The sequence below is a fragment of the Arachis ipaensis genome, chromosome B3 (genome assembly GCF_059453495.1).
Source record: "Arachis ipaensis isolate K30076 ecotype BB chromosome B3, ASM5945349v1, whole genome shotgun sequence".
NCBI classification, from domain to species: Eukaryota; Viridiplantae; Streptophyta; class Magnoliopsida; order Fabales; family Fabaceae; genus Arachis; species Arachis ipaensis.
The window spans coordinates 145,195,929-145,301,810 of NC_142438.1; the positions used below are offsets into that span (position 1 = coordinate 145,195,929).

Below are 105,882 nucleotides of genomic sequence, written 5' to 3' on the forward strand. Positions count from 1 at the left end.
TAAAATATACCAAATCACATATCGACTTAACAGTTACCAAATCGCATTTAAGTTCCACATATTGATGAACACACGAAACAATCGCAAATTGTTGACATATTTTTGTCGCATGTAAAATGGAATCTGTTGAGTCTGCAACGGAATTTTGACTTCTAATAGATAGAAAGTAATATGAAATTAAACATTATTCACAATAATACACTCGTTATATAATTATTAAAGAGAAAAAAAAGAAAGAAAATGAATAATTGCTATGGATGTGAATTCCTTTGATTTTTAATTGAATTGAATACATTTTGATTTCAATCATTTATATAGTTTTCTAACTTCTATAAATAACAAGAGAGTATACTATAAAATAGTTTCCTATAAAAACTCTTTAACTATCTACCATTTTCTCTCTTTCATTCTTTGTCTGCATCCCTTTGTTTTCTTTCTACCTTTCTTTTATTCTCACAATTCTCCACCTCGTTCACAATTTGAAATCTACTCAAATTTTGGACGATCAAAGTGTGGTATTCATATTCGGTTGCATCATTTTTACAATGACTGCTTACGTTCCTTTGTTCAGGATCAAACCAATCGTAGTTCCGCTATTTCTCCATGTAATGCCTAACATGAAGCAATATTGAGCAATTCCAAACAGTGCTGGAACATATTTTCTGACACTACTTTAGTCAACATATCAACAGGGTTTTCATCTGTGTGTACTTTTATAAGAGAAATGTTGTCTTTCTCTATAACATCGCGCACGAAGTGATATCTTAGATCAATATGCTTAGTACAAGCATGATGAACCTGATTTTTAGCCAAATGAATTGCACTTTGACTATCACAACTCAGATTCACGCAATCTTACTTCAACCCCAAATCATCTAGAAGACCCCTTAGCCACAATGCTTCTTTCGCCCCTTCTGCTACTGCCATGTACTCAGCCTCTGTAATAGATAGTGTCACTGTAGCTTGTAATATCAATCGCCAACTAACTGGAGCACCTTGTATTTTATATACATAACCAGTCGTAGAACATCTTCTATCTAAATCACTAGCATAATCAAAATCAACAAAGCCGCTGATTTGACATGATTTTTCACTAAAACATAAACCTGTGTCAATGATACCCTTCAAGTATCTTAATATCCACTTGACTGCTTCCCAGTGTGCCTTACCCGGGTTCGCCATGAACCTGCTAACAACACTGATTGCTTGTGAAATATCTGGGCGTGTACATACCATAGCATACATTAGGCTACCGACTGGACTAGCATAAGGTACATTTTCCATGTAAGCCTTATCCTCTGCTGTTGTGGGAGATTGTTTACCAGAGAGTCTAAAATGTGGAGCCAACGGCGTTACCACCGATTTAGCATTTTTTATTTCAAACCTTTCAATGACGCGCTCAATGTATCATCTTTGGCTCAAGAACAATTTTTTACTTGATCTCTCTCTTTTAATTTTCATGCCTAATATTTTTCGTGCAGCACCCAAGTCTTTTGTTTCAAATTCCTTACCAAGTTGAACCTTTAACATATCTATCTCTACCTTGCTCTTAGAGGCAATAAGCATGTCATCCACATACAATAGAAGATAGATATAATCACCTCCAGGAAGCTTACAAATGTATACACAACAATCATAATTACTTCTAGAAAAATCTTGTTTTAACATAAAGAAGTCAAATCGCTTATACCATTGTCGAGGAGATTGTTTCAATCCATATAGCAATTTCCTCAAGCAACATACCTGACTTTCTTTACCCTCAACCTTAAAACCCTCAGGTTGATACATGTAGATTTCTTCCTCTAAGTCACCGTGCAAGGATGCAGTCTTCACGTCTAGTTGTTCCAACTCAAGATCACCATGAGTGACAAGACTTAAAAGCACCCGTATGGAAGTGTGTTTCACCACAGGAGAAAATATCTCATTGTAATCAACACCTTCTTTCTGTGCAAATCCATTTGCTACTAACCTAACTTTGAATCTTGTACCATCTGACTTAGTAGGATCTTCTTTTCTTTTATACACCCACTTACAACCAATTGCAGTCTTTCCCACGGGCAATGGGATCACATCCCATGTCTTGTTCTTATAAAGAGATTGCATCTCTTCCTCCAAAGCGACTAACCAACTCTCTCTATCTTTGTCTTTGATAGCATGTTTGAAGGTGACCGGCTCATCATCTTTCACTGAGAGTGCATAATCTACCAATTTTACCTGTCCATAATGTCTCAAAGGCTTGTCTGACCCGAACTTCTGAACAAATTTATAATTCCTCTTTGGCCTAGTAGATGCCAAAGAATTCTGCTACTGCTGTTGTAATGCATGTGCATTTTCTCGCTGAATTTTTTCATGATCAAGTTCATCCTCTACGTCATCTTGAGTAGCATTAGGATGCTCCACCTGAACATTACTAGAGTCTATTTGTTAGTATTTAGACTCTATCTCCACCACTTGAGTATTTGAAGTTTTTCCAACATCACCATTATCTGGCACCATATCTTTAGACAAAGCTACCACAGATCGTTCATCAAAGGTAATATCTCTACTAATTACAAACTTAGAATCATTTACACTCCAAAGGCGATAGCCTTGAACCCCTCTTGGATATCCCAAAAAGATTGTCTTCTTAGCTCTATCATCAAGCTTATTATCTTTGACATGATAATAGGTTGTGCATTCAAAGACTGTGAGTTTCTCGTAATCTGCATGTTCCCCTGACCACACCTTATAAGGTGTGTCTCCATCTAGAGAAGAATGTGGGGATCGATTTACTATGTAGCAAACTGTAGCAACCGATTCTGCCCACCATTCTCTGCATAACCCGGAACTAGAGCGTATACACCTTGCCTTCTCAAGTAGCGTATGATTCAGTCGTTCAGCGACTCCATTCTGTTGTGGTGTTTCTCTAACTGTCCAGTGTCTTGCAATGCCTTCTCGGTCACAAAACTCCTTGAAAGCCACATCCGTGTACTCTGTGCCATTATCAGATCGTAGAGTTTTCAGCTTCCTACCTGTTCAGTTTTCAACCATTGATCTCCACCGCTTAAAAGTATCGAATATCTCATTCTTATGTTTGAGGAAGTAAATCCAAACATACCTGGAATAATTATCAACAAAAGTAACAAAATACCTGGAACCACCCTTGGAAGTAACTTTAGCCGGGCCCCAAATATCAGTATGTACGTAGTCTAACAACCCTATGCTTTTATGCTTGCTTGTAGAAAATTTCACCCTATGTGCTTTTCCATACACACAATGCTCACAAAATTCCATTTGTGGTTTCTTCATATTCTTCAGCAAACCTTGTCCACAAAGTAATGATAGATCTTTCTCTGACATATGTCCAAGCCACATGTGCCATATTCTTGTGCAATTTGTTTGATCTCTACTTCCACCGATTACAACTGCTAACTCATCTATGACTGTTGTCCCCAAAAGAAAATAAAGATTACTGTGACGAACTCCCTTCATCACTACCAAAGAACCACGAACAATTTTTAGTACTCCATTTTTTGCAACTATTTTGTAGCCATTTTTCTCCAACAAACCTCTAGAGATAAGATTTTTTCGCAAGTCTGGAATATGCCTCACATCCTTTAAGGTTCTTACTCCTCCATCATGCATCTTGATTCTTATAGTATCCAACCCCACAGTTTTACAAGCATGATCATTGCCCATTAAAAATGTGCCATCATTTATGTTTTCATAGGTAGTAAACCACTTCCTATTTGGACACATATGGTGAAAGGCTCATGAATCAAGAATCCACTTATCGGAGATTTCATAAGATTGTTCTGTTACAGAGTAACAATCCTCCTCATCATTTGAGACGTAACTTGCTTTTTGCTTTTCTTTTGGGTTGTCGTTGTTCTGTTTCTTGAAAGTTATCTTATTATTTGGACAATTTGCTTTGAAATGTCCAGTCTCACCACATTTAAAGCATGTTCTCTCCGCGTGAGGTCTAGATTTTGGCCTAGACTTTCCACGCTTATTATCTTTTCCTCTTTCATTAGTCTTTCCTCTAGCCACGAACAATCCTTGTTCTTGATCATTATACTCTCTTCCATTTGAAGATGACATTGCACTTGTAGCAATCTTACGTAGATCATTCGCTAAAAGTGATGCCCTTGTCTCATCCATGGTTAGTGTCACCCACCAGCATCAATGTCTGCACCTGATTTTCATAGGACTTCGGTAATGAAAGTAACAATATGAGTACCTGGTTTTCATCATCAACCTTCACATCTATATCCTTTAAGTTTGATATGATCCTATCAAACTTATTGATATATTCTCGGATTGAGGTGCCTTCCTCCATCTTGCATGTATACAATTTGGATTTTAAGTAGATCTTGTTAGTTAGAGTCTTCGTCATAAAGTTACTCTCTAACTTTGTCCAGACGCCTACTGCAATTGTTTCTTCGTTCATCAAGAAAGCAACATCACTCTCAAGACATAACATTATTGCAGTTCGTGCCTCAAAATCTAATTCTTCCCAATCCTCATCTTTCATTCCTTCCGGCTTTTTTTCTTTTCCCGCTAGTATCTTGTGTAACTTTTGTGATATAAGCAAATTTTTTATCTGCATCCTCCAATAGAAAAAATCATTTTTTCCATTGAACTTCTCGATTTTATATTTGCCTACTTTGACATTACTACTAGTAGAAGCCATTATATTCAAAATTGAATTTTACCACTCAAATAATGAATAATATAACATTGGCTGTTGATACCAATTGTTGAGTCTGCAGCGAAATTTTGACTTCTAATAGATAAAAAGTAATATAAAATTGAACATTATTCACAATAATACACTCGCTATATAATTATTAAAAAAAAAAAAAAAATGAATAATAACTATGAATGTGAATTCCTTTGATTTTTAATTGAATTAAATACATTTTAATTTCACTCATTTATATACTTTCCTAACTTCTATAAATAACAAGAGAACATAGTACTATAAAATAGTTTCCTATAAAAACTTCTTAACTATCCACTATTTTCTCTCTTCCATCCTTTATTTGCCTCCCTTTGTTTTCTCTCTGCCTTTCTTTTATTCTCACAGAATCAATGCAGAAATAGCGTGCTTAAAATTTTGTGCAGTGTGATTGTGATTGACTTAGTGATCACCACGCAAAAAGTGAACGAAAGAAGAGGCAATAAAGCATATGTATCCACACTCCATACCAAATACGTTGGCAAACCCACAAGCTTAAAACATATAGAAAGGCAAGATTCCATAATAACAAATCAGCAACATGATCGACTTGAGAAATGAGGGGAATCAACAGAAAACTATATTTAGGAAACATTATGGATTAAAGTGGAAACAAACACTATTTGTTGCAAGTGCCGAGCTTCTACAAAAGTGTATCAGAGATTCAGAGTTCAATGGAACTCAATTGTCTGTCACATTATTAGTACTAGTCTCTATCATTCTCAGTAAACATACAAATCATTTTAACTGTAGTTCTTAAAACGTGAAAGAATTTAACTTAGAATCGAGCAGATGAGACTAACACTCACCTCACACAGGATAAAATCAGACTCCAAATTCTTGTGTCTGTGTGTATCCAGCCACCCATCGTTATTATTATTATTATTATTCTAATTATCCAAAAGAAACTCAACTTCTTTCCAAAAAAAAAATTTGTTACTTTCTTTTAGCTTTCGTCGGAACCAAACAATTTCATCCTTGACAAAGGAGTCCTCAAGTACCCATCAACCTCAAACTTCTTTGGCGACAATTCTCGATACTTGGCGAATTGTTCCTTCGCCTCGTCATTCCGATCAAGCAAACTATAAATCATTCCTCTGCAAAAGTAAGGCCGGAAATCAGAAGGGTCCTCTTTGGTCAATTGCTGATAAATCCCCAAAGCTTCATCAACATTCTTCTGAAGGAACTGGATCTGCGCCATGATTAGTCTCACGTCCCTCGCTTCCTTCGCCTTGTTCTTCTCCTTTGCTACCGCAAGAGCCTCCTCCAGCCTCTTCATCACCGCTTCTCCTTCTCCGCTCCGATCCATTAACAACGCATTCTCGAATAGAGCCTCGAACGAGAGGGGATTCGAAGCGAGAATTTCTTCATACACCTTGCGTGCGTTCTCAATTTCGCCTATTTCGCTCATTAGCCTTGCCGTGAGGAACTTCCAGTCTGTTACCTCGGGTTGCGCGGTGCATAACCGTTTGAGAATGGAGAGCGCCTCCTCGTCCTCGCCTACTTCGAGCTTCTGCTGCAGCAGCGACTTGAGCGCACTGACAGCTTCGTCGTTGGTTCCGAGGAACTCAGACAGAGGGGAAGAAGACGAAGAAGAGGAAGATGCTGCTGCTGTTGTTGTTGCAGCTGCTTCGGCGGCGGCGTTTTCTGTAGTGGATTCTTCGAGGATCTGAGGGGACGGCTCGGCGGCGGTGACGGTGGCGGGAGGTAGTTCGGCGCGGGCGGGGAGAGCGGAGAATTTGACGGCGATTGCGGCGGCGAATACGGCGGCACCGGCTAGGGTTTTGAGGTTGCGAAGAATGGGATTGGTGGCTGTGGTGGAATTGGAAGTGGAGGAATGGGCGGAGACGGTGAATCGAGGGAAGGAGCGGCGAATGGGGATGTGGAAAGGGAGGTTAGGGGGAGGGAGGGATTGAGAGCGAGCAAAGGAGAAGAAGGAGGGCGGGACGGTAGTGAAAGTGGAAGAAGACATGGTTGAATTAGGGTTTGTGAGAGAGTCAACAACGGTAGTGGAAGACTCGAGGCACAAGGGGATGATGTGCCTGAGAATAGTGTACTAGTGTATTGTGTTGTTTTGGTGTTTGGCTTGGTCTTAGTTTTAAACTTGGAGTCTTTGACTTGTAAACGTTGAGTCTTTGTCAAACTGTGGGTGAGAGTGGGTGGGTACTTGGTAGGTGTGGGCGTGTGGCTTCTTCGCTACCTCATGCGATCATGCCTCTATTTATTTCTTCGAATTTTCTTTTATATTATTTAGGATAAATCATATAAGGGAAAGTATGAGGAGCCAATCAGTGGCGGAGCCACGTTATAGAGAAGGAGGGCAATGCCCCCCCCCCCAAAATAATTAATATGTATGTATAAGTTTCAATTTTTTAATTTAGTTTTTTTTTTATTTTTAATTTTCCTTTCTTCTTAACTTATATTTTTTATGTTGGCCCCTCCCAAAAAAATTTCTAGCTCCGCCCCTGGAGCCAATAGAATATTTGTATAATGTGTACAATGAAGGTTTATGGAGTATTAGAGATATAATCATTAGTGTTATCTTTTTCCATCAGCTGAAGCTTTTAGGATGAGTGGTATCATGATTGTCCTAGAAGAAAAAATGTTATATGTATATTCGGTTTTATCAATGAAATGATGTAAATTGAAGCTAATAAATTCGATTTATCTTTTTTTTTATATATAAATTGAATCAAATAAATTCAATTTAGTCATATTAGTAGGAGTGATAATGGGATGGGTAGGGGCGGATTTTGCCCTACTTGATTCTATCCCGTTCTATAATAATTTGTATCAAATTTGTCCTGCTTCTATCTGTAAGTAGTAAAAAGTTAAACCCTAATCCGCTCCTATGGTATCCGCCTCTCCTTACTTCTATAATTATTAAAATTCAACAAATAAAATTAAACTTTAAAATTTATATAACCATCATTACATACATAACATAGATTAAAGTAAAAATTTAAATATGATATAATATTATTAATCATTTTACTAATTATTTTATATATATTAAATATACCGGGACGAGTAGGACGGGTTTAACCTAAACCTGATTCCGCCCTGCCTAAGAATCCGTCTCATTAAAAACTCATCCCGGTGCAGGGCGGGTAATTACCCTCCCCGAGTGGGTAAGGGCAGGATGGGTACCCACGAGTTCGGATAGTGGTAATAAATTGAATTTAATTAATTCAATTTACTATGATACTTACGTATATAAATAGGAGCAGAACGTTAAATTCTTATTAAAGTGGGACTCACAATGGCTAGTGATGAGAGCTTTTTAGTTCTTGTGCATTATAGAGGGTCGATTAAGAAAAAAATGCGATAGGGAATAAAATTTACTAATAAGGATCCGTTGAGTATTTTTATCAAACCTTGTACGAGATTCGTTGAGTTTCAGAATACTATAATCCAAAAACTAGGACTACATGGCATAAAATGGATGGAGAAGTTATTCTATAAAATTTCGATTTCTGTTGTACGTGATGGTGTGAAGTACGATTCCTTCGTGATAGACAATGATGAAGATTTGCAAGTTTTGTTCCACTGTCGTCGTCAGTTTCCTAAGGTGATGACCTATGGGCTATTGGCCAAGCTTGGAGATGTGGTCTGTAGTTCAGGAGGATCGAACCAGAATCCTCAATCTTTAGCAATGTCAGGAGCCTTTAGTTCAATGTCTGTTGGTGCCTCATCATCTATGCCAGCATTGCACCTGAGGCAGTTTTAGTTGCATCTCCGTCATTTGCAGCTGATCAAAATTGCGATCGTAACGAATAATAGGTGATGACCGACCCTTCGGCCAGCTTGCTATTGCGATGACCGGTACTCCTGTTATGATCCCGATTTTCGGAGAGGGTGGAGCACCAGATGATGTCGAAGATGTACTACAGGATGATGATAATGATGTGGAACTCGCCACGATTGATGATGATAGCGATGATGAATAAGGAGGAGTATTCTTGTTAAAATTTGATCATGTCAAGTACCATGAAAAGTGTAAGGAGTTTGGCAACGGTTGCACATGGTTGATTTGGATCACTCTTCGCCAGCGAAAAGGTATTTGGGAGGTAAGGTAGTATAACGAACCTCATACATGTTTGGCCATGTCGATATCTAGTGATCACAAGATGCTTGATTATCATGTTATATCTGCTTTCATACTGCCTATGATTAGAGCTGATGTTGTCATGTCGATCAAGGTACTGCAGAATACGAACGAGGCACATTTTGGATTCAGACCGACTTATAGGAGGGTTTGGTTGGCTAAGCAGAAGGACGTTGCGCAAATTTACGGAGATTGGGAGGAGTTATATAATGAGTTGCCGAGATGGGTATATGAATAATGATGCCAGGTAGCGTTGCAGTGTTGAAGACAAGCCTTATGCAAGTTGGTGGGCAAGTCAATGAGTCATCAGCTTATTTCCATCGGCTTTTTTGGACATTTCCATCGTGTATCGAGACCTTTCGGCATTATAAGCCGTTGGTTAGTATTGATGGAACCCACTTGTACGACAAATACGGGAGTATACTGATGGTTGCGATTGCTCAGGACGGAAATTCCAACATCATTCCCATTGTGCTCGCACTTGCAGAGGGTGGGAATGCGGAGTCGTTGTCATTTTTTCTGTCTCACCTTCAGCGGCATGTAACGCCTCAGCCAGGTATTCTAGTCATATCTGATAGGCACAATGACATCAAAGCTGCATTAGAGGCTCCGGATAGTGGTTGGCTTCCACCTAGTGCATACCGGACATGTATTCGACACGTGGCAGCAAATTTCACCTTGAATTTTAAGGGTAAGGATGCAAAGAGTTTTTAGTAAACGCTGCTTACGCCAAAACTGAGGTCGAGTTTTACTACTGGTTTGACATTCTCCAATCCGAAGATCTCGCAATCTGTTACTGGGCTAACAGGATTGAGTATGATAAGTGGACTCAACATCGAGACGAAGGTCGGAGATTCATGCATATGACAACTAACATCTCCGAGTGTGTGTAAAACTCCATACTAAAAGGTGTGAGGAACCTTCTAGTTTGTTCGTTGGTGAAGTCCTCTTATAGGAGATTGGTCGAGCTTCTTTATCCGTAAGGGAAGAGAGGCAGAGGCACAGTTAGGGACTGAACAGCAATTTAGTCAGCATCTGATGAACACAATAGAGGCTAATATGAAGGCATTAAGGTGTTTCACCATGATTTTGTATGATAGGGATAATTCTGAGTTTACTATGGCCGATACTACTCCAACTGGTAACTTCTCACTTGTCTCTTACATAGTGTCCCTAAGGGATTAGACATGTGACTGCGGATTTTTCCAAGCACTTCATCATCCATGTTGCCATGCCTTGACATGTTGTGCATATTCACGTTTGAGTTGGGCAACCTATGTGCGTGAGGTGTATCACCTTACCTCGGTCTTCAATGTCTACCAGATGGGATTCACTCCTCCGGTCCTAAAAGGTTTTTGACCACCAGATGACGGTCCCACAGTCACACCCGATCCCACCAAGAGACGTGAGTCTGAAGGGCGTCTCAGGATTACTAGGATCTGGACTACCATGGATGAGGTTGATCCTGTAACACCCTACCACACAGAGCTTTACCCTCCCCCTTATTGGGGTAAAAAGGTACAGAATAGCAAGCTTCAGGCTTAACCTGCGAAGCCAAGTTTGGTCGGAGAATACTTACATACATATATACAATCCTAAGTTTTCCAAAATACTCAAAATAAACCCTAGTTTTCCATCAAGCCTCTATGAGGTACAAAAGTAAAGCACATATATTAAGAAGAAATCTATACATATATATATAGCAAAACACAAAAAAGCCCATAACCTAACTTCGCTGAAACTGAAACTCCAGACGCCTAGCGTGGTGTCTCACAACTTGCATCTGAAAAAGATAACATATGTATGGAATGAGAACCGGAGGTTCTCGGCATGGTAGTAGTACCCACATAAATAATATATAAGGTCTCGGAAAAGTCAGAGACAATTCTAGAACTCCGACACTCAGATTAAAAACTTAGAGTTATATTTTAAACTAAAAACCAGGTGAACTATCTATGGTACTTAGGTCCTAGTCCAATTTTAACTTAACACCTCAATCTCTCCTTCCTCCAATCCTCCAAAGTCCTGCCAGAACCTGACACATTCCGGTAGCTAACCCGGATGCCGTCTCTCGACTGTGCATCTCCAAGAGGCATAAAATTGGAGGATTAGTACCCTATCACCTTCTCCTTGAGCCATACACTAGGGAAAATAAATCGGGAGATTGGTGTCCTACCACCTTCCCCTAATGAGGTTGTGCCATATCGGTCGGGGATTAGTGCCCTGTCATCTTGCAGACAGAGAAAGAGAATGTGAGAAAAAAATGTCGGGGGATTAGTGCCCTACCACCTTCCTCACATCCCGCACAACATAATCATAAGAAAATTCGGGAGAATGAATCGAGGGATTAGTGTCCTACCACCTTCCCCATATCCAACACATCACAATCACAGAGAATACAGGGAAAAAAGATCGAGGGATCAGCGTCCTACCGCCTTCCTCACATCCAACTCATCAATATCATCATTTCTATTAATTATGTCTCATTCATTACTCATACATTCATACATTTTCGCACTTCCTCAAATATTTCACATCAAATCATTTCATTATTCATATCATACATCACCTTATTCACCCTTCCCAATTCAATTCCTCCACTTCACAACCCTCCTCTAAGGGTTCGCTCTATTTCCTAAACTTGAAAGACTAAACTTTTAGTGCATAATTAATCTAACATCTAAGATTTAAATTAAATTAAATTAAGTTCTAACAAAACTTCTAACTTAGTTAAACTTTTAACATTTAAAACTTATAAATTCTAACAGAATTTCTAATCACTACTCTAACTACTATTTGTAATTTAAAAATTCTAATAACGCTTATAATAAATTCTAAGCAACTTAATATTACTAATAATTCTGGTCTATCTTAAAGAAAATAAATTTCATTCACTAATCTCTTCATGGATGCTACTAGCAATATGGACAATTCCGTCCAACCGATAGATGGTGCGTTTGGGAGTGGGGAGATAGCGAAATGTAATTCAAAACAAGTGAATTTGAATTATATATATATATACACATTCGATTTACTAATAGTGTACGTTCTTTATAAATCGAATTTAATCAATTCGGTTTACTATGGGCTATAACTCGAAATCAACTGTTTCGATTTACTATAAGTAGCTTATTCCGAATTTTTTTTTTTACCGAAGATATAGAAACTCGAACCTGCAACCTCTTAATTGAGTATGAGGGAGACTATGCCATTTGAGCTATTGCTTCTTGGCAACTTATTTCGAATTTTAAACCATACTAAATTAAAACTTGTTATTTCGATTTACATATATACATATTAATTCGAATTTTATTGATTCGATTTACCATTAACATGACTAAATCGAATATAATAAATTTGATTTATATATAAATATCAAACAAAACAACAAAGTAACGTTATTACATTTAAGACATCCATATAATATTGGCTTGTTTTATTCTATTATTTATTTTTGGAAAATTAAATTGATTTGCATATTCATCATTTGCGCACTCATTGAAATGTGAATCACTTATGCAACAAAAACAAGAGTTGCCCTTTTATTAAACAGGTAAATTTTCATTTTTTGTAGTCTATTATTTAAAAGTCAATATTTTTTTTTCGAAAAATCAGTTATTCGTATTACTTGAAATACAAAATAAATATAAAAAAATTATTATTTACTTAACATTTGTATATTTTATCTAATTATATATGTTTTAATGCATATGAAGGTCACATTAAAAGATAAACATAAAAAATTACGAATTTAATAATACTCAATAACTGAAAATCAAATGGATTTTCAAAGTTAATCATGTACAAAAATTAATATGGATTAGGAAAAAGAAAGTAGTTCTAAGAGAATTACTATTCAACTTCATTGCAATACACTTTGCCTTTCCTCTCCTGAGACAAAATAAATTTAAGTATAAATTAGTTAATTAAACATATTTTTATATATAATTAAAAGATCACACAAGGTGGGGAAAAATCATCACCTCTGCAAATATGCGCCTTTTATTCATAAGTTTGGTCTTTGATCTATCAATAATTGACTTTATCTACAAGATGAATCATGAAATAATAAAATAACATAAATATACACATAAATAAAAAGATACACACAACAAAAAAAAAAAAAGAAGCTTAGCTATACTTGTTCTCGCTCTTTCTTTATTTCACTTTTTGTTAACAGCTCAGGATCTTTCTCTCGAGTACCAGGAATATATACCCTTGCTTCAACCTGTTAGAAATTAAGTAAAATATTAGTAAACTAAGAAATTGAGTTTATCCAACAAAAACAAAATTTATTTTGTTAACCTTTTCTAAAGTAGGTTCATAGAGGCATGGAGTATCTTCCTCTTCATGGTACGGTATAAATGTAAATAATTGCTGGATGACTTTATTTCCCTAATATAACAACGATAGAAAAATTTAAATATTTGATAATAAATAATTTATCTTTATTAATAATTTATTAATTTTTTAAAAAGCTAACCAGCATATAATTTGAAAAATTTTCTTCTCCCAGAAAATTCTTGAGAAACTTGAGCTATTCATAAAAGGAAAAAAAGTGTTAGAAATAAATCAAAATTAAAAACATATTAGATTGATTAGAGAAATGAAAAACAAACAACAATATACCTGTATAATTGAAGACCATGATGATAGAATTAATTTTTGTCCATCAAATCTTTCATAATATTTTGGACATTTATCTTCCTTAAAGTACATTAAGACGTCCCAATAGGCTCTAGCAGCATTGTTGAACATTTGTTTAAGAGGAAGTGCAGTTTTAGCTTCCAATGAAGTGCTCTCTAGTTGCTTCAAAATGATGTCTTTAATATATTTTCTTAATCCATCGTAAGACTCTAATAATAATTCTTCAGTTTTAACAAAAAACTTATCAATTTTATCGCAGTCAAATATCAAAGCTAATGCTTCACCGGCAACAACGCAAGTTGCATCTTCTTTGAGTAAAGATAAGAATTGACAAATTGCCCTGCATCAAGAATCGTAAATTAAAGCAAAGTTAAACATTAACCAATTTCTTTTATTTTCAAAATAAATAGCAATTTTATGAATTTTAATATTGGATAATTAGTCGCAAAGTTGTACTATGTATATTTTCCTGTCATTTATAAATTGTAACAATTAAGATCACATTGAGAATTTAACTTTCATGCACCCAAGAATTTTACACAAACATTTAATTAAGTATTATCACATTATTAAAAATATAATTTTTAAATTTATCTAATTATATATTATTATATCAACAAAATATAATTTTTTATGCATTAAAATTAAACTTTTATATAAGACAAAAAGTTAATGTACTCACCCTTGCCAATGACCATATATAATTTCCCAGCTATCTACTTTTGTAAGTAAGAACAACCAAGCATAAATCAATTTTGATAGATTAGCAGCATAGGCTTGGTTTTTAAGTGCCTGAAAAAACAAAAAGAAAGAAAAGAAAAGATTCGTAAGTAAGTAATAATAAATATATACAAAACAGATCATACTTAAATTAATAAAACATTAACTAAGGATTAATTAAGCGAAGTATTTACAGCAAGTTTGGATTTAGGACAGATATATTCCCAAATCACTTGCATGACTTCTTGAATTTGCTTTGAATTGCTTGCGCAGAAAGATGTGACTATGGTCAAACACTCTATAAGAGCAATAAAGCCGCATGGTTCCAAACTCTGCATGGAAAAGATTAGGATTTTGTTAAATTTCGAACATCTTTTCATATATTTATATTTAGAGAAAAAGATAAATAGGTCGTTGACCTTTTGATCAGTTGATATTTAAATCCTTAATATTTTTAAAATTTGGACATATTGATCTCTTATGTTCACTTGGATCTGTCAAACTCAATGAAAAAATCAAACGTGACTCCCGTTATACTGAGCGGTCGATAGAATACACACATGAGAGAATTTATCATTTTCTGTTATATTTATTTATTAATAACTTAAAAATATTATGAGATTGTATCCTAAAGTACCTTGTTAGGAGTTTGCACTAGTTCAGTAACTAAAGAAATTGTGTATACGTATATTTCTTCTGCATTATCAGTTTCAAAAGCTGTTATTGCCATTAACCCTGAAATTAAAAATATCAAGTTAGGTTATAGTTATTGCCTAAGAAAAATAAAAGTCAATTAGCCTATTAAATTTGAAGAATTTAAGACGAACCAAGAGCTTGAGAAGCCAATTGTTTCTCTTTAGTCAAACCTTTTTTAAGGCAATTCAAAACTTGGTACAGGTAAGTAACGAAGCTGGAAAAAAAAAACACTCATTAATAAATTTAAATCTATTTAAGAAAATTGAACAATTTAATAGTATATAGCCTTACCATTTTTCTAAAATACTGTCTTGATTTCCTTCGTTAAAGATTTTAATAAAAGCCGCTAATCCTTCCTCTCTAAAAGAAGCCCTTCAATAATGAAAGAAAGCAAAAAAGTTACAATAACCATATCAAAAATACAAACGTACCATATAAAATAATTTTTGTTTAAAAAAAGAAAAAAAAAAAGCCACATACTTTTTGTGTTCCAAGTGTTGCATCAAACATGAGAAAGTTGTCATTGGAGCACGAAACGGGGCAAACGCACGCTGTGGCAACACATGATCTTCATCGTTATCAACTTCATCATATCTTCCTTTACCTTTATATTAAAATAAGAGGAATGCCCAACAAATAATAGCTCAAATGACATAATTTCTTCGTACTCATTTAAGAGGTTGCGAGTTTGAATCTTCATATTTTTAGTTAAAAAAAAAAAAAAAGAATGCTAGGAACCAGTAATTTCAACTTATTTTTTAGTATAAAACTTCTTGAAAGAGTAAAAAAAAGTCAAGACTAGGATACGAAATTAAGTAATAAAAGGATAAATTTATGAAGAATTAGATCACAATTCATGTGATATAGTTACCTTTCTTTCTCTCTCCCGTCTTGGCACCTTTCCTCATGTGCACACTAACTTTCTTCATCCCCACCATCTCGTTTTGAATAAGAGAACACAAATTGTTTGATCTTGAAAATTTTTAATGAGACTTGTGTTTTATTATAGGATGGAATATATAAAGAATCACGAACTACATCTACTTTATTATCTATGCATTTTCTAATTTTATAAATACTACTTGTTTGCGAAGATTTGTTATCTATTTATTTTTAAATAGCGCTACTCTGGGATTTTTTTCTAAATTAAAATAAAAAAAATCTTTAATTTAAAAATAAATATTCTATTAAAGATAGAATAATTTTTTTTCTTGGAATTAAAGATTCTTTTATTTTAATTTAAAAAAAAAAGACTGTGTTTTTATTCTTTTTATTTTTGACGGGCACCGTATCTATCTGTAGTAATTCTTGCTCTTGTGACTCATCACTGTCAAGTGACATGGCACGCCTTTCTTTCTTTTCTTTCTTTTTATTTATTTAATTTTTGGTTATCCCAGAATTAAATTATTCACAAATTCTAATCCAATTTAATTTGTTGATCTGATTCGGCAGAAATTTCATAAGAGATATATGGGTGCAAAATATTTCTTAGCGAGAAGTGTACATAGGAGATCAATTTTTTAAAATAAAATATTCTATTCATTTCAAAATATGTAAAAAAAAAATTAACCACTAAAAATAATATATTTAGGCAAAACTATTATTAAGACTATTTATATTCATCGTTCAAGAATCAAGACTAATCATTTTTAGAGAAATAATCTTTTTAAAAAGAATTGTTCAATCTTCAATCAACAATAATGACGATTTGATAATTCTTCTCTCTAAATAATTAAATATCATTTAAGTAGATTCTTTTTAATAATTTTAATTTAAATTATCCTTTTTATTAATTGACCAATCTTAACGGTTCTTAGAAGTGATTTTTCCTAAATTATTTTGTTATTCTTGATACGTTCTTGAATTTAATATTGTTATTCCCATATGGTTCATGATGAATTTTTTTTTCCAGTATCATTAATTAATAATAAGTATTATTACCTCGATGAACTATGGGATACCCTTCGCGGAGAAGGGAATTTAGGGGTTGTTTAGATGAGTTTTTAAGAAAATATTTTTTTTTGAGTTATTTTTTTTAAAGATTTTATAAAAAAATAAAAATAATTTTATATTTGGATATCTCATATAAAAATATTTTTTTATTTATTAATTATGTTTGGGTATAACAATATAAAAGTATTTTTTGTTTATTTATTATGTAAAAAATATTTTTTTTAAAGAAAAAATATCGTTTAAAAAAAGATGTAAATTGTATTTTCTCAAAAAAGATGTTTTTTTATTTTTTAATACTTTTACTTTTATTATTAGAACTTTGCCAAATACGTTAAAAAAAAGATCTTTTTTATCAAAATAATTGCACCCAAATAAGCACTAGATGCCATTTTTGAAAAAGGTCTTTTTTTTTAATGATAATTTTTTAGAAGATTTTTTATAAAAGTAAAAGTGATTTTATGTTTGAATATCTCAAGTAAAAATATCTTTTTATTTATCAATTATGTTTGGATAAAATGAGATAAAAGTACTTTTTGTTAATTTATTATGTGAAAAATATCATTTTTTTAAGGAAAATTTTTTTTTTAGAAAAAAATGTAAATTATAACATCTCAAAAAAGATGTTTTTTTTCTAGTGCTTTTAATTTTACTATTAGAAATTTGTCAAACACACTAAAAAATAAAAAAAATCTTTTCATTGAAAAAATATCTTTTTTTATCGATTTAATAGTGCCCAAACAAGCACTAAGTATTTGTTTAGATGTCATTAGATGATAATAAAAAATATTTTTTAATAAATTTCTTTTATTTTTAATGTATTTGTTAAATTTTTAATAATAAAATTAATAATATTAGAAAAATAAAAAATATTTTTATATTATTATATTTAAATATAATTAATAAATAAAAATATTTTTTATGAAATATTTAAATATAAAATTATTCTTATTTTTCTATAACATCTTTTTAAAAAAATTAACTCGAAAAAAAATTAATAAGTTAGGTTCAGACTCACTAATTAGTCTAGCCTGTCAGGCTTGTTTGGGCCTTTTAATATATAATTATATATATAAATAATTTTTTTTATTATTAACAAAATAATAAGATATTTTAAATTTATTATATTTAATTATAAATAATTTATATATTTTAAATACTTTAAAATTTAAAAATTCTTATAAATATTAAATATAATATTTTATATATAAATATATTTATTAAAAAATATTTTTTTAAGTAATATTTTTATTTTTATAAAAAAAAATTAACAAACTTTTTAACAGACTTCAGACCAGGCCAGACTTAGTACTTTAAAAAAAATTTATAACTAATAGACTGCAGATCAGGTTCAAACCAAGTTTATTAAGAATAAAATTTGACCTGATTTGACCTGTTTTCACCTCTACTCATGTGTTCTGTAGTTTTCAACTATATATGAATAATTTACATAGTCTATTATCTTACATAATATATTAATATACGGAGATGAAAATATCAAATTCACTTCAACGATTTGAAAACTTTCCAAGTGTATTGTTATACTGGTTTATCTTAATTATAATATATATATATATATATATATATATATATATATATATATATATATATATAATTAAGATTAATAATTAAAATTTTTTAAAATATTAATATATTGATATATTTTAAAACTTTTTAAAAATTTTCAGTTTCACCTAAAATTTCCATTTGATTATTGTATCTTTTTTTTCCGTAGATTTAATACTTACTCGAATCTTTATTTATTTATCAATCTTATTTTAATTTTAGTTCTTAAAATCAATTTGGTTTAGTCTTTATTTTATAATCGAGTTAATACTCAAAATCGTCTTCGAAAGATACCTCGATCTCCATATTAGTCCCCGAAAGATAAAGTTAATCAAAAGAGTCTCCGAAAGTTACACAAGTTAATCACGTTTGTCCTTCCGTTAACTGCGTTGGTGACCTGGCTAACTGTTGCTGATGTGTGTGGTTAGCCTCCAACGTGGAAGAGGCCCACGTGTGATGACGTGTTGCTGACAAGGTAAGTTTGAGAAAACAGTTCAAATGAGTCCCTAAGTGTTTGAAACCTAATCCTAAATTCCACGATAAATAGGTCGTCTTCATCAATCAGATGGCCATATAGCTGGGTTCGTGTTCAAGTTGGTGGTTTGGGGCAACGATGGAGGCCGGAAATGGAGGCCGTGGTGGCGGTGTGTCGTTGTTCTCGAACGGGAGTAATGGTTCCAGCGCCTCAATGCGAAGCCGGAGGAAACCCCATGAGGAATCATGTTTCTGTGGGTTGAAGGCTGCGATAAGAAAGTCTGGGACAGCGGAGAACCCAGATAGACTATTTCGTGCATGTCCAAGGTACCGGGTGAGTGTGGTGTAAGATTTTAAGGGTTTTTGATGTTGTTTTGTGTGTTGGAATTTTGTTTGATTTTTTGTTTTGTGATTTCTGAATTTTCAGAAGGGCAGTCACTGCAACTACTTTAAGTGGGTTGAGGATGATGAGTATGAAGGGATGGGCCAAGGTGCAACGAAGAAAGATTATGGGGCTGAGCTGCAGGTTGATAGTGACTGTGATGAATGGAGGTTGAAGGTGGCATGGAGACTGGGCAGCTTGGAAGCTGAAGTAAAAGCATTGAAAATGTTAATAGTTTTCCTGTTTGTGGTAGTTGTGCTTAATGTGATTGTTTGTAGTTTGTTGTGTCGTTCCAAGTAAAGCAAATTCCAAACACTTGATGGTGTAATGAGATGAATCCATTGAATGAGAATAGATGTTTCATTTGGTTGTTTTATATGAAGACAACACAATCCAATTGAAAGGTTCCAAACCAATTCGGTTGACTATTAAAGTAACATGTACTAAGGAATGGACATAATCAGTAGTGAAAGTAGTGTTAAACATTGAGTAGATAATGTAAACATAAAACAGACCAGATCAAAGTCATAAGCTTTTACATGAGGATACATAACCTAAAAAGTATCCTAGACCAAAATAAAAGGGCATAGTACAACTTGCATTGACATAGATAACCAAAATGTACATAATGTCACTCCAACTGCCCTGTGCAAAATAACAGAAAGTATCCTCACACAAAAAAACGAGTTCAACGACAATACAATTCAACACTAATCAAAGTTGTTTATCAGTCTTTCTTGGGGGCTTGAAGGCCGGAGTAGGAACGAAGGTCATAAAGTCAGCCAGTTTTTTAGCAGTGGCTAAACTAGTCCCCTTGATTGTCTCAGCAGAGATAGCAACTGGTGCGGCTACAGTAGCTTTGGGAGACGACTGAATTCTGGCTTTCCCTTTAATGACCTTTAGCTTCGATGGCCTAGCAGCGAGTTGTTCCTACACAAATTAATGGTACATCTAGATTTAGATTTAGCTTATTAAATAAATGAGAGTTATGAAATAGCTAATGTTTAAAATGAATCACATATGGCTGATTACCTGTTGTGTTTCTTGTGTTGGTGGTATACTGTCACACTGGCTAACATCAATAATTGTCGGGGTCTGTGTTGGTGCTGCAGCTGGATTAGGTTCAGCTGGGACAGTAGTTGCTTCAGGGGCAGCCCCTTCTGCAGCAGGGGCAACCAGAGCTAGTTGCAGCTGCAGCTGCCTAGCATGCTCCTCAGCTTCAGTTGCTTTCTTCTTTGCGCAGCTTCGCTTGTTGTGTCCTATCTCACTGCAATACATGCATCTGATAGGGCTGTGACTTGGGCTGTGACTTGGGCTGTGAGGTTGTTCTGTTGGGGTGACAGGTTTGCTTCTGGGACTGAGGATCAATTCTTGTGGGTTTCTTCACAGGTTGGGAGCTGCACTTCCCCTGTTTCAACCCTGCTGCTTCCACATTCACTACTTCATCCTCAATCTGGTCTACTATACAAGGCTGAGAGATACAATGCTCCAGGTAGATATTGATCAGATTGTGGTTTCTCCTGCAATCCCTGCACATGGCAACCAAGTCTGCGTCTGTGACCAAGCTTCTCAACCCTGATGAAAGAGGAACTCCAGGATCTTTCCACCAACAACTTCCAGCTTCAATGTAACCCAACTCCCTATAATAACCCCTTACAAAGAAGACGTCAAGCGTGTCTCCTTCAACCCCCATCAGCACCTCTGTATTATCGGGTTCGTATACCATATCTCCTTCAGCATTCTTCTTAAACAGTCCCCCATGGTGAAACACAAAGGTCATCGGAGGACCTTCCATCTACAAGCAGAAACAAGAAAACCTCCTTAGCCCACACAGATTGCAACTGCCTATTCTCAATCATAACATAAGAAACCCTAACCCCAAAACAAACATGCAACAACGAAAACTAACTCCCATTAACATCAAACACCCATAACACAATATCATCACAACGGCATTCAAAGCAATGTATTCTAACCTTAAACAACACTCACACAAACCCCTACCCCTAAAGACAGAGATATACAGAACGCCACCCCTAACACATCAGCCTACAAACTGACTTCAAAAAAAAGGAAAAAACTTTAATGCTTACCTCTAACCGTCACGCTTGCTTCTTCCACAAACAATGTTGCTAACAGCTGACGACCGCTCTTCTCAGTACCTACAGCTACTCGGCTTTGATCGTCAGCCAACGAGGACAAACGTCGATGGCGATGTTCGAATGCAACGTGAAGGGGTTAGGGCATGGCTTGACGGAGACGAAACAATTTTGGAGCCAAACGTGGAGATACTCGTTATGGAAGAGGGTGACTCCACTCTGCAACGTTTTGAATCCACTATCTCCACGAAACGACGCCGATTCATGTCTATCTGGACATTCCCTTAAAACGGCGTCGTATTCCTTCTCTGCCAGCATGGAAGTTAACGTGCCACGTGAGCAGACGTTAGCCATGTCATCAAGCAAATTGACGGAAGGACGAACCTGATTAACTCGTGTAACTTTCGGGGACTCTTTTGATTAACTTTATCTTTCGGGGACTAATATGGAGATCGAGGTATCTTTCGAGGACGATTTTGAGTATTAACTCTTTTATAATCTAAGCATTGTGTATTTCTATTTAATATATATACAGCATTGTGAATGAAAAGTACGATAATGAGGATGGGTTTAGAGGAATGAAGACGGCAGTTAGGAGTCATCATGGAATTGGTAGTATAGGGTTTGGATTTAACTCTAATTTTATCTATGGATCGATATTTTTATATAAATTTAATTTTATTCTATTTGCGGGTTAAAAATATCCCAACTCTAATTCTAATCATCTTAATCTGTGTATATCCAATTCAATCCGTAGATTATACAAAAGATGTAATATTATTATATAACTTGATAATAATTTAAAATAAAATTGACTTTTATATAAAAAAAAGTATTAAATTATCAATTAATGATCTTTTTTTAGTGGCTAAGAATCTTTTACATTTAGTGAGAGGTCTTTGGTTCAATATCAACTTAAAATATATTTTTATATAAGTATATAACATATACATATATAGGGTGCACGTTAATTGAATAGGGTTGAAGCTCAACCCGCATCCTACCCTACCCGCACGAGAATCCTACCTTAACGGCAGCAAAGAAGACCCGTTAAGATTAATTGTGGCGGTTCAGTTTTGAGCTCAAACAATAATGGTGCTTGTGGGGGTGCTAATATAGGGTTTTCCACCGTTAATATGGCTAAATTGTGGGGAGTTTATATTAAACTATTTGATCTTATCTTATCTTTATCCTATCTTATTTTTCAGAAGTTTGTTATGCTTATACTTTTTTAAAGTTTTTTATACTTATCTTTTTCTAACAGAATCATCTAGAAAATTTGATTGTTTTAATTATTTTAAAAATTTATAACCAATTTAATATAAATAGGTAGTATTGTTCTTTATATTAGACACAATAAATTTTTTTTTATCTTTCTTTTCTTAGTCTTTCACAATTTTATTATGGTATCAAAGTCATGGTATCCTCCTTAAGGAGGATAAGCTGTTATTTTTCTGGTAATAAACCACCGTACTTCCTTTTCATATTTTTGTCATAGTTTCAACCCCCCTTTATCATAGTTTCAATCCCATCCCACATTGAATAATTAATCTTCCAATCTAGCTCACGATCAAACCAATCTCTATTATATCTATCTAAGTGAAAATCTTACCTCAGTCTTAGTTACTCCTGTTCTAACAAGAAACAACTACCATTCATGGAATAGATCATTCACTAATCACTATGGCCAAATTTCCAAAAATAAATATGGACTTTTTTCCGGCAGTTTTGTCTGCCTATCAGTTCCGTCTGTACTTCCTGCACTTCCTTCTTTCGCCAGTTTCGTCTGCACTTCTTTCTTCCGACAGTTCCGTCTGCGCTTCCTTCTTCTGACAGTTCTGTCTGCACTTCCTTCTTCCAACAATTTTGTCTGCGCTTTCTTCTTCCTTTTGCATTCTGTTTAAGTAGTTCCGTCAGCACTCTTACCACGTTCTACGCGCTCTCTAAAGATCGCTGCTTGCTCTCTCTCCCTCAAACACATCATCTCTTTCTTTGTTTTTGCAACCGGCAGCCCTAGCTCCGTCGTGCCTTTCTCTTTCTCTGCATCACCACGCAGCACGTACGCGTCTTGCTCTGCATCACCACGCTGCATGCGTCTTCCTCAACCTTTTCATCGAAAATTATCCAAGCTGTGGATTATTGACACTTCTATCCACCAGCTTGCAGGGGCGTATTAAACCGCTTATTCTTATCTTATCTTTATCCTATCTCATCTTTCAAAAGTTTGTTATGCTTATCCTTTACTAAATTTGTTATGCTTATCTTTCTCTAACGGAATCATCTAGAAAATTTGATTGTTTTAGCTATTTTAAAAATTCATGATCAATTTAGTATGAATAGGTAGCATTATTCTCTATATTAAACACAATAAAAATTCTTCATCTTTTCTTTTCTTATTCTTTTATAATTTTATTAGTTTATACGAGCTTGAAGCTAGCTGAGAGTCTTGGGTTCTTAAATATTGAAGTTGAGTGTGACACCATGGTGATGAACTTTCTCAACTGAAGAGATTTGCAAAAACATGGTTCTTCGTCTCTTATTGAAGCAGTTAAGGATCTAGGCAAAGTATTTGATGGAGCTTTCAAAAAAGTTTCATGAGATGGAGCTGCTTAAAGTATTTATAATGTGGTCCAACTTATTATGATATATTTACTCATGACTAACAAAATTCTTTATATTTGTAAAACAACCTTAAATATCTTTTTTTGTGATTAGTTACAAAAAGAAAAAGAAACAAAACAAGAAAAAAAACAAAAGATAAAAATAAGACATCAAACAGAACTCGAGAGAGATCTCCCTAATCACAGTCTTATTGGAGAATCTATTCTAATTCACGAGGTGGACGAGACTCATGCTAGAGAGAACGAGCGTTCATCAACCCAGAAGGAACACAGCCCTCGTAGCGAGCAACAGTGGTAGCATGAACCAGTAGTGGAGGCAATGCCAGAAATAGCCAAGCAGTCGTGAGCACACCACCAGATTGATGGCAGCAGCCGTGGCACATCAATCTGGATTAATAAAATGATCTATAGCTCAGCAGTATCGTGAGGCTAGGCTAGCGGAGGATATGGCAATGGTGGCATCGGAGCAGGAACTGTGATCAGATTCTCTTCACCAATGGAGGCATGCAGCGGTGCATGAGAACTCTGAAGGAGGATAAGCCGAATCACCGTGCTGTCAATCCGGGTTGTGTACTCTTCCGAGTTGGGTCTTTGTTTGACCTGACCCAAGACACAAAAATAATTAGCGGCTATATTTGCATCACGGAAAATCAAGGCAAAGCATCTTGCAAGCAAACAAGGTGCATGAGTGGTGACAAGGTTGAGCTTTCTATCCCTGTTGATGGTGTTGATGGTGGTGGTGCTCGTGATGGTGCTGATGATGATGGTGCCTATAAGAGTAGTGGTTTTCATCACAATCGGGATGGTGTTGTTGAGTTTGAAGTTGGGGCAAGTAAGGAGAGCAAGGTGAATAGCTCAAGGGATGATATTGATGATCATAGTGACATGGATGTAAATAAGATCCTTAGCAATTATAGCTTTAGTGAAGCTGAGGCATTGACTGATGAAATAGAACAGTCGCTGCAACTAATGGAGGCAACAGCTATTGAAACCGGCATGGAGGCTGAGACGCATAGAGGAGGAGAGTATGTGATCGCCGGGTCGGGTTGGTGGGTTAGGCTATGATTTTCTAATGGTTTAGGCCCATTTGTGGGCTTGAATCTTGACAAAAAAAACTAACGCGCCACGCATGCAAAACTTAATGTTATTAGTGACAGAATAGACAGAAAGACTAACGTAATTGATTTTAAATCTTTCGAAGACAATTTTGATTAATTTAATCTTTTGGAGATTAATTTGGAGATCGAATAATCTTTCAGGGTTCAATTTAACTATTTACTCTACAAACATCAATAACAATTTAAATTTTATGCACTTATCATTATAAAAAATTGTTATATAAACAATCAATTATATTAATAAAAATTTTCTAAACATTTAATCCCGTTATTCATTAAAAAAATATATCAATAAAAAATTAAAAATAACTAATTTTTTAAACCTATTACTTACGAAATTATCTAATCATATATGGGATTTTTTATTTTAATAAATAAAATAAATATAATAATTACTGAAATAAATAATTTAAAAATTTATTACCGAAATCCATCACCCTCTCTTATCTCGTTCACAGTGTAAACGGGATAAGAGAGGGCGACGACTATATATACAACTCGTTAACAGCGTTTGATCGGGCACCAATTTGAACTTTTTAGCCACTTTTTTTTTCTCTTTTTTACCCCTTTCTGACCATACAATCGATAAATACGACAATAGTGCGCGCAGCTGGTAACGATGGAGACATCAACAGGATGAACGAGACTTCGCATTACGCCGGGACAGCCGACTTTACGGTTAGTTCTGCTTCGTGGAATTTTATGCAGTCCCATATAGATATATGTGTGTATGTAGCCATAGTTAGGATAGTCGTAAAGAACTAGAATATTGTTTGTATAGTGAGGAATATGTCACTGGTAGAAATTTGTAACTCTCTTTATTTCACCTGTGTTAGGTTGTTACTACATAATTATTAATTTAGAATTCTATTTTATTTCTTTTAGTTTCGACAAATTTATAATTAGATTTTTTATTATTTTTTAATTTAGTTATTATACTCCTTTTAATTTTATAATTAAATTTTTTTATGTTAAATATATTAAAACTAACAGAATAATATTTTTTTTGAAAAATATGTAACTAAATATCTAATTATGTTCTTAATTATAAAATCTATAATTTATAAAAAAGTATTTATTTAACTTTAATATTTTTTATACTGAAAAGATCTAATTACAAAACTTAAAACAGTGTAGGAATTTAGTAAAAAAATATAGAAACCTATTTAAAAATTGAGTGATATTATAAGGACCGTTAAACTTAAAAAAACCAATAAACGTTTTAAAATTACTTATAGATAAATGTGAACATATATTTTTTCTTCAGAGACCTCGCCTTCTATTACCGCGACGAGTAAGTCATACCCTTCCTCCACTCGACGCCATCGTCCCGTATCTGAGGGAGGCTAGATTCGGCGACATGGTACCTTAGGAATTTCACATTCGACTATGCCCTGATTACGACATTCGTGGAGCGATGGTGTCCAAAGACCCACACATTTCATCTCCCGTGGGGTGAGGTCATTATCACCCTGTAGGATGTGGTGTACCACCTAGGGCTATACGCCCACGGGGACCCTATTGGGGGGGTGCTTCCGTGACTTCGGTAGGTGGTACTAGACGGAGACGTGGTAGTTGGTGGAGCGGCTGCTGGGTGCCAGGCCTCTGGTGGCTCCACAGCAGGCGGCGCAGAGGAAAGAGTCATTCACGCTGAAGCTTGTATGGCTGCGGGATCATGTCCGATAGATGCCCCTGCGGACGGTCTAAAGACCCTCCGACAGTACGCTAGATGCTACATCATGTTACTGATCGGAGGATATCTGATGACGGACTAGTCGAACAACTTGGTCCATCTGCGTTAGCTCCCATTTCTTGAGGACTTTGGGCGTTGTCTTGGGGCTCGGCCGTGCTGGCTTGGACATACCAGTCATTGTGCTCGGCGGCACACCAAGGCGTCACGAACATCACTGGTTGCACTCTGCTGTTGATGTCCTGGATATACCAGAGATTTTCTCAGTGGTGTCCACCGGAGCGATCCATCTACATGTATCATATGACTGTGAGGTAACATCTGTTTATATCTTTATTTAGTTATCAATTTGTAACTTGTTACGACCTTCTGCATGATGAACTGCATGTTGAAAGGCAGATACGGAAGGAACCGTGCGACCAACCCTCGAACGGCTCTAACTCCTCCACGATAAACATGGAAGCCCGCCTATCACAATGAGTAACACGCATCTTCGAGATGCCTTCCCTGTTCTTCTCAATGGCTGCCCTCAACCTCTGGGAGAAGCGGGCGTCTCTGAAACAAACTCCTTGTCATCACCCTGCTTAGAAGAATCACTGTCGTCACTATCGGCAGCGTACTCTTCGTCAGAGTCTTCCTCACCCATCTCCATATCCTCCACTGGAATGGCGACATAAATGGGTGGTGGTGCGAGAGGTCGGTCGTCCTGTACATAGGTCGAGTGTACAGAACCACCACCACCAACATCTCCAACCTCGGCAGAAAGCTCCATCACTTGCTCCACCATGATTCTCCTATGGATGTCGAACATGAGTCGCATATGCTCGTCCCCTAGAAGCCGAAATAGTCAAAACCGAAAAACTTCATTACCCAACGGTGCCAGCAACCTATACCCCACCATTCCGACCTCCCTCGTTTCTATGCCACCAAGGTTGCTCAAAATCAAACTCTTCAACTCGGACAACGAATTCACACGCTAAGTGTGCAACAGAATAAGATTCTCACACTCAAATATCACCCCATTGTCATTATTTTTCATACGACAATTGGGATAAATACACACAACTATGTATACGCTATTACTGGCCATTATTGCCTTCTTTTTGTGAGAAAAACGGGACAGAAGAAGATATGAGATGAATGTAGAGAATGTCAAGGGTTAGACATCCTTTTATAACTGATAGAAAATTGTCTCATTGTATCGGTAAACGAAATACATTTACACTTATCTCATTTACACTGTCAACGAGATAAGCCTCCACTGTAAACGAGATAAGCCTCCACGTATTTCGTTCACAGTGTAAACAAGATAAGAGAGGGTGACGAATTTTGATAATAAATTTTAAAATTATTTATTTTTGTTGTGATAAGGATTATGATGTGGATGCCCATTCATTATGGGCGGCTCACACATTCTCAAAAATAAATTACATTAAAGAGGTTTGAAAATGTAAATATTTCACCTCTATAAATAGTGAAGCATAAATGTACATACGTACGCTACAATAACAAATAAAAATTCCTTCTCTTTCTATATATCTCTGAGTCTTAAGTTGATATATATATATTGGTAAATATTAATACTAGAGTCTTGTATTTACATTTTTTATATTTATTATATCTTCCTTATTTATTTATTTTATAACACGTTATCAACACGAGACTCTGATCAAATATTAGGAAGACTCAGGTAACAAATTTTCATTATGTCGAAACTCTCTCATCTTGAATTTAATGCTCTTAATATATTTGAAAACAACTATTTATCATGGATACTAAATGCTGAAATCTATCTTGATTCAATGGATCTTGGAGATACCATTAAGGATGAAAATAATACATCCCAAAAGGATAAAGCCAAAGCCATGATTTTTCTTCGTCGTCATCTTGACGAAGGATTGAAAAATGAATATCTCACATTAAAAGATCCTGCAGATATGTGGAAAGACCTTGAAAAAAGGTATAATCATCAAAAGACGGTGATACTTCCTCAAGCCCGATATGAATGGACGCACTTGCGTCTATAGTATTTTAAATCCATAAATGAATATAATTCAGCAATGTTTCGAATCACCTCATGAATGAAATTATGTAGGAAAAAGATAACTAACAATGATACATTAGAGAAAACTTTTTCAACCTTCTATGCCTCGAATGTGCTCCTACAACAGCAGTATCAAGAAAAAAGATTTAAAAAATATGCTGAATTAATTTCCTTCCTTCTTGTTGTTGAACGTAACAATGAGTTGCTCTTAAAAAATCATGAAGCACGCCCAACTGGCGTCGCCTCATTTCCTGAAGCAAATGCAGCAAATCATTACCCCAAAAGAGGTAAATGGCAAGGTTTTAGCAACAAGAAAAATAATAGAAAGAGAAAGAATTACATTCACAAGAAAGGATCTCACCAGAAGTGGGATAAGGAAAGAAACAATGGGCAAAATAAATCAACAGAGGATATGTGTTTCTATTGTGGTGGAAAGGGCCATTGGTCACATACCTGTCGTACCCCAAGGCACCTAGTCGATCTTTATCAAACATCTTTGAAAAAGGACGAAAGAAAAGGAAACGAATTTCGTTCCAAATGATGCTGAAAATTCCACCACTCATTATGATGTATTTGATTTTTTTGAGGATCCTAAAGGAAATATTGGTCATTTGATCAATGATAGAATAGTTTAATATGTGAGATTGTTAAGTATTCATGTAAATAGATAATGTAAGAAATTTATTGTTAAGTTTTATTTTATATGTATTTAAGTTTCAAATATGATGTATATAAATAATGAAATATTAATGTTTATATTTAAGAATTTTGAAATCATTAAATGTGTCAAGTTTTAATAATAATATTAATAATAGTGATAATAATAAAATTTTAGTATATGATAGTATGTACAGTGTTTCTTAGAAAAATAATTCCAATCAAAAAGTCAATTTGAGTGTGCATGTATTACTACTCATTTTATTATTATTTATCTTTGAAAAAAATGGCAAGGATATATAATGAAGATGTATGCCTTGCAGATAGTGCAAGTTCGCACACCATTTTCAAAAGTGATATATATTTTACTCGTCTTGTGCCAAAAAAAGAATATGTTAATACTATTATTGGCTCAGGCAATGTGATCGAAGGCTCCGGAAGAGTTATAATTTTGTTTTTTGGAGGAACAAAATTCATAATAAATAATGCACTATTATCTACTAACTCTCTAAGGAACTTATTGAGTTTTAAAGACATTCGCTGAAATGGATATCATATTGAAACAATGAATGAGGAAAATCATGAGTACTTATGTATCACAACTCATGTTTTAAATAAAAATATTATATTAGAAAAGTTACCCTCATTCTCATATGGGTTATATTATACTAAGATTAGTGCAATTGAATCACATACCATTGTAAATCCGAAGTTTACCAGCCCAAATGAATTTATAATTTGGCACGACCGATTGGGTCATCCGGGAACAACCATGATGCGGAAAATTATTGAAAACTCCCATGGACAGTCACTAAAGAACCAGAAGATTCTTAAATCTAATGAATTTTGTTGTGCTGCATGTTCTCAAGGAAAGTTAATTTTAAGGTCATCACCAATAAAGATTGGATTTGAATCCCCTGAATTTCTAAAAAGAATTCAAGGCGATATATGTAGACTTATTCATCTACTATGCGGATTTTTTAGATATTTTATGGTCCTAGTAGACACATCTTCGAGATGGTCACATGTGTGTCTATTGTCTTCTCGCAACCTGGCGTTTGCGAGATTACTAGCTCAAATTATTCGATTAAAAGCACAGTTTTTAGAAAATCCAATCAAAGCAATTCGTCTTGATAATCCTGAAGAATTTACTTCCCAAGCCTTTGATGCTTTTATTGTATGGCTAATGGAATAAGTGTTGAACATCTAGTAACTCATGTTCACACACAAAATGAGTTAGCAGAATCACTTATTAAACGCCTCCAATTAATTGCTAGACCCTTACTTATGAGAACAAATCTCCCGACTTCGACTTGGGAGCATGCTATTTTACATGCCGCAACACTTATTCCTTTGAAGCCAACGAGTTACCATCAGTTCTCTCCTATGCAATTAGCTTTTGGCCAGCAGCCAAATATTTTCTATTTAAGAATATTTGGGTGTGCAATATATGTTCCTATTGCACCACCTTCTCACACAAAAATGGGACCCCAAAGAAAATTAGAAATATATGTTGGATATGATTCTCCTTCTACAGTAAGGTATCTTGAGATACAAACTGGGGATATATTTAAAACCCGATTTGCGAATTGTTATTTTGATGAATCAAAATTTCGAACATCAAGGGGAGAGAATAAGCTTCCTAAAAAGGAACTTAATTGGAATGCATCATCCTTGATGCATTTGGATCCTCGATCAAGGGAATGTGAACTAGAAGTTCAAAAGATTATACATTTGCAAAGAATAGCAAATGAATTGCCTGATACATTTTTTGATACAAAGAGGATAACCAAATCTTATATAACAATGGAAAATGTCTCAATTCGAATTGATGTTCCAGTCGGACAAATAGCCACTGAAACCAATTCACGCCAGAAGCGTGGCAGGCCTATCGGTTCCAAAGACAAAAATTTTCGAAAAAGAAAATAGGTAAATACTATTCCTGTGAAAAAAGACATAGTAAAGACACTTGTATTTGTCCAAAATTCTGATATAGTTTTAACGTCAAAATACGTTCAGATACTTGAAAATTATGAAAATGATGAGATCCCGATAAATTATGTCTTTACAGGAGAAAAATGGGACCAAAATAAGACAATTGTCAATGAAATATTTTCATATAATGTGGCATTAAATATCATGCATGAAAGCAAGGATCTTGAGCCAAGATCAGTCGAAGAATGTCGACAAAGAAATGATTGGCCAAAATGGGAAGAAGCTATGAAAGCTGAGCTAGACTCACTTGCAAAACGTGAAGTCTTTGGACCTGTAGTCCGTACACCAGAAGATGTAAAACCTGTTGAATACCGATGGGTATTTGTGAGAAAACAAAATGAGAAAAATGAAGTTGTACGCTACAAAGTTCGACTTGTGGCACAAGGATTTTCATAATGGCCTGGTATAGATTATGAAGAAACATATTCCCCTATAGTGGATGCAATAACATTGCGTTATTTGGTCAGTTTATCTGCATATCATAAATTACATATGCATTTAATGGATGTGGTAATAGCCTACTTATACGGCTCATTAGATTGTGATATCTATATGAAAGTCCCTAAAAGACTAAAGATATCTAAACCATCCAATGAATATTCGCAAGGGTTATACTCAGTCAAATTGCAAAGATCTTTATATGGTCTAAAGCAATCTGAACGAATGTGGTATAATTGTCTTATTGAGTATCCGGCCAAAAACGGATTTAAGAATGATGATATCTGCCCATGTGTTTTCATAAAGAAATCTACATCTAGATTCATTATAATTGCCGTGTACGTTGATGATTTAAATATCATTGGAATTCCTGAAGAGATTCCAACAATTATAAAAAACTCTAAAAGAAGAGTTTGAGATGAAAGATCTTGAAAAGACAAAATTTTATCTTGGCCTGCAGATCGAACATACAAAAGATGGGATCTTTATTCATCAAACAACATACACAGAAAAGATCTTGAAGATATTTTATATGGATAAGTCACATCCATTGAGTACCCTAATGATCGTAAGATCTTTAGATGTGGAAAATGATCAATTTCGTCCTAAAGAAGAAAATGAAGATATATTTGATCCTGAAGTACCATATCTTAGTGCCGTTGGAGCGCTAATGTATCTTGTTAATAATACACGACCCAATATATCATTTGTTGTGAATTTACTAGCAAGATATAGTTCCTCTCCAATCAGAAGACATTGGAATGGAATCGAACAAATTTTTCGATATCTCTATGGAACGGCAGATGCAGGATACTTGTCTGATCCACATAAAGGGAGATCTCAAATAAGATACATGTTCACATATGGTGGTACATCTATATCATGGAGGTCCACAAAACAAACGATAGCGGCAATATCCTCTAATCATGCTGAAATACTAGCGATATATGAAGCAAGTCGCGAGTGTTTGTAACTCATGAGTTTGATTCAATATATTCTGTCATCATGTGGACTAATTGACTATAAGATAGCTCCAACTGTCCTGTTTGAAGATAATACAGCATGCATTGCTCAACTTAAAGGTGAATACGTTAAAGGTGATAGAACAAATCATATTTCTCCCAAATTCTTCTTTACTCAAGATCTTCAAAATCAAGGGATAATTGATGTCCAACAGATCCGTTCAAGTGACAATCTGGCAGATTTATTCACAAAGTCACTCCCAAAATCCTCATTTGAAAGATTGGTACATGAGATTGGGATGCGCTGATTTCGAGACATTAAATGATGTCGACAAGAGGGGAGACTGTACTCTTTTTTTCTTGGTCAAGTTTTTTTTCATTGGGTTTTTCTTGACAAGGTTTTTAATGAGACAATCTCATCACAAAGAATTTTGTACTCTTTTTCTTTCACTAAAACTTTTTTTTTCATTGGGTTTTTCATTATTAAAGTTTTAATGAGACATAATCCTAAATGGTCATTCAAAAAAAGTGTTGTGATAAAGATTATAATGTGGATGTCCATTCATTATGGGCGGCTCACACATTCTCAAAAATGAATTACATTAAAGAAGTTTAAAAATGTAAATATTTCACTTCTATAAATAATGAAACATTGAAACATAATTGTACATAGGTACACTAAAATAACAAATAAAAATTCTTTCACTTTCTATATCTCTCTGATATATATATATATATATATATATATATATATATATATATATATATATATATATATATATATATATATAATGAGATAATTATATTAGTAAATATTAATATTAGAGTATTTTATTTACACTTTTTATATTTATTATATCTTCTTTATTTATTTATTCTACAATAATTTTAATAATTATTACATTTATTTTATTCATGAAAATAAAAAAGAAAAAGTCTAGGGACCAGCAACTTTTTTTAAAAATTGGCCAACATTTAATCATCAAAAGAAAATTGAATGATCCCACACCATTGGATTTAATCTCACACCATTAAAAACACTATTAATATACAAAACACAAAAATTGCTGCCCTAGCACTCCTCAATACAAAATCCATCATATATGTCTTACTCAATAATAATGGAAAGCTCTCGCTAAACTGGCATACATCAACATTATTACATTAAACTCCAAAAAATAATAGAAGTTAAAAATTTCAAAAACCAAATTGACATGCATAATTTTGGACTGATCATCTTGGAGAAAGAGAGGCCATTATAGGAATAGCGCATTAATCGTTGCTCCATACCACCCGCACACCTTCCTACCCCCGTCGCCAACCGTTGCTGTTGGCCTTGCGCCGCCGCACGCCTCTCAACTTTTCTGTCGCATCAACCGTCCAGTTACCGGCCTTCCGATCTGGTTCGTTCTAATTTTCCTTTATTCTGAGCTGAAATTTTTTTGCGGTGTAGTTATTCTGATGTTGATGCTGGATTGCTGGTTGTGCTTCGATCTTCCACAATATTTCGTTTAGGGTTCTCCACTTCGCATTCTGTTTCTCAGTTTATTATAGATCATATTTATTTTGGCTTCCCTGTTTGTTATTGAGAGAAAAATGACCTAGTTAGGGATCAAAATGTCTCACGTGTAAGATCTGTTGTTGTTGTTGTCAGTTCAAAAGCACTGCTTGACTGAGAATTACAAAATACATTGAGGATTTTTAATCTATATGAAAAATCTATTGTTGAAGATTCCATCCAAGTTTTAAGGGCATGCCAAATTGGCTCACAGTGATGATCGTATAATATGATATTGTTATGCATAACATGTTTTATGAATGAATTGCATGTTATTGTTCAATACTAAGTACTCTGTGTCTAATAAACTATTGCTATTTTACAGTATCTCCCATCTTTTCTTGTTTGTCATCTTCAGGCCCCAATGGCTAACAGAGCTCAAATTCCTACAAAAAACTCAGCTCTTATTGCCATGATTGCAGATGAGGTAAAAGTGTAGCAATGCCTCGCATTCTTCCTTATAACAACTGCTATGTTCTTGTTCAAGTTGCATGCCTTTTAGATTTTTCCTAAACATTATTAAATTTTCTGTTGTGAAGGTTGAAATAGCTATCGAGCCTATTGGCTGACACATAGAATTCACTTCCTCTAACTTATTATTTCAGTTTGCAAGTTGTAACTGAGAAAATAGTATGCCTGTGTGTGAACTTCAACGTTCTCATCTCTAAATAACATGAATGCTGACTAATTTATGTCATATACATGTTTTCTTGTGAATTCTGATCATATTGCCTAAAAGTTAGCAATTGAAGTAAATGTGTATATTAAGGCCCATTCACGCGGATTGATAGAACAAAGATGGGTTTTTCTAGTTGTCTTTCTCTAAGTGTCATCACCCTGATTATATGTTTATAGGTCTGCAACAAGAGTTTCCACGATATTTTTGAGATCTTTTTTGCTATTTGTATAAAATGATTTTGCACCGCTGCAAATTAAATAACAAAATATGTTGTTCCTGGTATAGAACAACAAAAGGTATAAGAATGGTTGAATGGTTCAGACTTCAGACTGATTAAAAAATCAGTGGATTGAAGGTGCTAGTGTATATGAGGAAACAAGCCATAAGATGTGTGAAGGGGTCAAATTGTATTTTAATATTTAAGCTTATTTTCTCCCCCTTCTATGAAACCTGCATGTTTATGATGGCTAATACATTTTACACAGGATACTGTTGTTGGATTTCTGTTGGCTGGAGTGGGAAACATTGACATCCGTAGAAAGACAAATTATCTCATTGTGGATTCAAGTATGTGATGGAACTATATTTTACATTGTTCTTTGTGCATGGTGAAGTGACTTCCTACCTGTTTAACTAACTCTAGATTCTAATATATAGATACCTTATAAAATACAGCTTTTGTAAAGTTCATGATCTCTGTAAAGGACTTTCCCTCTGAGACACTTTGAGAAGTTGGAAAGCTATGCTTTGTAGATAACACTTTTAATTATTTTGCCCTTGTATAGAGGAACTCTTGTCCACTATCTTGTATTTTGCTTGTGTTCAGCTAGATGAATTTCTTCCTTAGATCCTTAATAAAAAAAGCAAAGCCTATCTTCTTATAAGCTCTTATTTATAATAATTTTATTGATAGAAAATCATTTCACTATGTACAATTTAACTAGTAGGAGATATCCTGTAACTAGATTAGGAAGAAAATACAGAAGAAAGCGTCAAACCTTTTTTTCTTTTTTCAGGTTTTGTTGTGTGTCTTTTTTTTTGTGTGTGTTGGGGTGGGGGTGGGGGGTGGGCTTAAGGATTAGTTTTCCTGCTTTCTTTATGGTCAATTTTAAATCAAGTTGATTTTACCCAAGTTTATGTTTCGCCACTTTGGTTTGTTTCCAGAAACAACTGTCAAACAAATTGAGGATGCATTCAAAGAATTCACAACAAGGGAGGATATTGCAATTGTGCTGATTAGCCAATACGTAAGTCATATCTTCTTTCATGATAAATCCTATATTTTATGCATTGCAGCAGGTTTTCAAAACTTACGCACGAACTTTTGGTTGAACAATTTTCCCAATGAATAATGCTATACATCATGGTACTTTTTATTCAGCTGACCAAAGTGGCACTATCTATGCCGTTTTCCTGCTTTTCAGAAGTCTTTCCCGTGGGTTTAAATACCTAATTAACCTGGTTTCCACAGTTACTGTTATTGTTGGTTCCATTTTAATTTCATTCAACCATTATTCTATGTGAGAGTCAAAATGTATTCAATGCCATTTGCTCATTGTTTGGCCACCTTAATCACTTGATTTTTGCTTACGAGCTTGGGTTATGACTAGCCTTTTTTTTTTTCGCCCCTTTTATTTCTCCATTTTGATCACACTGGGAAGATCCAACACTTTTTCACTGTGCAGGTTGCAAATATGATAAGGTTTCTGGTTGACAGTTATAATAAGCCTGTTCCTGCAATTCTGGAAATCCCTTCCAAAGACCATCCTTATGATCCTGCACATGATTCAGTTCTTTCCCGAGTAAAGTATCTCTTTTCTGCCGAATCGGTGGCATCTGGGAGACGCTAAATTCTCCCTTTTTGGTTGCAGCAGCAGCTTATATTTTTTGTTTTTCGTGTACCATATGGTTAATAATCAATTGGTAAGATTCATGTGTTACTATAGCTTAATTTTATTTTGTTTTTCATTTTATTTTCTGGTGATAAGTCAAGCCCTGTCATGGAACATAAGGATGGGCAAATGTTTTGTGGTGTCATGAACAGGCTCAGATGAAAGATGTGCTTATGAGAAGTTTGAAGATGGTCTAAGTTTGATTAAATGTTAAGATATAGAGTTCTGATTTAAAATATGATGGTAAAATTTTGGGGATGATCTTCCAAACAAGATGTTAGATGACTATAAGGTAGCGTTTGAAAGTTGGGACTCGGAGAGGGATTGTGTCCGAAATTTTTAGGGATGGAAATTAAAACTTTTGTAACATTTTTTTTAAATATTCTTATTTAATTTTTTAAATTTTAAATTTACCTCTCAGTCGTGATATTTATCTTAAACTAAATATGGTACTTAAACATAGTTTAGTCTAGCATATTTTACATTTAAGCACAATACAGAGGTTTAATTTAGTCTTTATCTTTCTCTAATGCAGCCTAACAGCATAACAAAATACCAAAATACCTAAATGAGTTGTGCAATAAATGTGTACGACGTTTATGTACAGCCTAAAATATGCAAAAGCAATTATAGTAAGAGAATCATGGTGAAGTAGAATATATGACAATGTGATTATTATTTTTTTTTTTTGACAGAAATGTGATTATTACTATTACAAGTTTGCACAAATGACAATAACAAGTAAATATCAGCTAGGTTAACTGTAAAGGAATAGACTAAAACTACAATATAACTTAAAAAATATTAAGTGAATAAATTATTTTTATAATTAAGTCTAACTAAAATTATTTTCTTCCTCTTATATCTCTTTTTTTTCTTTAACTAAACTATTTAGTTATTAATTATTAAGTTATTAAACTAATTTGATTAAATTTAATTACTCAAATAACTTATATATTACATCATGGTATAATTTAAATGTGTTTATTATATAAAAAAACAAGTAAAGAACTTACATTGTTATTCAATTATGTGTATATATGCTATCACATTATTTACATTATTAAGGGATTTAAATTTTCTAAAATATTCTTATCACTGATAGATTAGGTTGATTAAAAAGAAATCAGATTTTTTTCTTCCCTACAAATACAAATAATTTGTTGAATTTTTTTTTGAAAGATAATAATAATATTTTATTTAACAGAAAAATAAATATAATATCCAACAAGACAAGAAAAATAAAAAAAGAGAATTTTCAAATATTCACAAACAGGTGAAATTATAAGAAGAAAATAACATAGAAAAGTAAATAGAAAAAAATTTTTTTGGGACATTATGCATAAGACAAAATAGATAGCTCATGGTTCAACTTAAGCAATGTTGCTACTTGCTAGCATTTTCTACTGAGGCTCCTTGACATGCTCAAAGACTCGCTGACACCTCTCCTTCCAAATATTCCAAGCTATAATCAAAATCAGTCGAGTTATATGAGAGTTTGTTCCCTGAAAATCAGTTTGTAACACCAAATCCCTCCACAAATCGAAGAACAAGGAACATCTAGGGTCTAAAATTAGGTAAGGTAAAAGACTCTTCTTCCACATTAAATTAGCGTCTCCACATAAAAATAGACCGTGCATGAGTGATTCTGGAACTGACTTACAGATTGAACAAATTGCCAAAGTGGATGGGAACTGCTGGTGGATGAGAAGCAGAATGGGAAGCTTATCATGGAGGATTTTTCACGCAAAGAGCAAAATCTTGTGAGGAATTTTCAGTTTCCATAAATGTCTCCAAACTAGTATCTGTTGCATGAAGTTCGGACAAAATTCAATAAAAATATGGTAAAATTGGTAAGCAATCTTGTACCCTGATGCAACATCATATGTTTCTACTCTGTTCATCACCTATTGAATTGTGTCTTCACCTTCTCCTGTAGTTATGGAGAGGATTCGCGGAGTAATATTTAGAGGAAAAAGATTTGAGATTAATGTTTAGTTCCACTATTTATTTGACAAAAATAGGTCTTTCACCCATAACAGATGGTAACTATTTGATAGTAGTACCGCAGATAGTGGAACAGTGAAGGGGCAAGGAGGAGGGAGCCATGGTTCATTGAAGATTTGGATATCGCCAGAACTTACTTTCTAACTAATGTTTTTCTCTACAACTCGATTGCATCCCTTCAAGAATACTTTGTCAACTCTAAGAAGGTAAGATTCCTACTTCTGCTGTAAGGATATAATTAAATCTGAAGTATTTACCTTTAAGTATTCTAGAAAGAAGAGAGTTAGATTGAGTTGTGATTTTTTAGCACTGTTTACCCAAAAGAGCCAAATTTTTAGCTTTGAGATCTTTGAAACTAGACTCGTCTTCTTTCTTAGGCCTAGTCATCTTATCCTAGCTAATCCACACCATTTGATATGCCTTCACCAACTGCTCAGAGTAATACCTGTCTTCCTCCATTAGATAACAAGCACATTTTCCATCCTTGTGTCGTTTTAAAAACCCTATCTTTGATTGGGTTGAATATGGCTTTTTTAGAGCGGTTGACAAGGAAATGTAAACCCAAATATTTAGTCTGTGCACCTATGTGAGAAATATTTAGTTGGACTGCTAAGGAGATTCTAATCAACACCAGAGTGTTATTACTGAAAAACATGGCCAATTTATTAAGATTAATTCTTTGCCCACTGAAACTCTCATAAGATTCCAATAATTCTAGAATAGAGACACAAATATTTTCCAAGGTTTTACCGAATAGAATAGAATCATCACCGAAATAGCAAGTAATTTATAGTTGAGCATCTTCTGTTTATCTAAATTTTTCGAATGGGATTGTTTTGCTCTGCTTTGTGTAACAAGAAGGAAAGTCCTTCTTCACATAATAAGAACTGAAAAGGGGATAAATGGTCACTTTGACGGATGCCTCTATTTGATTTAAAAAAAATCATAGAGTTGACCTTCCACAACAACAGAATAAGAAACAAATGTCATCAATTCACGAATCCAGTCAATGAATCTCGATTCAAAATCCAACTTCTCCATAAGATACCATAGAAAATGCCACTCCACCCTGTCATAAGCTTTACTCATATTAAACTTGAATGTCATTTTATATTCCAAGCCTCGCTTCTTTTGTTTAAGGTAGTTCATATATTCGTGTGCTATATATAAGAATGTTATAAAAAATAAGTCTCCCTTTTAAGAATGTACTCTGAATTGGGCTAATTACCTTGTTCATACACCCTTGGAGTATGTGGACCAGCACCTTCAAAATGATTTTGTAGACAATAAAGGACAAACTGATGGGCCTTATCTAAGTCATACCACTCGCATATGTGACCTTTGGTATTAGACAGATATTTGTGTGGTTAAAACTTTTTAAAATTCTACATCCAGCAAAAAATTTTCTCACAATTCAAAACACGTCTTCTCCCACTATATCTCAGTAGAATTGGAAGAATTTAGCCGTTATATCGTCCTCTTTCGGTGCACTTTGAAGGTAGATACTAAAAATAGTTCTTTTCACCTCTTCCATAGAAACAAGTTTTTTGAGCCTACGGTTCTGCCTGATTGAAAGATATAAAATATTCTTAAAGTAGTCATCAGTCACCTTAACAATATCAGCATTGGTTGTTGCTATATCCTTATTATTGCATATGTCATATCTTATTTCTTTTGATTCTAGATTTAAATTTTCGACGGAAGAAGTTTGTACTTTAGTCTCCTTTCTTCAGTCATTTAATTCTAGATTTGTATTTCCAATAAAATTTCTCGTACAAATATACTTTTTCAAGCCGCTTTTAAGCTCAAGTAATTCAGTGTCTTCCATTATGTCTTATATCCGTTTTTATTCTAAAAAAATAGTAACTTCTACATTCTCTTTTTTAGAATTAATAGAGATATTCTTTTGACCAATTAATATCTAACTAATTTAAACTTCTAAAATAATCTAAATATCACTGAATCTTCTATATCTGAATTTCAGACCTCATTAATCAAGTTACGAATTTAATTTTTACCATACCAGTAAAATTAAAACTTAAATCTCCTTTTTTATCTCTCTCTCTGATAGTCTAAATTGTTGCACTATACTTCATACAAAATATATACTTTGCAATTTGCACCTGCCACAAATATTTAATATAATTATTTTTTATCTAAAAAATTTTGCAAACACATCTAAAAGAAAAGTTGATAATCAGATTACTCTATTACTATTAATTATAATTATATTATATATATAAAAAAAAATCAATCACATATAAAATATATATTAAAATATAAAATATAAATTAAAAATTAATTATACGGCACATATTTTTATATTCAAATACATTAACAAATAACCAATAAGCCTTAACTTTGAAAATAATTACAGAAAAGACCAAAATCGAATGCATACTTTGGTCATTGGAGTAATAGCGCATTAATCGGTTGTCACAACCACCCCAGGCACCATCCTACCTCCGTCGCCATCCGCCAACCGTTGCCATTGGCCTTGCGCCGCCTTACGCCTCTCAACTTTTCCGTCGCATCAGCCGTCGAGTTACCGGCCTTCCAGTGAGTTCTAATTCTCATTTACTCTGAGCTGCAATATTTTTTTTTTCGGTTTTGTTCTTCTGATGTTGATGCTGGTTGTGCTTTGAAGCTCTTCCACAATTTTTCGTTTAGCGTTCTCCAATTGGCATTCTGTTTCTCAGTTTATTAAGATAATAATTATTTTGGCGTCATTTTTTTGTTAATCGGAACAATCTACGTTGCTCACTTCGCCCGTTTCGCCAATCTAACTGTCGTTCCTCCGCCATACACTCTCTATCATTCCTCCGCCATACACTCTCGCCGGTATCCTAATTCTTGCTCTTCCTTTTCTTCCATCTTCTACTCCTTTCAACTACGTTGTTCCTTTTGCTCTGGTTTCCATTGCGTTTAGATATAGAGTTTGAGTTCTCGTGAGTCTCTTGCATTTTTAAGTTTCGTGTATCATAGAAAGGGAATGGTAGGGCACTTTACTTGTTTGCCAGCAATTTCTGATTTGTCTTTTGTAAGATTTTCCACCAGTGGTAAGTTTGAGCTAATAATTATTATAATCTTCGATTAATCGATTTGGTTTTTGAGATTTTGGGAGATAATTAACCTACAAAGTTCTTTTATCTTTGTTGATTGGAGTTTTTTTTTAAAATGGGATTTGAGAAAGTTCATTATGTGAAAAATTGATGTGTTGGTCTATGAGATGATTTTGTTTCCTTATTTAATCTGTCTTTGAATGAATAGCTATGTTCTGATATGGTTGACTTTTGCATCATGTTCATGTATATGCAGGTGTATATCTGATTTTGCCAATCCTATACTCTTTATTCAACTTTACAATACAAAGGAGCTTCAATGGCCAAGAAACCTGGACCAAAACCTGGATCAAAACCTAGTAAATTGTCTGTGTACCTTTATATTCCTAATATCATAGGTGGGTATTTGATTATTCTATACTATGTTTTGTTCTCTCATGCATAATTACATATTGAAGAAAATATGTTTCAGTGCTTGTTAAGTTGATTAAAATTATGGGAGTCATTCAACTTCGATAAAGGACTCACCAGTAGAATATTGCGGAAAATCTACACTTACAACCTTTGCCTCATTTGGTTTTTGGAAAACATAAATCCTCGACAACCTTTCCTTGGGGCTATTAATTGGATTGTACCATGTGTTTGCAACTGAATTTTCAAGCAAAAGGATGTTACTCAAGGGCAATAGAGTTAAACAAATTTATCTCATGTCTAGAGTCTGTTGTTTGTAATTCATAATGGGTACACTATATTTACCAAGTGTGTGATGATGCAGGATATACCCGGGTTCTTTTAAACTGCTTTGCTTTCCACGTATGTTTTACAAACAAAATATTGTTCTCTATTCTCTATTTTTTCAGGTGGGGTACAATTTTATGCACTTTTTCTAGTTTTGAACCTTCTCTTCTTTAATGCTATGGGATCTGAAGCGTAATCTAGCTATTTTCTGTTGTCAGCTTTGTATGTGATGCTGTGGATGGCTGGGCTGCTCGCAAATTCAATCAAGGTATAATTTCCTGTAGTGGTCATACCGTCATACCAATTTTATTCTGTTATATAATTCTTTGAGGAGTGTTATGTACACATTATCTCTTTCTTGTTCTAGTTAATTGAGAAGGTCATTACAATTTGTTTTGCTCATATGATGGTATTAGTGTTGACTGTTTGTCCTGTACATTGTTTAGCCTTTAGGCAAGAAAGAAAAAGGAGGGGTGATATATGTCATAAGTATAAAGTTTGGCTGAACTGGTATGATTAGACACTGTTTTAGAAGATATTAGGTTCAAAAGACTTGGGGGCTTCGTGGCATGCCTTAACCATGGAATGGGACAGCATTTCCTCTTTAGTAACTTGTTTAAAAAAGTAACTATTCTATATAATAAATAAATAATTAAATAGCAATCTTGTTTTCTTGATTCAGTGTCAACCTTCGGAGCTGTTCTGGACATGGTTACGGACAGGTTTCTCTCTCTCTCTCTCTCTCTCTCTCTCTCTCTCTCTCTCTCTCTCTCTCTCTCTCTCAAGCCAAAGAAATGTGTTGTTATAGTTCTTTGCATTGTTTGATTTTTGTGTTATTTGAATTAATGTGGCTTCCTTAATATCAGAATTAGCACTGCTTGTCTACTTGTTGTTCTTTCCCAAGTTTACAAGTAAGAGTTTTCTCCTTTTTAACTGTTCATCATTTGCTGTCATTTAAGCATGGGCTTGTAAACCTGACTTTTATGGTGAATTTGTGTAAAGGCCTGGCTTAGTCTTCTTGTCCTTGCTAGCTTTAGATATTGCTAGCCACTGGCTTCAAATGTACAGGTAATGCATGTAAACTTTGTACTTTTTCCCCCCTCTATGCAAATTTTATGATTCTGCATTTGCAGGTTTGATTTGATGGATTTCTTTAGCTGTGTTTTTATTTTAAATGCAGCACTTTCTTGATGGGCAAGGCTAGTCATAAAGATGTAAAAGACAGTAGTAACTGGCTTTTCAGGTTATATTATGGCAATAGGATGTTTATGGCTTACTGTTGTGTCTCATGTGAGGTAACTGTAATACTGTCTCCTTGAAATTTATTTATTTTATTTAACTTTTGTGTAAAATGTTTTTAATTATATTTTTTGTTCTTATCCTTTATATTCTGCAGGTTCTTTACTTAATCCTGTTTTATCTTTCGGAGAATCATACAGAGAAATTGATGGATGTAAGTGCTCTCAGTGACTCATAAATGTTGTCAGACTATCTTAGGATGACTAGAAGGTTCTGTTAGATCATCTGTTCTCAATTGTCTTTTATTTTATTTCAGGTTTTAGCAACAAATCTGCAAAAGATATCAATACTCTCTTTTCTAATCGCAACAAGTTTAGTTGGGTGCACAATCAAGCAGCTTACAAATGTCATTCAGGTTTGTATATGATTCATTTATGCAAGATATTCATATGGTGGTTGAAATTTTTTTATATTGTTTGGTTTGGAATATTCTTTTAAGCATCGCAATTATGGAAGATTTGGAGGTTTCAAAGGTTTTCAAAAAAATTCTTTCTACCACCACATGTAAACAGGTTTTGTGGTTTGCCAGTACAAAATTTTCAAAGTGGACTCGAATCAAGTCTTAGTTATGTATCATGTAGCCAATGTTGACATCGGTTCAGTTTGCACTTTGCAGTAGGCAAGTTAATATCTAGGATTGACAATAATCTGAATGTAATTTGGATGCAGCATATATTTAGTTATTAGCAAGTTTAGTTTATCCACAGAACACACCTGCTTAAGTTTAGATGTATGAACATGAGTAACTTTACATGATAATGTTTTAAATTAATAGTTACTAGTTGACCTAGATAGTTTAGATGTTATCAGTCTAGTCATAAACAGAAAGTTCTGGAATTGATTTATTCGTTAACTTGCACTTATTTCCAATTCCAACGAGCATGCATGTGAATATGTGAAGCTTCTCTTCTGATGTTTTAGGTGTCAATTAGTTTAAATCCTGAAATCTGCCATAAAACCCTTGTTTTCAGCTGAAGACAGCAGCAGATGCATGTGTGCTTTATGACATCGACAAAAAACACAAGCAGTGATGTTCCATCCATGGCTATGAATCTCTTGCCTTTGCCATTTATGGAGTTTGAGCTCAGTGTAACTAGACTACTAATACAGAATTAGTATCGTAAATGTAGTTGAGTTTAGATTGCCTTTAATTTTAATTATTTGTAATTAAAGAAATAGAGAAGTGGTGAGGTGAATTAGAGAAGCTGTCAGGTTGTAAGCAATTCTTATAACACGGTGTTCATTGCATTTTTGATACTTTTTTGTCACCTTTCACAGTTTCCTATTTTAACTTGATGCAAGGTTCTCAGGTTTTAGAAAAAATAAATAAAATAAAATTAGAATCCTTAATATCGAGTTAATATTAAATTTAGTCCTAAAAAAATCAACTTCACATTGGTTTGATTTTTGTAGTAATTTTTTGCTGATATATCACAGTTAGGAATATGATCCGTGACAAACATGAACTGTACACAATGGAACAAAAGTTTTTGAAAAGTTGATTGTAAGCTTTAATAATAATTTTTCTTAGGATTTGTTGGTGTATATACTTAGAAAGTTGAGAGATAATTTGAGGATTTGGTAAAATTATGGAGTGGAAAGATAATTTATATATATAATTTAATAAAAAAATTATTTATATACTAAATTTAAATATATGTATAATTTAATATATTTTAAAAATAAAATATGCCTTTTGTTTTAACGTTTTTGAAAATATTTAAAATTATTTCTAACATTTAATTTGATTCAATTTTATTCTTATAAAATAGTTTTAATTTTATCCCTACCATCAAATTTTTAATCGTTAACGGTTAATCATTTTTTTTTTCAAATTTTAATCCCAAATACTCTCCATTTCTATTACTCTAACCCTCACTCTCACTCCCTCACCGTCACTCTCATCACTCCGCTTCGGGTTCGCCGCCCTCGTCCTCCCTTTTGCTTCCGCCTCTGGTTCGTCCTCCCCTTCGCCTCCGCCTCTGGTTCGCCTTTCTCGCCGCTTCGGATTCGCCACCCTCGTCCTCCACTCCGCCTCTGGTTCGCCCTCCCCTTTGCCTCAGCTCGCGTTCGTCCTTTCCTCCGCCTCTGGTTCGTCCTTCCCTCCGCCTCGGATTCGCCGCCCTCGTCCTCCTTCCGCCTCCGCCTCCGCCTCTGGTTCACCTTCCTCTCCACCTTGGCTAGCGCTCGTCCTCCCCTCTGCCTCCATCTCTGGTTCGCCCTCCCCTCCGCCTCAGCTTGTGCTCGTCTTCTCCTCCGCCTTCGCCTCTGATTCGTCCTCATCCACCATTCCCATTCCGCCTCTAGTTGTGCCTCATCTCTCTTCTCCTTCTGCTCTCTATTTCTCTTGTCAAGCTTATTTATTTTTTTGAAAATAAAAAATATTTGCTGTTATTGTGTGTGAGAGTGGAGATTTGGTAGTTACTGCTGCGATGGGGTTGAGTTTGGTGATGAGTGAAAAAATGGCGAGAAAAGCTGTGGTGAAAATGATGAAATGAGGGGGTGCAGGGGAGTGCATGTGGTAGGGGTGGCAGGCGGAGGAGTCTGCTCCGTCCCGCCAAAAACCCGTCCTTTAGCGGCTGGCGGACTTGACAAGCCAAATCTTTTTTTTTTTTTTAATTATTAAGTATTAAATAATATAAATTATAAAAAAATATATTAAATAATATATATAATTTCACAATTATTTTAATAAATTTATAATTTGTAAAGACATAAAAAAATTATAATTTCTAAATTTATAAACATTAAAATTTTTATAATTATAAATATGTAATAAATATAATCATAAATCAAGTTTTTTGAAATAAAATAATAAAACTAGCCTTGTCTAAAGTAAAATAAATATTGTCCAAAATATATAATTAAAATCTACAAGTTTAGAACATAATCAATCAAACGTAAAATATAATCTAAAATATTAAATTAGAACATCTTCAGAAAAATCTTACGTCCAGCCGAGAAGCCCGTCCTGTCCCGCCAAAATCTACGGTTTAAGTAGTGCAGGTTAAGCAGACTTTTGATGTGTGGCGGTCTCAATTTTTCAGTCCAGTTCGCCTTTTTTGGCGGGTTATACGTGTCAGTCCGACAGATTTAGACCCGTTTGCTACCTCTAGATGTGATGAGGGGGTGGAAGGGGTGTCAGAGGACTAAATTCCTCTTTTTGGTCCATGAAATTCACGCGATTATCCATTTTGGTTCTCAAAATTTAAAATTACTTATACTAGTCCTCTAGATTCAAGTTCGGGCACCAATATGGTCCCTTAACTCTTTTTGGCGATGACTAGACAAACGGAGTGCTGAGACGACACCTTCCTTGCCACGCTGGATGATGAGTAAACGATGTCGTTTACCCTTGGTGTCCAAACAAATCAGAAATAAGGAATAGTGGAGGTAGAGAAGAAGAAGAACTTTATTTTGGGCCTCCATCGTTTCTTCTCCCTTCATATACAAAACGATGACATTTCTGACTTGTTTGGGTGCCAAAAGTAAACGACGTGGTTTACTTATCATCTATCGTGGCAGGGAGGGCGCTATCTCAACACTCCGTTTGCCTAGTCATTGCCGGAAAGAGTTGAGAAACCACATTGGTGTCCAGATTTGAATCTGGAGGACCAGTACATGTAATTTTGGATTTTATGGACCAAAATGAATAATCGCGTGAATCTCAGGGACTAAAATGGGGATTTAGTCGGTGTTAGAGAGGTGAAGAGTTGGAAGGTATGAAATTGGTTCGCGTTAGATAAGAGAAGATTAAAAGTGGAAATATGGGGAAATTAAAGTTCAAAAATGGTGTTTGGGGAAATATGGATTTTTTTTATTTTATTTCTGAAAAAAAAAATTCTATTTAAATTTCTAATGTTTTAAAATCGTCTCAACTCAATGTTGTCCCACCGTTAGTAATCTGTTAACAGAATTGACGTTAAGACAAAATTGAAACAATTTTAAAACATTAAAGACTTAAATAGAGTAAGAACGTTGACGACTTAATTATCTACAGTAAAAAATTGATATTATTAAAGGATAAAATTAAATTTTATTTTAAAATTAAAAATAAAATTTAACTAAATTAAACATTAAAAAATTTTGGTATATTAGAGACAAAATGTATAATTTATAATTTATTATATACGTACGATGTTTTTTTCTCACAAGTTTATGTACTAATTATTCTACGTATATTTTATGATGAGTAAAAATTTTTAAGAGTAAAATTTTAAAAAATAAATTTATTTAGAATAAAAATAATGTGATTAAGTGTAATTTATTTAGATGTTATTAAAAAATAATTGAATAACTACATATTGTAAAAAATTGATATTATTAAAAAATAAAAATAAAATTTATTTTTAAGTTAAAAATAAAATTTATTTAAATTAAACATTAAAAAATTCGATACATTATAAATAAAAATGTATAATTTATACTTATTATTATATATGTATAATACTCTTTTTTTTTAAGTTTATCTACTAATAAATCTAAATATATTTTATGATAAATAAAAATCTTAAATTTGTAATACAACTCATTTAATTAAAATTTATTTTTATTTTACATAATTTGATAATTTTTTTAAAATAATATATTTTTTTTTTGTAATATTTTTTTATTTAAATCTTTAAAATTTTAAAATTATTTTAATTTTATCCTATGATCAATTTTATTAATAAATTTTTAACAATAAAATAATATTAAGATAATTTTAAAATATTAAAAATTTAAATAAAACGAATTAAATATTTAAAATAATTTTAATACTTATTTTAAATATGTGGACAAAAACAATACTTTACATGGAGTATACATAGCAAGGAAAAAACCGAAAGAGAAAGAGGGGAGAAGCTAAGGAGGTGGGTCTACAGCGGGCGTGTGTAAAAACTAAAACCACAAGTAAAGGTTGAGTGGACTGTGGAGCGGAGAATCGGAGTTAGGCTTGGGTACTGCTTCGAGCTTCAGAAACCTCAGGTATGGTCTCAACCTCAGCTTTGGACTCCTCTCTTCTTTTTTGTTTTTTCCTTCCTCCTCCGTATAGCCGTTAAATCCCTCCTTCGCACTCTCTCTCTCTCTCTCTCTCTCTCTCTCTCTTCATGGCTTCTCTCCAACCCATTTTCAGTGATCACCATCACCTTCATCTGCACACGCATGAGCAACTGCTTCATTCACAACAACAACCACCACCACAACCTCTTCCACCTCCTCCATTTCACTTCAAACTGATTCTTAATTATTATTATTGAAAAAGAAAATACAGAATGGGGACTAGGGTTCCGGTGCAGCACTACAACCTCAACTCACCCTCTTCCTTCATCGAGAGTCCCCTCCACGTTCTCAACGCTGTCGACGCCAGAACCGCCGCCCCCTCCCCCATTGACCACATCGCCGCCCCCACCCCGGACCCCGCCACACACGATTCTGCCGCTGCCGTCGTGAGTGCTGCTCCACTTTTCTTCACTTTCTCTGCATTGCATTCAAGAATAAAAAATAAGAAAGCTTTTCATTCGGTTTCTTCTCACTATTCTTGTAGGACTGCATGAACGAGTCCCATAGGAGTTGTTTTGACGAGGATCGCTCAAGTCTGGAGACTAACGAGTCATCCAGGGGCACTTATGATATCTTAACCATTGAGGGTAAAATCATGTAGCTTTTGGTTTGTTAAATTAGATTCTGTGTGGAAATCTTGAGTTTGAGGTGAACTGATTTTAGCTCAACTTGGAGGTTAGATGTTTCGCCTATAGAGACAGCAAGGGCGAGGTTTCTGCAAATAGTTGTGGATCATTTTATCGATGATCATGTGATTGAAGTGGCTGATTCAGAGGCTGATTATTCCGGCCAAGACAAGCTGGATAAGAGAAGGAACAGGGAGATACAGTATGAAGGGGACCCGAATTTCGCTCTGCCTTTGATGTATGTGGCCAATATGTACGAGACTTTAGTGAATGATGTTAATATGAGGCTTGCTTCCTTGAATGGTATTCGCGAGAAGACGATTGGGGTAGCCCTTGAAGCAGCTGGTGGTTTGTATAGAAGACTGGCTAAGAAGTTTCCTAAAAAAGGTTAAATGATAATAATTATTATAATAACTTTTACCCTTTGCATTCAGAAGAAATTTGGTTGATAGCTCCCTCTTTTGTGCAATTAACAAGGGTTGCTCCTTCACAGGACCGCGTACATATAAGAGAAGAGAATTGGCAACTTCTATGGAAACAAGGACAAGGTTCCCAGAACTAGTTATACAAGAAGAGAAGCGAGTTCGATTTGTGGTAGTTAATGGTTTGAAAGTTGTTGAGAAACCAAATACCATGTCAATTGATGATGCTGAATGGTAAGCTGAGTGTTGTAGTGTTCATTTTGTCTTTCCTTCTATATTCTTTTAACTGCGCCGGGGCCTTCCTGGATGTGAAGTTTTATATAGGTAAAAGTGCATAATAATATTTGTTTTTCCCTTAGCAGAATATCTGTTTTTGGTTCATTCAAGCATTAATGTGCTTTCCCTCACAATTCCTTTAAAAATTGGATGCATAGAACAATTGCAATGGAATAAATTGATAAATTCACGTGGTGGCATTATCTTGTAGGAAATGTAGGTTTTCTTTGCAATTTTAAGAAAGTATATTTATGATGATGTTGGATCTGCTGATAATTTGCTTCTACTGTTCCGAATGTTGATTATTGCTTTATTCTGAAGCTGCTGACAAGTCTAATATGAAAAATGATAAACTTAAGAATGAGCATTTGTTTGAGCCTTCAGGGAGTGCACACTTGGTTTGATTTGTTTTGATCGTTTTTAGGTTTAAGAGATTGACAGGTCGGAATGAAGTAGCTATCTCAGCTGATGACTATAAATTTTATTCTCCAAGACACAAGTTTCGGCGTGCTGCATCAATTTCACTTTCCAATATCCCTGATATCCCTGTAAGTATGATGTGCTCCATTTTGGTGAATAAAGTGATCCTTGTAAGATATCCAAAAATATAAGCAACTTCCGACTTTGTTTTTGTTTGCAATGTCTAACTAGCATGCTCTGGCTCTGAACATGATGTGTTTTATCATCTGCTTCCACTATGGTACTGATTGCTGTGTAATGAAACTAATTCTGTTGAGTGTGATAATTTAGAGATTGAATAAATTGTAATTGCTGCAGTTATTTACATTCAAACTTTAACTAGTGTTTCACGGTTATGACTTGTTAACAGAGTTTCCCTGGAGCTGACAATTCTTCTACATTAGCTATTAATCAAGGATTTCGCTCAGTAAGTAATTATATATATGTATGTAGGTATTTGGTTCTTGTTTTGTCTTCAGATGAGATGGTTGGTGATTGCTGTATCTTTTCTTTGGATGGTTATTACATTAAATTTAAGTATCTTCTCTTGTATCATATATAAACTATAGTTTGATTATGCTATATGTTGCTTTGGTTGTGCTTGGATGGATCTTGATTCTCGGGGCTTTTTTTCCCCTTGCCACTTCTTTTTTATATATTTTATGGGAGCATCAACATAACATCGGAACTTTTTTTTCCCGACCACAAAATCAACAGCAAACCCCGACCAAACATCACTTGCAATCATTGCCACATCAACCTCAGTTTCACGCAGTTCTCCAGAACAATCAAGCTATGCACCAAAGTCCACATGCAGGGCCCTATTCCCATAACCATCAAAGTGGTCCGCCGTCCCACCTGTCGGAAATATCTCATGCTCACCAACCAACATCAATATCCCAACACATGAATTGCTTACAACCACTCACAGGTGGCCATGTTGGAGGACGCTTGCACATGCTGGTAAGCTTATTTGATGGTGAAACTTCTTTTTATCAGATGAGAATTCCAAATTCTTTTTTCCACCTCCAAAACCTAGTAGACAAACTAATGCATGTCATTTTGTGTAATTTATCTTATTGCTGGAGTCTGGGCTAGTACTCACTACTCAGCTTCTAAATTGTGTGCTCGGATGTCTATCTTTGAAATACTTGAGCATGATAAGTGCTTCATCATCATTTTGCTCATTTATATCATGTTGCTTATGGTGCAGCCACCAACCCCTGCAAAATATTGTGATGAATGTGGGGCTCCATATCTGAGGGAAACATCCAAGTTTTGTTCTGAGTGTGGTTCAAAGAGGTTAGGAATCTGAACAAGTTTTTGCTAGTTCATTGACAAATTGGGGCTGATCACTGGTAGCATCTTTACATTTCAAGTGTAGTTAGCTTAATAGGTAGAAAAGAGTGCAGATTTTACTTGATAGCTCATAGGTGTAATCCGAGTAAATCTTTGTAGATATCTGTATTGGGTTTGGCTTTTTGATGTTGTAAGTTGTAACAGAATGTTCAGAAATGACAAAATGGTAGGTTACTAAGTTATCATACAAAGAATCCAAGTGTACTCTAGCAATTATTGCTGATTTAGCAGTTCAAGTTCTATGAAGATCTATTTTGGTGGTTTTCGTCTTCATTGGTTTTTCGTCAATCAAAAAGTGAAAAAACTACTATGGATATAGGATGGTACAATGATAAACAATGTTGATTGGTTTGGAAATCTGAAAATTTGGTTTGTTGAAATGGTTTCAAAGATCGCTTAACAGAAGCAAGCGTGGCAGCTCGAACCGAAATATTAAGAGATGATGACCCAAAAAATCCGTTTTAGATAATTTTCTTTAACCAAACAATAACTTGTCACAACCATATAAAGTAAACTACAACCCAAGGTGATACATAAATTTTTACATTTTCCTTTAACGAAGATAACTGTTCCTTCCAAATTATATCCCAGATTATTCTCATAATATTCTTTCAATTTCTTAATTAATAGAAGATATATCATTACTTCAATACACTAATATTATTTGATATCATCCATGGTTTTCATAATTAATACTGCTCCACTTGTATTAATTTAAGGGTATGCTATAGCACATCACTACCAATGTCGTTTGGCTGTGGTAGTTACTCATTAACCGACCACCATGAGCTCAACTACAATTATTGTCCCACATAGCTTTGAAGTTTGCACTTATCTCTCCACTTGTCTATTACTCGCGGCCACCATCATTTCCATCCTATTTAATGCCATCTATTATTTCCGTGTCGATTATTCGCATTATTGTTAGAATAAAATTATTGTCAGTTGTAGTCCATATAAATCACCAGACCCTGCAGGTTCACTGTATCCATATGTTGAATGAGGCAAGAAATTCTATGACATTATTATTTATCATTATATGATGATGGAATATACAAAGAAACAAATAGCTGTTACAATAGTGTTGCTGTTGCACCTTGTAACTTTGTTACTACTCTTTTCCCAAGTTTCTATCTATTTATGTATCTATCATGAATCCATTTAAATGAAACAACCTATCCTCCTCTTAAATGCTACTCACAAACAAAAATGTAAAAATGTATGTATCTACCTATAATGGCCAATCAGCAATTTTATGAACCTGAAATCTGTTGTGACTGTGTGTGATGGCTAGCAGGCTAGGTTACAAGATTGGGAAGAGAACCTGAGAAGCCTGATCAGTCAATCCATTAGGAAGGTCCACCACAAATTTATTGAAAGAGACCCTTTTGACTCACTTCAGTATAACCAAAGCCTATCCATGGCATTAAGATGAAAAGTTCACTAGGAGGAATAACACACAAGATCATGAAAACTGAAAAAAGCTCCTCAGCTTCAACCTGATGATAAAGTACAACCTCTTATTAGCCTGTTGTCATAAACAAAGAGGTGGTTTTACAAATTGCATCAAAAGGACCGCACATAACGCAGAATATCATTTATGCAGTATGACATACATTTTCACAAGTAAATATGTTTTTCCTTCACAATATCTATATTCATAATTATGATGGAGAAAATGCCAATTCAAACAGATTACAGAAGTAAAGAACTGTACAGCAAACCAGCACTCATAAAAAAGATAGTTGCACTTTTGGAAACAATAGCTTTTTGAAGGCCATAGCCATAAAAGGAAAAGCAATTAACAATTTCAGTAAAATAAGCACCAACAACTGCTTATAAACTCTTTGCATGTATACTCCATTACTAGCATATAAACTCGTGAATTTCAATACCATAATGTTACACTCTTTCAATAGGTTTGGTCCTTGTGCTATCTGTTGTCAATTCCTAGTCAGTCCACGGATTTTGACTTCATAATAGAAGACAAGAAATGGTAAAACAATACTCCAGTCATAATTGCAAAACTACCAATGAAATTTTTATTTAATGAGGGTGCCCTTTTTAGGAGACTTACTTCCCCAGGTCCCTTTACAGGATTAAATTCTGAAATATGAGCGCCAATTCTTGTAAATACAGCATCTATGCTATATTACTCACCTATTTATTCCAGGTTCCAGCTATTATTGTAGCTTTAGTGCTATTTAACCTATTTATTCCAGCTCTTACCATAGCTTTGTATTTCTGTCTTATTCTTCACCTATTTATTCCAGCTCATATTATAACTTTGAAATCTAAACCATCACCAATATCTGATGAAGAAATTAGATGTAAATTACCAGACTTGATGTGTTCACATTAATATATTAACTAAAATGCTAATAGAAGTATCACCTTATGCATGTATGCAGTGAAGAAAAGCATCCAATATGACTGAACTCCTCTACATCTTTTGTGCAAGTGATTTGTTGTTCTGACAATTCTTGCAGGATCACTTTTTGAGAGTCAATGAGACTAGAAGCCTAGTTCAATTTCATAACAGGCCTGCAACAGAATGAATGAGCCTATAAGATGAATGAAGTCCATCAAATATATAAATTGGCAAGAAAATAACAAATCTAAGTATATATAAGAACAAAGTCTAATACCTACAATTAAAATCTTATCAAGCACCAAAGGAAATAAAATATCTTCAAATTAGGAAAGCATCATGTCATGGTAAGCTTGATAATCTCATTCATATATGAACACTGAAATGCAAGATTCGGAAACTGTAGGATTTACGTCATCATGAGAAAATGAGTGCCTTGAAAATGCATCAATTGGAACTGGCCATTGTCATTATAAAATGAAGAACCAAATCCATTCCAATCAAACCATTGAACTTTGGCCCCACATAGGGAACTGGAAACCAGTTATGTAAAATACATTTGCCTTCTCAAGTGCACACAGAGGGAACACTTATATCAAGAGTCGAAGCAATTAGTCCCCTACACATCATATCATTATGAAGTGCCTTAGCTTCATTAATGTCTCCTATCTGATAATATCTCCTCAGCAGACAAATAAGAAGAACCTCATCAGGAATGATGCCCTTTTCAAGCATCTCATAAAGAAACGACTTAGCTTGCTGTAATTGACCACAACGAGAAAAACCTGAGACAAGTGAAGTATAAGCATGCAGGTCTAACTCCATACCCATTTCCACCATTCTATTTTGCACTCTCAAAGCTTCTTGAGGATTTCCCTGCTTCAGGTTCCCATCAATCAAAGCAGTGTAAACTAATTTATCTGGACTGATTCCCTTATCCAGCATTTCATTGAACAGCTTATTGGCTGCTTCAACAAAACCATTTTTATAAAGTCCATCAATTAGAGCAGTATAAATCATTATATTCGGTTGCAGACCAATGCTAGTCATGCATCCAAAGTAATTAACAGCCTGCTCAACTAATCCCTTCTTGCACAAACCATCTATTAGAGCACCAAATGTTACAACTGTTGCTTTGATACCCGATTCCTGCATTTCATGTAAAATATTTACTGCTTCTGTGGTTTTCCCAGCTTTAAGATATCCATCCATAATGGTTGTTTGTGTATAACTATTTGCAGTCAGACCAGACTCCATCATCTCACGTATTACGGCTTCAGATTCTTGTATCTTATTCTGGCTGCAAAGGCTCCATATTCTGGTTCCATACAGCAAAAGATCTGGTTTGAAGTCTTTCTTGTTCATTTCCTCTAAAATATCCTTGGCATTTTCTAGCATCTTAGCTTTAATATATCCATGAAAAAGGGCAGTATAGGTTTGCTGATTAGGAGCCACTCCAGCTTTCAACAATGCCTTAAATAATTCCTCGGCTTCTTTCATTCTGCCATCTTCACAGAGGCCATCCAGCAATGCAGTGTGTGTGACAACATTTAGATCAAGTCCAGCCTGCAACATCTCATTTGCCAGTTTGAATGCTTCATCCAAATCACCTATTTTACAATTTGCATCAATCAGAGATGTATAAGTAAATTCATTGGGTTGAAGACCAACACGTATCATGTCAACAAAAAATTTCATTGCTTCTAGCATCATGCCAGCCTTGCAAAATGCATCAATTAGAGTACTGTACGTTACAACATTTGGTCTTAGCCCTCTTTCCTTCATCTCATGCAAATACTCAAAAGCTTGAGGAATTCTTTCATATTTACAGAAACAATTTATTAAAGAGTTGTAAGTAATGACATCCGGCTCACATCCTGCATCTTTCATTTCCTCAAGTAAACTTATTGCCTCAGCTAAGCAACCTACCTTTCCATACCCATCGATGAGAGAATTATACGTGACTGTGTCTGGTGTAAGACCTGTCTGTTTCATCAGTTCGAAAAAATTCCTAGCAGTTTGTAACTCCCCTTCTTTGGCTAAATAACCTATCACTATATTATATGTATAAACTGAGGGCGAAAGGCCGGCCCCAAGCATGTCATTGAAAAAATTCATTGACGATTTCCCTTTGCCTGACTTTGCAAGTCTATGCAGAAGCTCATTACAAGAACGCACCTTAGGCAAAACCTTGAAGTTTGCCATCTTCAAAAAGCATTGGCTAGCTTCCTCAAGCATTCCCAACTCAACAAAAACACTAAACAAAGTATCAAAAACTCCAAAGCCTGACCTACAAACATTCCTAGTCAACCACAACATATCAAAAAAATCACAACCCGGAAACTCCCCTCTAAGCAAAATCCACTCCCTGATGACTCTCTTTGCATCAAAATAAAATTTCTCACGAAACAAAATGTGAGCCAGGATGCAATAAGACTCTGTAGTGTGGCGAAACCCGGTTCGAGTCCCTGCCAACTGGAAAAACTTCAATGCTGATACGGGGTCCCCTTGTAACTTCTCCAAAATTTTAGGCACCAAAACCGGTGCCAATGCAGAATCAAAGATTCTATCAATTAGAGGACTATCCTGTTGTTGCAAGAAACTACGCACTGATTCAGAAGCAATGTCATCAAAAGAAGGTTTTGAGGAAAAAGGGTATCTGATAACACACATAAAACCGGTGAACCAGATGACGGGACAAGCAAAGTTTGGATTTTGAGATGATGGGGTTAAAGCAGTGAAGATAACAGGAAGTGAGTGCGTAGGGTTTTGGTGAAAGAAGTAAGAGAAGGAGCTTACTGAAGGTGAGGCCCTGCGACCGGTGTAGAAGAAGTTGCGGAGGAAAAGCAGCATCTTCGGCTGGGTTTCTCATTTTAGGGTTCTCACTTTAATGAAGTTCATTGCTTTGATTGTAATGGAGATGGTGATGAGAATTCCGTGAAGAGGGAAACGTTTTTAGGGTTTATGATTCGAGATGCTGATTGGCGAGGTTTATGTTATGATGCAGAAGAACAATGACGAAAAAAAAAGTGGTTAATTGAAAATATACAACTAAGAGTGTCTTTGGATTACGGTTTAGAGACGAGAGTCCGTATAAAATTGATGTTGCAAATTTAATTTTGATAAAATGTAAGTTTATATTAAAATGATTTATGTTTGTCAAATTTTATATCAAAATGAATTATCATAAAAAAAGTGTTGTTTGGATTATACTACTTAAAATCATTTTTAAATAAAAAATTATTAAAATAGACATCAATTTAAATAATTTTTGTATAATATATAACCATTTTAATTTAAATATTTAAATAGATCTTATTAATTAATTTTATAATAAAATTAGTATTTACATACTAATATAAAAATAGCATATAAAAATTGGTAAAATATATTTTTAATTAAAACTAACAAAATATAAATTTTAGAGAATACTAAAAATAATAAAAAATTAAATATTCACTTGGACAGTGATCGAAATAAATAAAAAAAATTTGATAATATTTTTTATATAATATATTTTTAGTACTTTTAGTACTCTTTTTTAGTATGTTATAATTTTTTTATTATTATTTATGATTAATTTTTTATTTAATTTTACTAGGTAATGAAATCAATGAATCATATTATAAAAGTAAAAATAATAATAAATAATACAAAAAGAGAGTTCATATAAATAGAAATAATAAGAATTCTATAAATAATACAATAATATACAAAAGGATAAAATTGGTAAAAGGTAAACAAAGTTTGAGTGATAATGGCTAAAAGTCTGTTGATAAAACGCAGACAAAATTGTTGCTTCTTGTAAACGTGATTTTGAATGTAAAATCATTTCTGCGTTCATGGAAAAAAAATTTGTCAAACTAAAAATTAAAATTTTCAAGAAATTTAAACGTGTTTTTTCTCTTCTAACGCGCGTTTGCCAAACACACCCTACACTAAAAATTTAATAAACCAATTTAAATCAGATGTGTTTAGAGCATCTTTAATGGTAGTTTTAATTTTAATTTTTTTTAAAATTAAGAGTGAGATTTAAATCTGCTATTTTCAAGTGAGTATATAAAATTGAGTATAGGAAGATGATGTTATTTGAGTTATATTTTATTGGTAATTTTAATTTTATTTTGGATCTTATAAGATGACACATAAATAGTTATATTATAAATAGTGATTTGAAATTAAAAGTGAAATAGTCACAACAAAATTAAAAGTGAAATTTGTCTTTATAATATTTAGTCTTAATTCAATTAAAATTTTATATTATTTTTAATTATTTTATCAACATAATTATACAAGTATTAAAATTTTATTATTTTTTATTAAAATAATACTGTATCTCTAAGATGATATCGATTTCATTTTATCAATCAATTTTAATATAATTTTTAATTTTAAATTAATTTACTTTTTAAATGTATAAAAAATAATACTCTAAAAATACTCAATTAAAGATATTCTTAAGATTATTATTAACGAAAAATTTTAAATTTTTATTTTACTAAATGTATAATAATTATATTAAATTAAAATTTTATATATTTCTATAAAATTATTTTAATTGATAATTTTAACCTACATTCTTAGCTAAATTTGTTTTGTATAATTTATAAATTCTTTTCGAGCATATATATAAATCGTAAAATATAGATATGACAGAAATATATTATATAAAAAAAATGTAAACACCATATCTTCTATAAATTCCTTAAAATGTAAATATGATATTATCTCTTCTGTAAAAAGATGTAAATATAACAAATCCTTAAAATGTTGAGGCTTATTTCATATATAAGCTTTTTTGATTTACAAGTCTTATAAGTTGGCACAAGCCCAACAAAAAATACGCATTACACTCCCACATTTAAGAGTAAATAAACACACATTATTCAACAACTTTTTGTTTTCAAAGTGTGCTACTCACCATGCATTATAAACGACTCTTTTTCTTCTTCCTCCATGAAAACGAGTTTCTTGCCAAATTTGAAGATAATGGAACTTCAGAAATACATCCAAAGGATTACAGAAATACACCCAAAGAATTACAGAAATACACCCAAACGATTATAAAAATACACCCAAAGAATTACAGAAATACACCCAAAGGATTATAAAAACTAAACCCAAAGGATTTAAGAAATACACCCAAAATTCGTTGAAGTATACCTTATGCATAATTCAGAACTCTTTCTTTTTCTCCTCCTCATCATTTGCTACTGCTTCTTTTTAAAAAATGATTTAAGAGCTTGATGTCAAAAAACAATGGAAATCGAGAATAACGAAGAAAAAAAATAGAAAAAAGCACGTAAATGAAGAAGGAGAAAGAGAAGGTAAGAAACGAAAGAAAAGAAGAAGAAGAGGAAGATGAAGAAGAACGTGCACCAAGAAGAAAAAGAAGGTGCAGTGAAAACGTGCAGTAATGGTTGAAAAAAGAGAAAGAGAAGGCAAGAAACGAAAAAAAGAAGAAGAAGAAGAAGAGAAAGCAGAACGTGCGTAAGAAAAAGGTGCACTTATAAAGACTTGTATTAAAAAACGCTTGTATGTGGAGAATTTTTCTAAAATTTTACCCTATATATAAAAATTTGATGTGAGAATGAATATTGTGAGTTAATTATTTTTGGTATGATGGATGAAATGGTGTATTAGGTTGGTATGAGTTGAAATGGGTGTATTTCACAAATGTGATGCATAATACAAATCGTTACTTACGATTTGCAAAACAAAAGAAATCGTTATTCACGATTTCATAAATTACACTTTTTTTAAATTAAAAAATTGAAATCGTAACTCACGATTTCCTTTCTTTTTTTGTTTTATTTGAAATCGTAACTCACGATTTCTGTTAACTTTTTTTATTTTTTTGTCTTATTTGAAATCGTTACTTACGATTTCTTTTTATCCCATATCACTGCATTACACCAAAACATCATAATATTAACGAAAAATACCAATAATAACCCAATATAAAAAAAAATTAGCCTATTGTTTGGTGATTTTTAAATAAATATTAAAAAATTAAAACAAACGGTGAATCAGGGAACGACTGATATTAAAATCTCCAATGAGAAGTGCTGTATGGGCTCATCATGCAGCCACATGATTTGGGTCATCAAATTAGAGTCTGACCGTTTTTTCTACATCAAGTACTCGAATCTTATGAACTTTGCATTAGAAGACGAGTAATAATTGCATATAAAGTAACAAAGGTTGTCTCATTAGCCATTACATTATATATGTAGGAGATGGTAATGGAGATTGGAGATGCCTATAAAATAACACGGATATATATATTCACATAATCACATCCATAATAAAAGAAGGGGGGGGGGAGCAAAAACCAAAAGAAACTTTTAGAAACAAAATTTTGTTAAGAAGTATCTTAAAAGCATTGACTACTAAAAAAATTTAAAGTTTTAAGCGAAAATCTTTAAAAATGTAATTAATGAGAACTTAAAAGCTTTTATCTTAAAAACATTTTTATTAGGACTAGGAGTAAATGTCCAGATGACATAATAATAATTTATAAAATGAATAGGGATGGGAAAGGAAGTGGACCACAAAAGCATATGATAAGAGGGAGATGAAGCAGTAAACAAAACAGCTGACACTGAGAGAGTACTGTGTATCAGACAACAACTCAACAAGCCTTGTGTTCGCTTCCATCTCTCTCTCTCTCTCTCTTCATTGCAAGTTGAGACACAAGACAAGCTTGTCACCTTTGCAACTCAAGCAAGCTTCAATCAAAGACCAAAAAGAAAGACACACTGCATTATGCCAAGATTTCATTTTTGATTCAACAACGCCAACCCAATATGGATTATGAAAGGATCCAAAAGCCTCAGGTATTCTATAATCTATTAATCTCCCTCGCTTCTTTTTTTTTTCTGTTTTTTGGGCTTCGTTTATCAGTTTCTAATATTTCACATCTCCCATTGCTAAATGCTCCTTGGAAACTAATAATTATAACTTCAAAGTTGTTTACTTTCCTCGTGTTTGGTGCAAAGTGCATACACTTCTTTTGATCTATTCATTTGGGGTTCCTTGACTTGCCCCTTTTATTGCAGAGTGTTGGAGGGTTTTCCCCAGGAAAATTGAGGAACATGCTTCTTGGTGTGGAGAAGAGCAGGAAAGAAGAGGAAGAGCTTGATTCCACTTTGACCGCGAGATCTCTCAACTCCGACATGGATGAATCTGGTACATTCTCTTTCATGTCATTGTTCTTTCCTCCTTGAAGGTTGGGGAATGGTAAATCTAAAAAAAATGTGGGATTTCTGCAACACTCTTTTGCAGGTGGTAGCAGTTCTGATCACTGTAAAGATGTAGACGTGGTGAGTGTCCTTCCTGAATGTTCAACCTCTAATGTAAAGGATAATGGCATAATAACTTCAAGGCATAGAATACTAGATGATCCTTCCTTGGATTATGATAGTGGGCATGATACTATGATCATGTCCTCGCCAATGTTCGAATTTCAAAGGGCTGAGCGAGCTTCACAGAGAGTGCCCTTGGGACCTTTCTCAAAACCAGCACCATCTAAATGGCATGATGCGGAGAAATGGATAGCAAGTCCAACATCTAATAGGCCGAAAACTGGACAGACTCAGGGGCAAGGTGGGCAAGTAGGATCTCGAAAGGTACCTGGTCTTACCCATGCAAGCCGCCAGTCTTCTATGAAGGTTATTGTTGAAGTTCCAGACCAAAAAGAAATTGGTTTAGATGAACCAGATACCAAGCAAATGGATACAGATCAAACTAAGATGGAAAGTGGAGGACACAAGTTTGTGAATTGGGAAGCCGATCCCTATGCCATTGCAAATTCTTTCGGTAGGTTTTTATGCACATTATATACTATTTCAAAACTCTGTAGGAATGCTTGAGAAGTTTGTTATGGTTTTCAAACTCTTCTAGTGATGGTTTCTTATAACTTGAAGGTGCTAATACTAAAGAACACATTCACTTTTAAAGCATTTAAATCAGCCATGACAGTTTAGTTTTGTTGTTAACTTTATGCTAGTTGATATTGGCAGTTAGTCACAGCCAGCATAGTTCATCCATTGCCATTCAAAGCGCAACAACATTCGTTCCTCCCCCTTCAACGGCTCGGTCTGTATCAATGAGAGATATGGGTACAGAAATGACCCCTATTGCTAGCCAGGAGCCATCAAGGACAAGCACACCCTTGAGGGCGACAACCCCAACTCGAAGCCCAAATTCTTCCCATCCTTCTACTCCTGCCAGAGCTGCTCCTGCATCACCTTTAGCTGATCCTTGCAATGATCATCTAAGTCCCAGCAAGAATGAATTATCCGAAAAGGAGCTACAAATGAAAACCAGGAGAGAAATAATGGCCCTCGGGACACAACTAGGCAAAACAAACATTGCTGCTTGGGCTAGCAAAGAAGAGGAGGATAAGGATGCATCCACTTCACTGAAAAATAAAACAGCTGAACCTAGTAGGAATGTTGTTGAAGCACGAGCAGCAGCATGGGAGGAGGCTGAGAAGGCCAAGTATATGGCCAGGTCTTTATTTATTCAGTTTTTGGTTTCGGTTATATAAACTCTATTGCTGTTGGATATAAAATCATTAATATTTCTTTATTAGCTTATGGTTTGAGGATAGCTGGTATGACATGACAATCATCTGGCTAGGAGTTTAATCCTAGTTGGTTCTGTGGATTTGTTTCTTATATGTCAGAAGTGCATTTTGTTTTTTATTTTTCACCCAAAATTTTCTCTGAAAGAAGTGTGTGATGTTATACACACAGGTTTAGGCGTGAGGAGATGAAAATTCAAGCATGGGAAAATCATCAGAAAGCAAAAACAGAAGCCAAGATGAGGAAAATTGAGGTATTTACGGTCTGTTATTACTGCAACTTTCTTTCTACATGAATCTTTTACTTAGCTTTTTGGGGTAACATTATGGATGTTATCCTTTAATCTTCACATTAGTTCCGAATGAAACTACAAAACCTTTTGCTAGGGCCTGCTGCATAGATGATACGACGATATTAGGTCCTATTGTAAACCATGTCTACAGATAAGTTATTTAAATCTAACTCCTTTATGCTTTTAATAGTTTGTCTTGATTCTTCTCTACCTTTATGTATGAATAAGCTTTAGTAAAATTTCAATGAGTGGTTGGAGTCATGGAGATGCCATGTGCTGTTGTTCTGTTTTGGTTAAGGGAGCCTTTGAATTTTGATTGTCCAAACATCAAATCTCAAGGGCTCTTGCATGCGAGGGCATGTTAAAAATAAAGGACATAACACGTACATTAGAACCGGAAAATAAAGATGTTAGTGTTTTAGAGCAATGGCTACACATCATGTAATAAAAACAATACTCTGGTTGCAGGTAGAGGTTGAGAGAATAAGGAGCAAAGCACATGATAAGCTCATGAATAAACTAGCAACTGTAAGGCACAAGGCTGAGGAAAAGCGAGCATCGGCGGAAGCCAATAGAAATCGTGAAGCTGCGAAAACTGAAGAACAAGCATCGTATATACGAAGAACCGGCCATGTTCCTTCCTCATATTTACCCTTTTCTTGCTGCAGATGGTGCTCTTAAAAGAAAGCAAGCACAGAGTTTCATTGTTCTGTTGGTATGCAATGTGTTTTTGCTGCTTACTTCTAAGCATGTTAATTATGCCTCTTGTATTACCCTCATGGTGTAAGATGACACAATGGTTTGCACTTGTGCAGAGAAATTGCAACTTGGGAGAGCGCTCTTGTTTTCTTGTTTATATACCTACTTTTTATTTTACATATTTCTTCTAAAACTAGCTCATAGTAAAGATATAGCTTCCAAAAAATGTTCTAATCATAATCCTGAATATTTAATAAAGTAAAAGTTAAATGTGATCAACTATAGTCTAGTAGTTAAGAATTGTTCATACACAACCTTCATAAAAATACCAGATTTTATTCTCTACTATATAGAGGTATAGACTAGCAATGAAGAGAGTCTTTAGGAGTGTATTTATTCAAGGAAGGTTAAATCATTCTTTAAATAAGGCACCCACTCTCATTATAGACCTTCCAAAAAAGGAGTCATATATCGTGTTTATGTAAATATTCGTTAGTGGTTTATTAATAGGATATGGCCATGTGGGGGCACATATAAGTTTTTTTGGCATATAAATTTATATAAGTTGGTCCAAATTCAATAAAAATAATCTATCAGTTTAGATTGTGTGTAAATACATATTTCTCCAACTCTTGAATAGCGCAAAAATCATTATGATAAACGGTTCTTCTCTCTCAATCAAAATCGCAACCCTCAAAATTCAAACAAGCATTAAAATCTCTCAAAATCGTTGCGAAAAGTGAAAGAAATTTCGAAGCTGAATTCAAAAATAATTACGAAAAAATGAAATAAGATGAAGAAGAAAAAGCAGCAGAAGATGAGGAGGAGGAAGAGAAAGAGTTTTGAATTATGCGGAACTTATCAGTACAAAAACACCGAAAATTCTTAAACAATACACATAAATATCTTAGTTTTACACCAAAATTTGCTGCAAATGCACAAAAATGTTTCCTTTAATGCTGTATTTTTTTCTTCTTTTATCTTTATTTCTTTGTTTCTTTTAGTTGAATGAATGTAAGTTCATCATCTTCCAAGTAATTTTGCAGTATTATGTGTTTCTTCTTCTTTTCTGTTTGATCTTTTTGTTTTTATTCTTATTAAGAGAGTAAAACAAGAAACTTGAGAAGGTAAAATAAGAAGGAAAAGATGAATAAGAAAAAAAATGGTGATGATGATGAAAAAAAAAGAAGCAGCAGAAGATGAGGAGGATGAAGATGAAGAATTTTGAATGATGCAGAACTTATCAGTACAAAAACACCGAAATTTTTTAAATAATACACATAAATATCTTAGTTTACACCGAAATTTGCTGCAAATACACAAAAATATTTTCTTTAATACTGTATTTTTTTTTTATTTCTTTCTTTTTTTTAGTTGAATGAATGTATATTCATTCTCTTCCAAGTAATTTTGTAGCATTATGTGTTTCTTCTTTTTTGTTTGATTTTTTTTTTTGTTTTTATTCTTGTTAGGAGAGTAAAACAAGAAGAAACTTGAAAAGGTAAAATAAGAAAGAAAAGATTAATAAGAAAAAAAAAGAAGATGGTGATGATGATGAAAAAAAAGAAGAAGAAATAGCAGAAGATGAGAAGGAGGGAGAAGAAAAGTTTTGAATTATGCAGAACTTATCAGTACACATACATTGAAAATTCTTAACAATACACATAAATATCTTAGTTTTATACCGAAATTTGCTACAAATACACAAAAATATTTTCTTTAATGCAGAATTTCTACATTACATTCAATTTAAACCATCAACAATGAACAACAATTTTCACAAACAAAAACAACATTTTCACCTACAGAATCATAAACTACTAACGAAAACATTAACTAGAATCGAACCACACATCAGCTACTTGGTTGGATTCAAAATAATAATCCATTCTGGTTCAATTGACTATCTGAACTTGAATCATTCATTATCTTCAACAATGAGAGAACTGTTTAAAACTGATTTCATAGCTTAATTTTAAAAACATAGAGAACGAAGGAAATCGCAAAAAATAAAAAAAAAAAGAACGCAGAGAACGAATGAAGAGAAACGTAGAGAAGACAGAAATAGAAGAGAACGTAGATCGAAAACACTGGAAAAATTCAAAAATGGAAACGAAATCCTTTCAAAAAAGACAGTTATATATTCGCGCATTAATTAAAAAGTTTGTTAGATAATGGTGCGTGAAGTGAATTAGATTAAAAAAACTTGTATAAAAAAATAACTTGTACGTAGAGAATATTTGTTATATAATACATTGTTGATCTAATTAGCAATATTATGGAACCATGTAATAAACACCCAAATCTTGCAAATATTTTTAACATAGAAGTACCTACCTAGTGGATAAAGTATTTACTTATAAGTGATACTACTGGAATAAAATCTTAAGTATTATTATTAACTTTTTTTTTAGGGTTAAAAAGGAAACTTTGGAATTGAATGTGTATTCAATTCTACTCCGTGTATTGACTAAATTTTTTTTCTTTTTTTTTTTTTTATAAGATAGTTCAGCACAATAAAGTCAAATGACAGATAAATAGAAGGGTTAAGTTCGATTTTGGTCCTCCAACGTAGAGGTCGAAAATCGGAATCGTCTTTAACTTTTTTTTTGCTATAAAATAATCCCCAAAATTTCAGTTTGTTTTAAAACTGTCTTTTTTACCAATTTTATTTTTTTATTACCAAATTATCCCTCATTAAAAAATTATAAAATAAATAAAAACAAAAGAGGAAAGAAAGGGTACAGAGAAGCAGGGGTGGGGAGAGAAAGAACGGGGGGTGCGGCGCGACAAGGGGGGGAGGGAGGAGGGGGGGAGAGAAGGGGGACGAGCTCACCGCCGCCCCACAACTGTCCGCCCGCCGCCGCCGCCTCTTCTTCTTCTTCTTCTTCCGCCATACCCGCCGCACCACCGCCCGCTGCCGCCTCTTCTTCTTCTTCTTCTTCTTCTTCTTCTTCTTCTTCTTCTTCTGCCATACCCGCCGCACCATCGCCCGCCGCCACCTCTTCTTCCGCCATACCCGCCGCACCACTGCCCGCCGCAGCCTCCCCTGCTTTACCACCGCCAGCGAGCATCCCTGCTTCCCCTCCCCTGCTTCACCACCGCCATACGCGCCGCTTCTTCTTCTTCTTACCGCCGACCCCACCGCCACACTGCCACCCGCCGTCCGTCGCTTCTTCTTCTTCTTCTGTGAATTGGATTTTTTGTAAAATTTGTTGTGGAACATTGTTGTTGCTGAAATTTGAATTTGGAGTATTGTTGTTGCTGATTCTAGATTCTTGATGATGATGATGATGATTTTTTGAGTTGAGTTCTTGTTTGTGAGTTTGAGTTCTGGATCTGAGTTTTGGGTTCTGATGAGGATGACGATGATGATGTTGATTTTCTGAGTTTTGGTTGGTGTAATGCAGATGGTGATGGAGTGGTAGTGGATGGGGGGTGGTGGTGGTGGTGGTGGTTCTGGTTCTGAGTTCTTATGATTCCATGATGATGATGATGATGATGGTGGTGGTGGTGGTAGGTGGTGGGTGGTGGTGGTGGTGGTGGTGCTTATGCTTGTGTTTCTGCTGGTGCTTTGCATGATTTTGGGGAAGAAGGGATAGGGCCATTTTGGTCCGAAGGACGGTTTTAAAACAAACTGAAACTTTGGGGACCATTTTGTAGCAAAAAAAAAAGTTAGGGACGATTCTGATTTTCAACCTCTACGTTGGGACCAAAATCGAACTTAACCCTAAATAGAACAAAACATAAAATAATAAAATACAAAAATTTTTTTTGTTATTTTTAGTATTGTCATCAATAATAAAAAGAATTTATATCATTCTATTTTTTGTAGTTCTGAATTGATTTGCTGATAATTTCCTCCACACTTACTTTCTTATTCTAAACAATTTTTCTATTTCTTTCTATCCAAACGATTTCAGATAATTACAAAAAAATACACCAATCATTTCTTGTGTACCTCCTTTTTATTGTGAACTCTTTTTCAATTCTCAAAGTGTTCCTTTAATATGTTTGAGAAGGACCATAGCATGCGAAAAATCAAATAACTATTCGCACCACACGTAAACTTGCAGCCAAAAATAAGTAGTGAATATATTTTACATCCTTTTTACATAAAGCACAAATATTATCTTGTTTATTAACAACTCTTAATCTACTCATTTTTTTTTTTTTGTATTCACTTTGTCTATCAAGACAAACCAAGGAAGCAACTCCATTCTTGATGGAACTAAGTCTTTTCAAATAGTTATAGTGAAACTATAACTTATGACCTCTTTCGAGAATATTTCTACTTGCACAAAAGAACTAGTAGTTTAACTGGTCTTAAAGTATTATGTAATTGATTCACTCATTCTAACTTCTACCGGTGTAACTCGCATCTTCATTGAAAATTCTAAATCCACTCTGATACATTCTAAAATCCACAATCTCTTATGACAAATCTTCTTTGATTTAAAATAGAAAAGAGTCTAAAAAACAACCTTTCAAAATCTCATATTATAGTAAGACATCTTTCCAAAATTAAATCTTTTTTCCATCATCTATTTTTATAGACAATTTAATAATCATTTTATCTCTCACATGTTATTTTTTAATCAAATAAATATCCTTTTAAAGATCCTCTCTAACTAATAATGTCTAATTGAATAACATCTCAATAAAATTCAAATTATTATAAGAGTATCCCACATTTTTTCATAATGAATAATCTTTTTTTTTTAAATAAAGTCATAGTATTAGAGTCTAAAAACAAAAAAAATCTTGTCACCTACTCAATTAATATATTTATAGATTTATATAGAAAAAAATCTATTTCACATAATCTTTTTATCAATATATAGATTTTCCTAGAGCAGAATGTATAGTCTGGTTTAAAGAACATTACAACGATAGTAGTTAAATTTTTTATTTAATTTAGACTAAATCTGACTATTTTTTAATTTAAATTTGTTATGATTGTATTTAATTTTTTTTTTTTAGGATTAATTTCTACAAACAAGTGTTTTACATTTACAAGCTTTACAAATCTGAACGAAACTCACCCATTAAACGCGCTGCTTATGTTACGTGCCTTTTTAACAGAATTTAAAATCAATTCAAATCAATTAACGCACAAATATATAACTTCTATTTTTTAAAAGATTTCGTTTCTTTTTTCGAGTTTCTTGCCAAATTTGTTGGATCTCCTTCGTGCGTTCTCTCTTTGCTTCGTTTTTTTCGATTTTCATAGTTTCTGAAATCAAGCTTTGAAATCGTTTTGAAGATAATGGAACTTCAGAAATACACCCAAACGATTACATAAATACACCCAAACGATTATAGAAATACATCCAAACGGTTACAGAAAGAATTACAGAAATACACCCAAAGGATTACAGAAATACACCCAAAGAATTACAGAAATACATTTAAAGGATTTAAGAAATACACCCAAAACAGGGGGAGATAGTATATTTTTTCTTGAAATCTTTTAATGTTTTGCTGGTTAAGGATGAGGCTAGGGCTTTCAAAATGGGATAAACCCATCGGGCCTGCCCGTTTACCCGTTTAAATAGGCGGGCTTTGCCTCTAAAATTAAACCCGTTTAAATTTCGGGCTAAACGGGTTGAGCCCGATTAACCCGAAAAAAAATGACGGGTTAAACGGGTGGCCCATTTAATTTTTTTTTTTACATTTTTTTTAAAAAGTAACACTTTTAGCTAATATTTCTTTCGATCTGACCCGAAAATCCGACCCATTAACTAAAAAAATACATATTTTTTAATAGTTTTTGACCTAAAAGTGGTATTTTTTATAAAAAATATTTTTCAAAAATAAAATAAAATGATAAACGGGCTGACCCGTTTAACCCATCAGACTTACCATAAACGGTTCAGGCTAAAAAATTCTAGCCCGCGAATAAAGCGGGCTTAAACGGGTTAGCCCGTTTAACCCACAGGCTTACCGGACCAGGCCTAAATGGGCCGGGCTAGCCCGTTTGACAGCCTTAGATGAGGCACATGGCAGAGACAATCTAAAAGAAAAACCTAGAAGAACAGTAAAACAGTACCTTAAATAATGTTTCTTCCTTTTTTCTGGTGATTTTTGATGGAGATTTGTATCTCTTCTTCTTGATTTCTTCTACTCTTCGCGAGGAGTTGAAACGTTTCTGCAGAATCGTAGTAGTTTGTTTCGAATGTCCCTTGAATCTTGATGGTTTGCGTTTTGATTGAGGAAGAAGAGGAAGAGTGAACGTGTTGTGAAAGGGGCGCGTGTTTTTTTCTTGGACTTGGAGCAACTTTTATAGCTTGTAAGCCAAAAAGGCTTGTATGTGTAACAGGCCTCTTTTTTTTTTTTTTTAGGTAAAACCTCATTTTTCTCATCCTTGAATTCAGACAGTTAAGTCGCATTGAATTTTTATTAGGAAACGAGATGCCATGGCTTTTACGATAAGCTGACCAAGTTAATAAAATTAACTTAGATCCCTTATATCAACCCTCTTATTATTGGATTTTTTTATTTAAATTAAATAAATATAGTATTTATCGAAATAAATAAATGTTAAAAAATTTACCAAAATACATCTTCAGTCACATTTTGGATACAGAGGGTCTTTTGCCAAAATGGCCACATTTCGAGTACACTGACTCCGTGCTGTGATACGACGTTTATGAGACATATCTCGGATGCAACTGTGATATAAACATAAGCATATATCACATACACTGCATCTAAGATACGCGTGTTTTTTTATTTGAGCCAGTGCATCCGAGATACATACGATGTTACGGGCTTATTTTTTATATATAACATTAGAATATTTTCGTAAAAAAGCATATATCAAAATGGATAAACAAATAGAGTCATACATGAGTAATGCACTAAAAAGAGTCATACATGTGATGGAGGTCTAAAAGCATAAGTAATGAGCAAAATACATAGTAATAATGGTAACTAACACTGTCCGACGGCAGGATCCAAATGGTGTCCAGTCCCACATCCACGAAGATGAGACACCCTGGGAGGACGGTATGGACGAGGACGAACAACTGGCTGGCTAGCAGTGGGTGGTGGCCGCTGGTGTGGTGGTGGAAGAGGAGCTGCTACAATCATGGGATGAGGCGTAAGAGGTGGTGGCCAGACAGAACTGGACAGAGGTGGCTATGGTGGCAGGGATGGAGTCTAATAGTAGGGTGACAGAGCAGAACCAGACTGGTGCGGTGGTGGAGGACGAGTCTGATAACACACTGGAGGAGCTGAACCAAGCTGGGTGGATACACCGTTCGATGTCCCAGGTATGTCGGTATCGTCTCTCTAATGGCGATAACGGCTGGCCAAGTCATCCATCACATCACCATTCGCCCCGATGATTTGGAACATATCATCGATGTTTATCTCAATATTAGATCCAATGTCGAACTAGGGCTGGTCCCAAGTGGTGTCATCAGTCGGGTGGTGACTGGGGATGGAGGTACCTAGCATAAGCCTCGTAGCCACGTTAACTTCATGATCAGCGAAGAATGCATCGGACGGCTGCCCTGCATGTGCATCGAGAATGTCAACCTCAGGTATATCCTCCTGTCGTGCGTACTCAGCCTCCTCGTCTAACAACTGCTGATCTCCGTCACCATGCTGAGGATCCCCCACCGTCCCAACGGGCGCGCTAACTGCATGCTTGCCGTGCCAGTCTTCGGACATCATCGCGAGGTCACCTCCTCGCCCGTCACCTCCGATCTGGGGCATCCCGTGGTAACTGTATCTCATCTCTGTGACCAGGGACTGCAGGGATGATATCATCCGGTGGGACTGCTGCTCTGGGATCGGCCAGGATGTCATCACCGAAGAGATGTCACCACCTGCTTCCCTCCCTCCGGCTGTGGTGGCGGCCTGGCGCTCAATAAATCCTCAACCCACTCCTATGTCGGGTGTCCGTGTCACTACTGGAAGTCTCTGGTACAACCCCCAACGAGCTCTCCAGCAGTGCGCAGTCCAATGTGGTAGGCAACATCTTGGAGCGTAATGCTGGCCTCACCCTACAGAAGGTGAAACGTATGGGTCTCCGGCCTCCACCGCTCGACAAATGCAGAGATCAAGGAATTGTCAAACATAAAATCTCTCAACTCTATTGCATGCCCAAATCCAGCCTCCCTTATAGGGCAACAGGATGGACAGCGGGAGACCGAGTGTCACACAATGTGGCAAAAGTAACCATGATTTCTGCAATTCTCAAAACAGATAACTAGCGCATATTAATTACATCTAAACCATTAATTGTCCCTAAAAATTACTAAAACTTAAAACACACCTACATAAGCATTTACATTAAATTTAACAGATATACGTATTCTAATTCACTAAAGACTAAGAATCTATACCTATTAGAAAATAACTAAAAATCTACAAAATTAAACCTATTATTAACTAACAATAAAAAGGTTAAACTACTAACCTCAAAATTCAACGCTACAGTTACGTGTCAAGTGTTATTCAGTCTATTGATGTCTCCTTCGCGGACATATTATTTGGAGGCCATACCTCGTGAAGGAGCTCACTTTCACACGTTCAAAAACTCGAAAATTTGGAAAAACTTGCTCTAATCCACGTTCTTCTTGGATGTTGTGCCTTATATATGTCAATGGGCGTATCTCGGATGCTGTGCCACTGTCTTGGATCATCGCTAGTATCTCGGATGCACTGGCCCAAATAAAAAAACACACGTATCTTGGATGCAGTGTATCCGATATATGCTTATGTTCATATCACAGTTGTATCCGAGATATGATTCACAAACGTTGTATCACAGCACGGAATGAGTTCACTTGAGATGTAGCCATTTTGGCCAAAAACCCTCTGTATCCGAAATATGACTCACAATGTATTTTAGTAAATTTTTCGACGTTTATTTATTTCAATAAATATTATATTTATTTAATTTAAATAAAAAAATCCCTTATTATTTCATGTAATTTTTATATTTGCTGATTTCTCTTTCATTCACAAATTCTAGGCTATCCTTGCAATTCGGTCAAATTATGTTAAATTGAATGTACTATCGTGTCTCCAAAAATGCTGAAAGCGTGGAGTGAATACCAACCGTTAATTTGAGACTTCGGGTCATCAAATTTACGTTGTACTTTGTAACGAAACACTTACCTTACGAGGGGACAAATTTCCTACATGAAAAACAACCCCTTTTTTTTTTTTTTGGCTTAGCTAATATCATGATAAATTTATTATTAATAAAAAATATTTATTCAAAATATAAAAAGTTTAAATTTTTTATATATTTATTTTATTTTTATTAAATAAAATATTTAAAATTTTTTATTAATAATAAATTTATTATGTATTTTAAAATATATATTAACTAATTTTTTAATAATAATTTATCTTATTTAATATTTATTAATTTTAATAATAATTAAAATAAATATTTAAAAAATAAATTTTGAATATTTTTTTAATTTTTTTAATATTTTATATATATATATATATATACTGTGGATTTTAGTATAATAATACTAGAAAAAAAATTAGCCAAAATTTATTTTATTTAATATTTATTTATTATATAGTGCATTAAATAAAATCAAAAGTAATAAGTTTGGCTGTCTTTTACTAAAAAGTTTTATTTCTTAAAACTTTTCGATGTTTGGTGTGTTTATACTATAATAATTATTGACTTATTATGATGATGCAAGTGTTATTAAAATTAAAATTATATTTTTTATATTTTGATAATTTTTTTAGTAATATTTTTCAAAAAATATTGCTAAATAATAAAAAATATTATTTTAATTTTAATGACGCTTTTTAAAATATTATAATTACCATAATCACCATAGTACAAATATACTAAAATGATTATATATAATAAATTATCAAATCAATTATTTTGTATTTATATATATTTATACATATTGGTCTATATATTTTTAATTAAATAATTAATAACTAAAATGATCAAATTTGTTAGGATAATCAAATTTATAATAGAAAATAATCAAATTTAGTTTATAATAGGATAATAATTTTTTTTAAATATCAAATACATATTTTTATATATAATAATTAATTTGAGGCTAATTTTTAGTATATACAAATTTGATTATATAACTCTGTACTCAGGAAGAATGAGAGAAAGAGAGAACGGGAGCAGAGTGTTTAAGGGTGAAATATGGTGAGAAAGATGGCCATGCCATCAGAAGAGATAAGGGGGAGAGCGTGTGAGGGTTTGCATAGATGTGAAGGAGAGATCAAGTAAGGGCAGCCTTAGTTCTATGTGACTTCCAAGATTTCTTTTCGTAATAAGGTTATTGGTTCTTTGATAGCCTTAGGGATAGACCAGGCTGAGGCTCTAGATAAGGATTCCATGGCAGTGGTCACCGAAAAACAAGAGACTAGAAACATCCTTTCTGAACCATACAAGAAGGCAATTGTGATTAAGGATATTGGAAAAAATCTTAGTTACCCGGCCATGGTTTACAAATTGAAAGGGAGTATGGAGAATCACTGGCGGATATGAGTTCTTGGATGTCGGTTTTGGGTACTTTCTCGTCAAATTTGATCGCATGGACCATCGAGAGAAGGTTTTACTAGGGGTCATGGATGATCTTCGGTCACTATATTGCGGTCAAGCTGTGGCCATCGGATTTTAAACCTTGTGAGGACACTTTCGGAGAGACTATGATTTGGATTTAAATAGCTGGTTTGAGCATATGGTACTACCAGAATAAAGACATAATGAGAATTGCTTCAGTTGCGGGGAGACCAGTCAGGGTGGATCTGGCTACTAAGTCGGCGGAGCATGAAAAATTTGCTCGGGCTTGCACGTAAATTAATCTTGGTCTTCCAGTGGTCCGGAGTGTGATTTTTGATGAGTTTGAATATAAGATGGAGTATGAATGTTTACACCTTATTTGTGACAAGTGCAATTATTTCGGGCATCTAACAGGCGACTGCAAAGTGACTCCGATAGAGTCGGAAGAGATGGTTCGAAAGGGAACATCAATGAATGAGACAGTGGCTCAGGTGGTGCAGCCACAGGAAGCTTCGAAGGAGAAAATTTTTGAATTTGGTTGCAATCCTTAAGATTCAGTGATAGTTGCAGATATTGGAGAGGAATTGGCTGGTACGTTGTTTGGGAAGGAAGTGGGGTCCTAGCATTTGGGAGATGAGGCTGGTTGGACCAAAATCAGCAATAAAGGGAGAGGGAAATTGGGCCAATCAAACAAAGCCCAACAAACCTCTAAGGCAAAATATTGTTGCACTCAAATCAGAAATTGGGCTAGAACCGTGACTTTGGGCCGCGTATGAGAGGAGCCGGATCAGGGGTGAAGACCTGTCCAATTGGCAGATCTCTTTCTTTCTCTCAAGCACGCACGGCGTCTTCCAAACAGCAAGGGGTGAAGGGCAAACCTGCCTCCGTTGTAGTGCCGACTTTCACTGCCATTATAAAAAATGAGCACAAGAGGTTGTGCCCTTCTTCTTTACAGAATTCGCTGTTGACTTCGGACTGCCTTGGCAACGCCAGCAAGCAGCAAATCAGCGAATTAAAAGAATTGCCGGTGGAGGGACACAGACAAACCGTGCAACAACTGGGTAAGGACAAGTAAGTCTCAGCGGGATATGATGGTGGAACTTCATCATCTTGTTAGGGGACTTCGGCTGAGGTTGGTCCTTTTTACAGTATAATTGTTTTATGGATTATTTAGATTTAGCTTTCTATTTCGGAATATTAGAGGGGCCTCTAATAAATTGGCCCTGGTTCATATTAAAGAGTTAGTGAATAAATTTCATCCTACTTTTTTCATTTTGTTTGAAACTCATATTCCTTTCGAGAGGATGAAATCTTTTTGGAATAATTTAGGTTATCAGGGTGTTGGTGTTGTTGAGGCTAATGGTAATAGTGGGGGTATCTGAGTTCTGTGTTCTAATTCAAATATTTTCATGAGAGTGTTGGATGTAGTCGATCAATGTATCAGTTTTGAAATCACTATAGGCAATACTTCTAGTTACTGCAGTGCGGTGTATGCTAACCCGCATATACATCGGCGTAAAGAACTATGGGGTGACTTGACAAGGATTGCTAATATAATCCACGTACCTTGGATCATATTAGGGACTTTAATGATGTTCTATTGTAGAGTGAAATTAGAGGGGGCAGATGACCAAAATTTCAATCCAAAGAGAGGGTTGAGGCAAATAGATCCTATGTCTCTATATCTATTTGTACTCTATATGAAAATGCTTGTCTGCTTTATCTCTCATAGCATTTTTCAAGGTTCGTGGAACCCAGTAGCAGTTTCTAGAAACGGACATCGACTCTCTCATTTGATGTTTGCAGATGACCTCTTGCTTTTCTGTAAGGCATCGAAAGCTCAAGTAATAGAGGTTATACATTGCCTAGACTTATTTTCTAGAGCGTCAGGTCTGAAAGTAAATCTTCATAAGTCGAAGGCCCAGTGTTCCAAGAGGGTGTCAGAGAGGAGGAAATAGGTTCTCTCAGGGGTCTCTAACATCTGGTTCTGCAATGATTTAGGTAAATACCTGGGAATTAACATCGGCCATGCCAGAGCTTCTAGGAGGACAGCTAAGGAGGTTATTGAAAAAATTTTGCGGAAGCTCTCCAGTTGGAAAGGATGCCTGCTGAATAAGGCAGGGAGGCTTTGTCTTGTCAAATTGGTTATGGCATTTATCCCGGTTTATGACATACAAATTTCTCTTCTCCCGAAGTATGCATGTAATAAAATTAATTCCTTGATGAGACAGTTCTTGTGAAAAGGCCAAGTGACCGAGAAAGGGCTGCCTCTAGTCAGGTGGGAGGTCGCCATAACTCCTAAAAGGAAACGAGAATTGGGTATTATGGATATTTCTTGTGCTAACATGGCGTTTCTTGTAAGACACCATATTTTTGGAAATTAAATAATAAATTTATGATTTATTTTATTCGAGAATTTATTTTCAGAGATTCATATTTTAATTGAGTACTTTTTTATTATTGATTTAAAGCTTTAGTGGTTTAAAAATAATGAGGATTTTATGTGCTTTAATTTGAATAATTAGATTTTGAACTTTATTTTATAATTTTAAAGGAAATTAATTTGATTATCTTTAATTATGGAATTAGAGTATTTATTTAAAAATAAGTTGAACATTGATAATTAAATAGTTTTTTTTATAAATATTATTATTAGATTGAATTTGGTTTCAAATTATTACTCTACTCCCCCTAATTTTATTAAAATTACCAAATTATCCCAAACCCAACTACACAAAACTCTAACCTAACTATTTTACCCCATCGTCATTCACCTCACCATTAACCCCCCCCCCCCCCCCCAAAACCCTAATTTCACTAAACATAAACTCCACTGACCCTCAAACCCTAATTCAGCACCGTCACCCCATTCCCTTACCCACACCCACGAGACCATCAGAAAAGAAAAGGAATAGATCTGCGAGGAAGAAGAAGAGGAGAAGGGATGAAGGGGGTTGTCCCGGCATCATTGCTGCCACCCTGGATCCCGTCGTCGTCGTTGAGCAAGACGGAGATGAGGGAGTGACGCGCGAGGGAGAACGATGGAGACAGAGAAGGAAGCTCGCGACCGAGACGAGAGGGGCCGTCACCACCGTCGCGCGCTGTCGTGTGCTACCACTGTTGCCCGAGATGTTGTCATCGCCATGGGTGGAGTCTGTCACTGGTGCAAGTTGAGACCGTCGTGATTGAACAGGGATGAGGGTGAGGCATCGAAAGAGAGACGCGATGGAGGTGAAACGGAGGAGTTGTCGTCACTGCCGTCCTGTCCATAGAGCCCGAGCTTGCATCGCTGCTGCTAAGCTTCACTGCATCCTATCCATAGAGCCCGGGCCGGTAAAAAAGGTGTTTTGCACGTTTTATAGCTTTTAGGTTTCGACGAGTTGAGGTAGAGGCATTTTCTTAAATTCATTTTACTTTCAAGAGTTGTTATAAGTCGATAATAGTATGAAAAATATATTTTTATAATTACGTGAGTCCTATAAATTGAATTGAACTGTTTGGATGGTTGTGATTATTTATTTAATTGATTTATTAAATTATTGAGGAAGCTGGTTATTCTGATTTGCTGTTTTGGTTTGTTAAGTTGGTCATTGTTGAATTAATTTTCCTTGAATTACTAGAAGAGGTTTAATGTTGGAATTTAGTTTAATTTTGGAAATGTTTGATTTTAGAAAAGATTCAAAACTGGAATCTGGTATGATTTTGGAAAGGGTTTGATATTTGAAGCTAGTTGGGAACGGGTTGAAAATTGTGGTTTTGAGGGGACTCGTAAGGGTGGCATAGTCCAAATTTTAGAGGAAATGCTGCCTAAATTTTTATAAAAATTGGAGACTTCGTTTAAAATGGTTATTTAGAAAGATTTAGATTTTTAAGGATTTTATAATTTGATTTTTGCAGTTATTAAGAAAAGGTTATGTTTTGGAGTTTGATTTATTTAGAAAAGAATGAATTATGTTTCGAATCTGAATTATTGAGAAAAGTAATAAGAGATATGATGAGAATGAGTGTGAGAATGAAGATTGATTTTTGAGTATAATTTTTGAATAATTGAATGATAATGAGAATAAATGTGAAAATGAAATTGAATTTGATTGAGATACCTGGATAGTAGCAAGGATTGGGGTTCGTCCCACTTGGTCCAGGACAATACTTGCGATTTGATAATAATGATGATTGATTAAGACTGAATGAATGTATGTTTGAGATACTTGGGTAGTAGCAAGGATTGTGGTTCATCCCGCTTGCTCTAGGTTAGTGATTGTGACGCCTGAGTAGTAGCAGCAGTAGTGGATTATTCCACTTGCTCCAGGTTGAGCTTGTAAACACCCGCCTGGGTAGTAGTGGTTCTTCCACTCGCTCTGGGTTAAGCGGGTAGTAGCAAGGGGTTGTAGCTCAAACTCACTTGCTCCGCAATGGATGTTTCTGTCCATGGTTAGTTAGCAGGACGTGTCGGGTTGGCTATATAACCGACAGATGATATCATCAGTCGTAGGACAGGCTTGCATCATATGCATTTGCATGTTTTGTTTGAGTTTGAATCTGTTTTGATTTGCCTAATTGTTTATCTATTATTAACTGATATTTGTAATACTTGTTGTAACTATTCCTTAAATGTGTTTGTCTTATATTGTTTGTGTCTGTGTTTGGTTCTGTTTTGAGATTGAGTATTGGTAAATGAATTGATGCCTTAGATAATATTGTGGTTAATTATGTTTGGGTCGGAGGCCGATGTTGATTATGTTTGGGCCGGAGGCCGAAGTTGATTAGATTAGTGGTAACTATTGGTTAAAATGTTATTTTACTTGGAATTTTTGTAAGAGAAATATGAATTTTAGATTTGAATAATAAATTGATAATCACTATGTTTTGAAAATAGTTTTTAATTATAATATCTTCTTACGACAACTCTTAAAAATCCTCTACTGAAAACCCTTTCGAGGATGGTTTTCTCACCCCCTACAGACTTCTCTTTTCAGGAAATGGACGAAGAATCTTATGAAGAATTTTTTAGTTTAGCTTATGCGATATGGATGTATTAGTTTAGTTATTATTCTTCCTTCACCATTAATATTATAATTTTGTAAGAGGGATATGAGTTGTATAATTTGTATGTATATAATATGTATAAGTTACTTGATTAAGAAGTTTTGTTTATGCATATGCTTGTTTGTTTTATTGAAAAAGTATTTTTCCGGATTTTCAAAAAGAACAGTGATATAGTTTTAAGTTAAAGGCTCATAGCTTATTATTTTATATATGGAAGTCGTCGTAATATTCTCGCTATCAGAGTGGCGCAACCAGAAGCGTGGCATTCTGATAGTAAAGGTGTTACACTTCTGAAAAAGCTGGTATGTGATTGTCTAAATAATAGCGAGAGGTTGTGGGTGTAGGTTTTGAAGCATAAACATCTCAGAAATCAGTCTGGTATGAGCTAAAACAGTAAAAATTCTTCATCGGCTACCCGGAAGAACATTGTTAGTGCCTATGAGCATCTCAAGGAAGGGCTTCATTAGAATATTGGGGATGTCCACAAATCAGTTTGGTATCATGAGTGGACTCCTTTTGGTAAGCTTTGCAACCTTGTTCCTTATGTGCATATTTCCGAATCAGATTTCATAGTGGTTGGCTTGTGGAAAGGGGTATCTTGGGAGGTTGATAGTCTTGCCACGCCTATTCTGCATGAGATTAAGCAATTTATTCGTGGTCTGAGATATCCTAGTTCGATTGAGTTGGAGCCACAGTGGGAGTGGTGGTCTGCAGCAACAAAAAGGTATTGTGCAAGGGAGGGTTATAGACGGTTATTAGAGACTGTGAGCGATCAAAGTCAATTTGGCATATGTATTTTGGACTTGACGACAGGTACTGCTCTTGAAGAGTGATTTTAGAAGGCCTTGGCTAACAATGAGGCGTCTTTTGGTGCAGGACTTTGGTGGGTATGGAGACATAGGTGCAATGACATATTCAATGCTGATAACCCTTGGACAAACTACAAGGTTGTTGCCTTTGTCAGAATTACCGCCAAGGACTTAAAGGTTTACAGGAATCGAAACAATGCCTTTAGGTCTCTCTAAAATCGTCTGTGGGCAGGCAACAATTTTAAAGTTAATTCTGATGCAAGCTTGTATCTTGATTCAAATATAGTGGGGTTCGGGTGTATTATCAGAGATTCTAAGGGAGGTTGGATCTCGGGCTGCTGTGGAAGCATTCTCCCCTGATCTATCATCAGATGTGAATTATTTGTTGCTTGAAGGGGGTTGGTTTTACTTTGGAATTGCGGCTTGAGGAATATTATATGTGAAATGGATTGTCTTGATATTCTGCCCATCATGCATGATCTTAGAAGTGGGTATTCATTTGAAGAAACAGATTTGGTACACAAGATTAAGAAACTTTTATCTTGTCCTTGGCTTGTTCACGTTGAGTGGGTGTCCCGAGAAGCAAATAGAGTTGCGGATTGGATAGCTAGATATGGTGTTAAGAGTAACTCTAATAATATTATTTGGTCTGAGCCTTGTGTTGATCTCCAACAAATCATCCGCTCGGATATATTTCGAATGTTTAATGTGTCAAACTTGTTTGATTGACAAAGTGCAACTGCTTTGGTTTGGTCAAACAAATTGCGAACAGCAACTTAACAAAATTTGGTTTCAGACTAAAAAATGTAGTACAAACCCGAAACAGAACGGAATTGAAACTTCTTACTTCTTACTTCTTACTCAGAGTTTACTTTCCAATTTTCACTCTCTCTTCACGAGTAAATAGTCATTTCTCATTATGAAAGATTCAAACGCTGACAAATTGACTATGAAAAATTGAAACTAAAGTTACACCCATATAAAATACATTTTGTTCGACAAAAATGACCAATCTTTAAATTTTTGTTGATAATTTCATAAATACCTCTCTTCCTTCATCTTCTTTCTTCATTTTTCTTCCACAACCACCACCACTTCTATTACTCTACAAATCCTAATTTATCTTTTCATCAGAATGCCAATCTCAATATCATTTTTTTCTACCAATTCCTCAATTTCTCTCAACCACTACTTCATCAATCTTTCCTTCTTCGAATTCGATTCAAAGCCTCAAGTGATCGATCTTGAATTCGACCTCAAAGTACCCAAAACCCTGCCTTAAAATAATCCCCAAATCAAGACGAACAAGGCTCATCGCCTCAATCGAAAACTGTCGCTGCAAATCTTGCTTCTGAGGCTATGGAATTGTTCGTCTAGTAGCAACAACAACAACAACAACAACAACAACAACAACAACAACAACAACTGGAGCCAGAGAATAAGAGAATAAGTTCTAAAGAGGTGTTCGCCAAAGACCATGGAAAAAATTTGCCGTGAAAAATCGTGACCCGAACTAAGCGCCCAACTCCGTTTCCAACTCAAAAACTCTCGTCCCTTCTAGCTCCGTCACCAATGAAGAAGACGCTGATGGAACCATGAACGAGTTCCTGTCCTGATTCATGTGGATGATGCGGAAGAAGGGTCGAGAATCGTATCCTAATTCCGATAAGGGAACCATCGAAACCATGCTCCTCGTGATCATCGACGGCGTCGCGGAGCCAATGCTTCTTGGAGACGAAGAGCCAGGTGGTGGTGGCAGAGACAGAACTACAGCGGCTGACGAAGGTGTCGTCGGAGATGATTCAGGAATATTTTGAATGAGCTCTTGAACTTCAATGATCTTCCATTCAAGGTAACAAAAAAAAGAGTGAGTAAGTGAGTAGGCAGGGGAAGATATGGTTAGAAGGGAAGGGTGGAGAAGGAAATGGAGCGGTGGTGGTATTGGAGTTGGTGATGGTCGAAGGGGATAGAAGGGCAAGGGGGATGGTGGTGGTGGAAGGGAGTTGTGGTAGCGGAGAAAGGTGGAGGGTAAAGGCACAGGAGGAGGGAGCGATGGTTATATTGTAGGGTTAGGAATTGAGTTTGGAGATGAAAGAAGATGAAAGATAAGGATATTTATGAAATATCAACAAAAATTTAAAAATTAGTCATTTTTATTGAATAAAATGTATTTTATATGGATATAATTTTAGTTTTAATTTTTTATGGTCAATATTACAAACCTTCGAATTTTTTATGATCAGAAATAGCTATTTACTCATTTCTCCACTATTAGAGTATTAGTAGTTTAGTGTTACTATTTTATTTTATTTTATTTTATTTTATATATAAAAAAATAAATAAAGGAAGTAAAAACACCAATAAATTAGCTCTAGAGTAGAGAGAGAAAATCAACAGCCAATAGAAAAAAAGGTAAGTGTTCCGTTACACCTTTTTGTTGAGAACATCGAAATCGAATCATTAACCCCCAACTGAAACAAAATCGTAAAAAATATGAGAGAAACACAATCCATCATAATAAAAGCACATACAACTGTACAAAGGGGTAACAACTAATAACAAAACTACAAAAGCACAAACATAGACACAAACACGAACCCAAGACGCAAACCAAACCAGGCCAAACCCATACCTCACCACTTTAGCTTAAAGCCCATCACATTCTTTCTCTCTCTCTCTCTTTCTCTCTCTCTCTGTTTCAGTGTTTCTCTCTCTCTCTCTCTCTAGTTCCTTCTCTCTCCACCCCAATTTTGTGTGGCGGCTCTCTCTCTAGTTCTCTTTGTGAGATTTGGATTGGATCCGTCTCTTCGCTCGAAAGGGTATCCGAATCTACCTCCTTTTCTCGTATTCGGTTCGATCTCTCCACTTTCTTCCCACGATCTCTGTTGGGGTGCTTTGCGACCCTCAAATTCAGCCACCACCACCGCGATGGTTGCTCAACACCCTCAGCCTCAGCCTCAGCCACAGCCACAGCAACCTCCTTCGTCTGCACAAGACGAGGCTTTGAAGAGGAACACCGATTGCGTCTACTTTCTCGCATCTCCTTTGACATGCAAAAAGGTCCTCTTTCACACCCCTTCCTTTTAATTTTCTAATTCAAAACTAGAGGAAAAAAAAAGAGAAGGAAAAGAATTTTTTTGTTTACCTTCTTCTCTCTCCGGGAACAGGTTCCTCTTCTCCAAATTCTGCCTTTTTAGGGTTTCAGATTCGTGCAGTGTTTAGCGATTTTTATTTTCTTATGAATCTCGATAAAAAAGGAGTCTTTAAATTTTTGTTACTTAATTGGAATCCCAAACAAATTTCCCAAAAGTCGTTATTGTTGTTGGCAGTTATAAAGAATTCTGTTATGTTATGTTACATGTTCGAGAAAATAAATTCTGTTAATTTTTTTCTCTTTTTCTTAAAAAAAAAATATTAGATTAGATGAATTGTGGGGATCCAGGTGGAAAAGTATAAGAAACATATACGATTGGTTCAAATAAAACTTTGCTGTTTTAGTTTAGTCTGGCCTTTGTGACAATATATGGGATTATGTTCTGATAGCATTTGAAAGCAAGCATTTATTAGCTTAGTGGTTGAACCTTTTAATTAAAGTAAAGGTATGAAACACAATTACCTGGCAGTGACGAGTACATGTGAGTCATCATGATAGATTAGTCTGCAAAAGTGTCCTGTTAGTAAGGTTTTTGTTCACTGGAGTAGCTGGGCTTTGCCTTTTGAGATATTTTTGAAGTTGTTATCGTTAATTCCGTTAGTCAAAGTAATTAATTGCCCACGCTTATGATTATTTGGTTAAATCCTTATTTGTAATTGTGCAAATTATGACTTTTATTGGAATGTCTGCGTGACTGTGATCTTTTTATGCTTTATCTTATGTTAACAGACAAAGTAGCAGTTATCTAGAATCCATGATTTTGATTTGCTGTTTTCTTCATTTGAACAGGGAAATGAATGTGAGTACCGCCATAGTGAGTATGCTCGGGTAAATCCTAGAGATTGCTGGTATTGGTTGAATGGAAATTGCTTGAACCCCAAATGTGCTTTCCGTCATCCGGTGAGTGTCTATGTAGACAATCATATAATGCTTGTTAATATGTGTGCTATTTTCAATTTTCTCTGTGTTATTTTTTTTTTTATTATGCTTCTGATAACTCTTGTTTTGACGTGCAGCCACTTGATGGCTTGTTAGGTTCACCGGCAGCCACTGCTGCTGGGCCATCTGTTCCCTCGTCACAGATTCCAGCGACGCCTGCAGCACCTGCAGCGCCTTATAATTCTACTAAACAAGCTGTCCCTTGTATTTTCTTTCAGAAGGGTCTTTGCTTAAAAGGTGACAGATGTGCTTTCTTGCATGGGCCAAATCCTACTGCTGGTAACAAAGCTGTTAATCAGGTCCCAGTGTCTAACCAGGGAACTGAGACTCCAAGTCTTAAGAAGCCATTTGGCAGCAGAGATAAAAATGCACAAGAAAGGAGAAGCTCCCAAGGAAACATTCCAAAATTAGTTGGAGGTCTTGAAATTAAACCTTCCCTAAAGGTCGAAACTGCTCCACAAAGAAATAATTTTGAATTGGTGAAGGAGAAGCATGTGGCACCACCACCTGCAGGATTTGATGATGAGGCTTCAAGATTTAAAATGAGAAGTATTTCCCCAGTGGCTAACGGGCCTACTGCTGCCCGTTCAAATCGACTGCATCAAGTCCGTATGCCAGATGATAATAGTTTCCACAATGGTAAGGACAGTGATGAATTCCTCAGAGAATCCTCTCCTGGATTCGATGTTCTTGTGGCTGACGAGCTTAGAAATTCTGATTACTATCATGGGGAAGATGAATTTGGTAATGCAAGAGGTCCAGATGAAAGGAACTTGGATTCTTTGAATGATTATGACTTGGGGCATTCTGCTGATTATGGTTTAGCGCGTGATATTGATCAAGAAAGATTTCGTGTTCCTCAATCCTACGACTCATATGATCACATGCAGGAGCCATACGCTTGGGAGCAGCATAGAAAGGCCCCGGGCCATTTAGAAAGGAGGTCTCACCGCAGATCTGATAGTCCTGACAATGTAGAGGTCTCAGATCTCCGACATCGTTTATCTAAGCGCAGGAGGGTTAACGGTTTGAAATCTGTTGTCTCTAATGACTTTGACAGCCATGGTGATCAACAAAGTCACCAGTTCTCCTCTAGGAAGGATTCGCATCAGTTACCTTTGAATGATCGCTTCCGAGGCAGAATAAAACTTCCAGCAAGTGGTGCCGATGATAACCCAGAGAGGGAATCAGACAGAGGAAGAATTAGGAGCAGATTGTCAACTGGAAGGTTGCCAACCCCGCACCAAGGAAGGCTCCAAGACAGAATTAAAGGAAGGGTGCAGGATGATGAGAGGAGAAATTTCAGGGAACGATCAATAGGGAGAGAAGCAATGGGGGACAGAAGTGATTTTTCCGGACCTAAAAGCCTTGCTGAACTTAAGAATGGGAGGAGCTCTGAGTATAAGGAGCATCAATCACTGGGAAAGAGGAAGAGTCTAAGGGAACAGTCACAATCAGAAGGTGATTTTCAGTTTGATGGTCCAAAACCTCTGAGTGAAATTCTGAAGGAGAAGAGAAGAGTTGGAGCTGGTGTATCCTCACAGAGTGAAATTGTTCATAGCTCTGATGATACAGCTGTCACAAACACGCAAAATGGAGCATTGCCTGAGGCCAAGGAAGGTGCCAAGAACCACTCACTAATTAATGAAGAAGAAACCAAGCTTCAGGACACTGATACAGCTGGAAGGGAGATAGATAATAATGAGGGAAATCGTGATCAGTCGTATGAGGATGGAATGATCTATGATGAAGCTGCAGAGGAACAGGAGTATGAAGGCGATGATCAGAGGGATGGAGAGTATGATTATGAGCAAGTTGACGAGGGGGAATATGATTATGAACAAGTTGATGAGGGAGAAAATCCAGAGCAAGAATACATGGAGGATGAAGATGGGGATGACTTTGCTAAGAAGATTGGTGTGATGACTACATAATTATGGAAATGCTGAGGAACTGATGGAACATCTGCACTTTGATATGAATGTGGTTCTGGTGGATCTCAACTTATCTAGGTCTCTCCCTCTCTGACTGAGCAGCATTTCTGCTTAATATTTGCTTGTAGAAGTGGGATATCATTATCGTTTTTGTTTTGCTTTTTCTTCCTTGTATTGATCATTAATCTTTTCTTTTCTATTTTTTCACTGTGTTATCATCTGATTGAGTGGACACTTCTATTTAAGCAGTGGGCATTTTGCTTATGCTCTCTGCATACAAGTGTCATGCAGAGTGCAAGCCTGTAACTTAGAAAGTTAATAATAATATTCGAATTCACGCCACAGTTTTTCCTGTATCTTTGTTATATTGTGTAGTTTTTCCTGTATCTTTGTTATATTGTTACACGTAGTGCTGTTACGACCTGGACCTGGGAGAGAAACCCGAAGCGGGTAACAAAGCAAAAAATGAGAGTCAGCTGTAATACATTGCAGCCAAGATTGAAGCTTATTTTAGCGGATACAAGCCCCTTAAGATCTTCAAATTGATTTGTTAATTGGGATAATCCATGCGATTAGACCTTGGTCCACAGTATTCGGCCCTAACCAACTCAGAAATGGGTCTAAAATGTCCTATTAAAGGGTACTACGGAATACCAACGCATGGATGAAGGTCTGGCTCTTAACTATCTCTCCCGGATTTAATGCTTGGGAGGGTCGCCTACTTTGTGCCTCTGCAATACCCGAGGGAGTAGTCATTGGAGTGAGTAGTCATTGGACTTCCGACCTAATAGATACCCTAGTACAAACCAAAACAAAAAAAGAAGGGTACTTAGAAATTCACCAAAAAAAAAAAAAGATGCATCTATGATCCATTGGCAGTATAAAATATCCAACTAGACTCACAATATGACTTTAAGCTGTGAAGGTTAAAGCTCACCAGTCACCACTCACCAGTAATGAGAGTTTTTTTATTGAATGAAAATCCAACAGTATTATCGTATAACTCCTGTTACGCTAATCTTGGAATTTGTCAGCAAACATATATATTCAATTTGAACAGAGATTACGTTTTATCAAATATACAAAAATCATGGACCACGCACTCAACTCTCCTTAGAATACACAAAGCTGCCTCTAGTAAGTAATTTGTTTGTTGTAGATGGGTTACGTGCTTTCCCCGTGGACAGTGCTGTATACGAAGCGTGGGTATAGATGTTCAGTTAGAAAAAGAACAACCTAAGATGAGTTTGATTAGGAAAACACACTTATTTATGCACCAATAATTTTCGCACTAAGTGTGGCAGCAACTTTAACCTCGATTTCTGTTAGTGTCCACTAAGTAACCAATAAGATTCATCCACATTGTTTCGTAACAATTAGAACCGAATCTTATTCATGACATATAACAGAACTCGTAGGATTTTCAAACCTACCATTCCTAGGTTAACCAAGTCAAACCAAACATTCAAGTTTGGACTGGTTGATCTTCGATATTAATACTAATTGAAGACGGAATCATAGGCCATGTTCCAATTTCACTAGAACACAGTGATTCCTCGTCAAGCTATGGCCTCAGGATCACGCGACCAAGAGCATGCTTCCAATTCATGGCATCATCAAATTCCGGCAAAATATGAATACCGGTATGAATTCTTCGATCTCCTTTTGTTCTTATACACACTGAAATCCTTCTGTTCCATATGGTATGAAACATGTTGAATGTTGAGATTCTTGTTGCTACTATTAATCATTCAAACATGTATAGTAATTTCGAAAAGGAAATCTTCATTATGCTCAGCCTTGTTAACCCCTTGCCCAAAGTAAGATTAAACTTTCATACAAGGAAAGAAAGGTTATGTAAAGGAATTGACTAAAAAATCAGAGGAACAATTAATTTCAACAACTGGAGGCAGTTACAAGACTTGAACTCTATTATACAATACATCAGCGTTCCCTTCTCCCCAAATGGTTGCTCATTAATGTTAAATCTCCGAACCTCAACGAGCAACCAAATTCACCTAGAAACAACAAATATCACATATGTAACACAGCTCAACACGTTCACCGACCCATAAAATGTCACTTCAAAATCTACAAACCTCATGGGAGAACTATAAAGTACATGATATTAGCTTTGTCATTCAACATAGAAAAGATTGAACGCCCTCTGGAAGTTATCCTTCTAGTGTGAGAAACATCCAGAGAGCCACTAATGATGGCCTGACTAGGTTTTATCCGTATTTTCAAACTTTTCAACGAATTGGGTGGTACTGTGTGATACCACGCTTGGGTGGCAACTTCCTCAAAATGAAAAGGACCAAGGAAGAAGGTAATATTTCCACCAACTGCAGCAAAATTGTGAAAAAGACAAAGGGGTGTTAGTTGAAAGACCAATATTACAAATACCCGTTCAATAGATTAAAACCCTACGAGACCAAGTTTCCCATTTTTCACAAGTATTTCAAAAGCATGGGGAAAACTGCAATCATTAATACAAACGGGCATCAGGGTAACAATCAATGCTCTCAATAAATAAAAATAAAAAATAGAGGGGAGGGGAGGGGGAGGGACAGAGAGAGAAGAGAAAAAGAGAGAAAAAAAAAAAGGGGAGGGGGGATCAGTCTTTCATGGATTATCCGGTTTCAAAAATCAAATGGGATTTTTGGCGAAATTGCAATAACTTTATTTTGCACCTTGCCAATTAGGTTTATTTGAAAACAATCTTCCCACGAGTGAGCTCAAAACTCAGGTAGATTAACCAGAAATGCATCAGTCTGACAAACTCAGGCAGGAAATATGTCCAACCTTTCAAAAAATGAGCTCAAAACAAGAGTGTCCAGAGGCATAAAAAATGGATCCACATATATAGCGAGTTGCAAGCACAAAAACAAGGAATAATTAGAAACATGGCAATTTAAGGACCACAATGAAATATAAACATACTAACCAAGTAATAGATGAAGTTTAGGATGGGATGGTACAGGACATCAAGGTCAGCATCTTCGTCAAATGCATCAAAGCACATCTAACACAATAAAAAAAAAGTTATCAAACCCAATTTGAAGATGAAATCAACAAGGTACATAAAAGAAAAAAAAAAGGAACTGACCATAACACATCTGACAAGGAAACATGAAAAACATATTGTGGTCACATAGCCAACCTGCAATAGAAAGATCAGGTAGATTAAAATCCTGGAGAAGGGAGAGAGGGATGGAGGAAAGGGAAGATCTTAGTGGATCTAGGAAAATTTTCATTGAAAAACTGCATACCTCTTGCAGCTTCTTCCGTCGACCTTTGGATTCAACAGGAAAGCGTTGCAGCATCAAGAATAGTCTGTCAAAGAACAAAATCAGAAATAGGATACAAAAACTGGATGGAAAACAAGATTTAAAGTTGTATACACACAATGCAAATACAAAGATGATGTGCAAAATATAATCCATAAGTGTCTTATTTGGGCAAAATAACTTTTATGGTTAATTTTCTTCTAAATCCCTTCTTCCTGTTCATTTTCCAAACAATCAAATCTTCATCCTCAACAAAACCATTAGGAAATTGAAAGCCCTTCTATAGTCAAACATTTTTATTAGAACTGCAGCGCTCATTGGATCAACACATACTATTTGCAACATCTGTTGTGAAACTTAGTTTTAGTCTCAACATCTGAATCCATTTACCACTTATTTCTGTATTGCAAAGCAACTACTTCCTGAAGGAACAATTGTTTGCGTTAATTAGCAAAGGCCATCCTACTTCATAGCTTTGGTCAAAGAAAGGAAGAAGTTTCTGAAGCAGATCCTTTATTTCTTTTTATTTGGGTTAATGTCCAGTTTATCCAGTGTTTTGGCATATTTGGTTGGGAAAAATGCACTCATATTGACTGGTTGGATCTTAAAGCACAAGCCTCTCCATTAACAGGTTAAACGGCCAGTTTTCTTTTGAAAACATTGGTTATAATGATCCCAAAATCCTTACCACGTCACATCCAGTTGAAAATTGGAACAAATGGTTTACCTTCCACCATAGAGAAGAAAGCCAAGGGCTGCAAACAATGAGACTCCTGTTGCAAAATATATGCACCCAAGAATATTAAATCATGATCGATAAAATACTAAATTTTATTCTTTTTGGAGGTGGAGAACTCTTAACAACTAACCTGCAAAGAACACCTTAGACAGGATGAGCAGCACCCTAATAGGTTTCCACCATAATAACAACCATAAAGCAAGCTGAAACACAAGAAGGGGGAAGAGTTATCAGTAGCTTCAGAACCTAGTCAACCTGAGAGTAGCACCTATTTAAAACCTCAAATCAATGTTTATTGATCATCAAAACTGATGACACAAAGTTCAAAACATTTAAATCTCAAAGGTTATTAATTTTAAACCTTTCAGTTGCAAAGATTTACGTGCATTACTGTTAGATAGTTCAACTAGCTGACTTCCAACACATTTTAACTACAGCCATCCCTAATGCCATTCATCCATAGGGCTAAACTCCTAATTTTCCTCCAATGATTTTTATAAGAGAGAGAAATAATGGGGGCGAGGAATAACAAGTAACTTGAGGGATGGCGAGCTTATATTTTGTCAAACAGGAGTTGGCACATTTTTTTATCTATTGAGAAAAAGTTTGGGACAGGTCACGCTGAGGATAGGGCAGACTGGCCAATCTTAACAGCTAAAACTGTAGCTTCCATGTCAATTCTATTCTTTACTTCCACTGAGAAATAGAAGCAGAAAAAGGAATAGGGTCGTATAAAACTATGGCCCTCCTATAATAAAAGCCAAACCTAGTGCACTGAGCAGATATAAAATCTTGAGCAAGAGTTTTCACCTGAATAACGTAAACTACAGCATTAATTGAATAGAAACTTGGTCTGAGTCCATCAGTAGATACTGCACGTGCCTACAAAACATTCATCAAAGCATGTAAACACCAATCAGGTCATTGAAATAGAAAAACACAACGCCATTTAAAAAGGGCAATCAACGTCAAATCAAACTTGCCTGGTAATAAATTTCCGCCCAGAAGAGAACTAAAAGTGCATAAGTTGTGAAGAAAGCAAGACTTGGCATGTCTAGCAAGATATGTTGAACAATCTATACACCAAAAGCCTGACCCATTATTAGATGCTATAATTATGAGAATTCACATTATGTGATTATGAAAACAGCTGAAATAATTCATTCACCTCTGGCTGAAACTTCTGCACATTCCGACGGAAGACGAAAACTAAACATCGAACTGCAGAACCAGAAAATAGCATGCATTAGCCCACATAATAAAAACTAATCAAACTATAAAGAGAAAAGAGATTTTCAGAATTGAATGATACAAACCCCCATTCACCAAAAAATTGAGAAAGTGAAAGACCTTCTGCGTCGTCCATCCATATTCCGGCACCCTCAATTGTATCCGAACGAGTTGAACCTAATAATTACAAACAAAACAAAAAAAGTAACTACGATAATTAATAAATAATTTAATAAATCTTATATCTGAAGGAAAACCCTAACCTAACCGATCAAAAATCGAGAAACCAAAAAGGAATAGGTTGTTTCGTGCGCGTGTGTGTATGAGAGAGAGAGAGAGAGAGAGAGGAATACCAGCGCGACGGCGCCTACGATGCCGTAGAGGACGGCGAGGATGTGGAATATACGATCCTGCCAGACAGAGGATGCGTTGATGTCGTGCCACCAGTTCGACGACGACGACAACGACGATTTGGTCAGGTTAAGGGCGGCGGCCACCGAGAACACCGCCGTGGTCGCCACCTCCGCCGGCACGCCTCTGGCCACCATGGGGACGGAATGGAATCTTCTGTACACGGAATCGGAAGGGGCGCTGGATTTTTCTATGATGAATGAAGAAGAAACCAGAATGGCACAACCTAATCAAATTATTCAAATTGTATTTTTCTTTTTCTTTTTTGTTTTTTAATAATTGATTTTTATTTTGCTTTGTGGACAGAGCCGGCGGGAGCCGAGAGGGAAATAAAGGGAGAGGGCGCACCTATGATGGATTGGTTTTGGTGGTGACCGGAGGTAGCCGGTTTGAGGTCACTGTTCCCTATGTAAGAGAAACCGATATCCTAGCATAGCGGTGCCCACACGTAATCATTTATGCAACTCTCGCCATTTGCTATTATTTTGTTTTATTATTGTTATTTTTGGGTATATTATTACTAGTATTATTTTATTTTATTTTATTTTATTTTATAATGACAAACACGTGGTTATCCTGTACCCGGTTTTATTTTTGTTTGCTTTATCTACCTGTCTATGTATAAAAATAAAAACAAAATTGAAAATGCTACACGTATAATTTTTTTATTTTTTGAATGAAGATTGGATAATGACTTTTTTTTTTTATTTTTTCCCCTTAAAAAGTGAAACTTGATCAACTAGATTTTGAGCAAGTTGAAGGTAATCATGAAAGGAATTACGCATTTACGCATGTAATGTAATCGTGCTTAAACCCATGACCATGATGTTGAAATGTGGTCAATTGTTGAATTTGTATGAAATGGAAAATTTTATCTTTAGAAAGATAGACTCCCAAAAATGACTCGAACAGAAATTAAAAACAGTGATATGAGTATGACTGATTTGGTAAGGCAAAAAGGTATAATTTGCCGAGCAAGAAGATCAACTGAAAGCTATAGTTTAGATTTTAGAATCTCATGAGACATTAAATGAGCTTGTCCAAATTTCCTCATCTGCATAACTGCATTGGTTATGCGATTCAAATCAAATTGATTATTTAGCTTGAATAGTGACTCAAACAATTAATCTTCATGGATAGTATATTCATAATCATAAATATTTGATAACTAAAGAAAATCAGATAAAAACAGTCATAATTTATCTTATTTAACATTTATTAATTGTTGTAATAATTAATTAATACTAAATAAGACAAGTTTAGTCTTTTTTTTTTATCTACTTAGTATTATCCATTCAGAATATATTGATAGATAAAGAGTTATTACAAACTAGTACTATTTTAAACATTTATTATTTGAATAAATTCAATACAGTCTTTCAGAAATTATTTTCAATATGAACAATATTTGTGTTATGCAGTTATATTTTATATTTTATCATGGTGTGTTATGCCATAATATAGAATTACAATATTGTCTGAACCAACACACATGTAATAATGTTACCTGCAGTGGAAACATAAACGAAGTGAGACGCATATCGAGTTAACCTCGACATGGAGCCAGCGTATTGCAGTAGGTAGTGTAGAGATTCCTTCTACATAGCTTTAATTTATCGAAATAGTTTTTGCTTTTTGGCCAACACGATTAATACGTGTTGTTAGTGTTGGCATGCAGGAACCATGGCTGCTCCGGAAACACGCGACGTAACAAAAGATGGCTTTAAAATCCTCCCACCCGAGCTCCCTCCTGAAAGTGTTAGAGTTTAGAGAGTTTAAGAAGTAAAGAGTTCAGTGTCTTATTGAACATATTTAATGTATTTAGCGTGATTATACGTTGGAGACAGAATATATGATCAACTATTTGGGTCAATATAATTTCATAAGTTTATTATTTTTGCTAATTTAGAACTTATTATTTGGTTAATATCTTGAATGTAATTATTTTGGTTAATATTATTATCAGCAATACTAGTATAATTAATTATTTGATTTATTTTTTTTAGACTTTCTGTGATGATAATACTGTTATTATTTTTTTATTTTTTGTTATAATTATTTTATTTTTTGTTATTATTTTAATAATTATTAATAAATTTATTTTTTAGATATGCTGTAATTTTTTTTAATTTTCTGCTATAATATAATATTTTAAATTTATTTTAATTATTAAAATTAAAAAATAATATACATACAAAAAAGAAAATTTTTGAAATTCTCTGTAGTAATTTTTTATTTTATATTATAATATTATTATGTTATTTTAATTTTTAATTATTAAAATTAATAAATAATATAAATATTAATAAAAATATTCAAATTTTTTGTAATTATTTTTATTTTATTCTCTGTTATAATATTATTATTTTATTATAATTTACATTTGTATGTACTAAAAGTAATAATAAATATAAATGTTCCGAGAGTTACTTGAAATTGGGTTGTATTTTAGTCTGAACGTGAGGTTCAGGCTCTTTCTGTGGCAGCATTGAACTTGTATAGGAGCCAATGTGTCGCCATCCGAGTTCCTCGTGAGGAGGTGAGGAGTGATACCTCCAAGGGACTCCGATGCTTAAGTTAGCAAGGGTTTAAAGTAGGTTTTTTAGTAGATTGGGCTCGAAGAATACCTGAAGATGTCAATGTATTTATAATAGAATAGATAAACACCTTTTAGAGTAGTTCCACCTTTTGAGGGTGGATTATCGTTCCCTTTTATTAGGGAAGTTATTGAGATCTCCTTCTAGATAAGTGGGACATATCTTAGGAGTTAGTTACTTATTCACATAAGTAGAGCTGAACTGTCACCGTCACGCCCAACCTCTATGAAGTTGGGTAAGTGTAGTAGTTGGATCTCTTGAGTGGGCTTCTATTCATTTTGGATGTGGCTATGTTTTTTGGGACAGGATATGAACAGTGTCCCTACTTAAGTCTGAGCTTTTTCGAAGTCAGACTCAAGCATTTGTAAATCAGACTAGTCTCTTTGTAGATGTAAACATTAGATCGGGCAAACCGCCTTCCCTGGGGCTAGGTTGGGTACTTGACGTATTTTAAATTTGAGACGTTATGTCTTTTCACATCTTGCACATGTTCCTTTACAGTTACTTTGGTAACCGCGCGCCATAAATGAGGGGTTTGTGAGATTACTTTTTTGCCCCTATTGTCTTATAAATATTCAAACTCTTCTCTTTCTCTTATTTTTCGCTTTTGACAGAAACATTTGTCCTCTTTATTTTCTCACTTAGATTCTCCATTCCTCTTTTGCACTTTAATATTGGACTTTCTACTTGGCAATTTTCTTCATTCATTTGGAGGTTTTTTTTATCTTCTGTATATTTATTGTTCAAGTGCCCTTCTTCGCATTTCTTCAAGGTTAGCGTCTTTACCCCTTGTCTCTGTATTTATGTTTTGAACTATCTCGTTACTTCACGTTTTATTTGTTTTGAGATTACTATGTTATTTTTGAAAATCAAGCCTTGAAAAGTTTGTTTCTGTTCTTGAACTTGAATTTCTGGAATCTTTAAGTTGTTGTTGTTGTAAATGTAGTCGTGGGGTTATACTCCATATTGTCCTCAAATGGTATATTTTTTATCTATTAAAAATGACACCTTTTACACATTTAGAAATGCTATTTCTTGGTATTCGCGAGGTTGTACGAATCGTAACGTTCCTTCATTTTGCTGAAGATGACACGACCTCTTTGGACTTTTTATGTTGTTCTGCCTAGTTTGCCGACTTGTAGTGATAATTTTTTTTATTATATTGTAGGTATAGCTTTTATGTCTAAGTTAGTAATTCACAATATGTCTTCTAAAGTCCCGTCCGACCTGACTTGGATAGATATATCTGTACTTACTCCTATCCTTATTATTGATAATGAGTATGTTGAAACCTTTCGTAGGCATCATAGGTTATGTCTAAGTCAGAAGGATGAGAGGAACTATGAAATTATGGTTGCTGACCCTGAAGAGAGGGTCTGTTTTCCCTGACTTTACAGGTTGGATCGCCATTTCATCTACGTGTATGATTATTTTTTCACGAGATTAGGAATTATCCTTCCTTTTTCTGATTTTGAATCCAAGATTCTTCAATTCTGTAATGTTGCTCCCATTCAACTTCATCCTAATTCTTGGGACTTTTTGAAAATATATCAGCTCCTTTGTCAGGAACTTGATGTCCTTCCTTCTCTTAACGTTTTCTTTTATCATTTTGTCCTCACCAAGCCTTTCACCTCAAAGAAACAGAGCTGGATCTCTTTTCGAGCTGTCCAGGATAGGAAGGTATTTACCATTTTTTTATGATAATTTTCATGGCTTTAAGAATTACTTCTTTAATATCCATGTTATGGAGGGTGTCTGACCTGTCTTTCTAAGTGAGGGGGATGAGCCCCTTTTTTCTTTGTATTGGGAAGAGCATCTTGTGATAGTTAAGTATAACTTGAATGATTTAGATGAGGTTGAGGATAGTGTAGTGAGGTTGTTCCAGGAGTATTGAGACCGATCTCCTTATCTAGATACCAAGAGATACTTAGGAAATCCGAGCTAGCTTCAATATGAGCTAGGTAGCCTTCTTTTCCTTGTATAGACATGGCTTCATCTAAATGTATTAGTGACTAATGTATCCTGACTTTGATGTCGTGTAGAAAAAATGGCCCCTAAGTTGTTGCTACGAAAACACTTCAGACTGACAAGAAGAATGTTGTTGCACGAAGCATGCAACTAAAAGAGGCAAGTACTTGGATAACCTCTCCTATTCTTTTAAGTCAGACTTGGAAGCTTCTACCTCGGTAAAAATAATTATTGATTCGACTCCTCAACCTACTCCTCCTCTTTTAAGCTTGGTAAAAAAAACAGTTCTTCCTCCACCTTCCAACTCCGAGCCGAACCCCTAAAAAGCGTAAGACTTCTAAAACAGGGGGTGTTTATGAGCATGACTTTAATGCCATTGCTTGGAGTGAGAAACACATCTTTTTCCACACCTTTATCAGTATGGATGATGTTTTTCATAAAGAGCCACCTTCAGGTACTTGCCCGAGGTGGAATTCGAGCGGGTAGGGTTTGTACTGCTTAGTTGAGAGAACTGGAGAAGACTCCCCTATGTGCCACTCAATGCACTTTGACTAATTTACAAGCTGAAGTGGCCCCCTTAAAGGAGTTAAAAAAGGAATGGGAGGGTGAAAAGGAGTCTCTTATTTCTGACCTTGGCAAAGCTCGGGCGAGAGCAAAGCAATCTGTTGTTGCCTTTACTATGGCGAAGGGCTTAAAAAAGAAGGCCGAGAAGAGTTATACCAGAATTTTTGGAGAGAATCTAGATTTGGTGGATAAAATCACCAAATCGAGAGACAAATATGCCGAGCTGGAGGAAACATAGCCATGGAAAAGGATGAATTTGTGAAAAATTTGAAGGCCCAATTTCGAGTTGTGGCTCCCGAGGCAGATCTCTCCCTTATTAGTCCTAATAATGTGGTTGTGGAAGGAAGATAGTTCCTGCACCCGAGGAGAAGGAGGATACTCCTTTGTCCGACTCGAATACCTCGGGGGTTCAGGCCGAGGGAGCTTCTCAAGATTTTTCTACTTGGATTAACGATGAGCCTACTTCTCCTGGAACTCTCTTGATTTCCACTATGCAGCCTAAAACACTCCCGACTTCGACAATGCAGCCTAAAATTCTCTTGACCTCCACTGTGCAACCTGAAGACATCTCTAACCAACTTCTAGTGACCAAGTTCCTCCTTCTTAGCTTTTTAATTTTCTAAGTATTCAGATGGCCCAGCTTGTGAGTCTGTATGAACAATTTTAATTTTTACAATAGTCATAGTTTGAACACTTTATTTGTCCCTGCTTAAAGACCTTTTTTCCACTACTCGAATGTGTGGTGGTTTTCTTGCATGAATGAGTATTTTTCTTATCATCCTTTATTTAGTTGTAGCTATTTTTATTAAACTTTTATGACTTAGAAATTTTCACTAAGTCATTCTAGTAGCTTTTGATGTTACTTTTGCTAAGTTTGGAAAGACGTTGATGAAGTAGGTCGGTCATTTTTGGACCTTTCATACGCAATTATTGTTTTCCCTTAATTGTTTGGACTCCGACTTTAAGTAATTGGGTTTATCAAGTTACTCTTACAATTCGTTTTAGGTCCAACTTTTTTTAGGTCGGACCACGAACTGCTTACATAACTTCTTACACTAATTTGTACCTCGTCGCTTCATCTTGCTGACTACACAGGTTGGGCAATTATTTTTGCGATTTTTCGAGTTTAAATTAATGCGTTTGGATGGAAAAATTGGTAGAAAATGAATTATCATTAACAAAGAGGAAAAAATTTATGTAAGTCTTCTTGCTACTAAGGATTTTTCTTTTTACCCTTAGCCATTGTTATGGTGTCTCGTAACAAAAAAAATCATGAAGTCGGAAAAAAGAGTGCACCAGGAAACAAGATACACCTTCTAACTGTAGTACCTCTTCAAGTTACATGCGTGCCACGACCTTTGGAGCTTGTTCCCCTCTAAGTCAGACACTTTATAGTAACATTTTTCCTAAGACTTCGACAACCTTATAAGGTCTTTTCCAGTTGGTAGCCAGCTTTTTCTCACCCGACTTCTGAACTCTGATGTCATTTTGGATTAGTACGAGGTCGTTGATGGAGCTTCTTCTGATGACTTTCTTCTTGTACTCCAAGGCCATCATTTGCTTCAATGCTTCCTATTTTATTCGAGCTTGTTTTTGGACTTCTAGGAGGATGTCAAGTTTTTTCTTTTGTGCTTGGACATTTGTCACTTCATTATAGAATCTAACCCTTGGAGATTCTTCAATAATTTCTACAGGAATCATGGCTTCTATGCCGTAAGCAAGTCAGAAAGATGATTCCCTAGTTGTTGAGTGAGAAGTTGTCCAATATGCTCATCAAACTTGAGGGAGCTCGTTTGCCCATGCTCCGTGGCGCCTTGTAGTCGGCATTTCAGCTCAGGCCAATATGACTTTATTTGCAGCTTCTGCTTGTCCATTAGCTTGGGGGTGTTCTACCAACATGAATTGGTGCTTAATTTTGAGGCTTGCCACACAGCTTTTAAAGGTTGAGTCGGTAAACTGAGTTCTATTGTCCGTGGTAATGGAATGTGGGGCTCCAAACCAGGTAACTGTAGAGAAACTTCTAACTTCTTTGAGTTGTGATGGTTGCCAAGAGTTCTGCCTTAATCCACTTGGTGAAATAATCAATCCCAACTATGAGGTACTTTACCTACCCAGGTGCCTGTGGAAACAGACCAAGGAGATCTAGACCTCATTTTGCAAACGGTTAGGATGAAATGACGCTGATGAGTTATTCAGGAGGTGCTACATGAAAATTGGCATGCTTTTGACAAGGTGGACACTTTTTAACGAAGTCGGTTGCCTCCCTTTGCAAGGTCGGCCAAAAGAAGCCGGCTCATATCACTTTCTTGGCTTGTGATTGTGCTCCTAAATGATTTCCACATATGTCATTATGAACTTCTTCTAAGACCTCCTTAGTCTTGGAGGTCGGGACACACTTCAATAGAGGTGTGGATACTCTTCTTTTGTAGAGAACATTGTGAACCAAGGTATAGTTTTTTGATTCTCTTATGAGCTTCCTTGCTTTCCTTTCTTCTCCAGGAATATATCGAATTTAAGATATTCGATTATGGGGTCATCCATCCTAAGCTTTGATTGGATATGGCAATTGTGCCCGACTTGTCGTCTTCCTTTACTACTAAAGGTGTGTGGACAGTTTTCTAGATCAGGCTTCTATTGTTGCCCCTAACTTGGTGCTGGCCAGTTTGGAGAGGGCGTCAGCTCATATGTTGGATTCTCGAGCTATATATCTAACCTGTATCTCCGAGAATTGAGCTAAATGTTCTTGTGCTTCTTCCAAGTATTTCTTCATGTTGGGATCTTTAGCCTGATAAGTCTCGTTTACTTGGGAGGTTATTACTTGAGAGTCACTACACATGATCAATCTTTTTGTCCCGAATTCTTTGGCCAGCTTTAAGCCAGCAAATAGGGATTCGTATTCTGCTTGATTGTTAGAAGCAGAAAACTCAAACTTTAATGAGAGTTCAACCCAAGTTCCTTCTTCATTCTCTAGAATCACTCTTGCTCTGCTTCCAGCTTTATTGGATGATCCATCTACATATAGATTCTAGGTTGTAGGACTTTCCTGGGCTTCAGTATATTCTGCCATAAAATCGGACAGATACTGGAATTTGATTATTGTCTGAGTTTCATGGCTTCATTTGAATTCGACAGTTCTATTACCCATTGTAGCATCCTTCCTGCAAAGTCTATCTTCTATAGAATATGCCTCATGGGTTGGTTAGTTCAAAATTTTATAGTGTGAGCTTGAAAATAAGGTCAGAGCCTTCTGGAAGTGATAATAAGGGCATATGAAAACTTTTCTATCTTTTGATAGTTTGGTTCTGTCCCTGCAGTACTTTGCTGACAAAGTAGATATGTTATTATCCGTGTTCATCTTCTCGGACTAATGCCAAGGCTATAGCCCGACTTGCAACTGCCAGATAGAGGATGAACTCTTCCCCTAGGACAGGTCGGGTAAGTATTAGAGGTTGGCTCAGAAAATTTTTAAAGTTTTGCAAGGCTTGTTCGCATTCTTTAGTCCATTCAAATTGGTTCCCTTTTTTAAGTATTGAGAACAAAGGTAAAGACTTCAAGGCTGATCCTGCCAGGAATCTAGATAAAGTTGTCAACCTTCCATTTAGTTGTTGGACTTCTTTGAGGCAAGTCGGGCTTTTCATCTCCAATATTACTGTGCATTTGTCCGAGTTGACCTCAATTCTCTTCAACAGTGCATCTTGTGTGAAAGATGTTGTGGCGTTGCCAACTATTGTCTTCTATTACCCTTGCAGTATTCAAGCTTCGACAAACTACTAAAGCTTCTCTACAACCGGCCGGAACTTCTTCAATAGCATAGTCAACCTCACCTTTCTCCTCTTGCTCTTGAATTGGTTCTTCATTAACCTCTTTCTTGACAAGAGTGATAACCCTTTTGTTTGGACAATCAGCAGCAATATGCCCAAAACCTTGACATTTGAAGCATTTCTTACCTGATGATCCACGTTCCTTGTTGCTTTTAAAAGATCATGTCTTCATTTCTTGTTGAACATCAAGGATGACTTCTTTGTCCTTCGGCGATTGAGTGTTATTCCTTTGTGTTCTTTGCTTTTCAATCTTTAATGACAACCTAATAACATCATCCAAGATCCAATATGGTTGCAGCTGAACGATATCAGAAATTTTTGTATTCAGTCCTCCAAGATAACGAGTAATTATTTGTTCTTTAGGCTCTTGAATGTCACATTTCATAAGCAACTCTTCGAAGTCCATTGTATATACTTCTACAGATAATGACTTTTGCCTCAAATTATGAAATTTGATGACGGTGTCTTGCCTGTAATGTTCAGGAAGGAACTTGCCCTTGAGCTCACAACGCATTTTATCCCATGTTTTGATCTTTCTTCTTCCTTCTCTTTCTCGCTGACGCTAGCTTGAGATTCTCCTATCATACTGACACATGCTTCTTCAACTTGATTGCTACAAGCTTCACGTGCTTGTCATCTGGAATGTCTTTTAACTCGAATACTCTTTCCACTATGCAAAGTCAGTCGATGAAATCATTAGGTTGGAGTCTCCCTTCAAACTTAGGAATATCAATTTTGATTCCTAAGTCTTTAACTTTCGTGTTGTTTTGTCGTGCTCTTCGTGTGGACAAATTTTCAGACGAAGAAGAATAATGAAATGAATTTTCATTATCATCTTCGCTAGAAGAACCGTCATCACTCTGCTTGCCATGATCATTTTGAACAGCTTCATATTTTGCAAGTTACTTTTGCAACTCCTTAACTTGACGGCGTAATTCCTCCACTTCAATTTCTTGAGTAGTTCTACGCGTTGGAGCCATCTTTTATTATTATGCAATGAGACTGAGCTTGGATGTTGATGTTGTGATGATACTGAGAATGCACCAATGATGATAATGATGGGAATGAACGAAGATAATCACAAACAGAAAAGGTACCAAAAGAAGAGAAAAGAATTATATTACTCAAAACTTCGCAGCAGACAATCCGTATTGACGATGACTCGTACCAACAGCGAGAGAACCGCATAAAGACTGTACCCACAAACGAAATAAAATTTTACTAGAGCAAGTCGAGGACCGACCTTGCTCTGATACCAAACTGACGCCGGGACGTCGCTTGAGTCACCAATCTTGGCAAGGTTAACAACCCCACTACGGTGAAATTAGCCAAGAACCCACCTTGGTTGACTAAGCCAAGGATGCACCTCTTACTCTCGGAGAGTCTAGAGGAAAATAAGCACACAACTTATTTAATATATATATATATAACTCAATCAATTTAACTTATAAGCAAAAGGGGGTACATATGCATATTTATACTAGTAAGGAAGGAGGAACCTATCAAGGTATTGTAGGCTGATGCCACATCGAATACAATATAATCGACGCTTAAGGTTCTAGATTTCAGTCCCTTACCAAAAGTAGTATATAACGAGATGAAACTAATAGGCCAGATTGGCGTATCTCCTAACCCAAAAATGTTATTTGGATAAGCCTTCAGTTCCTTTTCTTCTAACCCGAGTTTATCAAAAGGGGGTTTGAATAACATGTCGACCGAGCTCCGCTAATCCACCAAAGTTCTATGGAGGTTTGCATTAGCAAGGATCATTGTGATTACTACGGGGTCATCATGACCAGGTGTCACCCCTTGAGCATCTTCTTTAGAAAATGAGATTGTGGGTAAGTCAGGAACTCAGCAATCTTCCGTGACTTGATATACTTCCTTAAGATTCTTTTTACATGAGGACTTAGTAAATTTTCCTCCTGCAAATCCTCCATTTACCATGTGTATGTGTCTATCAGGGGTTGATGGTGGCCAATCTTGTCGTCCTCCATCTTCATCACCTCTCTTCTTTTTTCCTGGGTCGTCCGACCTTTCAGCGAGGTATCCTTCTAGCCGACCTTCTTTTACCAACTTTTCTATAACATTTTTCAGATTATAACAATCATTGGTAGAATGCCCATATAATTTGTGATACTCGCAGTATTCTGTCCGACTTCCAGCCTTTTTGTGTTTAATGGGACAGGGAGGCGAAAGTTATTCAGTGTGACAGATCTCCATATAGATATCAACAAGAGAGACTCGGAGTGGGGTGTAGTTGTGGTATCTCCGAGATTTTTCTAAGTTGTATTCGTATTTTTTCTTTGTCTCTTTATCCTTATTCCGAGCTTGATAGGGGGTTTGGCCTTGGGATTGGATCTCTAAGTCAAGAGTTATCCTCTATGTTGATATACTTCTCTGCCCGCTCTTGTACTTCATAGTTCATATAAAGAGATTGGATGCTGCTTCAATATGGATTGAGAAAATGACCCTTCTCTAAGACCATTAACTTACCCCATTATTACTGCTTCAGGAGGTAAATTCTATATTTCTAAACAGGCTTTGTTGAACCTTTTCATATAAGCTCGGAGAGTCTCTTCGACTTCTTGTTTTATCCCTAAGAGACTTGGAGCATGTTTGACTTTGTCCTTCTAAATTGAAAATTGGGTGAAAAACTTCATTGTCAGGTCATCAAAGCAAGTTACTGACTTAGGTGGTAAGCTATCAAACCACTTCATTGCTGCTTTGGTTAATGTTGTCGGGAAAGTCTTGCAACGAGTCGCATTAGATGCGTCGGCCAAATACATCATACTTTTGGAATTGCTGAGATGATGTCTTGGGTCGGTCGTGCCATCATAGAGATCCATGTCGGGGCTTTTAAAATTCCTTGGAACCTTAGCCTGCATGATCTCTTCTATGAATGGATCTTCTCCCCTAAAAGGGATTTCTTCTCATTCAGCGTTGTTTGTCCGATTTCGTAGATCAGTTTTTAATTTTAAAAGATTTTTCTCAAGTTTCCTTCTGTGTCATACCTCCTTTCGCAAATTTCTTTCGGCTTCTCTTTGTCGTCCGATCTCTTGTTCAAGTTGTTCCAACCGGCCTTGATGTCTGTGTACGAGTCCCATGATCTCGGTTGGGTGTGGGGACTCTTCGTCCTCAGGTAGATGTACTTCTGACTATGGTCGTCAAGTGTGAGGATTTTCCATTAGAATTACTTGTTCCTTCTTGTCATGAAAGTATCATAAGGGCTCGGTCATTGTTACGAGGCTTTGGTTCAAATTCGAACGCAGTGTGTCTGTCTTCAAATTGTTCGTTCGCCATGGTTGGATGTAAATTTGCAGCTTTCCAACAACGGCACCAATATTCCGAGAATTACCTGAAACTGGGTTGTATTTGGGCCTAAAAATGTGAGGTTCGGGCTCCTTCTTTGACAGCATCCAACTTGTATAGTAGCAGATGTGCCACCGTCTGAGTTCCTCGTGAAGAGGTGAAGGATGATACCTGCAAGGGACTCCGATATTTAAGTTAGCAAGAGTTCAAAGCAGGTTTTTAGCAGATTGAGCTCGAAGAATACCTTAAAGTATCAGTGTATTTATAGTAGAATAGATAACCACATTTTAGAGTAGTTCCACCTTTTGAGGGAGGATAACCGTTCTCTTTTGTTATGAAAGTTATTGAGATCTCCCTTCTAGATAAGTGAGAGATATCTCAGGAGTTAGTTACTTATTCACATAAGTAGAGGTGAACTGCCATCATCGCGCCCGACTTCTATGAGGTCGAGTAGGTGTAGTAGTTGGATCTCTTGAGTGAGCTTCTATTCATTTTGGGCCTGGCTATGAATAATTAATATAAAAATATTTTTTGAATTTATTATAATTATATTTTATTTTCTGTTTTAATATTATTTTTGTTTTATTTTAATATATAATTATTAAAACTAATATTTTTATAAATATTAATAAAAATTTGAAGTTTGTTGTAATTATTTTTTATTTTAATTTCTGTTAAAATATTATTATTTTATTCTAATTGGCATTTATTAAAATTAATAAATAATATAAATATAAATATAAAAATTTTTTCAATTTATATATTTTTTATTTTCTATTTTAATATTATTAATTTATTTATTATAATTATTAAAATTAATAAATAATATAAAATTTAATATTAATTATTTTTTGTATTTTGGTTGTACTAAGTTTACAGAACCTTTTGTCCCGTAAACTTGATCCACCGAAGATGTAGCATCCGGCGATTGATTAGGCCTTACAAACAACGGGATTCTACCACATCTCAAGAATTGGGAAGATCAGAGGGCATTCCACGTTGCTAGATGCTCTTATTGGTAGAGGCCGGAGACTCACACCTTCGCATTGCTGGTCGGTGAGGTTACGATGACACTTAAAAACGTGGAACATATATATATCCTACCAATTGATGGAGAGGTTGTGACCGTTGGACCGATAGCAGTCGTGACTTTTTGGTCAACTAGAGCCTTGCGATTTTTGGCAGCGAACCCGTTGTGAGTAGTTCCTCCAAAAGTTACATAAAGTTTCCTAGGTTCTCCATATTAGAAACAGACAACCTTTAGACCCTTGAGAGTCTATTTAGCG

The 105,882-nt window shown here is 35.3% G+C and overlaps 10 protein-coding genes and 1 pseudogene across 19 annotated transcripts; 6 read left to right on the top strand and 5 right to left on the bottom strand.

The window, feature by feature from the left end:
* Nucleotides 1–5,303: 5,303 nt before the first annotated feature.
* On the bottom strand, nucleotides 5,304–6,894 carry LOC107632119 (Protein prenylyltransferase superfamily protein). The gene has a single exon (XM_088509931.1). The coding sequence runs from the start codon at nucleotides 6,690–6,692 to the stop codon at nucleotides 5,667–5,669; it is 1,026 nt and encodes a 341-aa protein (XP_088366057.1). The 5' UTR covers nucleotides 6,693–6,894; the 3' UTR covers nucleotides 5,304–5,666.
* A 2,174-nt stretch (nucleotides 6,895–9,068) lies between these two features.
* Nucleotides 9,069–9,542, top strand: LOC148572710 (uncharacterized). Its single transcript, XM_088507710.1, has one exon. It carries the CDS (start codon nucleotides 9,069–9,071, stop codon nucleotides 9,540–9,542), a length of 474 nt encoding a protein of 157 aa, XP_088363836.1.
* Nucleotides 9,543–12,680: 3,138 nt separating this feature from the next.
* Nucleotides 12,681–15,829, bottom strand: LOC107634023 (uncharacterized). The gene is made up of 13 exons (XM_088510238.1): nucleotides 15,763–15,829; nucleotides 15,372–15,495; nucleotides 15,183–15,263; nucleotides 15,023–15,105; nucleotides 14,833–14,930; nucleotides 14,390–14,527; nucleotides 14,158–14,267; nucleotides 13,458–13,815; nucleotides 13,312–13,365; nucleotides 13,134–13,223; nucleotides 12,970–13,056; nucleotides 12,812–12,874; nucleotides 12,681–12,719 (listed from the first exon to the last, which is right to left on the bottom strand). The coding sequence occupies exons 1-13, from the start codon at nucleotides 15,827–15,829 to the stop codon at nucleotides 12,681–12,683; spliced, it is 1,392 nt and encodes a 463-aa protein (XP_088366364.1).
* An 18,199-nt stretch (nucleotides 15,830–34,028) lies between these two features.
* LOC107632118 (V-type proton ATPase subunit F) lies at nucleotides 34,029–37,252 on the top strand. Of its 2 annotated transcripts, none has more exons than XM_016335778.3 (5): nucleotides 34,029–34,290; nucleotides 34,771–34,872; nucleotides 35,610–35,691; nucleotides 36,289–36,371; nucleotides 36,810–37,252. In XM_016335778.3, exons 2-5 carry the CDS (start codon nucleotides 34,810–34,812, stop codon nucleotides 36,972–36,974), a joined length of 393 nt encoding a protein of 130 aa, XP_016191264.1. In that variant the 5' UTR covers nucleotides 34,029–34,290; nucleotides 34,771–34,809; the 3' UTR covers nucleotides 36,975–37,252. The 2 variants fall into 2 exon arrangements, with proteins under 2 accessions (XP_016191264.1, XP_016191262.1); XM_016335776.3 differs by having other exon boundaries at nucleotides 34,071–34,290; nucleotides 34,804–34,872.
* Nucleotides 37,253–41,387: 4,135 nt separating this feature from the next.
* On the top strand, nucleotides 41,388–45,390 carry LOC107632117 (putative CDP-diacylglycerol--inositol 3-phosphatidyltransferase 2). Its single transcript, XM_016335775.3, has 11 exons — nucleotides 41,388–41,582; nucleotides 42,342–42,483; nucleotides 42,861–42,945; nucleotides 43,042–43,091; nucleotides 43,506–43,545; nucleotides 43,690–43,734; nucleotides 43,826–43,891; nucleotides 44,004–44,118; nucleotides 44,220–44,276; nucleotides 44,379–44,477; nucleotides 45,094–45,390. The coding sequence occupies exons 2-11, from the start codon at nucleotides 42,405–42,407 to the stop codon at nucleotides 45,151–45,153; spliced, it is 696 nt and encodes a 231-aa protein (XP_016191261.3). The 5' UTR covers nucleotides 41,388–41,582; nucleotides 42,342–42,404; the 3' UTR covers nucleotides 45,154–45,390.
* A 3,562-nt stretch (nucleotides 45,391–48,952) lies between these two features.
* On the top strand, nucleotides 48,953–52,580 carry LOC107632116 (PPR containing protein). Of its 4 annotated transcripts, none has more exons than XM_016335771.3 (9): nucleotides 48,953–49,090; nucleotides 49,368–49,551; nucleotides 49,650–49,752; nucleotides 49,846–50,178; nucleotides 50,285–50,447; nucleotides 50,914–51,037; nucleotides 51,319–51,375; nucleotides 51,666–51,911; nucleotides 52,162–52,580. In XM_016335771.3, exons 2-9 carry the CDS (start codon nucleotides 49,378–49,380, stop codon nucleotides 52,261–52,263), a joined length of 1,302 nt encoding a protein of 433 aa, XP_016191257.1. In that variant the 5' UTR covers nucleotides 48,953–49,090; nucleotides 49,368–49,377; the 3' UTR covers nucleotides 52,264–52,580. The 4 variants fall into 4 exon arrangements, with proteins under 4 accessions (XP_016191257.1, XP_016191256.1, XP_016191259.1 ...); XM_016335770.3 differs by having other exon boundaries at nucleotides 48,957–49,090; nucleotides 49,239–49,551; XM_016335773.3 differs by having other exon boundaries at nucleotides 48,959–49,090; nucleotides 49,377–49,551.
* A 742-nt stretch (nucleotides 52,581–53,322) lies between these two features.
* On the bottom strand, nucleotides 53,323–57,727 carry EMB2794 (Tetratricopeptide repeat (TPR)-like superfamily protein). 5 transcript variants are annotated; one of them, XM_088509100.1, is made up of 3 exons: nucleotides 54,960–57,727; nucleotides 54,702–54,871; nucleotides 53,323–53,806 (listed from the first exon to the last, which is right to left on the bottom strand). In XM_088509100.1, exon 1 carries the CDS (start codon nucleotides 57,529–57,531, stop codon nucleotides 55,246–55,248), a length of 2,286 nt encoding a protein of 761 aa, XP_088365226.1. In that variant the 5' UTR covers nucleotides 57,532–57,727; the 3' UTR covers nucleotides 53,323–53,806; nucleotides 54,702–54,871; nucleotides 54,960–55,245. The 5 variants fall into 5 exon arrangements, with proteins under 5 accessions (XP_088365226.1, XP_016191251.1, XP_016191255.1 ...); XM_016335765.3 differs by having other exon boundaries at nucleotides 53,323–53,835; nucleotides 54,702–54,851; nucleotides 54,960–57,694; XM_016335769.3 differs by having other exon boundaries at nucleotides 54,702–54,851; nucleotides 54,956–57,694.
* Nucleotides 57,728–61,227: 3,500 nt separating this feature from the next.
* LOC107632114 (Remorin family protein) lies at nucleotides 61,228–64,417 on the top strand. 2 transcript variants are annotated; one of them, XM_016335764.3, is made up of 6 exons: nucleotides 61,228–61,517; nucleotides 61,740–61,869; nucleotides 61,966–62,499; nucleotides 62,703–63,195; nucleotides 63,441–63,522; nucleotides 64,030–64,417. In XM_016335764.3, the coding sequence occupies exons 1-6, from the start codon at nucleotides 61,488–61,490 to the stop codon at nucleotides 64,240–64,242; spliced, it is 1,482 nt and encodes a 493-aa protein (XP_016191250.1). In that variant the 5' UTR covers nucleotides 61,228–61,487; the 3' UTR covers nucleotides 64,243–64,417. The 2 variants fall into 2 exon arrangements, with proteins under 2 accessions (XP_016191250.1, XP_088362645.1); XM_088506519.1 differs by lacking the exon at nucleotides 64,030–64,417 and adding an exon at nucleotides 63,656–63,804 and having other exon boundaries at nucleotides 61,275–61,517.
* Nucleotides 64,418–71,556: 7,139 nt separating this feature from the next.
* On the bottom strand, nucleotides 71,557–72,085 carry LOC148572711 (uncharacterized; annotated as a pseudogene).
* Nucleotides 72,086–83,223: 11,138 nt separating this feature from the next.
* LOC107632113 (CCCH-type zinc finger family protein) lies at nucleotides 83,224–87,008 on the top strand. The gene is made up of 3 exons (XM_016335763.3): nucleotides 83,224–83,697; nucleotides 84,581–84,691; nucleotides 84,808–87,008. The coding sequence occupies exons 1-3, from the start codon at nucleotides 83,566–83,568 to the stop codon at nucleotides 86,662–86,664; spliced, it is 2,100 nt and encodes a 699-aa protein (XP_016191249.1). The 5' UTR covers nucleotides 83,224–83,565; the 3' UTR covers nucleotides 86,665–87,008.
* Nucleotides 87,009–88,530: 1,522 nt separating this feature from the next.
* Nucleotides 88,531–92,792, bottom strand: TOM3 (tobamovirus multiplication protein 3). Its single transcript, XM_088508102.1, has 11 exons — nucleotides 92,277–92,792; nucleotides 92,010–92,100; nucleotides 91,862–91,914; nucleotides 91,677–91,769; nucleotides 91,504–91,575; nucleotides 90,824–90,896; nucleotides 90,682–90,727; nucleotides 89,937–90,000; nucleotides 89,774–89,827; nucleotides 89,612–89,689; nucleotides 88,531–89,009 (listed from the first exon to the last, which is right to left on the bottom strand). Exons 1-11 carry the CDS (start codon nucleotides 92,469–92,471, stop codon nucleotides 88,917–88,919), a joined length of 912 nt encoding a protein of 303 aa, XP_088364228.1. The 5' UTR covers nucleotides 92,472–92,792; the 3' UTR covers nucleotides 88,531–88,916.
* Nucleotides 92,793–105,882: the final 13,090 nt, after the last annotated feature.

Excerpts from the sequence above, each read along its gene's own strand:
- LOC107632119 (XM_088509931.1), bottom strand. The coding sequence starts at position 6,692 with ATGTCTTCTTCCACTTTCACTACCGTCCCGCCCTCCTTCTTCTCCTTT.
- LOC148572710 (XM_088507710.1), top strand. The coding sequence starts at position 9,069 with ATGCCAGGTAGCGTTGCAGTGTTGAAGACAAGCCTTATGCAAGTTGGT.
- LOC107634023 (XM_088510238.1), bottom strand. The coding sequence starts at position 15,829 with ATGGTGGGGATGAAGAAAGTTAGTGTGCACATGAGGAAAGGTGCCAAG. Across the intron at positions 14,268-14,389 it reads GTCCTAAATCCAAACTTGCT|GCACTTAAAAACCAAGCCTA; the intron begins GTAAATACTTCG and ends TTGTTTTTTCAG. Across the intron at positions 13,224-13,311 it reads ATTTTTCAAATTATATGCTG|GGAAATAAAGTCATCCAGCA; the intron begins GTTAGCTTTTTA and ends TTGTTATATTAG.
- LOC107632118 (XM_016335778.3), top strand. The coding sequence starts at position 34,810 with ATGGCTAACAGAGCTCAAATTCCTACAAAAAACTCAGCTCTTATTGCC. Across the intron at positions 35,692-36,288 it reads TTATCTCATTGTGGATTCAA|AAACAACTGTCAAACAAATT; the intron begins GTATGTGATGGA and ends GTTTGTTTCCAG. Across the intron at positions 36,372-36,809 it reads TTGTGCTGATTAGCCAATAC|GTTGCAAATATGATAAGGTT; the intron begins GTAAGTCATATC and ends TTCACTGTGCAG.
- LOC107632117 (XM_016335775.3), top strand. The coding sequence starts at position 42,405 with ATGGCCAAGAAACCTGGACCAAAACCTGGATCAAAACCTAGTAAATTG. Across the intron at positions 43,892-44,003 it reads CACTGGCTTCAAATGTACAG|CACTTTCTTGATGGGCAAGG; the intron begins GTAATGCATGTA and ends TTTTAAATGCAG. Across the intron at positions 44,119-44,219 it reads ACTGTTGTGTCTCATGTGAG|GTTCTTTACTTAATCCTGTT; the intron begins GTAACTGTAATA and ends TATATTCTGCAG.
- LOC107632116 (XM_016335771.3), top strand. The coding sequence starts at position 49,378 with ATGGGGACTAGGGTTCCGGTGCAGCACTACAACCTCAACTCACCCTCT. Across the intron at positions 50,179-50,284 it reads TAAGAAGTTTCCTAAAAAAG|GACCGCGTACATATAAGAGA; the intron begins GTTAAATGATAA and ends GCTCCTTCACAG. Across the intron at positions 51,376-51,665 it reads TTAATCAAGGATTTCGCTCA|CAAACCCCGACCAAACATCA; the intron begins GTAAGTAATTAT and ends CAAAATCAACAG.
- EMB2794 (XM_088509100.1), bottom strand. The coding sequence starts at position 57,531 with ATGCTGCTTTTCCTCCGCAACTTCTTCTACACCGGTCGCAGGGCCTCA.
- LOC107632114 (XM_016335764.3), top strand. The coding sequence starts at position 61,488 with ATGGATTATGAAAGGATCCAAAAGCCTCAG. Across the intron at positions 61,518-61,739 it reads AAAGGATCCAAAAGCCTCAG|AGTGTTGGAGGGTTTTCCCC; the intron begins GTATTCTATAAT and ends CTTTTATTGCAG. Across the intron at positions 63,196-63,440 it reads AAGGCCAAGTATATGGCCAG|GTTTAGGCGTGAGGAGATGA; the intron begins GTCTTTATTTAT and ends TTATACACACAG.
- LOC107632113 (XM_016335763.3), top strand. The coding sequence starts at position 83,566 with ATGGTTGCTCAACACCCTCAGCCTCAGCCTCAGCCACAGCCACAGCAA. Across the intron at positions 83,698-84,580 it reads CTCCTTTGACATGCAAAAAG|GGAAATGAATGTGAGTACCG; the intron begins GTCCTCTTTCAC and ends TCATTTGAACAG. Across the intron at positions 84,692-84,807 it reads AATGTGCTTTCCGTCATCCG|CCACTTGATGGCTTGTTAGG; the intron begins GTGAGTGTCTAT and ends TTTGACGTGCAG.
- TOM3 (XM_088508102.1), bottom strand. The coding sequence starts at position 92,471 with ATGGTGGCCAGAGGCGTGCCGGCGGAGGTGGCGACCACGGCGGTGTTC. Across the intron at positions 90,001-90,681 it reads TTTCTTCTCTATGGTGGAAG|ACTATTCTTGATGCTGCAAC; the intron begins GTAAACCATTTG and ends GTTCTTTGACAG. Across the intron at positions 89,010-89,611 it reads TAAACTTCATCTATTACTTG|TTGGTGGAAATATTACCTTC; the intron begins GTTAGTATGTTT and ends ATTTTGCTGCAG.